Source organism: Rhinolophus hipposideros (assembly GCF_964194185.1).
Source record: "Rhinolophus hipposideros genome assembly, chromosome: 4".
NCBI classification, from domain to species: domain Eukaryota; kingdom Metazoa; phylum Chordata; class Mammalia; order Chiroptera; family Rhinolophidae; genus Rhinolophus; species Rhinolophus hipposideros.
The window spans coordinates 2476893-2598788 of record NC_138050.1 but is presented as its reverse complement, the minus strand read 5'-3'; the positions used below and the strand labels follow the sequence as shown (position 1 = coordinate 2598788).

At 36.8% G+C, this 121896-nt stretch overlaps 1 protein-coding gene and 1 pseudogene across 7 annotated transcripts; one reads left to right on the top strand and one right to left on the bottom strand.

Moving 5' to 3' along the window:
- The first annotated feature begins 813 nt into the window (after positions 1-813).
- Positions 814-100613, top strand: ZMYM2 (zinc finger MYM-type containing 2). 6 transcript variants are annotated; one of them, XM_081046741.1, is made up of 26 exons: positions 814-878; positions 1929-1998; positions 23960-24464; positions 24705-24798; positions 28948-29233; positions 30544-30709; positions 32471-32683; positions 45841-45912; positions 52374-52524; positions 53001-53116; positions 55457-55573; positions 57816-57966; positions 62202-62374; positions 69020-69197; positions 69835-69869; positions 76097-76226; positions 76936-77051; positions 77605-77773; positions 79104-79229; positions 80012-80106; positions 81800-81968; positions 82169-82320; positions 96537-96651; positions 97570-97821; positions 98144-98264; positions 99741-100613. In XM_081046741.1, the coding sequence occupies exons 3-26, from the start codon at positions 23970-23972 to the stop codon at positions 99931-99933; spliced, it is 3885 nt and encodes a 1294-aa protein (XP_080902867.1). In that variant the 5' UTR covers positions 814-878; positions 1929-1998; positions 23960-23969; the 3' UTR covers positions 99934-100613. The 6 variants fall into 6 exon arrangements, with proteins under 6 accessions (XP_080902867.1, XP_080902863.1, XP_080902868.1 ...); XM_081046742.1 differs by lacking the exon at positions 814-878 and adding an exon at positions 976-1167 and having other exon boundaries at positions 69020-69185; XM_081046737.1 differs by having other exon boundaries at positions 23960-24798.
- On the bottom strand, positions 59601-60708 carry LOC308496935 (heterogeneous nuclear ribonucleoprotein A1-like 2; annotated as a pseudogene). Its single transcript has one exon. The product of its transcript is annotated as a heterogeneous nuclear ribonucleoprotein A1-like 2 (transcript).
- Positions 100614-121896: the final 21283 nt, after the last annotated feature.

The window sequence follows — 121896 nt, the reverse complement described above, 5'->3', positions numbered from 1 at the left end:
AACCCAGCGGGAACTTCCCGGGACACGTCGCCCAGCCCCACGGGCCTGGTTCCGAGTGGGTCCCAAGTTCCCCCCCGCCACCGCGGCCCCGACAAGATGGAGGACGTCGTCTCCTCCCGCAGCCATGACGGGCGGTGGGGCCACTGCTCCCCACCCGGCGAGGCGCGGGTGGACGTGCGTCCGCCCCAGGAACACTCGGGGACGCCTTCGCCCGCCGCCGGCCTTTCACTTGGCCCCGCAGCACCCCCTGCTCTGCGGCCCGCACGGGGCTTCAAGGAGCTGGACAGGGAGGGCGCTCGGGACATCGAGGCCGCGTCCCTCCCCGGGCAGGGCCGTTGGGAGCCGCCGCGGCGGCCTGGGCGCCCGGGCCCCAGCGAGGGCAGGCGTCCGGGATCAGCGTCTCGGCCCGGGGGAGTCCCCCGTCCCCAAGGGACGGAGCCCGCGGCCGGTGCGGCGGCAACGAAAGTCGGGCCGCCTGACCTGACGGACCGGGTGGGGGCGGGGCGGGAGGCGGGGGCGGGGCGGGAGGGGACGCGGCCGAGGGCTCAGGCTGGCGGAGGGGCGAGGGTACTGGAAACGTCGGGGGTGTGCCCTGCGCCTGATGGACAGCCTCCCGGACCACCCCCTCGAGGGGGTCCTGAAGGAAGGCCGACGGAGCCAATGGACGTGCCCCGGGCGCCTCGCCCCGCCCTCCCCGCCAGCCAATGGGGCTGCGGCGGGCGGGGCCTTCCCGGGCTCGGCCGCGCCGCCGCCTTCTCCGCCTCCTCCTGCTCACCAGCGCTAAACCCGGGACTGGACCGAGCGGAGTTGTGCGCGTTGCCGAAGGGGGTGGGCCGGGGGAGGGGAGGTTCGTTCCGCGGAGCCGCAGCCAGAACCGGGTGAGGCTCGTCCCCGCTGTCTTCGCAGTCCGGGTCCGCCGATGGTGGGGGTGGCTGGCGCAGCGCAGCCTCGGGAGGCGGAGGCGGAGGCGGAGGCGGCCGGAGAGGCGGAGATGGGTGAGGGCGGCCTCCGGAGCCTCCCCCCGGCCCGGGACTAACCCCCGCGGCGCGGCCGCCGTCGCCGCTGCGCGTCGGGCCTCGGGGGCTGCTCCGGGCTCCGCTCATGTCACGGGCGCCGGCGCGTGCGGCCCGAGGGCTGCGGGCGTGCGGGCGAGGTCGGGAGGGCCGGGTGAGGACGCGGCGTGGGGCGCCCGGGGCGGGGGGCGCCGGGCGGGGGGGGGTCGCGGGTGTTTCCCTTTCTGTGCAGGGGGGCCGTGGGGGAGGGGCGCGCGGTCGTGGTCGGGCTCCCCCGGCTGCGCCGGAACCCGAGGCCCCGAGGTGTTGGGGGGCGAGGGTCTGCTCTGCCGCGGGCCCCTCCTGTGCGCTCTCTTCCCCGGCATCGCGCTGCGCGGCCCTGGCTCCTCACGTATTGTTTGGCTGGGTCTCTAATGGCGGACGGGGAGGCAGCGCTGCCGGTCTCCGACTGCAGGGGGGGACAAGCCTTGGGCCCAGGGCAAATGCTTGGGGCAAATATGGGAGATTTCAGCCCAGCGGTGACGTGAGCCGCCCCTACCTTCGAACTGGTGACCGGAGTGACGGGGGTGACGCCCGGTGGGCCAGTTTGGGAGGGAATAGCATTCGCTTGCTGGCGTCGAGGCAACGTTCGCCCTTCCCCCGCCTCCTTCCCGGGAGCAGGCTTGGTGTCCTCCGCCTCCTCCCTACAGATTTCGCATTTCACGTGGGTTTTAGTCCCAAATACATATCTTACGCCTTTTTTGCCCCGCTTTACGTACGTGGGGTTGTTGGTCTTGGGCTGGGCAGTGATAATAGAAGGGTCGAACCTTCTTGACCTCTTATTCCCTTCTCTGCCTCCTCCTGGTGGGAAGGGCTTGGTTCTCCCACCTGGATAGGTTGTTCTTGATCCATTTCTCATTTTTCTTCTTACCCCAGGGTCAGGAATCGCCTTCAACCCTGTCTGGTACATCTTTGACAGAAAGTGAGGAGGAAAAACATCCCCATTGTGAGTCCTTTGCCCCTAATTTGTTGCTGGTAGAGACGTTGTCAGGTTGTTTGTAGGGTTCAGCCATTGGACTAGCCTGTCCCCGTTGTTTTGAGGGGGAGGAGCTTTCCCTTGGGTGGCAGCTGCCCCCGGGGCGAAGCCTGGGTAATGGCTGGGAGACAGCTGGGAGTGGGCGCTGCTGTTTGCACCGCTGCAGACATCGCTCCTGCTGCTGCAATACCAACCTCAGCAACCAGACGACGGGCTCCTGCAGCTGCTCACGTTACCCGGGAGGAGGGGTGCTGGAGAGGAGGGCATATTTCTGGTGCCCTCTAGAGTTCCACAGTGGGAATTAAAGTTACTTCGTTTTAAATGCTATGCAAGCAACCATCTTTAACATTTTTTTCTCCCTTTACAGTTGAGTTTAGTGCTTGTAATTTGTTGGTTTTGGTGATGTGCTAGGCAATAAGAAAACATATCCAGTCAAAATTGCCATCAATTGAAACTAGTTACAAAATATCAGTGAAGTTAACACTCTGAATACATTCTATCTCTGGAGTCCACTCTGGACACATTGTATCTCAAGTCTATTGACAGTCGACATTGTAACTTTTAGATCTCTGCAGAGGTGAATCATAAGGATAGTGGCTTATACTTAAATATTAATTACCAAATGGGTCAAAAGACAGTTAATTGATTGTGAATTATTTGCTGAATATTGATTGTGAAGGATGATGTGAAGATGGCAGCTTATTAAATAAGCTTTATTAAATAGATAGCATTCTAGGCCCATTGCAGGACACTTTTATGTATTATTTCCTTTAATCCTAGCAAGTAGACCGCAGGGTAATAAAAATGGCACGTATTGAGCCCCTATTGTATGCCAGCACAATTCCAAGCTAAGTATTTTTTAAAGTTTATTTAGAAACTTTCAAATTTATGAGTGAGAAGAGGTTCATTATCCTATGTGTACCTATCATTTGCGTTCTGTAATTATCAACACATGTCCAAACTAATTTTTAACGTGTTAAGTAATCCTCATGAAAACCCAGTGATATGGGTACTGTTTTTAGTCCTAATTTGTAGAGGAAGAAACAGGCATAGGCTGATTTGGTGAAGCAAGGATTTAAGCTTAAGTAGTTTGATTACAGTGCTTAAGTTCAGCAACTATGCTATCTTGCTTTAAGAATATGCTTGTGTAGGGGCTGTCGGATAGCTCAGTTGGTTAGAGCTGGATGCTCGTAACATCAAGTGCTGGTTCGATCCCCGCATGGACCAGTGTGAGCTGTTCCCTTCACATCTAGATTGAAACAACTACTTGACTTGGAGCTGATGGGTCCTGGAAAAACACACTTAAAATAAATAAAAGTTAATAAAAAAAGAATATGCTTGTTTTACAAATTTAGAAATTGAAACAGTGGGAAAAAATCCAAGGTTAGAATCTTTTCAGTCTGTTCTTTTCCTAGAGAACAGTGTGTAAGGAAATATATAAGGTTTGAATCTTACAGAGTACCTTTTTAAAATATAATAGAACCAGAGGTATCAATTAGATCATTTTACTACCTTATTTCAAAACTAACAGGCTCTATTTGAATTAGAAATACTATATTCTCTTTTTCAGTGTGTCTTTCTACAATTTAGAGTCGAATTGTTTCCTACATACTGCAACTTGAATGACTATGACTTCTCTAATAGGTTTAAAGCTCCTTTGAAGCATTAGATCATTCAGATATAATGGATCAAGGATCAAATCTTTCAAATAGATGGGCAATACTTATTTTATCACCACATATTTTCAGAAAAATTGACCTTTATCAGATTTCTTTTCTTGGTTCTTAGTTGTGATATTGATAGGACAGTTTATGATTGGTTGTCGTTGGTAGACATTTGAAGATGACATACAAAATGTGTAATCAGTAGTTTTCTGTAATGTCAACACATGTATACTAAAGAAAGCCATGGTTCTTTCAAATAATACCAAAAAGTGCTTCTTTTTTTATTTACAAAAAGTTTTTAAAATTGGGGAGTATTGGGGAGCAGTGTGTTTCTCCAGGGCCCATCAGCTCCAAGTCAAGTTGTTGTCCTTCAATCTAGTTGTGGAGGGCGCAGCTCAGCTCCAAGTCCAGTTACTGTTTTCAGTCTTTAGTTGCAGGGGCACAGCTCACCATCCCATGGGGGAATTGAACCGGCAACCTTGATGAGAACTCGTGCTCTAACAAGCTGAGCTATCCGGCTGCCCCTTTGGGTGCTTGGAGGCAGCTCGTCTTCAATCTAGTTGTGGAGGGTGCAGCTCACTGGCCCATATGGGAATTGAACCAGCAACCCTGCTGTTCAGAGCTCTTGCTCTAACCAACTGAGCCATCTGGCTGCCCCCTAAAAAGTACTTGATTTGCTTAATGCTTTAGCTCAGAATTACAGATTTTTGTTACTTAAAAACACCAGTTAGTGGTGTTTTAATGTGACCGACAGTAAGATGAAAATAACCTGACAATTTTTTAATTGACCTTGACTAAATAAGTTCTTTATTATACTTACATTTATTGGGTACTTAATATGAGATAGGGGCTACTACATGTACTTAGGAACTGTTTTAGCAGTTAAAAGTACTTTGCATATTCATGGTGACTTTCTTTAATGCATTGTTAATAGTATGTGTCATCCTCCCCTCCCACCTATCCTTTTAGGCTTTTGGAGGGGGGAAGCAGGATAGTCTCTACTTTTCCATTTTTTACTTTTATATAATCTCATGGGCTGGACTTTTGTACCTTGTTTGGTGAGACAACCCTGAATCACTCAGATATCACACGGATGCTAACATATGAGTGTTTCATTTTTTGCATGGATATGGAGCTTGACATGCCATCTTTGTACAACAGTGTTCATATTCTTAAAGTTTTATTATATTTTGCCCTTGTTTGAGACAAAGAATCTTTAATCAGATGCTATAGTATTACTGTAATGGAAAGAATATGTATGAGATCTGGAGCTCTATCTTTGTTATCAAAAGGTGTGGAATAATTAGAAATTTTATGTTTTTTATCTTTCTAGGCATTAACATCTGTCTCTGCCCCATTTAACAATATTATTAACATGTATGTGATTATACTAAATAACATTTATTATAAGAAGATTTTGACATGTTCAACTTGCATGTGTGTTTGGGAATGCCAGTGAGCCCAAACACAAGTGTTTTCTCATATTGGATTCTCTAACAGTATTTTATGTAGGGCATTTTAAGTTAGGAAACAAGTACACAGAGATTGCTTTGACTCCATGCATTTTCCACTTTTTATTTCAATTGTTTAATTTTCTTTCTTTGTTTTTTTGTTTTTAATTTTTTTCTATTTCTGTCAGAGCATAGAATTGGGATTTTAGAATTGAACAGGACTTTTTAACTATGCAAATGTAAAAAGTTCTTATGTACAATTGCAATATGTAAAGATCTATACAGTTGTCAGTGAGAAAAATTGCTGTTGGATAAATCCATAACTGAACTGTGGGGCTCTGGGTAACAGTTGTTATTTTTGTTCTATTTTAGTTGTATAACAGTAAGAAAAAAAGTTTTACATAGTTGGAATTGCAAGTTTTTGTATTTGCAACCTGTTTTTAAAAAAGTCACTTTGTAATCTTATTAAAGTAGAGCTGGGACGAGAGTTATGAAGGCCAGCACCAAACACTTGGTAACAAGATAAGGTGGTCATCTTAAAGTGTGGTAAAATTTGCGTTACAACACATTTGAGCACATTTGTTGTTTTATTGTGTATTTTAAAATGTATTAATTTTTTGGATTAAGTTTTACACAACACCTGAAGCACTTTGGAATGTGAGTGCTTATTTCTTTTTCAGTGAGATAAATTACTCAGTTTTTTTACTTTATAGCAATGCCATGTGTATATTATTTTTGCTGTAGTTACCTGCATACTTTATCTGGATTTATTTTTGCGAGAATTTGGAATTGAATTTGTAAACCATTGAAAAATCAATTTTAGAGATTAAAAAATGTTGTGTAGAGGGGTTTGCAAAATCTCTTGATCACATGACTAATTGGGATTTGTTCTAGTTCTGCTTTAATTTCAAAGCAGTCCACTGAAAATCAGAAGTAATAAAATTTAAGAATAATTTATGGTCTTTAATTTGAAAGAGGTTATGACTTGTGGGTTTTATTTTTACTGATTTGATCAATGTCTTGTAAGTACTGATGTTTACTATTTGAAGAGATGATTTAAGAGTAAACTGATTTTAGGATAAAAAGGTAATGAATAGTTAGTAGATCTGGTTCATAAAAGCTTGTATATTTATTTCATTGTTACATGTTATACTGTGGTTTCGTTGAAGAGTTACCATATTATTGTTAGAGAATTTCAACCATTTCCTTAATATTGATAGGCTGCCAGGGATTAAGTTTCTCTTCTCCAGAGGTTCTAGATTTTTTCCCCTAGAGTTCCTAGTGAATTTGACGTCAAATTTGTTTTTGTGAATTTATAGTTTAAAGGTTTAAAAAATACACCTAAAATTAATACAGTGTTATATATCAATTATTGTATATCAATGTAAATTTTAAAAAATATTTTAGTATTCTGATAATTCTGATATTTAGTATTCTGATATTAGAAGTTAATGTTAAATTGTAATTTAAGATGAATTTACTAGGAATAGTATTAATTGTTGCAACTTCTGTGCAAGATCTGTTGTAATTCTTGCAGTAAACTTTCTAACCACTTAGATTGGATGGGAAAAATACTTAAATGGCTATTTTAAGTAAAAACGTGATGGACAGTTAGAGGTTTCAGACAGAAGAGAGTTTATAAAATGTGACTAATTCAATGAGAAATTATTCAGTGTTTTTATTTTATAGCAATGCCATGTGTATGTTACTTTTGCTATAACTTTTGATGTACCTCTGTTTTCAAACATAATCCCTTCTGGAAGACCATTGAGTTCTGAAATGTTCGAAAACCAACGTGCAGTTTCCCCATAGAAAGAAATGCAAAATGGATTAATCCATTCCAGACTTTTAAAATCAACCCCTAAAACTGCAAATTGAGCATGAATTTTGCTATCTAACCATACCATAGATCCATACAATTTATGGCGTTCATAAACCGAAATGTTCGTCAATGGAGACATTCGAAAACCGAGGCACGACTGTAATTACCGACATACTTTGTCTGGATTTATTTTTGTAAGAATTTGGAACTGAAATTATGGTTTTCTAACTTAAAAACACTAAAGAAACTTTCTTGTAATGCTGGAACAGTTTTATAATCATTCATTTCCGAGGCATGTTTTTTGCCTGGAAAGAAGCGTGTCTCTTGAACCAGCCTGAGAATTGTTCAGGCTAATCAGTCAGGGCACCGTGAAAGTCACTTATTCACCAACTGTATATTATAACATCTGTAGATCATGGAGTCATAAAAGATGTGTTCTCTTAATAGTTGGCTAGCAGTACTATGTTCACATGAGCATTTCGTGTAGACTTATAATGCTGCACTCTAGGACCCTAATTTGGAATTGGTAAATTTTTTGTTAGGCCCAGTGATTATTAGATTAGTGAATTTGCCTTTGGTCCTATCCTATACAACTAGGAAAATGTTATACTGGAACTGAAAATTTAGGTTAAATGAAAATTTTATATTATCCTTTTGTTTTAGATTTGTATTTTTTTCTTTGAAGCTTGTCATATTTTATTTTAATTATTTCTGGTCCTAACGTGGTATCAGAGTTCTTATATGTTCATGGTTCTGTGTTTTGAAGTAACAGATTTGGCCCTTTTTAAATTAGTTACATTAAATTATTACTATAAAATTGAACTGATTGTAGCTTTACACCTATCATTACTATGAATATTGTCTCACTTTCTATTTTTATTTTTGTTTGTCTGTTTTAATATTGTACAGTCCTGTTTCTTAATCAAGTAAGTTTTAACTCCTGCCTAGGAAGTCATTCCATTCTATATCGCCAAACAGTTTTATGTTGCTTATCAAAGAGAAGCTTTTGTTCAAGTTAGTCTTTGTCTTTCATGACACAAATTCTTGACTTCTGAGTCCTGTTCTCTTCACTCGTATATCACATTTCCATCCTTGATGTCCTTGCCCAGCTGTGTTCCTCCTGGTCTCTTCCTCCTGGACTTACGCGTTCATTTGTCTTTCCCTTTCCTAACTCCTTTTGCATTTAAAAAGTATCACACAATATTTGTAATAGCATCCTGTGTTCTAACTGCTGTATTTACATGAGGCATATCCAAATTTTAGTAAACTTGAATTTGGTGAGATGGCATGTGAGTTTGATTCTAGTGGTATGTTGATACCTCACGTGGAAAGGGAACTAGTGGGGCTTAATTTTGCAGCTTTTATGCAAAAAAAAAAAAAAAAAAAGAAAAGAGAAAGGCATTTTTGTCACTTGAGTGTTGCTAGGGGATTTGCAGTCAGGTGGTTCAGATCTGCCCTGCCCATGAAGGAACTTTGGGGGTGATGAAAGTGCTCTAAAACTAGGTTGTGGTGATGACTGCTCAAGTGTATAAATTTACTAAAATTTATTAAATTTCTCACTTAAAATCAGTAAATTTTATTGTATGCAAATTATGCCTCAATAAAATTGTTAAAACCCAATTTTGCTCTACTGTTTACCAGTTTGTGATCTCTGGTAAGTCATTTAACCTCTGAGCCTTAGTTTACTCATTTGATAAATGAGTGTAGTAACGCCTGCCTACCTGAGATTGCTATGAGATAAAGGTGGAAAATAATACAAGGTATGTGACAGGCCAGTAGTAGGTGCTCAGGTCCAATGATTATCATACTAATAATATTTTGCATATAGACTATTATAAACAATTGGCATTTTTGGCAAAAATTTGATACTTTTCTAATCCCTTCCCTATCTTTGTATGTTGTAAAAGTCTTTTGCTGATTAATGTTTGAATTCTAGTGGTCAGTGTATCAGACCATTTCACAACTCTCAGTTCTATATGAGTCAGAGATAATGTGGTATTATGAAAGGTATGTGGAGTTTAGGTATAAATTTGGTTTTGCCAGCTGTATGCCATAGAAAGCTACTTGATAACAGAATAGTTTATTTGTCTGCAAAATGAGGTAATAGTATATATAAGCTAACTATTTTAAGATACATTTTAAGGTAGTTTTCATTGAAGAGTGTGGTACCAAGTTTGTCTTTTATAAATGGTAGTTATTGTATTAGATGTGTGGTGAAACTGAGAGACAAAAAAATAGAACTCAAGTCATGAAGGGGATGAATAAAGGGGAGAAATAAGACACTGAGTGCCTTTGCTTCAGAGGTTTAAATATTTACTAGAAAATTAAAAAAACTTCATTGAATTGTAAGTGATAGGTAGGATTATCTATGTACTTTCTGAAATTTGTCTATTAAGGGACAAAAAAACCGCAGATTTTCTTTTGTATATTCCATATTCTTTTTGTGTTCCTTTGATTTTTAAGACCAATCATTGAACATCTGAAGAACATATATCTGTGAAAGAATTCTGGTGAAAATTGTCATGAGTTTCGAGTCTTATGAAACAGAGGCAATAGATTTTTATTTAGTAATAATCTATATTGGAGAAATATATTCTTAGTACCTGAAGTTTAGCGTTTTTGAATCTGTGGTCTCATTGGTTTATTGATGCAAGTATTGTTTCATTAGGTTAGGTGAGGTATTAGTCGTGTAATTTTTGAACTCATATAAGGAAGATATTGTTTTTTTTAAAGCCCTCTACTCTATTTTTAAACACCAGGGAGAATTTGGTATCAAAAACAGTCATTAAACTAGGTTATAGATTTGAATACCACGTATCATAAGAATAAATGAATGTTTCCAAATTAACGTATATCATTGAAGTCTACTTGTGCTCATAAGTTTTTAAACTATGTTCGGAGAAGGAAGTGTGGATTCATTTAACTTCCTTGGTTAAGGGTTAAAAAGGATGGGATATGGTAACCTTTCATTAGGGTCTGAGGTCAGGCCATGTTACTAATTATATAGATTGAATATAGAAGTGATAAAAAATCATGATCAAAGACATAGGGCAGAGATATTTTTATTGTTTTATATTTTGAGGAAATTATCCTAATTTCCTGTTTTATAATGGGGAAACTGAGGCTCAGGTGTGATTGCTCTTCGCACACAGGAAGGGAGGGAGAGAGAGAGCTTGAATTCAGTTGTGGTGGTAGTGGAGTTAGCTGTGAAAAACTCCCAAAACCCAGAAAAGTTATTTATTATCTCCCTTTATTAGGGGAAAATATTATTCAGTAAATATTTATTGCCCAGGAACTATGTTATGTTCAGGGCATACAGTGATAGGCAATAAGAACATAGGTCTTTGCCCTCATGGAACATACAGACTAATGGAGGATGCAGATTACAGGTAAACATAATTACAAATTGGGTAAGTGCTGCTGAGGAAATGTGTGTGATAATGTGAGGGTATAACAAAGGAGATCTAATTTAGAGCGTGGATGGATTGGTTAGTAAAGTGTTTGGGAGGATCTTGAGGGAGTGACACTTAGGCGAAAATAGAAAGACTTTCAGAAAAGAACCTTTCAGGCAGAGGAAGAGATGTACAAAGGGCCCCTGAGATAAGGAGGCTCTTGGACCCTTCCATGATCTAAAAGAAGGCTGCTGCTAAGTGCAGAAGCCTAATGAGTAGGGTGGGGAACAGTCGTGCTGAAATTGAGCAGGAATCAAATCGGGCCAGAATCTTACTGGTCCGGGGAGAGTAGTCTTAGGTTTTCTAAGTCAGGAGAAAGGTTTTCTCCTTAGGTTTTCTGGAAAGTCAAGTGATTGGTGATCTTAAAAAAGATCTTTAGATGTTCTGGGGAGTCTAGTAGGGAATGTTAGTAATTCACCAGGAAAATGATGGTTAATTTCAGGGTTAGAGGGGTGTCAGAAGAGATGGATAAAAATGGGCAGTTTTAAGATTTATTTTGGAAGTAGAATAGGACTTGGGGATAGCATAACTGTACGTAAAGAAAGGAGAAGGAATTAAGGATCAGCTCTAGATTTCTAGTATCAGTAACTAGACACATAACACCCCAGGTGACAAAGACTGGAGAAGGTACAGAAACAGAGTGAAAGAGTAGTTAAAATCACTTGGAATAGGCGGTTTGGGGCCTTAGAAACATCTTGATTGAGAAATATTATGGAGTCTAGTATATCGAGATGTTATTTAAAATCATGGGGGTGGATGAGATCCCCAAAGGAAGTTAAAATCACTTGAGTGCCTTACATTAAATTTTGTTCCTATGGGAAAGAAGGAATTATTCCTTACCCCTAGAAATGTGCCCTAAAGATAACCTGAATGAATTGATTTATTCATTTATTTGTTAGATCAAAAGGGATATTTGTTTAGACTATCATAACCCTTAAATGAAGTTTTAGTGTATTAATTAAATGATTCCTATCAGCTTCTAAAACTAGAGTAGCATTGTTTTAGATATCTGATAAAAATATGTTAAGAAAATTTTGTGGCTAGATTGTAAGCAACATGAGGCATAATCTGTTACGTCATCTGTCATTGATCCCTGGTCCTTTTCCTCACCTTGGCAGAGATTAATAGTATCAATTTAGTGTGTATTAGTGCAGATCCTTTTCTGTGCAAATACTATCATGTACCCATAAAAATTATATAGTAGACTGACTCTGGGTGGTGAACATACAATGGGATCTATAGATGATGTAATACAGAATTGTACACCTGAAATCTATGTAAATTTATTAACAATTGTCACCCCAATAAAATTAATTAAAAAAAATTATATAGTAAGTTTGTGTGTGCATTTTAAAAACATGTCTACTACGAGGTCTGACAGTTACATTCGCAGACTTGTTGCAATGACGTTGCTAACCTTTTTTGATATCAAAGGGATTATTCATTATGAATTTGTACCAACTGAACAAACAGTTAACCAAGTTTACTCTTTGGAAGTGATGCGTGAAAAAGTTAGACGACCTGAACTTTTTGCCAGCAATTCATGGCTCTTGCATCATGACAATGCACCAGCTCACACAGCACTGTCTGTGAGGGAGTTTTTAGCCAGTAAACACATAACTGTATTGGAACACCCTCCCTACTCACCTGATCTGGCCCCCAGTGACTTCTTTCTTTACCTGAAGATAAAGGAAACATTGAAAGGAAGACATTTTGATGACATTCAGGCCATCAAGGGCAATATGACGACAGCTCTGATGGCCATTCCAGAAAAAGAGTTCCAAAATTACTTTGAAGGGTGGATTAGGCGCTAGCGTCGGTGCATAGCTTCCCAAGGGGAGGACTTCGAAGGTGACCAGAGTGATATTCAGTAATGAGCTAGGTTGCACTTTTTGTAGGATGAGTTCGCGAACTTAATTGTCCAATATCGTATGTGTATCTTTCTGCAACTTGCTTTTTTACACTTAGCTGTATGTCTTAGATATTTTTCTGAGTATGTAAAGCTCTAATCTTTTTAAACTGTTGGGTGATGGTTCATGGCATGGACTTAACACAGTTTAGACCTTCTATTGATGGACATTTAGTTTTTTCATTTTTTTTTTATTTTAGATCATGCTGCACAGCATGTATTGTGTAGTAATTTCTTTGGGTTCATAATGTTTTCTCTAGGAGAGATTCTGAGAATAGAATTTTTGAGTCAGTGTATGTATATTGTATGGTATAATCGGTACTGCCAAACTGCCTTCCACTGGACCCACTAGACTGACTGCATTTCTACTATTTCTTCACATTCTTGCCAATGCTGGGTACAACCGTGTTTCCTCGAAAATAAGATCTAGCCGGACAATCAGCTCTAATGCGTCTTTTGGAGCAAAAATTAATATAAGACCTGGTCTTATTTTACTATAAGACTGGGTCTTTGTAATATAATGTATAGTATATAATGTATTAAATATAATATATAATATATAATAAACAATATACAATATATATTATATAATATATACTGGGTCTTATTAATTTTTGCTTCAAAAGATGCATTAGAGCTGATTGTTTAGGTCTTATTTTCGGGGAAACACGGTATCAAATAGTTTAATTTGTATTATTTCTAAAGTATGGGTATCAGTTTTTCTGTCTGTTAACAACTATGTATGTATAATATATTTTTCATTTTGCATATTTTTACACCTTATTTACGGTTTTTTCTTTGCTATGTAAACATTTTATAATGTCATGGGAAAAACCATTTAACTCTTGCAAGAAATAGGAATAGCTGTAACAAATATCCGAGACTTTTATGATGGCTATTGTAAAATAATAACCAAAGGACATACAAGAAAACCAGAATGGAAAGATACACATATGTCTGGATGGGAAGACTTTAATAATGTAAAAGTGGTCATTTTTTTGTCTCCAAATCTCTAAATTCAGTAAAATTCCAATCAAATTCCAGTGTGTATGCATGCATATGGGACCAAATTTTAAAGGTAAAACAGGGTAAACAGTGAGAAGGAGGACTCTTTCCACTTCCCATCCACACAGTTCTCTTCCCAAAAGCAAACCACTGTTGTCATTTTCTAGAGTCTGTGTATGCCTGTGTGTGTGTATGTATGTGTTGTGTGTATGTTTCTCTTTGTATGTGTCAGTTGTTCTGTATCTTGTTTGCACTTTTTGCACTTGTGTGGAGGTGGTTTCATATTAGTTAGTATGTTAGTACTTTTAGCGATGCTTCATTGTTTCAAAGACTGCGTAGCTTTTCACTGTATGTCTATCCTCATTCATTTTATCAGTTGTCTATTGAGAGACATTTAGGGTGTTTCAGTCTTTTAGCTTTACAATAAATATCCTTTTACATTTTGTTCTTAAAATCATGAGATAATATATCTGTAGGAAGGATGCCTACAAGTAGAATTACTTGGTCAAAAAATATCTTTTTTTAAAACATTTTATTGGGGAAGGGGAACAGGACTTTATTGGGGGAATAGTGTGTACTTCCAGGCCTTTTTTCCAAGTCAAGTTGTTATCCTTTCAATCTTAGTTGTGGAGGGTGCCGTTCAACTTCAAGTTCTTGTCCTTTCAGTCTTAGTTGTGGAGGGCGCAGCTCAGCTCCAGGTAAAGTTGCCATCTTCTAGTTGCAGGGGGGCGCAGTTCACCATCCCTTGCGGGAGTCGAACCGACAACCTTGTGGTTGAGAGGACCCGCTCCAACCAACTGAGCCATCCGGGAGCTCAGCGGAAGCTCAGCTCAAGGTGCCATGTTCAATCTTAGTTGCAGGGGGTGCAGCCCACCATCCCTTGTGGGACTCGAGGAATCGAACTGGCAACCTTGTGGTTGAGAGCCCACTGGCCCATGTGGGAATCGAACCGGCAGCCTTCGGAGTTAGGAGCACGGCCGGCCAGCCCAAGAAATTTTTTGAGTTGCCTTTTAGAGATGTACTAACTCACATTGATTATCAGTATGAGACTTTTACTATACAGTTAAACTTTTTGATCTTTGTCAGTGTGGTAAGAGAAAATTGGTAGTTCTTTAGAGTTTAAATATGGGTTTCTCTTAATTATTTCACATATTTTAGAGCCAATTGTGTTTTCTTGTGAACTGTGTTCTTTTTTTTTTTTTTTTTTGCCCTTATTCTCTGGTTGTTGGTTTATCTCATTGGTTGTAGGACCTTTGTCTTCAGTTTTTTAGGATATGAGTTGCAAATATTTTCTTTGTAGTTATTCATCGTGTTTGTGATATTTTCCCTCATGTAAATATCTTCTATTTCTCCCACCCTTTCTTCCGCCTTCCTCCACCCCCTCCAGTACAAGCCGTTGTTTCTCAGTCTAGTTGTGTAGGACCCAGCTCCTTGGCCCATGCTGGTATTATGAGCCTTGCGCTCCCCTGGCTGAGGCAGCCGGTCGCCAGTAGTTGGCCGCTCACGGCAGCTCATGGCAGCTCTTGCCTGCTGCCGGCCATTCATGCTGGCCACCTGCCACTCATGGTGGCACATGGCAGCCCACCACAGCACACAGCAGCCCAGGGAGAGCTGCTGTTCACAATCTTAGCTGTAGAGGGCGCAGCTCACTGGCCCATGTGGGATTCAGACCGGCGGCCTTCAGGGTTAGGAGCACGGTGCTCCAACCCCCTGAGCCACTGGGCCGCCCTTATATCTTCTATTTTTTAAAATTCTGATAAAATATACTATTGTAAAATTTACCATGTTTTACTGTTTTAAGTATACAGTTCAGTGGCATGATGTACATTCACAAATGTTTTGCAAAAATCACCACCGTCCATCTCCAGAACATTTTCATCATCCCGAACTGAAACTCTGTTCCCATGAAACACTAATGCCCAAGAGCCCTTACCTCCAGTTCCCAGTGACCTCTATTCTATCTTTTATCTCGATGAATTTATGTATTCTAAGTATCTTAAATAATTAGAACCATAAAATATTTACCCTTTTGTGTCTGGCTTATTTCACATAGCATAGTGTTTTCAAGTCTTATCTATGTTGTAGCATGTTTCAGAATTTCCTTTTTAGGCCTGAATAATATTCCATTGTATGTATATATCTACGTTTTGTTTATCCGTTTATGTGTTGATGGACACTTGGGCTGTTTCCACCCCTTGACCATTGTGAATAATGCTGCTATGCACATTGGCACACAAGTATTCATTTGAGTCCCTGCTTTCAGTTCTTTTGGGTATATACCTAGAAGTAGAATTGACCGATCATGCTAATTCTATATATAACTTTTTGAGGAACCCCCATACTGTTCTCCACAGGGCCTGTACCATTTTACATTCTGACCAGCAGCGCAGAAGTATTCTGATTTTTGTACATCCTCACCAGTAGTTGGCATTTTCCTTTAAAAAAATAAAATAACATTCATCCTAATTGTTGTGAAGTGGTATCTCATTTTTTATCTTTAATTGTAAAAAAAAAAAATCCCACATACCATGAAGTTTGCCATCTTAATCATTTTTAAATATTATCATGCAACAGGTCTCTAGAACTTTTTCATCTTGAGAAACAAACTCTATCCATTAAATAAGAATTCCCCATTTACTCCTCTCGTCAGCCCCAGATAACCACCATTTCTACTTTTTGTTTGAATGAATTTGATTTCTTTAGATACCTCATAAGTGTGATCATACAACATTGTGGTTTTTCAATTAGCACAATGTCCTCAAGGTTCATCCATGGTGTAGCATGTAATAGGATCTCCTTCCTTTTTATGGCTCAGGAACATTCTATCATATGTGTATGCCACATTTTGTTTATCCATTCATTTGCCCTTGGACATTTTGGTTGCATCTGCCTTTTGGCCATTGTGAATAATACTGCTGTGAACATAAATGTACAGATATCTCTTTGAGACTCTGCTTTCAATTCTTTTGGATAAATACTCAGAAGTGGGATTGCTGGATCATATAGTAATTCAATTTTTAATTTTTTGAGAAGCCTCCATACTGTTTCCTATAGCTGCTGCACCTTTTTATGTATCCCCACTAACAGTGTACAAGGGGTCAAGTTTTTCCAGCCAGCCAACCAACCAACCAACCAACCAATCTCTCTTCACCACCACTTATTACTTTTGTCTGTTCGTTTTGACGGTTGCTGCCCTACTGGATGTGAGATGATATTTTTTGGTTTTGATTTTCATTTCCCTAATGACTAATGATGTTAAGCGTTTCATGTGCCTATTGGTCATTTGTATATCTTCTTTGGGGTTGGGGAATTATCTCTTTAAGACCTTTGCCTATATTTTGTTTTGTTTTTGTTGTTGAACTGTAAGAATTCTTTATATATTCTGGATAATAGTCTCTTACCAGATATATGATTTGCAAATATTTTGTCCCATTCTGTGGGTGGTGTTTTCATTCTCTTGATACAGTGTTCTTTGCACAAAAGTTAAATTTTTTTCAGCTTTACTGGTGTGTTTTATACTTTAATATGTTTTCCTGTTACTACTAATTAGTGTCCTTTGTTTCAGCTTCAACAGCTCCCTTTAACATGTCTTGTAAGGCTGGACTAGTGTTGATGAACCCCTTCAACTTTTGTTTTTCTGGAAAACTCTTACCTCCTTCAATTCTGAAGGAAAACTTTGCTGGGTAGAGTATTCTTAGTTGGCAATATTTTTCTTTCAGCACAAAAGTTTTTTATTTGGTGAAATCCAGTTTATTTCTGTTTTCTTTTGTGCTTGTGCTTTTGAGGTGATATCCAAGAAATCATTGCCAAATCCAATATCATGACACTTTTCCTCTGTTTTCTTCTAAGATATTTATAGTTTAAGTTCTTAAATGCAGGTCTTTGATCTATTTTGAGTTAATTTTTGTGTGTAGTGTAAGGTAAAGGACCAACTGAATTCTTTTGTTGAAATAACTGTCCTTGACTCATTTAACTGTCTTGGAACCCATGTCAAATCACTTGAGCAAATATCAGAGGATTTCTTTCTGAGCTCTGTATTCTGTGCCATTGGTCTGTATATCTATCTTTATGCCAGTACCATGCTGTTTCTATTAACTGTAGCTTTGTAGTAAGTTTTGAAATGAGGAAGCATAAAACCCCTCCAGCTTTGTTTTTCTTTATCAAGACTATCATCCCTTGAGAGTCCAAATGGATTTTAGGATAAGTTTTTCTCTCTGCCAAAAATCACCCTTTGGGTCTTAAGAAGGATTTACATTGAATCTACAGATTGCATTAGGGGTACTGTTGTCATCTTAATATTCATCCTCCCATCCATAAAACATGGGATATCTTTCCATTTTTTTGTGTCCTTAATTTCTTTCAGCAATGTTTTGTTGTTTTAATTGTACAAGTCTTTCAGCCTCTGGTTAAATTTATTTCTATGTATTTTATTCTTTTTAATGTTATAGTAAATCGGTTTTCTTAATTTTTTTGGAGGGTTCATTAGTATATAGAAATGTAACTGATTTTTGCATGTTGTTTATTTGGTAAATTTGCTTATGTGTTTTCTGTATAATGTCATGTCATCTGTAGAGATAATTTTGCTTTTTCTGTTTGATGTTTGGTTGCCTTTTAGTCTTTTTCTTGCCTAATTGCTCTGGCCAGACTTCCAGTACTATGTTGAATTAAAGAGTAATATAATTTGCAAAGAATTATAATTTTCCTGTTTTCAAATTTTTATATCATTTTTCATATAATTTCATTTGCTAGTACTTCCAGAACAATGTTATATGGTAATAATAAAGTATATCTTTGTCTTATTTTTTATTTTAATGATAATGCTTTTAATATTAAGTTCAGTGATATCTTTTGGTTTGGTGTTATATATTATTTATATGTATAAGTTCATCTATTCTTATTGTACAGAGAATTTTTATTCTTAAAATTTTTAATTTGTCATTTTGACTCAGAACTATTAAAAGTGCCATGAACATATATTGTAGAGAAGAATTCACTTTGGCTTTCTTTGTAACTCTTATGATACCTAGAAAGGTGTTAGGCTTATCAGTGAGAAAATGATGAATGTTTTTCTTGACTCATTTTGAAATACTTTCTTTGTGATTTTCTTTGAGTGTGCATAAACTTTTCTTACCAAGTACTGGTACTTTCTTGTTATAAGTGTCAATATTTATATTTTAACTAACACCTTTTCTTTGTTTTTTTTTTTTCATGAGAACAAGTATTGTGTTAATTGATTCTCATTGAATCAAAATAAAGACCAAATAAAAGAAAGCATTTGTAATTTATAATGATTGTCTTAGTCCTTTTGGGCTGCTATGACAAAAATAGCATAGATAACAAACATTCATTTCTCACAGTTCTGGACACAGGGAAGTCCAAGATCAAAGCTTAGGTGTCTGATGAGGGTCTGCTTGTCAACTTCTTGCTGTGTCCTTGTGGTGGGAGGGGGAAAGGAGCTCTCTGGGCTGTCTCTTATAAAAAGGGCACTAATCCCATTCACGAGGGCGTCACTTTCATGACCTAATCACCTTCCACAGGCCTGCCTCCTAATATGATCTCATTGGAGGTCAGAATTTCAACAGATGAATTTTAGGAGTCCACAGACATTTGGTCCATAACAAATGTCTTAAAAGTTCATTAGAAATTTGTTGAACTCTTGGTGTATAGGTAAAAATTGCCTGGTAATAGTTTATGAGTTAATAGTGTATTAATTGATTTTACATCCAGTTGTCTGGAATTCTAAAAAAAAACCCTTGGGGAACTTTTTATACCATTTACTCTAGGGAAAATGAAGCTCAGAGCAGTGAAGCTATTTGCTTAGTGTTAAATAGCTAATTAGAATTGGCTTGATGTAGAAAAGTGGCTAACTAGAATAGATTTTATTTGGATAATGTAGAATTGGTCATCCTTTAACTGGATTGTCTTTTCTTTACAGGACTAAAGTGTTTGGTGGTAGAAATATATTCTCAATGATATGTAGAAGTGACCAAATTTATTTCCAGTCTAGGGTTTGAAACTAGCTGTTATGATTGAGGAGTTACTCTGTTTTGAGAAGTAGATTACTGCGGACAACTGTGTGATAAGGAAAGTCCTATTCACTGCTCCACTGTTTTCTTCTGAGAATGATGATTTGATACCTAGCAGCCACCAGAGAGTACTGTGAAGTTTCTAACTTTTTTTGTCCTGAAAATTGTTGTGTTCTGCTTTAGGTAAGCTAAAACATAGAAAGGAGTTAGAGAACTAATGCATTAAAAGCCTATGCGTTTCATAACATCGGTAGATTTATATCTCATTCCTCTGAAAATTAAATTGATGAGGATACTTCTTAACTTGTGTGGCACGTAAATATTAACTGCAAGTTCAACTTCATTTTGTTTTTTAAATCCCCCTTTAATTTGGCACTTTGGGCTTGATATTTCTTCCTTTTGGTACATGTGTATTTTGAATATTGATTTGGTTATTGTTTTATTGAATGACTATGGTCTGTTTTTAATTAAGAGCTTTGCTATATTTTATTGTTCAATACTTAATTACATATTACATAGTAGTTATGAATGTGCAAATCCTGACCTCTACAACATCATTCATTTGAAATCACTTGATTCCTTTGAACTATGGTATTAGGGGAGAACTCTACGGATACCCTGGACACCAGAAAGAGGATCCAGTGGGTCCTAGAGCACATATAGCCTGAAATGAACCTGGAGGCAAAAATGACAAAACTGAAGCTGTTCTACTTTGCGCACATCATGAGAAAGCAGAGATCTTTGGAAAAGACAAGAATGCTGGGAAAATAGAAAGCACCAGGAAAAGAGGAAGACCAAATCAGAGATGGATTGACTCCATAAAAGAAGCCATGAGCACAAGTCTACAGGAGCTGAGCAGGGCTGAGGAAAGGACACTGGACATCACCCATCCCTATAGCATAGCCCGGAGTTGGAGCTGACTGGCATGTTACCAACACGGCACTTCCTGGCTGTGGTCTTGGGCTGCTTGCTTTTGAGGATTGGTTTTAAGGGAGATAATGCTTTTATGTCATACATGGAGTTGCTTTAATGTTTAGCTGACATGAATATTTGGTTCATAATAAGCATTAAACAAATGCTAACTATGACTGGAAGAATGTACTTGTATTTTTAAAAAAAATTGAGTTAGTTGTAAAAATTTTGAATCAAATGTTATTCAGCCTATTTCCACTTTTAAAACTTTCTGTAGCTGTGCTGTTAAAATGTTTTTCATATTTTCTTAAAATTAAGTGAAGACCTTATATGAAGATTTCTCCTAGCATATGCTATTGTTTTACCATAAAGAAGTCTTCCTTATTGAGGAGCTATTTTAGGGTAATGTGTACATATTTTAATTTTTGTAAATATAGTTAAAGTGTCTTAACATGTGGAATAGTAATTGGTAGGTAGATCTTTGGCTAAAGCAAATAGTCCCGTCACCCTTTAAGTTTTTAAATAGAATTATCCATTTTCTTTAAAGCAGATATAAATGTTATCTTTTCCCATTTTCCAATATTAGCATGTCTTCCATCCCAACACCAGCACAGCTTCTGCTCTAAGAGGAATGAAGATTCGTTTTGGAATCAAGCTTTGTACATAGTGTTTGGATCCTTGGGTAGTTTTAATTAATGTGTCTGAGCTACTGTTTTATTATAGAAAAAATTTAATATCCGTTGTATTTAACTCAAAGGGGTCATTGTCACAGTTAAGTGAAAATAAAAGTTTCCTATAAAATACTGTATAAGTTATTTGAATACATTTCATTTTGAAATGAATAGTATATGGTACCCTCTGGCCACTAGAAGTTGGTTTAACCAGGATGCTTAATGTTCAGAGAACGACATAGTGTACATAAAATAAGGAACTAGATTACAAACCTTGATAATTAAATAATGATGTTACTTTAAAATGATTCTGGTAGTTAAAGTGAACATACTGATTTTTGCTTTTTGGCTTTTCCGTCAATATTTGGGACAATTGAGTGTCTTCTCTGCCCAGGCACTGTTTTCGGCTCTAAACAGTCGATGAGAAGGCAAGTTACTTATGGTCTACCCACAGTGTTTCATATAAAGTTGGTATCCCCCCATTTAATACCTGTGAAAAGTGCTTATCCTGTATCCCTCTTGCATCCGGGGAGTGCTTTGTCAACTTCCTATGATCTTCTGTTTTGCCCATTATTTATTCAGCTGCTTAGCTGCCTAAAATTCTTTGTAAATCAATGTGGAATCTAAAGTGCAACTTGTTGAAACCTCCCTGATTCTTCCAGCAAATTACTCTGTCAGTACGGTGTGATCCTTCCAGAAGTTTTCTTTTCATGAGTTTACGTAAAAATGTACTTTGGGAAAAATACTTGTGTGTGTGTGTGGGGGGGGGGGTGGGTGTTTCGGGAACACATAATATAGTGGTAATACTCTGTGTTCTGTAACTATTTTTCAGTTAACTGTGTATCTGTAGATCCTTTCATGTTTAACAAAACCTAACCCTGATCTGTTTCCTTTTTTTCATCTGTCACCACCCTTATTTCGGCTATCATCATGTCTCACCCTCTAGTTTGTTTCTTTGCTTCCAGTCTTCCTCTTATAATCCATTTCCCACACAACCAGAGTGGTCTATTCCAAACATAGGTGAGATTATGTTGTTTGTTAACTTTTTGGTGAAAATGCTGCAATCTTTCTTGTTACAATAAAATCCAAACTCTCGCCTATTTTGTAATTCATGATTTTTGATAGCAAGGCTGTTTACTTGTTTTGTTTGTTGATTTTACCCAAGTGTCTTGTGCATGCTAGGTGCTCTGTAAATCTTTGTGAATGCAATTAATGAGTGAACTTGTTGGCTTTGGTGAGTTGTTCTGTGCCTGTTTTTATATGTCGTACTATTCTTCCTTGCCTATCTGTTCCAGCCACATTGGCTTTATTCTGTTGCTTGAATACACCAACCTCAGTCCCTTTAGGCTTCTTTTTGCAGGAACTGGAATGTCCTTCATCCAGTTTTCCCACAGTTGAATCTTTCTCGGCATTTCAGATTTCACTGTAATTGTCACCTGCCCTCAAAGAGGTCTTCTTTAGTCACCAAAGTAGTTATCTCTTTATCACTGTTATCACTCTGTTTTTTAAAAAATTTAATTTAGCTTTAAAATTTAAAAATAAGTGAGAGATCCTTCCCTGTCACCCACCAAAGTGATACATTAGTATATTCACACAATCTAGACTCACCCTTCATTTTTCTTTCTCTTCTAGTTTTTCTCATGTTTAGACTCCGAGACTAAAGTGATTCATGTTTAGGACTAGTTCTACTACTGTCCATGCGGTGACCTTGTCCTCTCCATCTGCTCAGGAACTTGATTTATTTCTTTTTGGCTCTTCACTGCTAGCTCTCTGCTGCTTTCGGCATCAGCACAGCCCTGCATGCGTAGTAGGTACTCAGAAAATACTAGTTGAATATAGCAGTGCGATGAAGCGTTTGGACTATTGAGTTTTAAAGACCGGGGTGTGCATGCTAGCTGTGTGGCTTGGGCATGTTAGTTGGTATCTTTAAGCCACAATTTCTTAATCATTAAATTGGAGCAAATATTGTGGCTATATTAAGAGCTGTTTTGAAGATGTAACTGAAAAGTTGATTGTATTTATTTTCTGTGGTATTGCAGCAAATTACCACAAACTTGGTGGTAAACAAATTTTCTTAAAGCAACAAATTTATTTTCTCAGTTCTGGAGGTCAGAAGTTGGAAGTCAGTGACACTGAGCTCAAATCAAGGTGTCAGCAGGGCCATGCTCACTCTTAAGGCTCTGGGGAGAATCTGTTCTCGCCTCTTCCCTTCCGGTGGCTGCGGCATTCCTTGGCTGCCTCTCGCTCTCCTCCACTCCGTCACACGTTTTAGGTTTATAATCTCCTTCCCCCTTCCTTTGATAAAGACTCTTACGATTGCATTTAGGGCCCACCCAGGTCATCTCCTGTTTAAATCCTCAACCTTAATCATATCTGCAAAGACCCCTTTTCCACGTAAGGTAATTGTTACAGGCTCCAGGATTTGATGTCTTTGGTGTCATTATTAGACTGATACATTGATAGAAGGTGCACTGTGTAGTGCCTGGCAAATAAGGATTTAAGGGTTCTGGGTGGGTCAGGAAACATTCAGATTTTCAGACGGATTTAAGCTACAGTTACATGGGAGCTAAGGAGGGTGAGAAGAAGGGATTTAAAAGGTGAGGTAAGGGAAATTAAGGATTTGACCATATTTTATTATATGGGATAAAGATGCAGACAAGGGATTTTTGTTGTCAGATTTTGGTTATTTTTCCTGTTGAAATGTGTGTAGGAAGATTTATCTGTTTTCAGTGTTTATAGTGTAAGTAGGGTGGTGGAGGTAGAAATATACTGCATGTTACTACTGAAAATTGGATAATTAGCTTTTTATACTGCAAGAAGTTCCCATGTAAACTATAAGAAACGGTTAGTGAATGAGAGAAGATCACAGAATGGATACCAAAATTTTCCTGGATATCGGATAAGAATCATTCACGTTTAGAATAAAAAAGAAAGTATTTAAAGATTCTTTGAATTAGAGTAACGTAAAAAGTCATGTGCTGACACTGGTGTTCTTTCCTTCTTTCTGTCTCCTTCGTAGGTTGCTGGGCATGGACACAGGTGCAGTGGGAGGATTGGAACTGACTGATCAGACTCCTGTTGTGTTAGGGAGCACGGCGATGGCAGCTAGTCTCACAAATGTTGGGAATTCATTTAGTGGTCCACCTACGCCTTTAGTTTCTAGATCTAATAAATTTCAGAACTCATCGGTGGAAGACGATGACGATGTTGTTTTTATTGAACCTGTACAGCCTCCCCCACCTTCTGCTCCGGTGGTAGCTGATCACAGAACCGTAACACTCACATCTTCAAAACATGAGGAACTCCAAGGAAATGATTCCACAGTTCTTTCTTCCTCAAAAGAGTTGGCTTCTCAGAAGGGGAGTGTAAGTGAGACAATTGTTATTGATGATGAAGAGGACATAGAAACAAATCAAGGGCAAGAGAAAAATTCCTCCAATTTTATTGAACCTCGGAGACCCCCTGAAACTAAAAACAGAACCAATGATGTGGATTTCTCCACTTCCAGTCTTTCAAGAAGTAAGGTAAATGCAGGAATGGGTAATAGCGGTATCACCACAGAACCAGACTCTGAAATTCAGATTGCTAATGTTACAACCTTAGAGACAGGTGTGAGCTCTGTGAATGATGGGCGAGATATGAACTTAATGATTACTCATGTAACATCACTGCAGAATACCAGCTTGGGAGATGTCTCTAACGGACTGCAGTCAAGTAATTTTGGTGTTAATATACAAACATACACCCCATCTTTAACTTCACAGACCAAGACTGGAGTAGGACCTTTTAATCCTGGTAGAATGAATGTGGCAGGAGATGTATTTCAGAATGGAGAATCTGCAACTCATCATAATCCTGGTAAGCTGTGAGTGGTCTTCTACCCCAAGTAAATGAATTAAACTTTGGCTGGTTGTTTTTTCATTGTAGTAATTGGTGCCACTTTCATTAGTTTATTTATGTAAGATGTGTTAATTCTGTTGACTTCTGAGTTTGAAATCTTAGCTAATAAGAGATGTAAAACCATGTATAGTATTTTTCCACAATTACTAGAAAATTAGTCACAGAAATTTATGTCTAAAGGATTAAAAAAAATACTCCTTGTAATTACCACCACTAAAATCTAACAGTTTAGCACCTTATGTGTCATGTGCTCACTTTTTGCTAATACATTTTTAGTTGTATTGTTTTAATGTGTAAATAGAGAAGAAAAAGATAAAGAACACACTTAAGGAGCAATATAATGTATAATAATTGCATTTGATTTGTTTTTACTGTCTGTTTAATTTTGACTTCTATCTGATTTTAATTTTTACTTATTAGCATTTTATTGTATTTTTTACATTTGAAGATTGGTAAATTTTTTGACTGGTTGAAAATTTTTTCTGTAGGCAGCTTTGCTCTGTGGGCACATAAGAACTCTGGCTTTCTCATCACCATGTCTGTATATGTCCCTTTCTCTTTCACCTGCTCCCAAGTATTTGTGTCTGCCTGTGCCTCATATACCGCTCTCTCTGTCTGTCTCATTCTTTCATCATTTCAGTCTCATTAGCAACTTTGTCAGCTTGGGAATTGTGGAGAATAATAAGAAATGACTAAACCCTAGGCAGTGTAGATTGCCCTGTGAAATGATAGTCATTTTTCTTTTTTGCTTATTCTCTTTTTGGTTATGAGTTATGTCTAATATTAAAGAATGTTTGGAAAATTCGTAATTAAAAAATGAGGGGAAAAGTCCCCTATTATTAACTAAAGATGAATGCTTTGAATGGTTGTCTTTCAGTCTTTTTCCTTTTTGTTTTTTAACTTGGTTGAAATGCAACACTTTATAATTTTGCTTCCGATTTCCCCCCATTTATTATTACATTGTATTAATACCATTAACATTATTTATACACAAAAGTCTTAATGGCTGTACAATGGGTGTGAATATACCACTCCCATAATTGGCTTTTCCTATATTTTGCTATTGTAGGTCTATGATAAACATCTTTGTTCAAATTTTTGATATTATTTATTTATTTAAATTTTATTGGGGAATATTGGGGAACAGTGTGTTTCTCCAAGGCCCATCAACTCCAAGTTATTGTCCTTCAGTCTAGTTATGGAGGGCGCAACTCAGCTCCAAGTCCAGTCGCTGTTTTCAATATTTAGTTGCAGGGGGCACAGCCCACCGTCCCATGTGGGAATTGAACCGGCAACTTTGTTGTTGAGAGTTCGTGCTCTAACCAACTGAGCATTTGGCTGCCCTGATTATTTCTTTAGATATAGTCCTAGAAGTGAAGTAACTGGGCTAAAGGATATCATTACCCCATCCCCCTAAAGATTTTTGTTATAAAAACTATATTTAGTTTATAGTGATTTTGAAAGAAAAGTGTTTCTTATTTTACTCAGTTTTGAAAATTTTTCATGCCTCCCGTGACCCTTTCCGTGTGTGTGTGTGTGTGTGTGTGTGTGTGTGTGTGTGTGTGAGAGAGAGAGAGAGAGAGAGAGAGAGAGAGAGAGAGAGAGAGAGAGAGAGAGAGATTGTATGTATGCGTGTTTTTAGGTTGTGGAAATAATATTGTCATATGTTTTCCAGACAGCTTTTGCCAATTTATATTACTACCAGCTGTGTATTACTCTTTCATTGTAACCTTCCAGCTCACATTAATGTTTGAGATATGATAATCTTCAAATCAGTTTTAAAATGGCTATTTTGTCTTTCTTGTAATTATAAATGTATTATAAAAATATAAGAGTATGGGGGCGGCTGGTTACCTTAGTTGGTTAGAGTGCAGTGCTCTTAACAACAAGGTTGCCAGTTCGATCCCCGCATGGGCTACTGTGAGCTGCACCCTCCACAACTAGACTGAAACAACTACTTGACTTGGAGCTGATGGGGCCTGGAAAAACACAGTTAAAATAAATTTTAAAAAAAGTTAAAAAAAAAAAATAAGAGTATGAAACAGAAAATAACATTCAGTCTTACCATTGAGAACGGTGCATTTAATTCTTACCTGAGATCATAGGATAGTTGTAGTTTTGCAAACTCTTCCCTCCAACTACCCCTTTAAATACCTAGTGATAGATATTAAATTTTTGACTGTATCAAGGATATATGTTTGATTTTGTTAAGTCTCTATTTAGCTCGGTTCCAGGTTTTACTATTCAAATAACTCTTAAGAATATGCTTACAAATGTGTCTTGGGATGCTTATTTCTATAAGAATGTCGTTGGGTCAAAGGGACATCTGATCAAAGGAATTGTGTTCCTGTTTACTCAAACTCTTATACGAGGGAATGTGAAGTACTCATTAGAAAAATTAAACAGACACACCTGCTGCTCTTGTGTTTTATGAATTAGCTCCTATGTTTATGTGCTGTCTTTATTTGTAATAGAGTAATAAAATCTTGGCTATTTGTACTGGCTCTTGGATTGATTAAGCTGCTATACTTTGATGTCCCTTGTATAAAATAGAGGGTTTAGATAAAATTCTATTTCTAAAAGTATTTTGGTGTTGAAGGAGGTGAAAATTTGAAAGCAGGAGAAATGTAAGGCCTGAGATATAGATAAAGGGAGTGATTACATTATTTCTACAGAGCCTAACACTAAATTGAAAAATGTCATTTTTTTCTAAATCGGTTAATTGATGCTCTTAAGTTTAAATAGGTTCCTTTAAGTATGTATGCAAATGATAAGCCTACAAAATTGAAAATCCTAAAGAGCCAGCATTTGTGTTGCAAAAAGCTATTACTTCTAGCATATGTTCAAATATAATTTTTGATGGCAGGCCCTTCAGAAAATGGATTGCTTGTTCTTTCAGTGGTTTACTTTTTTCCTCTTCATTGCTATCGTCACCGATTTATGTTCAGTTACCCTGATGATAACAGGAAAGAGGATTCCAGAATGTACTCCGTTTACTCTATGTAGATTTGGTGGTTGGCTGTGGAGTAAGGTAAAATCTGAATAGCAGTGGATACAGCCTGTTGAGACCTTTAGGTTGTGATCCGGGTCAGCACTAGGAAGGTGCCCTCTTTAGGTTTTTGTAGTAAAGAAGTTTCCCTGAGCTCTGAATCTCTTTTCACTTACTGTGGAAGGAATAAAAGGCATTCAGAATGTGGAAGGGCAGTTCTTACATACGCAAGTTCAAAATTGAGAAAAAACTCAAATGGAAAAAAATTACGAGAGATCAAAATGGTAGAAATTAGAAGCAGTGGCCTGAAAAGTTGCAAAATGAGAAAAACTTATGGTATTGGTGGTGTAGTGACGTCTGTGGGACAGTGACAACGCGATCAGCTGGGGACTGCAGCTGAGAACCAAAGAAGCTCACTGTTAGAGAAAAGCTGAGGACTGCGTCAGCTTTTGCCTCCATGCTGTGCGACGCTGGGCCCTGGCGGTGCGGCTACAGCAGTACACGGCATCGGTGACTACGTGCCGGCTTAACGTCGTTTCTGTGGGACATTCCAAATTCCTGGGGTTACGTGGCATATTTAGAAGCTACGAAACTATACGAATACATGGAAAAGCTGTTCTTAAAAAGGTGTTTGAATATAATTGTATATAAACTTGAATAGACCTGTATTATATCTGTCAAAGGTTCTGGTTGGTTAAGGTTTTATTATATGTTTATGTTGATGTATGTGTTCCTCACTTAAAGTGATATTCTGCAAATTAATTCCTTTAATAACTAATGGCTAATATTTTTTAATGCTTCCTGTGTGCTAGTCACTATGGTTTATTACATGTATTATTTCATTTAATGTTATCATTCATGTGATGTTGGTACCGTTTCCAGTTTAGAGAAGAGTTAGGCACAGAGTTTAAGTAACTTCCAGGTCTAGTAAGTGATGGAGCCTGAATGCCAACTAGCCATTCTTACTACAAAACTTGTGTCCTTTATCTCTCTGCTGTGCTGCTGCTTATTAATATTTTCACCGTGTACAGAATGGGAAGTTAAAACTGTTTCTCTGATGTAATTTTAGTGTGTGTAAAGATCTGTTCCCTGACTTTTTCTTGTGTTTTGTTCTTAAGATTCTTGGATCTCCCAGTCGGCATCATTTCCCCGTAATCAGAAACAGCCAGGGGTGGATTCTTTATCACCAGTGGCCTCGCTTCCTAAACAGATTTGCCAGCCTTCAGCCCAACAGCAACCCACCAAACCAGTTAAAGTCACTTGTGCAAACTGCAAAAAGCCTTTACAGAAGGGACAGACAGCTTATCAACGAAAAGGATCGGCTCACCTCTTTTGTTCTACCAGCTGCCTTTCCTCATTCTCTCACAAACCTGCTCCAAAGAAACTCTGTGTTATGTGTAAAAAGTAAGGTTTACTTTTTAACATAATTCCATATAGTTGAATATTGGTGGCATAAAATTTTAGGAAAATTATTAGGGTCTTAGAAGTGAATCACTGTGTTTTAAAAATTGGTAAGCTAGTTGGTTGAACCTTAAAGACAAACTCAAACTTGTAATGACTTTCTAGGTTTCTCTATCAAGCCCAGGTGGCTTAGGACTAAAAGGTTTCCTATTTGGATAGGCTTTTTGTTGACTGAAATACTAGGCCCTTGTAATTAAGTTTATCTGTAATCTCCATTAGACACCTTGAATTTGTAAAAACACATATACCTATTAATTATAAGAATTTAGTTCTAACCAGATAAAATTGTTAAGCAATTTATATGACTAGTTCTGTATTAAAATAGATTGACTTTTACACTGTCTTCATATTAAGATTATTTAAAATTGACAAGTCTTTGCATTTTACATGATTTTATGTGTGTTTTGACTATTAAGTCGTTAGAATACTCACTGGTTCAAGACAGATCCCAGTGTTTTGAAAGCCTTGGAGAGATGGGATGTTCTCTTTTGCAAATTTTTAGGTCTGGCTTCACTAGTTAAAAATAAGTGGAATCTGGTATATTATGTGCAAGATCAAACCAGGTGGATTTGTGTGTATATCTCTTGGAACAGCCCAAGTTTGTGAAGATGTTTTTGATCTTAGAACTTTGGAAATGGCTTAGTGCTCTGTACGAGTTTAATAAATTCAAATATTGGAACAATTGTACGTTTTTTAGATTGCTTTATAGTAGTAGACTTGCATGCTGCAATATAGGATCTCAAAATTCAGAATTAAAGGAAATACTTCAAAGGTCATCAGTATTGTCATTTCCTAACATTTCTAATTACAATTAGAGAGCTGTATAGAATGGTAGTGGGGTTATTTTGGTTTGTGGGGGTGTCTTCACGTTCAGTTTTCCTCTTTAGAATGTACATCATGTTCCTGTGACCTAGATATCTCATGCTTTCTACTTACCCAAGGGAAGTAGAATTGAATAGGTATTGTAAATTTATACCTCAGTAAATTGGGCCTTGGCATTAAACTCTATATAAGTAATATAAATATTAGCAGCTTTTTTGTTTTTAATGTTTCCAGTATTTGAAAGCCTTGTTAAGGAGTTTGAGGGTATATTATTAGATAGTGGATTTAATAGTATAAAATAGCTTTGCTTCTATGGAAATTAAAAATATCAGTTATTACTTTTATGTTTGCTTTTTTTTTTTTTTTTTTTTTTTTTTATGTTTGCTTTTTTAAAATAGTATTTTACTTTAAGTTGTTCTTCTTATTTTCAGAGATATAACTACAATGAAAGGAACTATTGTTGCCCAAGTGGACTCAAGCGAGTCGTTCCAGGAATTCTGTAGCACGTCTTGTTTGTCTCTCTATGAAGACAAACAGAATCCTACTAAAGGAGCACTCAATAAGTCAAGATGTACAATTTGTGGTAAACTAACAGAGGTTTGTACTTTTGTGCTTTTTATCACTTTGTTCCAACTAATGGAAATATTTTCAACTTTGTTAACATACTGTTATCAGTGTATATTTCCTTATAAGTGAGGATATATAGACTCGATCTGATAAGTATCCCATTATGTAATCTCATTCTCCTTTAGGGAGAATGATTTAGGAAAAATTAAAATATATTATGAATTGACTATTTTTTCCTGAGGTTAGGTGTTCTCACAGACAAAACCAGTGTTTAAACAAATAGGCTGACTACATAAGGAAGACAGTCTTGCTTAAGAAGTAGAACAGTGTATATGAAAGAAGGTTAGCATTCCTCTTGACAAGGATGGAAGAGGCCCGCTGGCCTAACAACGTGCATGTGGTTAAGGTATTATCACCTGTTTCGTGGCATCTAACCATTGTTTTTATTGGTAGTCACAAAATAGTCACGGGAATGTGAAATACAGTATGAGGAATATAAGCAGTAATGTATAGGTTCTGTAGGGCGCCAGATGGGCACTGGACTTCCCAGGTGGATCACTTCGTAGACTGTAGATGCATGACCACTGCTCTGTACACCTGGAGCTGATGTCAACTATAATTAAATATATATATAGTCATGGGATGTAAAGTACAGCAGCATCGGGAATATAGTTTATGGTATTGTAATGATGTCAGGGGTAGTAAACTTGGGGGGCTTATCACTTTGTGAGGGGTGTAAATCATTATGTTGTTTTCTACATCTGAAACTAATATAAAAAGTGAAAAATAGGGGCTGGTCCGGTGGCGCAGGCAGTTGGTGCTCCATGCTCCTAACTCCGAAGGCTGCCGGTTCGATTCCCACATGGGCCAGTGGGCTCTTAACCACAAGGTTGCCGGTTCAACTCCTGCAAGGGATGGTGGGCTTGGCCCCCTGCACCTAAGAGTGAACACGGCACCTTGAGCTGAGCTGCCACTGAACTCCCAGATGGCTCAGTTGGTTGGAGCGCGTCCTCTCAATCACAAGATTGCCAGTTTGACTCCCACAAGGGTTGGTGGGCTGTGCCCCCTGCAACTAGCAACAGCAACTGGACCAGGAGCTGAGCAGCGCCCCCCACAGCTAAGACTGAAAGGACAACTTGAAGCTGAACGGCACCCTCCACAACTAATATTAAAAGGACAACAACTTGACTTGGATAAAAGTCCTGGAAGTACATACTGTTCCCCAATAAAAGTCCTGTTCCCCTTAAAAAAACAAAACAAAACAAAGGTAAAAAATAAAGCACACACACACACACACACACACACACACACTCACACACACAAGAAGTAGAACAAGTGGAGGGAATATATTTTGGTAACTTCACGTTAATATGGTATTAAAAGTGTTTGCATGTTATGAAAAAAAAAACCTGTGTATACATACCTCATTTGAATTATTTATAAGATTGGTTCTCTCTCTTCTCCATTTTCTAAAGTAGTGCACCTATTTATAGTTCCTTTTGAATTTGTCTACAGATTTCCAGAAGTTTTATACTAACACTATCCAAACTGGGTTGTTTCATTTTTAGATGCCTCCAGAGAAATTTGTAGTGATATCAATGGGTCCCCACCACACATGTATTCCTTGTGGGTATACATGTGGTTCAAAGAATAATGAATTGTGCTTTGTCTTTCCTCTTTCCTTAAATAAGCCTTCTATAGAAAGATTGGGGCATTTTCTTTTACTTGGAATACCTCATTATTTGTCTACTTGACATACTTGTTTGTTTTTAAAAACATTTTGTTTTTTAGATTCGCCATGAAGTTAGCTTTAAAAATATGACTCATAAGCTGTGCAGTGACCATTGCTTTAATAGATACAGAATGGCCAATGGTCTGATAATGAATTGCTGTGAACAGTGTGGAGAGTACCTGCCCAGCAAAGGTGCCGGGAACAGTGTCCTGGTGGTTGATGGTCAGCAGAAGCGATTCTGTTGCCAGAGTTGTGTCAGCGAATACAAACAGGTAATTCATGATCTAATCAAAACCTCACTTTCGTTTGAATATTTTGAATTGCTTTAATAGTTTTACTCTAACAGCATTTATTAACCAGATTTATCTTGGAATCTCATTTAATTTCATTGTTGTCTTTACATCTTGGAAATGACCTATTTCAAGTGAATACTGAAATATATGTAGATTATTAGAAATAAACTTTTGCTTTTACACACAAGGGTAAATGCTACCAAAATGATTCCTCTTTTGAATTTTCCTTTTTGGATGATGGAGGGATTGCAAATACGATTTTTTAAATTTTTAAAGCTTAGGTTAGGACTGATTATTTCATTTATTTTTTGATTTTAAGACTAATTTCATTTTCAAAGTCTTTTTGATTTAATTTATTTTTGAATTTATATATATGGCTTCAAAGTAAAATGTACATAAAAAGATGTACTCAGAGAAGTCCAGCTCCCATTTCTGTCTTCTCTTGGATCCTATTCATCCTTTATGGTGTCCCTATTCAGTTCTTACTATTTTATGTTTTCTGTTCTTTCTCAAAAATTAAGGAAATACATAATTTTAGTTCCTTGTTTTTCTATGCAAAAGATAGCATATTGTATATACCATACTGCACCTTCCAATTTTCACCTCACAGTGTGTCTTGGAAATTATTCTCTATCACTATCTATAGACCTTCCTCCTTTTTATGGTCAGGCTGCGAAAGATACATTTTCATGAATTTTGTGAGCTGGTTGTTAAAAACACCCATTATTAAAAATTAAATGATAGAAACTTATAGGTAAATTATATTTGTATTTATCTGCTAGGTCTGCCATAATAAAATACCAAAGACCAAAGGCTCAAACAATAAAGGCTCAAACAATAAAGACCAAAGGCTCAAACAATAGAAAGCTATTTTCTCACAGTTCTGGAAGCTAGAAGTCCTAGATCAAGGTGTTTTTCGGATTGGTGTCTGGTGAGGCTGCTCTTTCAGGCTTGCAGATAGCTTCCTTCTTGCTGTGTCCTCACAGGGTCTGTCTGCTGTGCAAAAGGAGACAGAGGGAGAAAGTTAGATATATTGTTCTCTGGTATCTTCCTTTTCTATAAGAAGACATTAGTGCTGTCTGATTAGGGTCCTACCCTTAGGACTTCATTTAACCTTAACTGTGTCCCAAAAGGCTCTATTCTAAATATAGTCTCATTGGGGGTTGGGCTTCAAGATACGAGTTTTGGAGGAACACAATTCAGATCATAACAATATTGAAAACAAAGAAAATGTTCAAAACTTATCACTTCCTAAATATTTTATTACATTTATTGTATTATGTCTGCTCTTAAGATTATTTCCACCTACTGTATTTGTATGATGGAGATATTATCCATAATGGTGTACTTCTGTGCATCTTTTCCCAATTTCATATTCAGTTTTCTGTTGTTAGCCTGAAATTATCTATAATGGGAATATTTTCATGGCAGATGCTACAAATTGTGGTGGATTCCCTTACCTCCCAAGAGCTAGTGGTTAACCACATACAAGATAACACTGGGCTGTATGGTAGTTTATTTGATCACTGCTGGTGATGGTATTTGATTTATTTCCAGTCTTTGGCTATTACAAATACCCTGGCACATAGATGTTTAACTGTATTTGCAGAGGTATGGTTTCAGGGTAGATTCTTAGAAACAGGATTGTTTGGCCAAAGGTAAACACATGTGTTAGTTTGTTAGATATAATTCATTTTTCCCTGTGTGTTAGAGTTGTACCAGTTTGCATTCCTTTTAGTAATATTTTGGAAGTGCCTATTTCACAATAGCCTCTCCAACAGAGAATATTAACACATCATTTAAGTTGGTAAAAATGGCATGTTATATGTATAAGTATAGTTTTACGTAATTTGTATGCCTTTTATTAGGAATGATGATGAACAGTTTTTCCTATTTCAGAGCTAATTGTCTTTTCTGTGAACTATTTGTTTACATCTTTTACTCAGTTTTTTTGTTTGGGCTATGATCATCTCAAAATTTTTTCACATTAAATCAAATATTTAATGAGCAAAATGTGTCGGTAATTTGTTCATGAAACTATTATTTACCACCTACTATGTGCAGGTACTGTGCTAGTTGCTGGGAATAGTACTATGGAAAGTACAGTAGACTGAGTTCCTGCTTTCATAGGATTTGCATTGGGGTGGCATACTTCAAATCCGTTAATATAAGGAAGGCTACCTGGTGATGGAAAGGTCCAGACTAATTATAATCTCCAGGACTCAGTATAGTGTTTGATGTTGATGATGTTGCTATCTTTGTTGTCTTCTGATAGGTGAGAGAAGGTATGGTAAGAGTGGTAACCTAGAAGGTCTGGAAAGAGTGCTGGCTTTAGTTGGCCTGGGTTAGGATCCTGGCCCCACCACTTAGCACCTCTTTCCCACGCAAACTAACGTCCCTTGTCCCTTGTTTCATCATGTGTGAAGTTGTGGGATAGTATTCCCTGTCTCATAGTATTCTTAAAAAAAAATCAAATCTAAGTCTTTTACCTTGATTTTTAAGATCTTAGTGCAAGAAACTGAACACTACCACTTCTCCACCAGCCCCTTTGTGCTCTCTCCTAATTGCTATCCTCTTCCACTTCCTCAAAGGTAACTACTAATTTTGACTTCTGACATCAGGGTTTGACTTGCTTATAAACTTTATGTAAATGGCATTAGTATGTATTGAGGTTCATCCATGTTACATAAAACTGATTGGATGCTTATTTAAATTTTTGTCATGTAAAGTTTTTAATTTTAATATTGTCAAATTTACAGTTTTATTGCTTCTGGATTTTGTTTCATATACTTTCCTCCTAGGCTACAAAGGAATACTTTTTAATGTTTTCTTCTAATGTTTGTAAGGCTTCATATAAATTTTAGATCTTTAACTCATTTGGAATTTATTCTGGTACACAGTTGAGTTATGGGCCAAATATTATCTGCTTCCAAATGACTGACCTTCAGAATCGTCATCTTTATGATGTCATAGTGTCCTATCATAGACCAAAGGATTTCACTCTGCTTGTTACATCAGTGTTCGTGTTAACTTTATTCATAAATATTTTCTTTTTGTTACTTTAAATGAGGTTTTTCTCTTCCATTATTTGGTGTGTGTATGTATACATACGTGTATCTGCATTGTTTTTGAAATACCTTTTTTTTTCTTCCCCCTTTCTTCTGCCCCCCCCCACCCCCCTCCGGTTCAAGCCATTGTTTCTCAGTCTGGTTGTGTAGGTCACAGCTCCCTGGCCCAGTCTAGTATTATGACCTTTGCGCTCCCCTGGGCTAAAGCAGTTGGTCTCCGGTCATCAGTCGGCTGTTCACAGCAGCTCATGGCAGCAATCCCCGGCTGCCAGCCACTCACGCTGGCTGCCGGCCACTCATGCTGGCTGCCGGCCATTCACACTGGCCATTGGCCACTAATGGAAGCACACAGCAGCCCACGGCTGCTCACACCGACCTCCGGCTGCTCACCGCAGCCCAGCGCCAGGGAGAGCCGTTGTTCACAATCTTAGCTGTAGAGGGCGCAGCTCACTGGCCCGTGTGGGAATCCAACCGGCGACCTCGCTGTTAGGAGCACGGCATTCCAACCACCTGAGCCACTGATCTGGGCCGGTATATGGAGCCAGGCCCGTATATGCGTTTTTAATTAATTTTTAAATACCTGTTACCTGACTAAGTCATCATTATTAACTGATTCTGGGATTTATTTTTGGTAACTCAACCATCGTCTTATCTGCAAATAGGGAAGGTTTAAGATCTGCCTTTCCAATTCTCATTCCCAGTATTTTGTCCTGCTTGACAGTGTTTCCTAATAACTCCAATACAGTTTTAAAGAGTGGAATTAGTAAATATCTTTTTCTTTTTCCCCTGAGAATGCCTTTGGTATTTCCTCATTAAATTAGATGCCGGCTTTAGGGTTGAGGTAAATATATTTTATCATATTAAAGAAGTATCCAGAAGTGTTTTTTTACCAGAAATGAGTGTCAAGTTTTGAAGATATTTTCAGTGTCTGTGGAGGTGATTATATGATTTCTCCCTTTAAATCTATTAATAGATTCTAATGGATTTTCTAATCTACTTGACCATTCTGTATTGCTAGAATAAACTATACTAGGTCATTATTGTGTTTTAAATGTTTACTTCTATTAATATTTTATTAGTACTTTTCCATTGGTACTCATAAGTGATATTGGTCTTTAGTTTCCTTTTTGGTACAATCTTTAAGATATCAGTGATGTCGTTGTATTATAAAAATGCTCAGGAAAATTAACATTCTTATATGCTTAATTAAAACAGTAAAAGTGAAAATAAATGAATTAAATATTCAACTCAAAAATATAGAAAACAAAATAAACTAAAGCAAAAGAGAAGAAAAAAATAGATAAAGGTAGAAATTAATGTGTTAGGAAATAAAAACAGTACTAAAACAATTCAAAATTCTGCTTCTATGAAAAATCAGGTCTTTTAAAAACTAGAAGGGGAAATAATACCAATAGTTAATCTAATCAAGAGAAGAGGCTTTAAAATGCACAAATTCACAAAATAAGAAATGACAAGGTAGACTTAACACATCAAAACAGAAAGCTGAAAATCAATCATAAGGGTCTATATTGTACAAACCTATGTAAATTGTGAAAACCTAGGTAGATTAAATGAGTAAGTTTCTATGAAAATATAATTTTCTTAAATTGACTCCAGAGCAGATACAATAAAGCAGAGAAATTTCCATAGAAGAAATAGAGATTATTATTAAAGAACTACCTCACAAAAAGAAATTGGGCTCAAATTCCACCCAATCTAAACCAGGTAGGTAATCTCAATGCTATTTTAACCATTCCAGAGCATAAAAAGGTAGGAAAATAATGTGTGTGTGTATACACATATACATATATATACACACACACACATATGAAATTTTATGTTATGTATACTTACTTAGCACAGTGAAAATTATATGTATACATATATATGAGTGTGTATATATATGTGTATAATATAATTTTCACTGTGCTGAATGGGTATGTATAACATAAAATTTCCAATTTTAAACATTTTTAAGTATACAGTTGAGTGGCATTATATTCATAATGTTGTGCAACTGCAGCCATCATTTCTATTTTCAGAACTATTTCATGACCCCAAAAGTGACAATTAAGCCAATAACTCTTCATTTTCTTCTACCCTTAGTTCTTGGTAATCCCTAGCCTACTTTCTGTCTCTGTGAATTTGCCTATTCTGGATATTTCATATAGGTGGAGCCATACAGTATCCTTTTGTGTTTGCTTTATTTCACTTAACATAATGTTTTCGTTTTCATCCATGTCATAGCATTACTTTTTATGGTTGAATAATACTCACTGTATGTATATACCACATTTTGTTTATCCTTTCATCTGTTGATGGATATTTGGGTTCCTTCCTCCTTTTGGCCTTTGTGAATCATGGTGCAACAAGCATTGGCATATGAGTATGAGTTTGAGTCCCTGTTTTCAGTTCTTACGGGTATTTACTTAGGAGTGGAATTCCTGAGTGATAGGGTAATTCTACATTTAGATTTTTGAGAAACTGTCTCAAACTGTTTTCCACAACTATATCATTTTACATTTCTACCAGCAACATATGAGGATTCCATTTACTGTGTGTACATCTTTGCCTTTTACTGTACTTATTTTCCATTTTAAAAATTTGTTTTTTTATTACAGTTCTTCTTAGTAGGTGTGAAGTGGTATCGCTTTGTGGTTGTGTTTTGCATTTCCCTAATGACTACCGATATTGAGCTTGTCACGTGCTTGTTGACCATTTGTGTATCTTCTTTGGAGAAGTATCTATGGAAGTCCTTTGCCCATGTTTGAATTGTGTTGTTTTTCCTTTTCTTGAGTTGTAGGAATTCTTTATATATTGTGAGTGATAATCCCTTTCCTGATACATGGTTACAGATAATTACTGTCTACCATATGTAGACTGTCTTTTTATTTTCTTGATAAAGTCATTTCATGCAGAAAAGTTTTTAATTTGAATGAAGGCCAGTTTACCTCTATTTTTCTTTTGTTGATCATGTTTTTGGTGCCATATCTAAGAGTATGTTGCCAAATCAAAGGTCTAGATGGTTTATCCTTATATTTTCTTTTAACACTTTTATGGTTTTTCTTTTCTTCTCACTTTTATGGTTTTAACTTTTATATTAGGTCTTTAGTCCATTTTGAATTAATCTTTGTTTATGACTTCAGTCTTTTGTCTGGAGATCCAGTTGTCCCAGCACCATATGTTAAAGAGACTGATTTCCCAATGGAATGGACTTGCCATACTTGACAAATACTAATTGGCCATAGATGAGGGGGTTTATTTCGGGACTCTCAATTCTGCTATCAGGAAATGAGTCCTCCACATTTGTTTTTCTTTTTCAAGATTGTTTGGATATTTTAGACTCATTCCAATTTTATATGAATTTGAGGATTGGCTTTGCCATCTCTGCAGAAAAGGCTATTAGAATTTTGATAATGATTGCATTGATTGTTTTGGGTAGTGTTGACTTTGCAGCAGTGTTAAATCTTCCTATCTATGAACATGGGAATGCCTTCTCATTTTTTAGGTCTTCCTTAATTTCTTTCAGTGATCTTTTGTAGTTTTCAGTGTATAAGTCTTCAGTCATAAGTTACATTTATTTCTAGGTATTTAATTTTTTTAAGTACTGTTGTTAATAGATTTGCTTCATTAATTTAATTTTTCAGATTGTATATTGTTATTGTTTAGAAATGTAACTGATACTTGATAGTTGATCTTGTACCCTGCAACTTTGTTAATCATTTGTTAGCTTTAGTAGCTTTATTGTGGATCCCTTGGGATTTTTTTTCTATGGAGAGTCATGTCATCTGCAAATAACCATAATTATAGTTCCTTTCCTATTTGGATGCCTTTTATTATTTTTTTCCAAATTATTCTGACTAAAATTTTGACTTATGTTGAATAGAAGTGGCAAAAGTAGGCATCCTTGTCTTAGAGGAAAAGCTTTGTATCTTTCACTATTGAATATGATGCTAGCTGTGGGTTGTTCATATATGGCATTTAATATGTTGAGGTAGTTTATTCTAGTCTTTGCCTGTTGAGTGGTTTATTTTTAACATAATGAAAGGATGTTGGATTATGTCAAACTTTTTCTTCCCATCATTTGAGATTATCATGTGGTTTTTACCTTCATTCTATTCATGTGCCATATTACATTGATTATTCTTACACTAAACCACTTTTGCATTACTGAGATAAATCCCACTTGGTTATGGTGTTTAATACTTTTAATATGTTGCTGAATTTGGTTTACTAATATTTTATTCTGGATTGTTATATGTATATTCACAAGGGATACTGGTCTGTGATATTCTTTGTTGTGATGTCTTTATCAGTCTTTAGAATCAGGGTAATGCTGGTCTAATAGAATAGGGATGGGAAACGTTCCATTCTACTTTGATTTTTGGAAGAGTTTGAGAAGATTTTGTGTTCTTTAAAAGTTTGATAGAATTCACCAGTAAACTCATTTGGTCCTGGGCTTTTCATTATTGGAAGGTTTGTGATGACTGATTTAATCTCTACTTCTTACAGGTCTGTTGATATTTTCTATTTCTTCTTGAGTTGGTTTTGGTGGTTTGTGTGTTTGAAGGAATTTGTCTATGTTGTTTATGTTATCCAAGTTGTTGGTGTATAATTGTTCGTGGCATTTAATCAGTTGTTTTTGAGGGGGATGGGAATGTCCACAGTATTGTCCCTTCTTTTGTTTCTCTGTTTTGTTCTTTGCAGCTTTTGTTTTTCTTAGTCTAAGATTTGTCAACTTTTTTTCAAATGATTAACTTTTGGTTTTGTTGACTCTTTTTCTATTCTCTATTTCCACTTTAATCTTTATTATTTCCTTCTGCTGGCTTTGGTTTTAGTTTTCTCTTTTTTTCTACTTCTTTAAGGTTTAAATTACGTTATCGATTTGAGAACTTTTAAAAAATACATATTTACAATTATAAATTTTGCTCTGATCACTGATTATTCTGCATCCCGTTACTTTTGGTATTTTGAGGTTTGGCTTTCAGTCTGTTAAGTATTTTTAAATTTCCCTTGTGAGTTCTTTGACCCACTGGTTAAGAGTGTGTAGTTTAATCTCTCTATTTGTGAATGTTCCAGTTTTCCTTCTTCTTGTTCATTTCTAGTTTCATTCTGTTATGACTGAAAAAGATACTCTGTGTGATTTCATTCTTTATAAATTTATTGAGACTTTTCCATGGCCTAATGTATGGTCTGTCCTGGAGAGTGTTCCATGTGCACTTGAGAAGAATATTTATTCTACTGTTGTTGGGTGGAGTCCTCTATATGTCTGTTAGTTCCAGTTTTACAAATCCTGTAATTATTGAAATTCTGTCTGGATGGTCTATGCATTATTAAAAGTGGTGTATTTGTTGAATTCTCCAACTGTTATTATAGAATTGTCTATTTGTCCCTTCAGGTTTGTTTGCTTAATGTTTGCTTGTTTGCTTAATGTTTGCTTAATATATTTTGGGACTCTGATATTTGGTGCATATGTGTTTATAATTGTTATATCTTCTTGATGAATTGACCTTCTTACCCCAGTACATATTGTTTTTCTTTGTCTCATATCAGTTTTTGATAAAGTTTTTAAAAGTTTATTTTGTTTGGTATCAGTATAGCAGCACCTGCTTCCACTTTCTTTTAGTTATTTGCCTGGAATATCTTTTTCCATTATTTCACTTTTGACCTATTTGTGAACTTGTAGGTAAAGCGAATCACTTGTAGACCACATATAGTTGGGTTACTTCTCATTTCCAGTCTATCAATGTGTGCCTTTTGGTTGGAAAATTTAATCTACTTATAGTTTGTTATTCTTGATAGGGATTTTTTTTCTGCCTTTTTGTTTTGTTTTTCTGCATGTCTAATACCTGTTCTGTAACTCATTCCCTCCATTACTGCCTTCTTTGTTATTTAGTAGATTTTTTGTAGTGACTTGTTTGATTCTTCTCTCATTTCCTCTTGTGTATAATTTTTAGATGTTGTCTTTGTGGGGATTACATTTAACATTTAACATCCTAAGTTTATATCTGTCTAAAGTGACTTGATAACTTATTATAATTGGCATTTAAAAACTCTGCTCCTATATAGCCCCATTCCCCTTATATTGTAATAAATTACATCTAAACATTGTGTGCCTAATAACAGAGATTTACAGTTATTTTTTGTGAATTTGTTTTAAAATCATGTAGGAAATAAAAAATGGACTTACAAACTAAAAATATAATAATACTGCGTTTTATGTTTGTCCCTGTAGTTAAGTTACTTACAGTAAATATCTTTATTCCTTCATTCTGCTGAAGTTACTGTCTAGTTCCCATTCATTTCAGCATAGATTTTTGACTCTTCGGCATTTTTAATAAGGTAGGTTTAGTGGTAATGAATTCCCTCAGCTTTTATTTGGGTATGTCTTTATTTCTTTTTCATCTTTGGATAATAGTTTTGCTGTCTTGTTTGACAGGTTTTTTTTCTTCAGCATTTTTACATAATGTCATCTCACTGCCTTTTGGTCTCCATGCTTTCTGATGAGACATTGGTGGAAAATCTTACTGAGGATTCCTTGTACTTGCTGCTGAAGAGTCTTTAAATAGTTTGACTATAATGTGTCCGGTTGTGTGTCTCTTTGAGTTTATCCTACTTGTAACTTGTTATGCTTCTTATTTTTTCACATTTGTGTCCATCATCAAATCTGTGACGTTTTCAGCCACTATTTCCTCAAATAATCTTTCTGCCTGTTCTCTCAGTGTTTCTTCTGGGACTCTCAGTACACGTGTTGGCCCCCTTGATCGGTCCCACAGGTCTCTTAGGCTTTGTTCACTTTTCTTCATTCTTTTTTCTTTTTGCTCCTCAGACTCTGTAATTGTAATTTTGTTATTGCTGGTTGTTGGCGAAAGTCCTGATTCTTTCAACTAGTTCTCATCTTGAGGGGGTAGGTGATAGGGTACCTTGATACTTCCTGATGGGGTAGCTCTAGTTCAGGCTTTCTATTTGGTGTTTTCTAACAACACCCTAACTGGGTGGCTGGGGCCTGGCATTGCCTGGAAACCAGGCCAAGGTGCAAGTCTAAGCTCTCCACTTGGCCTTTGCTGGTGTGGGTAGGATTAGTGCCGCATTTTTTTCTGTGGTGTTTGGATGGAGTGGAGGGGCTATTGTCTGAAAGTTTTTTGTCTTCCTAGGCTGTTACTCCAATTGTATTTCTCCATTAACTTTGCTGGTTTCAAGATTTTTTTGTCTTTATTTTTATTCAAATTATTAAAATTTTTTCAGAAATTTGACTGTGATGCTTTATGGTGATTCTTTCAGTTTATCCTTTCTAGGGTTTGCTCAGCTTCTTCTATCTGTAGGTTTCTGTCTTTTGCCTAATTTGTAATGTTTTCACACGTTTCTTAGAGTGATTTTTCATCCCTGTCCTCTTTCCTCTGCCTCTGGGACTCTAGTGACATCTTTTGTTACAGTCCTACAGATCCCTGAGGCTCTATTTTTAAAAAGTTTTTCTCTCCAACTTTGTTTTCTTTCTGTTGTTCAGATTGGATAATTTCTGTTTTTTCCTTCACTGATTCTTCCCTCTGCCTTCTCCATTGTGCTATTAGTACCACCCATTGGGGTTTTTGTTGTTGTTAGTTTTTACTAATGCTTGATTTGTTTTTTTTTTAGAATAGTTTCAGTATTACAAAAAAACTGAGCAGGTAGCATAGAGTTTTCATGTTATAACCCTCTCCCCTCAGTTCGCCCTTTGGTTGACACCTTAAATTAGTATGATACATTTGTTACTGTTAATGAAGTGATATTGATATATACTTACTATGTATATAATAATAATAGTTCATTCAGATTTCCTTAATTTTTACATAATGTCCCTTTTCTGTTTTAGGATTCCATCCAGATTGTCATGTTATATTCAGTATTGATGTTACCTTAGGCTCTTGGTGACTTTTTTTTTCCTACCCATTCCTCACTCCTCCCCTTTTTTTTTCTTTGACCTTGACAGTTAGGAATCAGGTATTTTGTAAGATGCCCTGCTATTAGAATGTCTGATGTTTTTCTCATCATTAGACACACTGAGGCTGTGGGTTCTTAGAAGGAAGATCACCCGAGGTGTTTTACCTTTTACACTTTTGCCATTTTCATCACATAACAAAGGTACATCTATCAGCATGATTCATGACTGTTAATGTTGATCACCTTGCTGAAGTAGTATTTGTCAGGATTTTCCATTATGAAGTCTCCCTTTCCTCTCCCCATTCCCACATTATACTCTTGGGAATGCTGTCACTCCTGTTTAGTGAGGAGATTATATGTAGATACCTGGGATTTTCTGCATAGGCAATTTGTCTCTTCTACATTAATTAATTTATTCAGTCATTTATTAATATCAGTAGGGACTCATGGATATTTATTTTATACTTTGGGTTATAATTCAATTGTGCTTTATTTAATTTTTTGCTTGCAATTTTCTACCTTTGGCCATTGGGAGCACTTTGACTTGGCTCCTGTGTTCTTTTGACATACCTCTTCCATTGACTTTTCTTTTTTTTCTGTTACAGATTTTTTTTAGTTCTAGGATTTCCAGTTGGTTCTGCTTATATCTTCTGTTTCTTTGATGAGAAACTAAATTTTTTCCTTGTTAAGTGGCTTTTGTTTTTTGTTGAAGTGTTTTTATTATAGCTGCTTTAAAAATCTTTGTCAGTTAATTCTAACATCTCTGTACTTTCAGTGTTAGCATCTGTTGATTGTCTCTTTCTATTTAAATTGTTGTTTTCCTGGTTTTTCATAGGATAAGTGATTTCTTTTTTTATTGCAGCCTGGACATTTTGGGTATTTTGTTATAATACTCTGAATGTTATTTAAACCTTCTGCTATAGCTGGTTTTATTTGACATTGCTCTGGCAGGGAAAGGCAGGTGCCACCTCTCTTTTGCCCATTAGAGGTAGAAGTTCAGGCTCTCTACATGGCCTCTGTTGACACCCGTGGAAGGAGGAGTTGCTCCTTGTTACTGCTGGGTGGGTGGGTATAGGAGTTCTGGTTCCTCTCTGAGCTGTGGCTGATTCCGCTCTGAGCAGGAGGAGTAAGGTGCCTTCTTACTGTTCCCCACATAGTCTCTGCTGACACCAAATGATTCCACTCTAGTGGATATCAAAATTTTTCTTTGTTCTTTTATTAATAAAAATTATTTTAAAATAGTCTCATCTTTCATTTAAAAATATTTTCATGTTTCATAATTCATATACTATATTTTAATAATTTATAAGTAAATAAATGGGAATCCATGTGCGTATATTGTTACTGATAAAGTGACATGTTTGGAGACCACTACAGAAGACGCTCTACTGAATGCCTTTTTTTCCTGTAGCCTGGGAACTAAATCATATGGTGATCTTTTCTTCCCTGCCTTTCCCTCCCCCTTTGACCTTTGTCTCTAACATTGAACTTGACTGCCATTGTTGTTTATGTTGCCACTGCTCAATTAGTTTCTGGAGTATACTGATACAGGTCATTAATAGTCTAGATCCTGGCAGTGGAGACTAATCCTTTCAATTATTTTTTTATTTTCTTGCATAGTGTTGACTTTCGTGGAAAGCAAGATGCTTTCTACAAAGAGTAAGGATGTAAATTCATATGTACTGGAAGCTGTCATGAGTGCTTTAAAATGAGTTTCCAAAACAACCCATTTGCAGATGAAAATTTTAACTGCATAATGTCCAAATCACTTAACTTAGAATGCTTTGAGTTATCATTATAAATATTAATAGACTTTAATGAGATCTTAGAGTACATTGTCATCTAAAAGAAATAAATGATGTTTTGCAAGGCCTACTTATAAATGAGTCATATCTAAGGGTGTATTTTTAATTCCTTGCACCATTATTATGTTGTTTTATCATTAAATGATGTTTTCTATAGGATATTTAATAATTCTTCTCTAAGTTGGGCCCTGGGGATAGGACAGATAGGCATTTTTAAAAGTTGGAATTAGTTTGTAGTTCACAAACAGGTAATTAAGAATCAACTTTTACAGATTGCTTATTTGCCTTTCAGTCTAGCAGCCTTTCTTAATATGTGTTTATAAAGTGTTTGAAAATCTTTTTTTAGGTAGGTAGCCATCCAAGCTTCCTGAAGGAGGTTCGAGATCACATGCAGGACTCTTTCTTAATGCAGCCTGAGGTAAGCAGGAATGTAGCTGGGGTTAAGTAATTTCATGCACTGCTAGTGTTTTTATTATGTATCTGAAAAATCATGTACATTTTGAAGTACAGGCACGCCTCAGAGACACTGCAGGTTAGGTTCCAGACCACTGCAGTAAAGCGAATATCGCAATAAACTATGTCACAGAATTTTTTGGCTTCCCAGGGCATGTAAAGGTTATGTTTACAATGTACTGTAGTCTATTAAGTGTGCAAAAGCGTTATGTCTAAAAAAAGTACATACCTTAATTAACTATTTTATTGCTAAAAAAATGCTAACCATCATCTGAGCTTTCAGTGATCTTTTCACTGGTGGAGTCTTCAATTGGTAAAGAACTCAGTATCTGCACATCGCAATAAAATGAGATATGCCTGTATAGTAAAATTTGTGAACTTAAAAAATATCAGATAATTATTTTCTTACTTCTAAGACATATACAATCTTTGTTATTTCACTAAACTTTACATGTATTTTCTTGTGATAAGCTCATTTGCTTTTAGGTTTTTATGTTGTTAAACAATTATTTTCAGATACAATTTTTTAACGCACAGTACTTTGTCCACAGTAGGCACTTAATTATAGGATATAAAAGTGCCTCTCTTCTGTGCCTACTTGAAAGGTAAAAAAATCCTTTGTTTCAAAATCATTTCCAAATCTATATTCCCATTAATATAGATGAATACTACATGAATAAAGATGAATACAGTTAGGAATAATTGTAAATACAGTACGATGATCAATATAAGGATTTTTATTTTGATATAATAATGTTATCTGATTAATCTACAGACCTTATACATATTTTGTCCATTAATGTCCCTCACAGCAAATGGAAAAAAATTTACAACTTATCTGGGACCCATGTAATCCAGGATCATAGGTCCTTATATCATTAAAATTTTTTTTGTCTCCTCCTTACCCTCTTTTGAGATCTCAATTGCAGATATGTTAGACTTCCTGCTCTTATCCTATAATCACTGTGCCTCTATTATTTATTGGTGTTTTTTTTTTTTTTTGGTGTTTTTTTTTTTTTTTGTCTCGTTTTCCTTTTTGCTTCCTGTTGGAGAATTTCTATTGTTGAATCTTTAATTTTACTAATCTTTTTTTATCAAATAAACCTCATCAAATAAAATGGGGTATATTTTTCTTTTATTGCAGGTTCTTGTATTTGTCATCTCTTGAAGTTCCATCTGGGTCTTTTTTATATCTTCTATTCCTTGCCTCATTATATTCATGTTTTCCTCTATGGATTTCTTGAATATATCAGCATATTTATCATAGGTCTTTAACATCTTTGTCTACTGCTTTCATATCCGTCTTTTCTAGATCTTTTTCTGCAGGTTGGGTTTTTATTTCTATATAACAAGTTGTATTGTGTTTTGTGCAATGTTTAAAAGCCATTGTTTCATATCTTTTGTTTAGTGTTTTGGTTGTGAAAGGTGGGAGATTAAATCTATCTAGTCTCTGTTACTCCAATATGGCTGGGGGTGGAAGTCCTGTCTGCTTTAATGTGAAACAGTTCTCCATTTCTTTATCTTTCATGACCTTGACCTTTTGAATACTACAGGACATTTGGTAGAGTGTCCTCAGCTTGGGCTTGTCTGATGTTTTCTCAGGATGAGACTGAGGTAGTGCATTTGTTGGCATGAGTACCTCATGAGTGATACTGTGTCTGTTCTGTGCACCCACCAGGAAGCACATGATGTCTTTTGGCTCATAACTGTATGATAACCTGGCTCACATGGTTAAGGAGGTATCTGTCAGATTGTCTTTTTCCCTCTGCATTTATTAAGATATTTTTTTGGGGGATATATTATGCTATGTAAATATCCTGTTGCTTTGCAGACTTTTTAACCACTATTTTAGCATCCATTGTCAGAAAATTTTTAAAAATTAGAGGTAGTAGATGTATGTTAAAAGAAAAATTGTAGACTATACAATAACGAAGAAAAGTAAAACTGTGTGAATTTTTCAGACTTTTTCTCTGCATAAACATCTTGTAACATAAAGAGATACTATTAAGGTTTTATTGAATAAATTAATTTTTATTTGAATTTATCTTTTAATCTTCACTTAGTGTAAAATTAGTACAATATCATGTCATTGTTGAAGTTTTATGACCACTTCCCCTAATCAGGATTCTTTACTATTTTTGTGCTTTTGACTCCCTTGGTAATATGGGTAGATCAGTTCTCAGAATGTTGTTTAATGCAGAAAATAAAATACCTATGATTACAACTAGAATCGATCAAAATGGTAAAACTTTAAAAAATTTTTTCAAACGTAATATATCTATTTTATGAATGCACTAATAAGATAGTGTGGTTAATAACTACAGTCTTTTCTGAAGTAATGTTTTTTTTTTTTTATTAGTTTCAGGTGTACAAGACAAGGTAATACTTAGACGTTCATCATTTATATCCCTCACACTGTGAACCCCCCTCCCCCCTGAAGTAATGTTGAACATAATGATATATTGAGCTATCTGCCAGTACGATATAAAAAGCCGGGGATTTTTATTTTTGACCAAGTCACAGGTTCTGCTAAAACTAATGTGGTTTGTTGCCTTCAATCTGAATGAAAGAAAATGCCACATTTCAGTTAGATGTTGATGAATATAAAGGTAATATTTTTTCCACGGAATGCCATGGACCCAATTTAGTTCATGTTGTATTTGCAGCTGGGAAGTAGGATCCATGCTGGCTAGATCTTGGTGTCCATTTCCTAGATTAGATTTGTAGCAGCAAGGACATGAAACTTTTTTTTTTTTTTTTTTTTGACATGAAACTTTTATCTCTGGATCCCCTACTCATGTTGTCCACTCACTAGGTCAAAATGTGCTAAATGACATGTATTACTCACATGTAAAAGGAAAAATTAGAGAAAGTTTTTAAATCACATGATTGTCAGTTTTGATATCCATGTGGAATTGACTAAAATGTAAGACACCTCTTTTCAATGAGTAGACTGAATTTGCCCTAAACTCACATTATATTTACCTTTTACCTTACCAGTATCTTGTTTCGATCAGTTCTACCTCATTTTTTTGCACTGAATTTGAAAGTAGGTTTATTTTTCCCCATGCCTGAATGGGGACTATATTAGTCGTGAATTTACACAATTAATTACATTCCTTTAAATCACATAGTGCATATTTATAGGATGCATGAAATTTAAATATTATTCTGATTGTTTACTTATGAAGCAGAGAAAACATGGCACTAACATTTATTTCTCTTTTTGCTAATGTTCTTCCATTAAATGGGTCCTTTTGTTTTTGAAGTGGTGGTAGCTATGAAAGTAGCTGTGTTCAAATATTTTCAATATTAATAATTCTATCTTTCTGGTAGTACTTTCTCCTTCTTTTCAGATAAAAGTATTTATCAGTATGCACCAAGTTGCTTATTTAGCTCCTTATTTACTTGACTCAGTTCAACTGGTCTACTTTTTATTAGTACATCTTAAAATTTACTTACTACTTAACCATTCTGCCCATAAAATCATTGTCAACTTGAAGGATGTTTGTAATAAATTTTAAAAATCTAGTCCAACATTAGATTAGATGGTTGGACTTCATTTATTGAATTATTGGTAAAATAATTCTTTATAGGGGGCCGCCGCGGTGGCTCAGGCGGTTGGAGCTCCGTGCTCCTAACTCCAAAGGCTACCAGTTTGATTCCCACATGGGCCAGTGGGCTCTCAACCACAAGGTTGCCGGTTCGACTCCTGCAAGGGATGGTGGGCTTGGCCCCCTGCACCTAAGAGTGAACACGGCATCTTGAGCTGAGCTGCCACTGAGCTCCCGGATGGCTCAGTTAGTTGAGCGCGTCCTCTCAACCACAAGGTTGCCGTTTCCACTCCTTTAAGGGATGGTGGGCTGCGCCCCCTGCAACTAACAATGGCAACTGGACCTGGAGCTGAACGGCACCCTCCACAACTAAGATTGAAAGGACAACAGCTTGACTTGGAAAAAAATTTTGGAAGTACTGTTCCCCAATAAAGTCCTGTTCCCCTTCCCCAATAAAATCTTTAAAAAAAAAAAAAGCTTTATAGTGGAAATTTTATGCATACATCTACTGGGAGTGGCTTTGTGTTTCTCTCTGTAATCCTGCTATATATACAATGGCAGGTGTCCTGATATTTTTAGTATTCCTAATTTGTATGGTGGTGTCAGATTTTAAACATTCTTTTATCTTCCATTGTTTTTTTGATGTGTTTTCTTTGATTTTTTCCCAATATAAAAATTTAAATTATAATATAGGCCTTAGGAAAAAGTATTGTCATTCTAAACTAAAACCAGAGCCTTCTCCTCTGCAGTCCTGGTAACACTAGGAGACTCAAATTCAACTTAACAGGCCTATTCTTCTTCCTTGTTACCATTCTTTGGCTATTGATAGGTATTTCTTTTTGGAAGCTACTAGAAATTGAATAATCAGTTGATTTCCACTTTCAAAATAAAACACTAGGGTTTCCATTAAGTGTTGTTTGAGTAAATGAGAAATAGGCAGCATGGGTTATTTTCCTTGCTACCAGATGAATATAACACTCCTTTCTGGCACATAAATAGCTGGGTTTTCTCATACCTGTTCTATTTGTTGTATGCTTAGAAAGTTGATGTTTTTATTTTATGATGTTACTTACTCATTTTTGGTTATTGTTTTTACCTTCAATTTATTACCTTTATTGTCTAAAATCCCTTGGTATTCATGAAATTTATCCACACAGTTTACCCTATTGTTATTTTTGGCCTGATTGTCATCTTCCTGACATCTGTTATTCATCCATGGAACATTTTTTTTTAATTTATTGGGGTGACATTTGTTAGTAAAATTACATAGATTTCAGGTGTACAATTCTGTATTACATCATCTATAAATCCCATTGTGTGTTCACCACCCAGAATCAGTTCTCCTTCCGTCACCATATATTTGATCCCCCTTACCCTCATCTTCCACCCCCCACTCCCTCCTTACCCTCTGGTAACCACTAAACTATTGTCTGTGTCTAGGAGTTTTTGTTTCTCATTTGTTTGTCTTGTTCTTTTGTTGTTTTTGGTTTATAAACCACATATCAGTGAAATCATAGGGTTCTCTGCTTTTTCTGTCTGACTTATTTCGCTTAGAATTATACTCTCAAGATCCATCCATGTTGTCACAAATGTTCCTATATCATGTTTTCTTACCGCCGAATGGTATTCCATTGTGTATATATACCTCAACTTCTTTATCCATTCATCTATCGAAGGACATTTTGGTTGTTTCCATGTCTTGACCACCGTAAACAAAGCTGCAATGAACATTGGAGCACACGTGTCTTTATGGATAAATGTTTTCAGATTTTTTTGGTAGATATCCAGGAGAGGGATTGCTGGGTCATATGGTAATTTTATTCGTAATTTTTTGAGGAACCTCCACACTGCTTCCATGGAACATTTTGAGGCCTTCTTATATCATCATATTATATTAGATGCAGGTGACTAAATAAAATGATCTCAGCATCAGGTGGAAAAATGGATACAGTTATTTTGCAACAATGTACGTGATATTTGATTTAACTAATTTCGACAGTTTTGTAACTGCTCAGAAGAGCGATCAAATAAAAGTTGCTCTATAAAGCTTGCCTTTTCTTGTTTGGTTTCTACTTGTGACTATCAAGTAAATTTTTTAATACAAACATACCAGTTCATTTGAACTGTATTTTTGTAAGACTATGTATTCAGTGATATTGCTTTTGTCTAGTAATTTTCAAAGTGTACCTCCTTGTCTTCATATATTTTATCTCATTTCTTTGAATTACGTCAGTGTTTGCAAATTTTACCCTTGGTAGAAGAATTGACTTCATTATTATCTATTAACTAATTATTAACTTTAGTTAATAGCCAAAAAATCATTTTGAATGATGTTTTTTGAAATTAAAAATACTAATTATTTTTTGTATTTTGTTGTTGAATAAGGTTCTATATGTAGTAAATAGGTGATAAATTAGTTTTAAGAGATGTTCCAGAAGTGCTTGCAGCAACAGTAGCTCAATGTGATAAGTATTTAACAGCTTCAAATTATTTCTCTGAAGGACTGTATTCACTTGATTATTAAAAGTTACATTTTTAGGTACATTTAATTTCTTCTGTCAAAAGTCAAATAAGTATCATTATTGTAAACAGAAAACACTGCCGTTCTTTAATTTTCAGTTTTCACTTACCTATATGTAAGGGATTCCATTAAACTAAATAGAGAACATACACTTTTTGAGAGTTAGATAAGATTACATTTTGTTTGAACCTGATTCAGCTGCATTGCACTTAACAGTTCTCTGACTCACTGAATCTGATTCAAGATTAACAGAATTGTTTTGCAGAGAGAAGAGGTGTAATGAAAAATGTGATAATTTTTTTCTAGTTAAATTGTGGTTTTCTTAATATCATTTTATGTTTCAAATTTTAGAAATACGGAAAACTGACCACTTGTACTGGTTGCCGAACACAGTGCAGGTTTTTTGATATGACCCAGTGTATAGGTCCTAATGGATATATGGAGCCATACTGTTCAACTGCTTGCATGAACAGTCACAAGACAAAATATGCAAAATCACAAAGTAAGTTTCAGGGATTTGGGAAGTTAAAAAACTTTAATAACATGACTCATTTCCTAAGTATTCTCTCTCTTTTAACTTCATTTTTATGCTTGTTTTAACTGCATGATCTATTTTTATTATCTCAGTAAACTTGCTTACTGAAAACTTTTTAATGGTTTTGGTCATTCCATATTTCTTTTAATTTTTAAATTATTGGTGAAGTTCTTCCATATCTGTGTTATTAGCTAAAACTGTCTTTTCATTCCAAACATCATCTGACTCTGAGATTGTTTAGTGTATCTTTGTGTATTTTAGAGACCATAATATCAGACTCTTTTATGACAGTATTTGTTAAGGTGTGAATAATCTTGGAAATTAATAAAAGGATAGTTTACAGAAAGTTCCATTAATAAACTATTCTGAGGTCAATTCAGATGTTTAAAAAAACACTTTTTTTACTTTATAAACAAATCAAATATATACCTTTTCTCTCCTAGGTTTGGGAATTATTTGCCATTTTTGTAAGCGAAACTCTTTACCTCAATATCAAGCCACAATGCCTGATGGAAAACTGTATAACTTCTGTAATTCCAATTGTGTGGCTAAATTTCAGGTTTGTTACTTATTTTGCATATCCGTCCCTTTAGTAAAATATACATGCATAAAATATGCATACATAGAAAATAAACTTGTATGTTTTGTTTTTACTTAAGGTGCTAATTTTTACAGCTCGTTGAGGGTCAGATTGGTAGGTGGAGATTCTAGAGTCACAGTAGACAGAGCTGAGTCAGCTATCTACTTACCCCAGGTAGTCTAATTGACTTTTTAAATGCACTTATGATATGGGAAGAAAATTAAATTGAGCTCAGTGCCTGATGTGTATTTTCTTAGGTGGTTTGAATAACATCATGTGATTCTTAAGGAGAATTCTATTTTATGAAGGGCGTAGGTATATTTAGCCTGGAAGTGATAAGTATAAATGTTTTCTTCAGATGTTAGAAATGTACCGGGTAAAAAGGGGATTGGACCTGCTACAGTAAGTAGCACCCAATTTAATACAAGATCAGTTTCAAGGAGACATTTTTCGTTCCTCAGAGGTGGCATGTGGATAGTTTGAGAAGATAGCATTACAGGAGGTGTTCAAACGTTAAGCTCTTTGACCACCAGGAAGAACATTTTAGAGGGGATTTGGCATTAGTTAAGTGGTAAAAGTAAGTTTAGCTGCTGTGTGTGAACGAACATTTCAGGCTATTAGGCAAAGGTTCAAACTAGTGCACAGAGCCATGCTTCGTGAGTTAATTCGACCAACAGTTCTACTGTGTTGCAGGCACTGCGCTCTATGTGAATTTATTTAAACGAAAATACAGTCTCTTAATTATGCTGCAGTAGTTCCAACAGTTACTAGCATTTCACCTGAGGTGGTTTTGAATTCAGCCAGCTCAGTGTTCATAGTTTTATCCTCAACTGAGCTTAGGTAATACATTCAAGACTAAACTTTTATTTTGGAAGTTAGGATCATGGCCACTGATACATCGTTAGAATGATAAATGCAGCTTCTGACTTGTTGGCTTCTTACAAACCAGAAATCAAGGAATAAGGATTAAGTAGATGAGTGAGGGACCAGTGTCTTTGGCGTGCTGCTTGTCACCTGTAACTATTCCTTTTTGATGGTGGGTAAACTGAAATATTAATTGAAAATATTTTAACTGCCTTTTTCTTTTAATCGAAACTCGTATTGCCCATGATTTGACGAGACAATTGTATATGTATATTGTATATTTTAAAGAAACACTTAATTTAGACTCTTGCTTTTGAGGACTGTGTCCAGATAAACCTAAAGGCAGCCTCATCACTTTGTGATTCTGTATAAAAGTAATACAAGGTTGACAAATAGAAAAGCAGCATTTTTCCTTTCTCTTTATCTTAAAGCAAACCATAAATTTTAAACTTTGTGTTCATTAAATGTTTTCCATTTCAAAGTAAGATAATAGGATAGATTTTCATTTGTTTTGAAAAAATTAACTTTAATGGACTTCAATTATTTGGAAACACTAAAGGTAATTAGTGTTGGTGGTTTTATTTTCAAAATTTATTAACCTGATAGGATAGTTACTGTTTTAAATCTGCATGTTTTATGTTTTCAAAAATTTTAATTGTGTTGAACAATATGTAGAAGTTTTAAAAATGATAAAGGTTTTTTTCCTCCCTCCACTGCTACATTGGAAAAAGTTTTATTAACAATTTCATACATTCAGAAGATTATATGTTATATGTAATATAGATTAAAGAATGAAAATTAAATATCACTGGACTTGCTCAGATTAGAACAAAACATTTTAAAGCCCATGTATGCTTATAGCCTTTTCTATTCTGTAAATTGTTTTAACTTTTGAAAATGTAATAAAATTGCAATAAATTCCTGGGATCAGTACCAGCCTATAAATTTTTTTTTTTCCAACCTGGTTTAAGAAATGATCAATTTAAAAAGTCATATAGGCTGTTTTCACTGATGGACTTGGAATGGAAATGATGCAACAATGCAAGGGGGACATTTCCCCACCGTGAGTTAGCTATTAAAGGAGCTGGGAGCTAGATTTTTAAAATGTTTATTTACTGCTTCAGAACTTGGTTAAACAACCTCACTATTATTGGCTTACATTTTCTTAAAGAGAAAAAAATCGTGATTGGTATGATTCCCCCTTTTTCATGTATTTTTAAAATTAGTAGTGGTAATCCTGTGGTAAAAATGAATTTCAATTTCATAAAACTTACTGAATGTACTAGTATACTTTTTAAAAACAAAATTCAGAATGGACTTTTATGTGTTGAATAAATATTTAAGCAAAATACGTCCTGTTTTCTGGATATAGTCGATATTTGACAGTTGTCACAAATAAACATTCTAAAATCCATGTCAAAGTCAGTATGTTTTTTGTTTGTTTGTTTGTTTTAGGCTCTAAGTATGCAGTCATCTCCAAATGGCCAGTTTGTAGCCCCAAGTGATATTCAATTGAAATGCAACTATTGCAAAAATTCCTTTTGTTCAAAGCCAGAAATCCTGGAATGGGAGGCAAGTCACATTTTGTTATGTATATTGTCTAGCATTCAAATGAAAGTCTAGTAAGATTACTATGGCATTTCCATCTGAGAATCTATTTCTGAGTGAAGAAGGATTAGTTTTTCAGATTTTGTGATGACTGGATTATTTACTTATGTGGGAGTGGCATCAACAAAGGATCTGTTTCTTTTTAGGTAAAAAAAAATTATTGAAGTTATATTTACTATATATTATGCTCATAATAGTGTATGGAGAGTCACTTTGTTTAGCTACATACGTGAAGCATCTGTTTGTACAGCATTTTCCTCATTTCCTCCTGTCCTTATAAATATTTTCTGTGAACTCTTAGTATCTTGTATGCCCTGCTACCTGTAAAATACAATTTGGTAGTCATTTACTGTGTTGTCATTTAACCTTTTATAATTGTGTTTTAATAAAAGAATCCTAATACAATTTTTTTCAATTACAGTTGACATCTAATATTTTTTATTAGTTTCAGGTGAACGGCATAGTGGGTAGACATTTATATAATTTATGAAGTTATCCTCCAATTAGTCTATCATCCACCTGGCACTATACATAGTTATTACCATATTATTGAATATATTCCCTATGTTGTACTTAATAAACCTAATATAAATTGATTTTATTCTTCCTCATCACTTTGCCTTCACCAGTTAATTAATTTACTTTGCCATATCTCTTTTCCATTAACAAAAACTCTGATCATTAATTTTTATGTCAATAAGGGGAGAAGTAATAGGTAGATAGATGCATGGATAAGGTGGCCCTGTCTGAACATTGCTTCCTTGAGCAGTGTTCAGCTTTGGCCATTCTTCCTTCCACCTTTTTTGAGGGGCTGGAGGATATAAAAACAGTGTACAAGGTGTAGAACCAACAACAGATTGCTCATGAGCCACACTTATTAGTGACTGTTGGCAGTCTTAGGCAAAAATGATCCCCGGAACCAGACTGCGTGATACCTAAAGGGCTTTGGAAATCTGAAACTTCATTATTTTTAACACTTTAGTCCCTAGAAAATTGTTTAGTTTGTTATTTTGTTTGGTAGAGTCTCAAGAACATTTAAACCAATCATTCTTTGAGACTGATGTTGGCCCCCAGGGATGATTTTTAGTGATTAAAACCTTCCTTAAGTCATAGCAGGAATAATGTTGAAGGCCCAGTAGGAAAGAAACCGACAAACAAGCACATAGAGTGGTATCTTCTAGGAAATGAAGACCCTGCACAAACTGAATTCTGGAAATAGCAGATGAAAATGAGGTCCTTTCCACCATCTCCATGTTAGCACTGCCCTGCTTTTGCAGCCTTGTTGGTATGCGGCTTTTGTTTACATGGTACAAAAGTGTTGGAAGGAGTTAAGAAACACCATCAACTGAGTGAGAGCTGAACCCGTCCCTCAAGTGATAGAATTCAGGGGCCCGTTGCGTCTTGTTGTATATTGTGTGCTCATGGTAGGACACCTTCCCGCTGTGGATCACCTTACTACTTAAGTTGCTTCCTGCGCTCTCTTACCTTCCTTATCTTGGTCTTCAGGTAGCTTTGCTACTGTTAGGTAGGTGGTTTAAGACCTAGTCTGTGTCCTCCACAATAACAGGAAATGCTGCTGCCCTGAAGGTTTTAACTTGCTCCTATTTGGCTGCATATTTGAAAAGTATTTCTGACTCTTGTTTGGGGCCAGGAATAACTAAATAATTACTAACCTTGCTCTGTTCAAGGGAACCAACTCAGTCTCGAGCTCAACAGTGCACTGTGTGATGGCTGCAGACTGAATTCCTTCCCCACAATAGGTCTGTCACTCTTCTGTGTGATAGGAATGGGATTGAGCCTACCTGACTACACACTCAATAAAGAATACTTCTTTTTAAGTGAAAATATTATTAATGTCATAATTCTCATATTCTGTAGTTTACCCATATTGTAGCTTTTATTGTTTTCTTCCCATTTCACCAGTTCTGTTAGCAACATCAGACTGCCATCTTATTTTAGTGATACTTGTGCTCTTTCACTGTAATTTTCAGCTAGTTAATGGTACTGAATTTTGTGGATCTATGTTGAAATAAAGCAGCAGATTAGTTAAACTAGGTGCCTTGTATCGGAGATGTAGCCCTAAGGATTATAACATTAAGTAGGGGAATGAGTTAACTTAGTTTCTGCAAACGTGGCTTGTTTATTTCTTACACTTGTTTTCGAGGTCTTTGTCCTATACTCACCGAGATTCCTACTGTACATCTAGAACAAAGTGCACCAGTTCTGCAGCAGGACCTGTTCAGACGACTATAAGAAGCTGCATTGCATAGTTACGTACTGTGAGTACTGCCAAGAGGAGAAGACTCTTCATGAAACAGTGAATTTCTCTGGTGTTAAGAGACCCTTCTGTAGTGAAGGCAAGTGTATATACAATGGTGTTCATAACTTACGAATACTTAATACTAATTATTTTGCCAATATATTTTCCAACTATATAATTCCATATGTCCAGAGGAGCTGTACAATGTTACTGTAGCTGAACAAGAAAATGGAGTTTGCTTTTCTACTGACTTGTTTTGTTGTATATATTTGTAGACTTCTGAGCCTCAAGATGTTTTATCTCTAAAAGTTTGGTAACCTGTTTTTCATTACAAGGAAGTTTTGAGAATAAAATAAAAGCATTATTACACTATACCATTTCTAAACATGATTTTCCAAGTGGACTAGAATTCTTTTCCATTGGATCCACTTCGCTGCCCAGTGTACTGCCTAACCTAGAGGTTTCCAGTGTACCAGAAAGAAAATTACACGTGCCATTACTATAATGGGAAAATACTTTTAAGTTTTCATTTTAGGATGCCAGAAAAACACTGCCTTTTGTTGTAGTACATTCAAGAATTATCTTACCTCTCGTTTACACTTTTGCTGCTTTGGTGCCAGGCAGCAGATTATAGAAATGAACTCCAGTCCTCATTCTAATTCTCCAGAGGTAGGAACTAGGATTGTAGCTGTGTTTTTTGTGCTCTTGTTATTACTTTTCCCCAAATGTCACATTATTGCTCTAAGCTGGCTTTCACTTTCTATTCTTTCTTTGGCCCCAGGCACTAAACTCCCAGCTTTCCTGTCTGCTATCTTTATTTATTACTTTTCAGTTAGTTTTTTCCCTCCTGTATCCACTTTTTCTATGGATTTCTACTGTTGGGTACAGGCAAGAAAAAGATTGAAAAATCCTAAATGCCAGCAGTAGGAATGATAGCAATACCAAAAGATTACCAGTCCTTTCAGCTAGTGCTTCTGTTTATGCATTATACATTTTACGTAAAGATTATATATTTAAGAGGGTGCTGCTTATAAAACAGGGCATTCCAGTTTTATAGTTTAATTGGTATGTTTTACCTGGAATAAAAGGTAACCATGTTTACTCTTGTGATAACAGCTCTAATGAAAAGTGACATAGTGTTTCATTGAAAAGATTGATTCTGAGTTAATTTAACTCTTTTGACACCTGAATTTTTGTGCAATGACATTCTTACTGATTAATAAGTCTGAATGTATTGGTTGACGGCTAACATATATATCAGTGACCTTGTTACCATTTGGATTATGTGGATTTTACTAAAATGAATAGACAAGTAGCAGCAAGTAGATAACTGATGTTTAAGAATATAGTTTTCAGTCAGAGGGACTTTTAACCTTATTCATTCATTCATTCATAAGACATTTATTGAGTGCCATGATCAGACTATTATAACATTTAGCAATCAACAGCATGGGTGCAAAAAAAAAACAACCAAGTTAAAACCCTTTGTTGGAATGTTTAACACTTTCTACAGAACAGAAACTAAAATAACCAGTTATGTTATACAATTAGTCACAAATATAGTCCTCGAGCTTTTTGCCCATACAAATGAGTATTGTCTAAAACATGTCTTCTTTGTAGCAGCTAGGCCCTGCCACCAGTGTGCTTGGCCAAGTTCACAAATCTGCTGTAACCTATAGCTTCCCTGTCACTTCTGTGACTCTTCTGCTAAGCTTTGTTTCCTGGCAGTAATTAAAACCTTCTGCCACTGCCATAGCTACTGCTGCTGCTGGAAACACCATAGTCACTTTGGTTTTGTGAAAGAACTGACCTCCACCTCAGTAGAGGCCAGAGCTTCTGTTTCCAAAGTTTCCTCCTTTCATGAGTCCAAAATTTGAAGATTGATTGTTGTAATTGCCACAATCAGTATAGCTTCCGCCACCTCCAAAATTGCTTCCACTACCACAGCCAAAGCTACCTCCGCCTCCTCCGTTGTTCCTGCTGTCATAGCTGCCACGCCCGCCATAGCCACTGCCCTGGTTTCTATCACTCTGTCCACCACTTCCATAGCCTCTGCTTCCTCCAGGGTGCCCAGGCCACCTCCTCCGTAATCACCATCATTCCCAAATCCATTCGAGCCATCCCCACACTCACCATATCCTCACCACCACAACTGCCACCAAAGCCACCTCGACCACTGAAGCTTCCTCCATGACCAAAGTTGTCATTCCCACCAAAACCACCTCCTCGACCACCACTGAAGTTTCCAGAACCACTCGACCCTTTGGCTGGACGAAGCGCTAGCCATCTCTTGCTTAGATAGGCTTTCCTTACATCACAGTTGTGGCCATTCACAGTAGGTATTTCTGAATGGCAGTCTTGTCTACAGAGTCATGGTCATCAAAGGTCACAAAAGCAAAGCCTCTCTTCTCGCCACTGCCTCGGTCAGTCAGGATTTCAGTTACTTCAATGTCCCCACACTGTTCAAAATCGTCTCTTAGGTGATGTTCTTCAGTGTCTTCTTTAATACCACCCACAAAAAATCATTTTCACAGTGAAGTGGCACCAAATCTTTGAGAATCTTCTCTTGAGACAGCCCTCTTTGGTCCCACAGCTCTTCATCCACCTTGTGTGGTTTTGCCTGCATGGCTGCACCCACCCCCCCTCCACAGTGACATAGGTGACAAACCCAAAGCTTCTGGAGCGCGTGGGTTTGGGTCGCTCGTCAACACACAGTCTGGGAGGCTTCCCCATTGCTCAGAAGGGCTCCTCAGACTCTCAGTGGTTGTTTCAAAGCACAGTCCTTTGATGAAGAGTGTCCGCAGCTGTTGGGCTCTTTGAGAGACTCTGACTTAGACATGACAACCGCGGAAGGGGAGACTGTAACGATGCTTGCTCAGCTGTGCCCACGACAGAAGAGGGGCACTGATAACTTTAGATGGGCAATCAAAGGTTCAAAAGGATGTGTGTCTTTTTTGTTGTTTAATAATATATTTTGTGCTTTCACTAACTGCACCTAGTTCTCTGCTGTAACCTGTTAGAAATAAAACATAATACCTAAATATATGGTGATGGAAGGAGAACTGACTCTGGGTGGTGAACACACAATGGGATTTATAGATGATGTAATACAGAATTGTACACCTGAAATCTATGTAATTTCACTAACAATTGTCACCCCAATAAATTAAAAAACAAACAAAAAAAACCATAATACCTGGTACTACCAACAAAATCTAGTTAGAAAAATAAAACTAATAAAGGTAAAAATACTAGAAGTATTTTTAAATATGGTTCCAGGTATCAAGTCATAGATTAAATGCCAAATAAATTATATAAATAATTATTTGCGAGAGAAATTATATATAAAACAGTTGTAGTTCGAGTTCACAGATGGGAAAGACCATTGCAGACTAGGTTGATGAGGGCAGTCCGTGGGGGACGTGTAACGTGAGCTCCTTGTGAAAGGGTAGGTAGGGTTTCAGTAGATAGGAGTGAGTGAAAGTATGCACGATTATTTAATCCTCGTAGAGGTATTATAGGGAATAAATAAGATTGATGTGTAAAAACATTTAAAATAATGCAATTACATAGTAGGTAAAAAATATTTTACTAAAGGAATAGAGTAACAAAACATTTTCTCTGTACAAGTCAGTAGACCAGTTTTACTTCCCTGAAGGTCCATGTCGGGTGACAGAGACCAAAAGGCTAGAAAATTTAGCAGAAATTCCCACTTAGCTGAATAAGTCTCTAAATTTACTTAGTGCCTCTCAATGGTCTACACCAGGGGTGTCCAAACTTTTTTCAACGTTTTTTACCAAGGGCCATATGCGGTAAAATACACAAACAGCCGGGCCACTCATTCGAGGCGAAGTACATATTGCCTCACCTGATTTATTTAAGTAAACTAAATATATTTTTGGAATTTGCTGCAGGCCAATTAACAATGGATTGTGGACCACAGTTGGCCTGCGGGCCACAGTTTTGACACCCTGGTCTACACTATTCCATTTACTAAAATGCCTATTTGTGGTGTGTTTATGATACCTAAGCAAGATTGTATTTAAATAAAGCAAATAAAATAGTTCTGAGACATTATTAGATTTGAATATCTTAGAACATTAATTATTTGAACTGACATGATATCTAACATAATATTCTATGTCCTGTTTGAATTTTTATAGGTTAGTGTTAATCACAGTTTTTATCAGGAGAGGTAGCGAACTTTATATGTGAATTTATAGACACTTTCTAAAGTTAATGATCTGTTTATTAGCCCTAAGTTCTCTCTCATCTCAAAAATGAGCTTTTGACATTTTTTTTGTTTTAATATTAAAACTTTAAATTTTTCAGGCTGCAAACTATTGTACAAACAGGATTTTGCAAGACGTTTAGGCTTGCGGTGTGTTACTTGCAACTATTGCTCTCAACTATGTAAGAAGGGAGCAACTAAAGAACTGGATGGCGTTGTGAGGGACTTCTGCAGTGAAGACTGCTGTAAAAAGTTCCAGGACTGGTACTATAAGGCAAGTAACTCAGTTTTATCACAGTAACTATTTTAACCAGTCTTTAAAAAGCCATTAACAAATATGGTAAGTTATTTATGTAAAAAATGTACACGCATGAGGCCTAGCCCAGATTATACAATTCATTAAAATTTTTGTCATTTCAGTTTGTTCTTTATAATTTATAGTAGCATTTTTACTTGTTTTATAGCTTAAGTATTACCCCAAACTAGGATATACCTGTATTTTCAGCAATATAGCTTAACAGAGTGGATTATTTCTATAAAATTTGTGTGTCTTTATTTCACTAAATAGAAATATTTTTGATGATTACTTAATCAGTGTTGGATATTCACAGGTAATTGTTTTGGATACTTTGGGTGTGCTTTAAAGCCACTTTGTTCTTTTTTGCCTTTTTAATTGTGGGTCTCTGGAGAGTTTCAAATTGAAAAGACACTGGAGATCAATAGAGACCAAAAACATTTAATTTGAAACTGTGTGTGTGTGTGTGTGTGTGTGTGTGTGTGTGTGTGTGTGATTAAAATCTATATGTAAAGGGGTGGCCAGATGGCTCAGTTGGTTGGAGTTCGAACTCTGAACAACAGGGTTGCTGGTTCAATTCCCACATGGGCCAGAGAGCTGCACCCTCCACAACTAGACTGAAAGACAACAACTTGGAGCTGATGGGCCCTAGAGAAACACACTGTTTCCCAATATTCCCCAATAAAAAACTTAAAAAAAAAAATCTATATGTAAAAAAGTGAAGATAAGTCCTTTTTGTCCCTTGCATTCGTTTCTTTCTAGATAAGAAAATGAGTGTAAATTTGGGCTTTGGTTAGATATCACTGAAGAAAAAGTTATTAATTCTTTGTCTGTATGCAGTGCCTTTAAAGCATGAGAAGACAGACATCATCCTAACTTCAGAATTGTGAAATACTGCTAAAGAAACAAGCAGTAGAATGGTTGAAATACATAGATAATTATTTAGTTCACTTAATGAAAGTGACTAGTGTTAAATGACATTACTTAGGAGACTTGCAGAAATTTTTTGTGAACTTCTTAAATATCTACACCTCAAAATATGAACTAATATTTTTTAAATAAAAAGGAAGATACTTTCCAAGTAACTTCAGATTTACAGGTTGTCAGAGGTTTTCGAGGCTAAGAGTTTTGGTGCACTTTTTAAGTTACTTCATTATTTTACTGTTGCTAATTTAATTTACTTGTGACTAATTTAAGCCTTAGAATTAAGGTTCAAATTTCAGCAACATAGGACAATCATACTAACACCCTCTTTCGTGTATTCCTTTTAGTTGTCTTGTTCTATTATAGACAGTAGCAATTTTGAAAAAACACTCAAAAAATGTTATTTTAATGGTGTTAAATGCTCAATTTTAGTTTAGCACACACAAATATACTTTTTCTCCACCGTTTAGGAGGTTTTATTTTTGAAAATTTGTTTTGGATAATCTCAAACAGTAAAAGTGTTTAGTAGGTTACAATGTGGAAATCCCCTTTTATTCTTACTGTCTGTTAATCTTTTCATCATTTGTGTTATTGTTTGAGACAGTTATTACCATGTGATAATGATGATTTCTCTGTCATTATTTTAATATACAAATTTCTGCTTAATTATATAATTCTGAATCCAAAACTTTAATTTTTTAAAATAATCTTTCTTGGAGAATTTTGTTTTTTGTTCACAGCACACTGAATGTGTTTCTCTGTTTGGCTTCTTTGAATGAATTCTTCCTGTTTTCTTTATTACTTGCAATTCAAATAGAGAAATCTTTTTTTTTTCCTTGTCTTTTGGGAAGAAAAGTATTCTTTGGCAAAAGACCACACTATTTGTTGGCATTTGTTCCTTTTTGCCATTTATTTTAAAGGATAATTGTATCTAATGTTTTTATTTTTATGTAATGTTCAATGATGAAATTTCAGTGAGGCAGCGCATTTCAGAATATATGAGAATGTTACTTAAATAACCAGTTATAATTATCTGTTTGTGTTTAATGTCAGTATTCTATACATTAAACACACTTTTATGATTATTCCTTATCTTATTATAAACCCAACACATTTTTGTATAATACACACAGTAGCACAGTAGCATTACTGCATGCTGTACTAAACTGAGGAATAAAAGAGCATTTTATCCCATGGCAGCAATTTGTAAAGCAAGTAAAAATGATGATTTTTGTATACAATCAGTAGGATCACCATGTTGGAAATGAGGAAGTGAATTGCCCCTCCTGCCTCCTTGTTGGCCTTCCTGGTGGCCAGTGCAGTAACCACGTGCTTCTAGAATCACACTGTTTCCTTACACCTCTCCTGAGCCCCTACTGCACCGCTACTATCCTATCATTTTGAAAATGGGACTGAGTCCCAAACAAATTGTGATTTTTTTTTTTTGATCTTCTTTTCCCTTCTACTTTTTAAATTTAGGAACTCAAAAATTTAGATCTTAGTCCATTAAAAATGTGATCCTTACTAGTCAGTCCAACTTTTATTAGAAAAATAATCCCCCAAAAAAGTGCCTCATCAAGGAATCTTTGAAATTAGCAGGGAGCCACTCCAGTGGTGAGCTCACCTTTAGTCCTGAGCATTTGCTGCCTAAACAGAGGAACGCACACACTGTATTTTCACCTCTTATGTTTGTGCTTCTGTTTGACAGACTACCTAGAGTATAGATAACTTTACATTTTCATGTATTTTAATTTAAATATTTAATATTATGCTTTTAAAACTTCTGCTTGTGTGTCTTTTACTAACAAGACATTTTGAATGTCTTTGTTTTCTCGTCTTTATAATCGTTTTCTTTGGGATGAAAATAGTGGTTTATTAAATCCTGTCTTTTCTAAATTGGAATACAAAATCTGTTGAATCATGTAATCAAAAAATGCTGAGAATAAAATTAATGTTTCTTCTCCCAGATTACTCTTTAGAAGGAAGTAGATTTTACTTTTCCTCAAAGTAATTGTTTCCAGGCATATATGAAACCAGGTGGGAGGATAGTTGTTTTGATCTCTTAAGTTTTGGAGAAAAAGGATTTAATATTGTAATTGAATAATAGCCAGGTGTCAGAAGGCCCACTGTTTTCCAAGAATACTACACAGTACTTCTTAAGAGAACTAATAAGCTTTTCTTAAACTTTATTACTTCAAATTACAATTTTTTAACACAGGTTTTACTTTGTTTTACAAACTAGTGGTGAATAGTGGCAATATTAAATTCTTTAATGCAAAGGTCCTGTAATAGTCTTTAACAGTATGACTTTACGGGCTTTAATAAAGTTAATACTTAATGTTTTAGTTATCCAAGTGAATGAAAAATATTGGGCTTTTAAATTTTTCCTTTTTTTGTCTAAACTGCTAAAAATATTGTTTTTTTCCCCCACAAAAATTATTCTTTGTTTTTGAAATTAATTTCAGAAAAGGAATAATCTAATATTCTTGCTTTAATGTTGTGCTTTTTGGGTAACTGAATAATCCCTATCACTTAATGTTTTGCATAGTATCCAATCACCTACTCTTTTATCACTACAGTTTTAAAAAGTGAATCACTCTGTTGTACTCAGAAAGATATATTGGGGAGTCATAAAGAATTCCTTTTTAAAATGACTGTAGAAGTTCCCTACTTCATTTATGTTCATGGTCTGCCCTCCCTCGCCCCCCTGCAAAATTAGGTTCAATTGGTGTAATGGGGAGCAAGTGGATGGGAAAGTTACAAGAATATCTATATATCACCCAATATATACATTGAAGCTGTGCAATAAATGTAAGGTATTGTATCAGTATAGGCTGGGTGATGGTCTGTCAGTTATTGAAGAAGAGGTTCCTGTATTAGTTGAGAGATTGGATTAAGGACTTTGAATTAAGAATTTAATACCTGTCTGTTATTTAGATTGTTTAAATCCGTGCCTATTCTCTCCCCACCCCCCATAATAAATAATCCTTGATTTTCCACAGTGACAGGAAAACCACTAAGTAGATGATGGTGTAGTGTTTTTAAACCAGAGACTTGAGCCACACTTCAGTTTTTGAGCTATAGAAGTGTCAGGTTTTCTTAAGAGCTCTCTTGTGGTTGGCAGGGAATGGTGGTGTCCGTGTCAGTAAGGAATGATGGCCATTAATGATGTTTGCAGATTAGCCATCCTGTCTGTAGTTTAATTCCAAGCACTTCACCAGGAATTGGTGTGAGTGGCTGTAAAACAGATAAACAAAAAGAGGTTCACAATCTTAAAATTTTTGATTATGGCATTAAACTTTGAAGTACTGAGTTCTGTTATTATTCTCACCCTGAAAAATATATACATATTTTGTTTGCATTTGCAAATTGGCATTAATCTTGCTCCCTTTTCTTCAGATAGAGAGATAGCACCTACATTTGTTTTGAACCTCCTGGAAGAAAGGAGCTTCAAGTATTGTTTCTACAAAATACAATATAATCAACAAAATAATGAAGTGATTTTATTGTTCAGATTCTTTGGGTGGCGTGTGGTTTTATGCCCCTGGCTTTCTAAATGGCAATATTACTGTATACTAGGTCAGCATAGTACATGGAGTGATTTGAATAAGTTTTATACAAAGTGATTTGGGTTTTGGATGTTACATTGAGAACCTTCTTGGAGCATTTTAACATCTATTAGGATCTTGATTCTCTGATTATTCATATTAACTCGTTTTGTCTTTCCTTTGTCTTTATTACTTGGTGTGCTAAATAATGCCCTGGATTATTGACTTGGATTGTCTACTCTAAGTCCTGCATTTTTGATATTTGGCCTTAGACTAGTCACTTCACCTAGCCAGACCTTAGTTTCCAGCACTATTGTAAAGATTATAGAGAGTAGCTGTAACGTGCTGGACTTTTACTTCTCAGGTTCTCAATGAATGAGGTAGTTTTCTCCAACTTCACCCTGGCCACGTTCTTGCACTATTTAGACTCAGTGAATAGAATGTTAGGCTTTCAATTCCTTCCTTTGTCTTTTCTTTGAGTATAAAATATAAAAAGGGGTGGGGAATGAAACCTGGAACACTGTAATGGTGATTTTAAAGAACAGTCTTTGGCTGGTGAGAATTTTACATAGGGACTTTTTTTCACTATTGAGTAAAATCTGACCTGGTCGATAAAAAGTATTGTGGATCTTGAGATTACCACATATTACCAGCAACATGAAATTGGAGCTGACAAATTTTTGGACAAGCAATATGATAGTCATCACTTAATAGTCATAATTTATACTACAAGTCTTCATTCATTTAACATTTATTCAGCAGGAGAAATACCAGACCTGGAGACAAAAAAGAGCCTGTGTTCTAACCTTGGGGTATGTTTGTTATATAAAACCTGTTTACCAACACAATCATTTGTTATATTCCTGACTAGGAATTTTGACATAGTATTTATTCATAGAACGCCTGTTGAGACATAAAGTGAGAAATTGAAAATGCACAGTGTAAAACTTTAGATAATTTATAGTGAGGAAAAGCTACAGCTATTATTATTAAGTATTACAAAATACTTAATTTTTATTGCTTATCAACTTCTAAGTAAATTAAATCAAAGGGTAATTTAAAAAATTATAGTAATTTATTTCTACTCTAACTAGATCAGAAATTGAGGAAGTTCTTAATTATGAAAAGAACTATTTGAAATTAATCATTTTTATCTTTTGGTCTACTCATTGATCAAGATGGTAAGAAAAAGTGAAAATGGGAACAATCTAGGGAAAATGGGATCTCTGAAAAATAAAAATCTGTCCCATGCTTTATTGATTCACCATCATAAAAGTATAACTTTTTATATATGAATTTTAATTGGTTTTATTTTGCGTATAAAATTATAGACCAGTTATGGCTGTATTCTTATTTGTAGGTCAAATTTGTTGTCTTAAAATATAGTTGTTTCTAAATTAATTAAATATTGAGTGCTTTAAAACATGACATTCTTGTTAAAATTAAATCAGTGTATTAATTAAAGCTCTTCAAATTTATTGTATTAGGGGTGGCCGGTTAGCTCAGTTGGTTAGAGCGTGGTGCTGCTAACACCAAGGTTGCCAGTTCAATCCCCGCATAGGCCAGTGTGAGCTGTGCTCTCCTTAGGGGGGAAAAATTATTATATTAAACTGTTGAGAAAGAAAAATACTTCAGCACTACATGATTTTCTCATAAGAGCTTGCTTCAAAATGATTCTGGTCTGCTACAACTTCTATGAATTGATTTATTATGAGCTGTCACTTGAACCTGGGAAATCTGTTCATTAATCAGAGATTTCAATGTAATATGATTGTAGAAGACTTCTACCAGTATATGATTAAAGCCTTCAAAATTATTTTAAAATACTCAAAATATATTGTACCAATTTGGTTTATCAATGTTCACTCTTTTTGCTTATCACATCTTTGTAATACTGGTCTTTAACTTCTGGTAAGTATAGAAAGGGATTTTGACAACTAGGAAATGGCTACATTTCCCCCTCCCACTTTTACAGTGGGTTTTACTGTGTGTTTATGATTTATATTGTAATTTTATTTTTTCTTGATCAGACATTGTTTTATCACATTTAGCAATAATCACTGACAAAATTTTAGAAATCTTTATAAATACATATCTGACTTTTTAAACCTTGTCATTTGAAATGTCTGGTACCTTCCTTTTTTTTATTAAGGCTGCAAGGTGTGACTGTTGTAAATCTCAAGGAACTCTTAAAGAGCGTGTGCAGTGGCGCGGGGAAATGAAACATTTCTGTGACCAGCACTGCTTATTGCGCTTCTATTGCCAGCAGAATGAGCCCAACATGACGACTCAGAAAGGACCTGAAAACCTGCATTATGGTATGTCACAAAGTAGGTAGCAACTTGCAAAACCTGTACAGCAGTCTTTAGTTTCTTAGATCACAATTCAAAGTAATGATAATGAACAATTTATTTTGGAGATAGTTTAACAGCAACTTTCATAGTTTCTCTGGGTGGACGTGCCCTGTATGAAGTTACCATAAGTCTGTTGCTCTTTATTTTGTTTAAAAAAGTTAATGCTAGTTGAAGAAATAGAGTCTAGTTGGGGGTGGAGAGGAGTCAAACGGAATTACAACAAAAATTCTAAAAAATTCACTTACCTATCATGTCATCGACAATTTTAAATATAAAACATTTTTAGCAAATGATACGTGCCTGGGATAGGTTGGGAGGAAAACAAAAACCTTTTAGAAATTGTGACTTATTGAAGAGTAAAATCTAAGAACGTAGAATTACCCCGAAAGCAATGTGTGCTTTCTGAGGGAACAAAATGGGAAGAGTTAATTCCATTTCTTTAGCTCTGTATTTCAGCTTTTAAATTTGATATCCTTGACTTAAAACAGCTTAAAATATTTTCTTTAGTCATTATTTTAAAATATCACTAAAATTTAATGAGAAATACAGATTTAGAAAATTCTGATGAGTGTGATATTTGTCTCATTTTATTTAAATTTGTTTATGTTTTTAGATCAGGGTTGTCAGACGTCCCGAACCAAAATGACAGTAAGTATTGCTTAAGTGGAGAGCTAAATATTGCTTTTTATAATGTGGGGTTAAAAAAATAATCAGTCTAATTTAATCTGATCATAATGATAAAAGATTTTTTACTTTCCTGTGTTGAGACAGTTGAAGTAGTCAGCTGAATTACCTGATATTAAAGCAGGTCCTTTTATGCATGCTAACTAAGGAATATAAAGGTGAATTAATTATGACCTCTACCCACACTGGGAGAGATAGACATATAAACGGTATTTGAGTTGAAACATCTGTAATAGATAGTTTTTAAGAGAGTAGCCATAGAATGTTTGAAATGATTGACTGTATGTGTTCCTGGCAGTTGTGCAAAAGCTTCTATACAATTGAGTAGAAGGTTGTCAGGGAGAGAGAGATGAAAAGTCGGAGGAATAATAATGTGCACAGGGCATGCATATTTGGCAAAACTATTCGAGCCAAGCTTAAAGGGCACCTGTGGTGGAATCATGGGAAATGAGGGTGAACGAGTGGTCTGGGCCAGACTGTTGAAGGCTTTGTGCATATATTTCTGAAATAGGGGTCTGAGGATCAGGGTTGAGGGCTCCGACCTGTGAGTTTTTAAATTTGAGAAATACTTCCATAATGTGTCCTTTGGGGTTTCTTTTTTTCTGCTTCTTTTTTTTTTTCTTTCAGTCTTTTGGTGTAAATCAATTCTGCTTTTTTGTGTTCTAAAATTCTAAGACTTTTGTAGGTTGACAGTGGCTATTTATGTGTAATGAGTGAAGGGAAGGAAGAAGCAGTGCTTTGCCATACTGAAGAGCAGCGGGTCTGCCCTCTGTGTGCTGAGTCAAACAACGGTCACCAGTGCTGAAATAAGGGTATTTCTGGCATCCTTTTCAAGGGCAGCTCTAGAGGAGTCATTTTTTGGTATCATGATAAGTGTCTGGGCTAGTTCTTGTCCTGGTAAGAAAGACTAAATCACTGGCTAGAAAACCTTCCAATGCCTGCACCCCAACTCAGAGATTCTGTGGCTTTGAAAACATTTTCAGGTGATTTTAATATGTAACCACAGTTAAAGATTATTGGTACTGATCACTGATATAATATAAAAACATTGGTGTTTTTATATTATTCCATTCAATTTTTGTTTTTTATTTTTATACTTTACAGAATTCTAGCAAAGTAAGAGTGCCTTTTCCTTTGCTTTCCTCCCTGTGGAAATATACTTTTAAGCCAGATAATTCAGAAGTACATAAAATTGTTCAGCTGAATCATCTGATTTTAATACTGGGCACTTTGACCTACACCAAGGAACATAAAGATGATCACTCCCTTTTGTGTTCTTTGTGCAGCCAGCAGGCCTCTCTCCAACCTTATTTTCGTATATAAGCTTTTGACCAAGGCTGTAGGAACCCCTTCTACTAGCACAGTATTACATGCTTTTCTTTCCCAGCACTTGAGCCCCAGTATGTGACAGACAAAGAGCATTACTAGCAGGGGAGGTCAAGTCAGTGTGCCACCTTTTGTCTTGTAAAGTCCTCTGCCGTCTTTGCCTTGTAAGCTTTTGGAATATTTTAATTTCCTACCCATAAACTTCAAAGTATGAAAGCTTAGTTGTGTGGTTTTGGGCAGGTCACTTCACTGTTCTTTGTGTAAATTTCCTTATTTGAAAAATGGGCATGAAGAGAATACCAGCCTCGGGGTTATCACATAGTAAGCACTAAAGCGCATGCTGGCTATAACCGCTCCAGATGTTGCAGAGACAGCCTGTCCAGTATAGTTAAGAACATGGGCTTTGGCCTCAGATGAATCTACTTGAATCCTGACTTCAGAACTTTTGGCTCTGTCACCTTACCAGGATGTGTAACTTTGGAGCCCCAGTTTTCTCATCTGTAAAATGGGAGTGCTGAAAAAGAGACCAAGCTCTTGAGGTGTTAGGAGGATTACTCATTTCAGGAATTATGTAACTTTGGTGATTTACATGGTGTTTTGTCCATTTGAGCTGCTGTAGCAGAATGCCATAGACAAGGTCGCTCACAAACAGCAGAAATTAATTCTCACAGTTCTGGATGCTGGGAAGTTTGAAATCCTGGCGCCATCTGTAGAGGGCCTGCTTCCTGGTTCATGGATGGCCATCTTTCCGCTTTCCCCTCACAGTGGGAGGGCTGAGGGATTTCTTTGGGGTCTTTTTCATAAGGGCATTAATCCCATTCATGAGGCCTCTGCTCTCATGACCTAATCAATACCTAAAGGCCATACTTTCAAATACTATCATATTAGGGATTAGATTTTAACATGTATTTTAGGGGATACAAGTCAAGTTGTTGTCCTTTCAATCTTAGTTGTGGAGGGTGCCATTCAGCTTCAAGTTCTTGTCCTTTCAGTCTTAGTTGTGGAGGGCGCAGCTCAGCTCAGGTCCAGTTGCCGTTGCTAGTTGCAGGGGGCGCAGCCCACCATCCCTTGTGGGAGTTGAACCAGCAACCTTGTGGTTGAGAGGACGCTTCAACCAACTGAGCCATCTGGGAGCTCAGCAGCAGCTCAGCTCAAGCTGCCGTGTTCAATCTAAGTTGCAGGGGGCGCTGCCCACCATCCCTTGTGGGACTCGAGGAATTGAACCGGCAACCTTGTGGTTGAGAGCCCACTGGCCCATGTGGGAATCGAACTGGCAGCCTTCGGAGTTAGGAGCACGGAGCTCCAACCGCCTGAGCCACCGGGCCGGCCCTAGACCCCTTGTTCTTAAGTGGGGATTCTAGACCCAACTTACCCAGTGCTTGGTATGTAGTAGATACTCAATAACTGCTTGCTAGATTATTATTCCCATTTTATAGTTGAGGAAGTTGAGGCACAGCAGGTTGAGTGACATGTCTTGGTTACACAGCAGTAGTGTTAGATTGTGTTCCCTAGACCCTTGTTCAGTACTCTGTCTCATAGCTGGTTAAGTGGTTTGAAATCCTGATGAATCGAGAATGAGCCATATGTGTTATTTGTAACTTGTGAGATAGCCTCCATAAAATTTTTTTAATTTATACCTTTCCAGACCTTTACATATGGACAAAAAAACGTGTTAAACAGTAAGTGCTTTATTTAAGTACAGTTGATCCTCATTATTTAGTCTGCGAATTTGACTGCTGTGTAAAGTATATTTGTAACCCAACACCGTGCCCGTGGCACTTTCAAGGTCACTTGTAGACCTCTGCAGACTGGTGAACCTGGGAGCCGCCGGAGGCACACCTGCCCGTGGTGAGGCTTTACCTCTTGTCACACTCATGCTACTGTAAGCCAGTGTCCCTTTTCACAGTCTAATTAGTTTCATGCTTTTCATGGTTTTGCACATTTTGTTTGTGATTTTGCTGTTTACAATGACCCCCAAGTGTAGCACTTAAGTGCTGTCTATTTGTCCTAAGCACAAGAAGGCTGTGATGTGCCTTATGGAGGAAATTCCTGTTAGTGAGCACCATTCATTTGTCTGTTAGTTCAGTGTTCATGAATCAACAACATGGCACAAAAGGAATAAGAAATTCACCAATCTATAAAGGAAACACCTCCAAGTGTTAAAGTCAAATCTATAGTGTGTGGTGAAGCTCTGGAAGAGATGGAACAGTGACTAAGTTTGTGGATTCATGAGCTTATGTCTGATTTAAAAAGCATAGTGAATAGCATCGCTGTGAGACTTTAGCTCAGAACGTATTACCCTAGGGCAGGAAGATGTTACATCTGGCCTGCTCGGTGCTGTCTGGCTCACACATTTTAGGGCTCTGTGGTGTGAAAATGTTAAACTTACGGGCAAGGTGGATTCTATGGGGCAATACCTACTCTGTGTTATGGAGGAAAAGGGGTGTTATATGGACAAGCAGGTTTTCTACGCTGATGAGACTGGCTTATTCTTACAAGGTCATTGACAAATGAACCTATAATTCAAGTGGTCTACAAACCTCTGACTTTGAACCGTTTAGAGACCGTGCAACCATGCAATAGCCAGTGTGCCAGTGCCAAGGGTAATTTTAAGTCCAAACCCCTCAGAGTGTACAGAGTCCGCAATCCATGAGCATTTAAAGGGGGAAAACTGAACCATATGCCATTTATTGAACGTGGGAGCAAAAAAGCATGAATGGTGTTTGAAATTTTGTCTGGGTGTCTGGGATTGGTTCCACAACTGCTTTGTCCTAGAAGTTGAGCTCCATCTCCAGAATGAAAACCTGAATATCTGTTGCCGTGAAGAACTCAAATGTGCCCATCTGAATGTAGTTCTTTTTATGCCCCCAAACACTGTGTCTCATCCAACCGTTTGATCAGGGCAGAATGAAAGCTTTCAAGGCCCACTTCATGAGAGCTTGCGAGACTCTCCACACGAAGGAAACATCATGATGGATTCCTGGAAGTCAGTCACTCTATGTGACACAGTTGGTTATGTTGGCACAATCCAGGGCAGCATCCAGCAGGCTCCTGTGAAAAACTGTTGGCAAATATTTGACCAGACTGCATGAAAAATTTCAAAGACTTTGAAGGTGTTACAGAAAAAAAAAAAAGAATGGTGATAAAAACATAACACCTACCATACACAAACAAGTGGAGAAGGCTCTGGGGACGTGAAGGAAGAAGATGTGGAAGAAGCCGTGGCAGAGAAGGCAGTCGAGACCCCTGATGGAGGCCTGGACAGATGACCAAACAAGGCATCAGATTCAGTGATGAAAGTCAGCTGAAGACTCCCAAGTGTTGTCCCTCTAACAGCAGCCCAAATAACGTGATGGAATTCTGCCTTAGGAAGAGTTGTCAGTGACGTGGAAGAATGTGGCCGAGTCTGAGCAGAGCCTCACACTGAAGCACCACTGTGTTTGCACCTTACATCAAGATTTGATGTGAAAAAGATTTGAGGTGAAAAGCCAAGCCGACAAGGCTGATTAATTTTTGAAGCCAGTTTGGGAGGGAAAGTTGCTGCTAGTGTCAGCAAGTTGCAAGAGCCAAACTCCTGAGGTAGAACTGCCAGATGTCACCATGCCACCCTCATCGATGTCTTCCTCTTCTGCAGAATAAGCTCCATCAGCCTCTCCCTTGGTTTTCGTGGGGCGTGCCAAGGTTGAGAGGTGTAACCACACGTGCACTGCCCCGTCGTACCTCCTGCAGCTCCACCAACAGTAAGACGTTAGTGTTCTTATAAAACTTTAACTGCTTGATCTGTGTGTTTTCAGGACTTGATTTGCATTACTATACAGTATACAGTATGTGTTCTCAGTACCAAGTATGTGTGTGCGTGTGTGTACACGTTTGAATGGAAGAGTACATAACACATAAATGCTGTGATTGTACTGTTGTATTAAAAGGAAATACTGCGTATAATTGTTTGTAGGAAATACACGTATTAAATAAAGTGTGTTTCAAGAGCAACAAGGTTATGTATTGATCTGTTGATGAAAATCTGAGCAGAGGCTTACAGGAACCTATCCCTGTATTATAGAGCAATGGTTCCGTGTTCATGGCGTCTGTCTAGAACTTAACTACCCAACTAATAAGAATCGAATGTGTTAGTATTCTGTACCTTTTGTCTGTATCAGTAGGTGGTGTGGAGAGCACCTTGTCTCTAGTCCTTTAGGGACAGATCTTCAGCTGTGTGTGTGTGTGTGTGTGTGTGTGTGTGTGTGTGTGTGTGTGTGTGTTTCCAATCGCAAATAATGCTACAGTGAACATGGTGGAAACATCTGAGAGACTGTATCTCTAAGATAAGTTTCTAAAATTTCAATTGCTGGGGCACAGGAAATACCCAACTTAAAGTTTGGTAATATTGTTGGTAATTTTTTTCATTTGTCTTTTCAAATTTAGTAACATATATAAGCTGTTTATCCAATAGAGGGAGCTAGAGTATCGGATAGCCATAATAACTGCAAGAACTTTTTTCTTTCTCAAATAAATTTAAAAGAGCCTAATTATTTTAAAAATTCAGGTTTACAATCTTGCTTTTGTACTTAACAGTGGGAATTGACACGTATATTTTAAAATATATGCTGATGGTATCCTTTGAAGGTAACAGAGATCTGTAGAATGACCGATTACTATTGCTTTGCCAATAGGATAGATTCGTTCTATCTTGATTTCTGATCCTTCCAGATTAAGACTGTGGTAAACATAATAACAGCATAGTTTGGTTATACTCTTTTACTTTTGTGTGTTCCCTCCACAGGACCTAGAAACCAGATATTCATTACCACCAAGAAGTAATAAAAATTAGAGGTAAAAATAAAATATTTCTCTTTGCCTCTCTATAGGGTTCAGCGCCACCCCCTTCTCCAACACCTAACAAAGAGATGAAGAACAAAGCAGTTCTTTGCAAACCTTTAACAATGACAAAAGCTACTTACTGTAAACCTCACATGCAGACCAAATCTTGTCAGACAGGTAACTTTGGGGAATTTGACTTGTATATTTCTCTATACTTATACTTCACTTAATGAAATGGCATGTTTTTTCAATTATTAGGCTACAGGTCACTTTACCATTTTTTGTTGACTTTGCTTATCTAATTTTAGACATTACCTTGAGAATACAGCATTTAAAATCACTAAAGAAAATCAATCTCTGACGAAGACCTAGAATACAAATTAATGTCCCAAATGAAATAACGCCATAGCAGTTTCTTGGGTCTAAGACCCGCTGAAGTTCCAGTGTTCCCTCTGGCAAATCGTACCTGTAACTGTGCTCTGTAATATTAGCAATTTTGTTTCCTTATCAGAATGAGATGAAATAATTCAAATAAGTATTTTCATCAAATTTCAATTTTAGCTGTTCTAATTATTTGATTACATAAACCTTTTTTGTGGGGGGGGGTGAAGGGAATCTGGTAGGGTGTCAGGAGCTATATAACATTGTTAAAGGATGTTTTCTTTCTATTATAAAGAGGCCTAAATTCTACGTGTGCTCTGTAAGTTGGAACAGCTCCTTCACTGAGTTTTGTTGTTCTGAAGTTACCTAATTTGTGAAAACCAGAAATTTATAAATGGGTACCGAGGCACTAAGCTTTTTCTTTGTTAACACATGATTTCAACACTGAGCGCTTGTTGTACATGAGTGCTAGTTGCCGAGCTCCTTACCCATGTTCTGTCTGCAGATGACAGTTGGAAGACAGAGTATGTCCCAGTGCCTATCCCTGTGCCTGTGTACGTGCCGGTGCCTATGCACATGTACAGCCAGAATGTTCCTGTCCCTGCCACAGTTCCTGTTCCTGTGAGTCAGACTCCAAGTTGTCCTCCAGTGTGAGGTTTGCTGGGCATGGGTGGGACAGCCCCGGGGAACCAGAGAGCAGGGTTGTGTGCCTTTCCTCAGGTTGCCTCTGTCAGTGATGGCTTTGTGTTTAATCAAGGACGTGTTCATTCTTGACACTGAAGTTCAGCAGATGTCTGTGTCTGCTTGACACACATTGTCTTATATTTGAATTCATTTTGGAAAGAAAGATTTGTGAAGCTGTAAGGTTTAGAACTGAAACATGGAATAAAGTTTTGTATAAAATATTATTTATAGTACTTTGGACTCTGTCAGGGTTTGTCTATTGTTGTCCCAGAAATACCTCCAATTATTTTTGTTTTATTTCAAAAGTAGCTGCTTGTATCCTGGACTTTTCTTTGTCACAGTTGACATCTTAGTTTTTATGTGTGTTCTTTCCAAAGTTTTTATCCAATATGGAATTATAAAGGAGATTATGTATCAGAGTAATTGTTACTTTGGAAACATAACCTTTTAACGTTGAACACACCTAACAGTAAATGCTTTGATTAATTAGGTACCAGTCCCTGTTTTTCTGCCGGCCCCATTGGACAGCAGCGAGAAGAGCCCAGCAGCCGAGGAGCTAAAAAGCAAAGTTGCTTCAGAAACTCTGGATACCGAGTTGCTTACCATGACAGACATGATGACTGAGGATGAGGGGAAAGCAGAAGCTGCCACCATCAACAGTAAGCTGCCCTGCAGTGCACTTTGTGAATAAGTGTGTCGTTGTCATAGCATGTTCCAGGGCATGTCATTGTGTTTGAGCTTGATGTAGCAGTGGAGGAAGCATTGAATCAAAACAACAAGTTATTTCACATTAAGAGGTCTGCGCTGTATCTAGCCAGGTGCTCCCTTAAACCACAGGAATTTGTACAGTCCCTGTTTTCATTGTAACAGGATTTGACTTGTGAAATCAACTCAAAATTGTTCTTGTTTTAATGGACTAGCTCAGATACAAAACTAACTTGTAGTAGGCTTGAATAATAATCCAATCTCTTATTTTGTAATGGTTCTCCCCAATTTTGTTTTGTTAATTATACTAATAATTCATTTGCGTGATCTAAACCAGGGTTTATCCTAACTTCTGTTAGGGCAGTGTTTGCCAAATGGTGTAACATTTTGAGTGTGGTGTGGATGATTCTGTCTCAGGATGTTTATTCCAACCCTTAGTCCTCTGGTGACACTCAGAGTTTTGTTTCAACCATGAGCTCCCTAATTCCGTTTACCCTGGAGTACAATAGAAACGCAACAAATTCTATGTATTTCATAATGTGATAGTGTTGCTGAAGCCTTTTGTTGGGGAGTGGTAGGATTAATTCAGTGGGTTGAAACTGGTGTTTTGTGTTTTTTTTTAAATGAAGTGGAACGGGAAAAAAAATGTCACCATGTATCCCTTATAGAAAGAGTACTGTTTTGTGAAACGTTTGTTCCCTCTGTGTGTGTGTGTGTGTGTGTGTGTGTGTGTGTGTGTGTGTGTGTGTTGTACATACGCTCGCATCTATGCTTGTGTGTCTCCCACCATCCTGAACTGGAGAAAATGCATTTCTTAGGGTTGCAATAGCTGTGCTTTGGAAGCAACTGATCAAAACATTAGAAGGCAGTTGTAAATAAGCTTTTATTGAATGATGTGGAAAACTGGGGTCACAAGTCAAAAAGAATGTTGAAAATTGAGGTTATCCACCCGTATCACTTTATTTTTGACCAGACATGGCTTTTAGAAATACTCTAATATCAGAATCATTTTTTTTCAATCAAAGCACAGCTATTAACTTTTGAAGAGAGGTGGTCAAAAACCTACAGGATTAAAGTTTTCGTGTATTCATGATTATCTAATAATTATGAAGTTTATAGTAGTTTACATTTCAGGATATCTATATAGCTTTTCCATTTGTGACATATTAATATAAGTATTTATTCTTATTTTGCATTTACAATTAAGTGACTTCCTTTTGCCAGATAGAGGTACTGCTGAGGTTTTCTATTTTGATTTCTAGTGATAGTATGGATTGATTACAGGTGTAATTATTGAAACAGACATAATTGGTTCAGATCTCTTGAAGAACTCTGACCCAGAGACCCAGTCCAGCATGCCTGATGTACCATATGAACCAGATTTGGATATCGAAATAGATTTTCCCAGAGGTACAATGCTATTTTATTCTTTCAATGTGAACTATGCTTATGGAATTTAGTGATGAAGTCATAACTGGTTATGAACATTATCCATTTACTGTTCACATTTGTCTTTTCTTTTTTACCCAAGTAGAACTCAACATTTAACTTCTGAAATGAGGCATAGGATTGAATTGTAAGGACTTAAAAAGAATTTCTTAGAGCCTTAAAAAGAAACTTTCTCAAAGCAATTCATTATAGAAAATTTTGAAGATAGGGAACAGAATAATGAAGTGTTCGTCTTTTTTAAAAATTTTAAACATAGGTAGTATTTTTCTTAAGACCTTTTTGAAAATTAAGTTGACCTTCAAAGAGAAACAATTAAATTCTGGTATTTTGTTGTAAAAGGAATTATTTTTCATTATTTTCTTAATCTGTCAATGGCAAATAAGCACACTGAGTAGAAGGTAAAGCATTTTGTTTTGGAAAAGATTTAATAGATTGAAACAGATTTGTACTAAGACCATTTAGATCTTATAATTGAATTTCAGGTTGTAATAATTTTTCTGATATCATTTCCGTGAAAAATCGGTGTTGATATTCATTATGCATGTCTTTAATAGTCTGAACAGGGTTTATCAGAACTCATAGGCCATGTTAGGTACAGGAGATAATTCATTCTCCACCCAGCATAAGTTGTCCCCATGGGTGCCCGTTTATATGCTGTGGTTATTTCTTTGTTGGCTGTGTTTATGTAACATAAGCCTGTAGTATTAAATTTGAAATAAAAATTCTTCTAATTTAATTGTCAGCTGCTGAGGAGCTTGACATGGAAAATGAATTTTTATTACCACCTGTTTTTGGAGAAGAATACGAGGAACAGCCTAGACCTCGATCTAAAAAAAAGGTATAAAATTAATAGTATTCTTGAAATGTCTCAGATTTAATTGCAACTTCATAATGAAGGAGAAGAGTGACTATTACTGCCACTTAGTATTTCTTTTCAATTTTATCTTGATAAAAGGTTGACATAGTTGCTTAAAAAGTAAATTCAATTATTTGACAAGAATAATTGAGACTATTTTCTAGAGAGCAGTTTTTTCCACCATTATTTTTGATGAGAGTAATCAGTGAGGTTGAGGTACATAGTAGTATATCTGGTCGCTTTTAAGCACGCCGACACATAGGAAGACATGCTGGGCACTTTAATAGTTGGTAAGGTAAACCAAATTTAAATGTATTAACAGATTTAATCGTTTTAAATATTTCATCAACTTTCTATATTTCTGATTTTCAACATAAAGATCAAAAGGAAAAAAAAACGTGACTCACAAATTTTCCCCAAAAGAAAGAAACTGAATGAAAAAGGAGTGAGCATCCTGCAGTAGGATAAAGTTGGGCTCTTACCCATCGTTACAAAAACTAACTCAAAAGGGGTTGTAGACTAAATGGAAGAACTAAAACTATAGAACACTTAGAAGAAAACATAGGCTTCAACCTTCATTACCTCAGATTACCCATAGTTTCTTAGATATGACACCAAAAGCACAAGGAATGAAAGGAAAAAATAGATGAATTGGACTACATCAAAATTTAAAACTTTTGTACAGCAAACAGTGCTATGAGGAAAGTGAAGAGTAGTTGAGTGGTCATTCCCTGTAAGGTAGAATTGTTGAAAAATTCTCCAGTTTCTCTCTTACGTTAATATTTAGAATCTTTTTATTTCAGATTACTAGTTTATTATTCATATACCATATTTTGCCATGTATGAATGCATACTTTTCGTCCAAATTTGTGAGGGAAAAATAAGGATGTGCATTATACATGGGTAGTACTAATTCTGTATCTGTATAAATGTTTTTAATTTTTTTATTTATACCTATGAGTTAAAAGTGTCACTCTAGAAATAATGATGATATCCGTATGCAAAATAATGCCCTGGAATATGATAATTGGTTTTATTAAATTTACAATGAACTTGCAACGACAAGAGTTCTTGGCCTTCTGTGATGTGTAAGTATCATAAATTTGTTTCCGGTACATAAAATTTCTTGTACCTTGTGCTCACTTCGGCAGCACATATACTAAAATTTCTTGTACCTTGTATCTGTTCTTGTGTTTTGTAATTATTTGTTACATAAAATTTCTTGTACCACAATATTAAAAATAAATGCTAAAATTCCTTTATAATAAAAAAAACAAGTAACTAAATGTAAACAAATACAAATTTGAAATAAAAAATTAAAACAAAAGATTTTTTTCCCCCTGAAAGTTTGGTCCAAAAATGTGGTTGCGCATTATACATGGGAGCACGTTATACATGGCAAAATAATGGGATTTATTTTCTCATCAGTGACTCACAGCAGAAGTTAACATGATTTTATTGTGCAAAGTGTTTTGTGTACAAATATGGCATTCTTGGAGATGTGTTTCAAGTAATGTTATAGGTAACTATTCTCAAATTCAGGAATACCAGTCAGTTGTAAGCGTATAAATGTATTTCTTTTTAATTTGCATTATTTGAGTTATGGCTTACATACAGTCATGAAATAACATAGGCTTTAAAAAAAGATTTTACAATGGTGTTTTACTAATAATAGGGAGCCAAGAGAAAAGCTGTATCAGGATACCAGTCTCATGATGATAGTTCTGACAACTCAGAATGCAGCTTTCCTTTCAAATACACGTATGGTGTAAACGCATGGAAACACTGGGTCAAAACTAGGCAACTTGATGAAGATCTTCTGGTGTTAGATGAGCTAAAGTCTTGTAAGTGTTCTGATTTTGTTTCCCTTACATGCCATTTAAAATCAAGATTTTTGTTAAATACCTTTAATTTTAAAAAACATAAATGTAGCTTTTATTTTACATTTAACTTCTTATATAGAATAAATTAATTTCAGGGAGTTTCTTAATCTTAAAACAGTAAATAATAACAATGACTAATTTTTTGTTTTATTTCTTTTTAGCTAAATCAGTCAAGTTAAAAGAGGATCTACTCTCTCATACACCGGCTGAGCTTAACTATGGGTTAGCCCATTTTGTCAATGAAATTCGCAGGCCGAATGGAGAGAATTATGCACCTGACAGCATCTACTATCTTTGCCTTGGAATACAGGAGGTTAGTAATTTGATCGCTACTTTTAAATATAATGTTAATAAGAAAGGTTGTTGTGTTAGTTTTTGGAGCACAAAATTTTATGCTTCAAGAATATTAAGGATAGCCTTATGGAACATGATTATTTATTGCCTTACCAAGAAAGACAAAGAATTTAATCCATTCAAAAATACTAGGATATTATAAAGGATTTTCTTAGCTACTTTGTATATAGATGTTTCTGCTATAATAAGATGTGTTCCTGAAAGTTCTTAAGTTCTCCAAAATTGTATACCCAAACCAGAAATAATTTATGTGAGAAATAGTTAGGGACAGGCCACTCAGAACTCATATATCTTACAGGCCTAACAAGGTTATGTTTGTTCCCCTATGTGTGACAGTCAGGATGACATTATTCCCTCCTTACAAATGCAAGTAAATGAGTCAACATCCTGAGGTTTGACGTGTATGTGCGTGTGTTGATCCGTGCTGATGCCCGTGTGAACAGGAAGTGTCTGCCTTCTCACATGGCAGGTCTGTTCCATTATACACTACTTACCTGTGAAACAGAGGCACTCGCATTAGTTATTTGGAGTTATCTGATAAAAGGAGATCATTCATTCTTTAGGGTTTTATACGGAAACTTCAACCACATGTCTGTGAATCTATAATGAGTCTGTTTTCCATAATAAACACGAAGATTAACTTTAGGTAATGAATTCTGGCTTTGAAAAAAATTTTGTAGGTTTGAGCCCAGAGATCAGAAAGGATTCTAGCTTCACATCCTATGTGTTTTTAAATTTTTGTTTATGGGCCTAAAATTTCATATTATGTTGCTTACAGGTGGTAGATACTGAAATAAATTACTGAAGGAAACTAGAATTTTCTTAATTTATATTTTATTTCCATTCTCTTCAGGATAGAAATTTGCCTAAGATTATGAAAGTGGTAATGGGGAAGTAGCACATGGATGTAATTTACTGTGTTCAAGGGCCGCCACATACTTTGCAGTAGTGATCTGAAAGAAATAGAGTAGGTTTTGTTTCTTCTTATTCTTCTATGATAGATTTATATGTACTTTGAGCCTCATTCCAAAATCCCCAAACCTGTGAGAACCAGAGATTTTCATGGGAAGTCCTTTGACAGTAAAACCTAGTTGGAGAGTTGTGAAGCTGTTGTCTTTGCTTATTATGCTTTTTGTTTATATTCCTCCTTAGAATATTAACTATAGAGTTCACTGTAGAATTGTTAATGTCTTTAAATAATAGGGTGCTTTCCCAGATCAGTCTAGGAATATCATATAATACATGCCCTGTGTGTCCTCTGTAAAATCCAAAAAATTATGAATTCCAAAGCATACCTGGCCTCACTATTCCTGGCACAGAGTTTGTAGATCATACATGTGTTTTCCCCTTCCTCTTTCATTATACCTAGTAGTATAAATACTGTACTGTGTGTTGGTGAAAGCATATCAACCTTCTGGTTTCAGAACAAGTTGTTTATTACGTGTAAATCCCCTTAAGAGCAAAGATGAGTGGGATCTTACTGTTTTGTATCTGGTACCATGCTGTACACATGTAGGCACTCACTGACTTGGATGTTTGCTATGACTATTACCTGATAGACCTGTGTGTTCAGTTTCTACTGCTTTTTGTTGTGTGTGTGGGTACTGATTTAAGGTGATTTTTAAAAAAGAGAACATTTATGTTATCTTAAAAATAGTTATCCATTTTTAAAAGTATTGAAGAGAACATGAGGGTGCTGCCAAGTTAACAAAGCAGGAAGGAGAGATTCAGTTCCATGTTCTTATTTTTGTTGTTTTAATCCAACTCTACTTTTGATATGTTTTGGGGTTCTGTATAAAATTTTATTTAAAAATGTCTTCTACTAGTAATTCAGCTTAAAAACTAGTATCTAGATAATATAACTTTAAATTAAAGAGTAATAAAAGACAACAAAATGGGAGTTCTCTATCTCATCCATCTCTAGTCTACCTAGTTTACTGGTGAAATATTTTTTGTTCTCTTAGCTATTTTCTCTGGCATTATTTGCATATAGAAATACAGTTAATTTTGTATGTTCATCTCATAGTCTATATGTACTAATTCACTATTAGTTCTAGTAGGTAGGGGTTTTTTCCTAAAATTTTTTATATATATTCAATCATGTTATCAGTGCATAAAGACTTTACTTTTTTCTTTCCAATCTGCATGTCTTTTGTTTCTTTTTATTGCCTTATTACATTGGTTAGGGGAACCACTCCCCACCCCACCCCACCCCTGTCCGTTATACAAAATGATGAGTGGAAATGGTGAGAGCAGAAACCTTTGCCTTGTTTCTTGTCCTTGGGGGAAGGTCTTTCACTGTTGAATATGAAATCACCTGTAGATTTTTATAGATTTCTGGTACCCGGTCAAGGAAGTTCTCTTCTGTTAGTTGGCTGAGGATTTTTCTTAACTCTTTATTTTGTTGTTGAGGGTTTTTAACATAAATGGTTATTGAATTTTGTTAACTGCTTTTTCTGCATCTATTGGAGACAATCATGTGATTTTTTTTTCCTCCCTTATTCTGTTAATAATGGCATATCAATTAATTTTCAGATCGTAAATCAACCTTGAGTTTCCTGGATGGACTCCATTTCATGATACCTTATCCTTTCTATATACCATGTTTCCCTGAAAATAAGACTGGGTCTTATATTAATTTTTGCTCCAAAAGACGCATTAGGGCTTGTGTTCAGGGAACATCATCCTGAAAAATCATGCGAGGGCTTATTTTCCGGTTAGTTCTTATTTTCGGGAAAACACAGTATCGCCCACTAGATATGTTAATTTACTGTTACTGATTTGTGCAGGTGTTAACGAAGGATATTAATTAGTGAAGGTGTTAATGAAGGATATGAAGGTTTTTTTGTGATGTCTCCATGGCTTTTTAGTATTGGGATAATACTGGCTTCATAAAATGAATTGGAAAGTGTTCCTTTCTTCTGTTTTCTGAAAGTATTTATGAGAATTGGTATTATTTTTTCCTGAGATGTTTGGTAGCATTCACCAGTGAAGCCATAAGGGCCTTTTTTGTTTTTGGCAGGGTTGGGAGTGGTTGTAAATTACTAAATCAACTCCTTTAGTTGGTATGGGGTTCTTTAGATTTTCTGTTTTTCTTGATTCCATTTTGACAGTTTTGTCTTTCAAGAAATGTATGCATTTCATCAAAGTTGTCAAATTTTTTAGCATGAGTTGATAATATTCCCTTACTATCCTTTAAATGTCTATAGGATATTCTCATCCTTCTTTCATTTTTAGCATTGGTGATCTGTGCCTTTGTTTCTTGAACAGTCTAGTTCAGAAATCAGCAAACTTTTTCTTAAATAGTGAGATAGTAAATAATTTAGGCTTTGTAGGCCAAGAGGAAAAAATCTAGGATATGTAACTACTTACCTACTTAGATAGCAACTTAAAATGTAACCATTTTTAAGTGTAAAAAAAAAAACGACAGTTCTTAGTTTGCAGGCTGTGAAAAACAGATAGCTGGTGGGATTGGGCCCAATGGGGCTAGGGTTGTGGTTTGCCTGTAGTGTGTTGTTGATCTAAGTAAAGGTTTATCCATTTTATTTTATGGATCTTTTTAGAGAACCAGTTTGTTGTTTGTTTGTTTGTGTTTTAAACACCGAAGTTACTTCAAGCAGGAGAATTTAAACTAACCCTGGTTTGCTTGGGACTGAAACAGCTTTAGCACTGACAGTCTTAGATTCTTGGAAGATCCTTAGTCCTCGGAAAACTAGGATGGTTGGACACCCTAGCTTTAAATTTTTATTTATGTTCCTAGCATTTGTTTAAGGCTTCAGATAAGTTGGAACATTAGCCTCCCAGAATCTTTTTACTGGTCTATGCTTCTTCTGTATGGTCACGTCACTCGTTTAATGCTGCATCCCAGGAATTACACTCATTTCTTTTCTTTTCTTTCTCTTTCTTTCTTTCTTTCTTTCTTTCTTTCTTTCTTTCTTTCTTTCTTTCTTTCTTTCTTTCTTTCTTTCTTTCTTTCTTTCTTTCTTTCTTTCTTTCTTTCTTTCTCTCTCTCTCTCTCTCTCTCTCTCTCTCTCTCTCTCTCCCTCCCTCCCTCCCTCCCTCCCTCCCTCCCTCCCTTCTTTTTTTTTTCTCCCTCCCTCCCTCCCTCCCTCCCTTCTTTTTTTTTAAAGATTTTATTGGGGAAGGTGAACAGGACTTTATTCGGGAACAGTGTGTACTTCCAGGACATTTTTCCAAGTCAAGTTGTTGTCATTTCAATCTTAGTTGTGGAGGGTGCAGCTCAGCTCCAGGTCCAGTTGCCATTGCTAGTTGCCGGGGATGTCATTTCTTTATTTATGTATTTATGTGCTCCATTTATCATTATTGGGAGCCAGTTTTTAAAGAAATTTTCTTTGCAGGAATTCATTACAAAAAATTCTAGCACTTGATTATGTATCATCATGTTGTATTCAGAACTCAAGCAACATAACTGTATTAGTTTCCTTAGGGCTGCCGTAGCAAAGTACCATAAACTGGGTGGATAAAAGAACAGAAATTTATTCACTGAGTTCTGGAAGCTAGAAGTTTTAAATAAAGATGTCAGCATAGCTACACTCCCTCCGAAGTCTCTAGGGACGAATACTCCATGCCTCTTCCAGCTTCTGGTGGTTGCTGACAGTCCTTGGTATTCCCTGGCTCATGGGTTCACATCTTTTCTTCTGTCACCACATGGCCATCTCCCCTCAGGGATGTCCACATTTCTGTCTTCGTGTGGAGGCGCTACTCATTGGATCAGGGGTACCGTACTCCTGGGTGACCACATGTTAACTTACCACATCTGCAGAGACCCCACTTCCAAATAAGGTCATGTTCACAACCACTCCCACAAGTGAACATGAATTTTGGAGAGGACACTATTCAACCCAATACAGTAACCTATAGTAATTCATTCAAGCAGTAACTAACATTTCCAACAGGAGGTCAAATCCCTTGTCCATGTCTTCCATTTAATCATAGTCATGATTACATTTCTCAGCCATCTCTCCATTTGCATAGCAGATCCAGCCTTTGGTTTTAGAAATTCTGTGATCATCAGTCAAGTGGTGTACTCACTTTGCCAATTAAATGTTTCTAAAAATTTTCTGTAGTATCAACTACTGCAGTTTAGTACCTGGTATTCTTCTTGAGTTAGTTCGATGCGTAGGCTTTTGACCAATTCCACTGAACTCTGAAGTATAAACATCATACCGTACAAGAAATGAAAAATATACCCTTCATGGTTCTTCAGCTCTATCCTCTGCCAGTACACTTTCAAATTAACATCCTATTGCTGTATGCATCACAGTGTCATGGAAACATTAGGTTGCTTTCTTTCTTAAGGCCAACGTCAAGGAACGATTCTGTGGTCTTCCTAGTCATGTTCTCATATTGAGAATATAAGACAATCTGATTTATCTGACTTTTCAATTCCTGTATTTTTATCTTGAAGTCTATTTTATCAGATATAAGTGTGACTATACCCGCTTTTCTCTGGGTGCCATTTGCTTGGAGTATTGTTTTCCACCCTTTCACTTGGAGTCTATATTTGTCCTTACAGCTGAGATGTTTCTCCTGAAGGCAGTATATGATTGAGTTTTGTTTTTTGATTCAATTTTCTACTCTGCCTTTTTATTGGTGAGTTAAGACCATTTATATTTAAGGTGATTATTGAAGTATGAGGACGTCCGATAGCCATTTTATCTTTTGTTTTGTTTCTTTGCTTTTGTGTTTCCTGTTTCCTCTTTTTATATGTGTCTCAGTTCTGGACTTTTGTGTGTGTGTGGTTACCTTTAAGTTTATGTAAAAGACAGTTTTATATAGACAGTAGTCCTTTTTTTTCTGCGTGCATCTTATCCCCATTCCCTTTTGCAAATTCAGACCTTTTATGTTTTTGTTGTCACAAATTATCCCTATTTATGCTGTGAGTTTATTTCGGAGTTGCAGTAGCAGTGTTCTTTTTTCCTTTTGTGTGTTTACCTCTTTAACCTTTATGTTATATTTAAGTGTATAGTCCCCTATTCTGAATAAGGGTTGCAATTTCTTGCTTCTGTCTGTTAGTCATCTTACTCATAGTTCTGTATTTTTGTCTTTCTGTTTCAGGTAGAATAACCCTTCAATATTTCCTGTAATGCAGGCTTGTAGTGGAAAATTACCCTCAGCTTCTGTATGTCTGGGAAGGTCTTGGGATGTCTGGTTATCTCAGTTGGTTAGAGCGAGGTGCTCTTAACAACAAGGTTGTCAGTTCGATCCCCGCATGGGCCACTGTGAGCTGCGCCCTCCTTTAAAAACAAACAAATAAACTGAGAAGGTCTTTATTTCTCCTTCATATCTAAAGGATAACTTTACTGGATATATTATTCTTGGCTGATAATTTCTCTCTTTCAATAGTTTGAGTATTTGATTCCACTCCCTCCTGGCTTGTAAATTTTCTGCTGACAATCTACTGGGTTTTTTTTTTTTTTTTACGGGTTACCATCTTCTTTTCCCTGGCTGCCTTGAGAATTCTTTCTTTTCCATTAATTTTTGACAGTTTTAATATAATGTGCCTTGGAGAAGGCCTTTTTGGATTGAAATAAGTGAATGTTCTTTTTACTTCTTGGATTGGAGGGTCCACTTCTTTCTATAGGTTTCGGAAGTTCTTGTCAACTGTTTATTTGAATAGGCTCTCTGTTCCTGTCTCCCTCTCTTCTCCTTCTGGTATGCCTATTATTATTATTATTATTATTATTATTATTATTATTATTATTTTGCTATTGTAGAGTTCTTCCATTTCTTTTAACTCTCAAGTCTCTCTCTTCCGTCTGGGTCATTTCCAGATTTTTATCTTTGATATCACTACTTCTTTCCTCCATGTGGTCAGCTCTGTTTTTTAAGCTGGCTATTTCATTCTTCATCTCTTTTATTGAGTTCTTCATCTCCAGAATTTCTATTTGGTTCTTTTTAAAAATTTCAGTCTTTTGGTAAAATATTCATTTTGTTTGTTGATTTTATTTCTGAGTTCATTAAACTGCCTATCTTAGTTTTCTTGCATCTTGTTGAGTTTTTTTTCAGAACTGCTATCTTGAATTCTATGTCATTTAAGTCTTATATTTCCATGTCTTTAAGTTTATTTTTTGGAAATTTTTCATTTTCTTTCTGAGCTGCCTTGTTACCTTGGTTGTTGATGGTATTTGATGGATTCTTTCCCTGCCTTGGCATTTATGGGAATGAATTCTGCAGCAGGTCTATAAGAAGAGGTCTTTCTTTTGTTTTCCTGCGGGTGGCGCTGGAGCATTTTATTTTTCTTCCCCACTGCTCAGGCTGGCTTCTCGGATCTCTTTGCTAGGCAGTGGAAGATACCTTGTATTTGTTGGGGAGGTGGGCTCAGGTTGCCTCAGTCTCAGGGCACCACCTGCATGGGAAAGTGTGGTGGGTGATGGGGTTCTGGAGCCCTTGATCCCAGTCCTGCCCCTGAAGCAAGATTCAGGGCTGCACTGCTTGAGATGTCTCAGGCGCCCCCAGTGTGGGGGCTGGGTGAGCTGGGGGAGGCCACCCGGTGTGTGTCTGGCTTTGTTCTCCTCCCAGTAATGGCTACTGCCAGACCTCAGCTGCCTCACCGCTGTATGTTCACCTTGTCACTGGGATTAGCTACAGTGTGCATCTACTTCTCAGTAACCGTCTCTCTGGTTCTCAGGGCTGCAGATACTGTGCTTTGTAACCAGATATCACTGCTGCACTTTCTTCTGGGGACTCCTGCTAGCTCTGGGAGGGTGTGGGGAGACAGTCAGGGCTGCTAGACCACAACTGTCTTTGTCCCCATCACCGAGCTATTATATGCTGATCACTCAGGCAGGAATGCTGGGGCCACAGAGAGTGCACCTGTAGTCTCAGTCCTCCCCCCTCCCCCACCCCCGACTGCAGGCTGCTTCCGGGCTGCATGTCACTGGCCCCCGCATCTCTGCCCTTCTCCTTTCCCTACTCCCAGGTCATCCTGATTCTCCCATCTTCAAATGTTTTGGTGTGCGGATCTCCCTGACGTGTTTGTGTGTTACACAGGGAATCTTTTGTTGAATTATATCTGTTCAACTTATTGTAACTTCAAGGGGAGGTACCAAGGGGACTCCTCGTTTCAGCATGCTTCTGACGTCACCTTCACTTCATGTATTTTTATAATATGTGTCTTTCCACTAGTACCACTCAGTCAAATAATACTCCAAGGTAAATCATATTGACTTGAAGCATGCATTTTTCACATCAAGAAGTTACTTATACTGGTTAAATTCAGTGTTGTCTCCTTTGGAAGTGTGGAGTCCGGAAGTCCAGCAAAGAAGTACCAGAATCCTATGGTTGAATGAGAGAACAGGAGGAGGCTAGGACTTGAGAACCAGCTTTTGGTTTCATTGATTTTTCTGTTTTCCTGTTTCCTTTTTTCTTATTGAGTCTCTGATCTCTTATTTCCTTTCTTAATTTGTTCTTTTGTCTATCTACTTAACATCATTGATGTTTGTTTTAGACCTTTTTTTTTCCTAGTAAAGCATTTAAAGTGATAAATTTTCTTCTATGAACTGGTTTACCTGCATTCCACAGATTTTTATGTTGTATTTTCATTGTCCTTAAGAAAAGGGAATTGGCTGGTCTCATAGTCCTATTATGGAAAGTTGAGTCTCTTTCTGGATTGCTTTTTATTTCGTGGATTATTTATTTATTTTCTATTTAAATTTATTTATTGGGGTGACAATTGTTAATGAAATTACATAATTTCAGGTGTACAATTCTGTATTACATCAACTATAAATCCCATTGTGTGTTCACCACCCAGAGTCAGTTCTCCGTCCATCACCATATATTTGATCCCCTTTACTCTCATCTAGCACCCCACCTTACTCTCTGGTAACCACTAAACTATTGTCTGTGTCTATGAGTTTTTGTTTCTAGTGGATTATTTAAATATTAGATCTCCAAATATTATTAGAGGTTTGAGAGCTAACGGAATTGAATAATGAATGATTATAAAGTATGTCTTTAAGTAGGGTTTTTCCCATTTTTTTATTGTAAAATACACATAATATAAAATTTACCATTTTAACTATTTTAAGCATACAGTTCAGTGGTATTAAGTACATTCATAATCTTGTCCAAATATCACCACCATCTGTTTCCATCCCTGTAACTCTTCATCATATAAAACTGAAACTATATCCATTAGACAGTAACTCTTCATTCTCCCCCTACTGCCTGGTAACCACCATTCTACTTTCTGTCTCTGTAAGTTTCACTGCTCTGGGTGCCTCATGTAAGTGAGATCATACAGTATTTCTCTTTGTGACTGGCTTATTGCACTTATCATAGTGTCCTCAAACCACCATGTTTAGCTACATGTGTACATTGCTCTGTTTTCTATGAACATGGAGAAAGATACAGAAGTTTTGTCACCTAAGTACTTGGAACCATGGTATATACACTTTTGCATCTTACTTTCCTCCCTCCATTTCCCATTACATTGTGGCAGTCTCTCTAAGTCAGCTGGAACAGACTTTTAACTGTATGCATAATAATTCATAACACAGTTTCGTCATTTCAACAATGATGAGCATTCCCTTTGTTTCATAAAATTTTGTTATTATAGATAAACAGTGTACACCTTACACTTCTCTCTCAAATCTCACATACTGTGTTTCCTCAAAAATAAGACTGGGTCTTATATTAATTTTTGTTCCATTAGGGCTTATTTCCAGGGGATGGCTTATTTTTTCATGTACAACAATCTACATTTATTCAAATACAGTCATGTCATCTTCTGGAACATCATAACGTACTAAGTGCGTCCGTCTGGCTGATGATCTTAACTGGGGCTTATTTTCAGGGAAACATGGTAATTATCCTGAAGAATTGGTGCTTTTATTTCTATAAGATTCCTGAAAGGATATTATTGGATCATAAGAAAAGTATACTTTTTATTTTAAAAGATATCACCAGATCACGTTACTAAAGGATTGAGGATCTTTTTATGTTTATCGGCTGTTTGGATTTACTTTTCTGTGAATTGTTTCTTTGTTGGGTTGTTTATCCCTTTCAGTTTGTGAGAGTTCCTTATTTATTCTAGATAGTAGAATTTTCATTTGTCATTTTCCCCAAATTTTTTCAATATATTTTACATGTTAAGTCTTTTATCTGGAGGAATTTTTTTGTTTTTTTTAAGAAGAGCGAACTCCATTTACACATGTCCTGTTAATTTGAATTCTATGTAAATAGATGGCTTTCTAATAGTTAAATTCTATTAAAATGCATATAACATCTTTTAACTTATTTAATCTTTCTTTGACCCAGAGGGCCTAAGAATTTGCCTTATTTTTCACTGCAATGATATGGTGGATTCAGTTTTGTTAATCCTACATTTGTTGGTTCATTTAGGAAACATTAGTTATATACTTATTTTCTGCTAAACACTGCACATTGGGGCAGACTTTGGAGGTTACATTTTTGGATTATTTACTGCTCCCATGTATTTGCTAAGTGCTTGGCATGTCATTTAATTCTCTCAACAACCTTACTATTATTACCACCATTTTTAGAAGAGGAAGTCGAGTTAAACAGATTTCTGAGGATACACAGCTCATAAGTTTTGAATCTGTTAAACATTTTGACTTAAAAGTCACTGTTAATGTGCTCCCCAAGGATTTGAAATATACAGACAAACTGATGGGTTGGTATGTTGGTGGCATAGAACTGGGACTACTCGGTTCTACCAAAGGATATAATTGGAGAAGATAAAACAGTGAGAAGACCTTTTAAATTGTGTTTTGATGGATGCGTAGAAATTCAGGAGGTAGGCAGGATGAGGTAAGGACAATGGTATTCCAAGAAGAGAGAAATAGATACAAGGGCACAGTTTTCCAGGAACGGCTTGGCATGGCTAGAATGTAGGGTAGGTGATGTATGAAGTGGGTAATTCATGTCACAAAGGACTTGTATTCCTTGATAAAATGTGTAGACTTCATCTTTTATCCAGGGTGAAACATAAAAAGGTTTTAAGCAGTTTTAAAGATATCCCCCTTGGTATCTGTTTTCTTGGAAGTAGGCAGCTGAAGCTGGAACATTATCATTGAAACAGATTATTGTGAAGAACTACTGATGTGTAGCTAAATTAATGGTGGGTTAGTTTACATTCTTCTTAGTGAAGCTTTATGCAGATAGCATTTAATAAGACAACCAATTATAGACTTTATAGAATCTCTTAAATATATCTGGTGGCCCTCAAATTATGAGTGTCTTATAATCTCAACATCTATTTCATAAATTATTATACATATTCTTACACATAATAGATTTCTTGCTTAGCTTTCTAAAACATCCTTTGACAATACACAGTTCCCATTTTACTGACAATACATGTCTAAACAAACATGTTAATTATCTGAACATATTCTCTAAAATGCATGATTTTCAACTGCGTATAAACTTTGTTGTATGGGACTTTCATTCTATTTCTCGAATACCAGTACCAGAATTTGTACTTTGCATTTTTAATCCATAAGAAAACAGGGGTCTTAAAACTTATCTAGTCTGAAATAAGTGCTCTGAGTAAAAAATACAAGATGTCTAAAAATTTATACTTTTAAAATGTGAACTATCTAAATTTTTATATTATTATATGTTGAAATTACATGAGTTAGATATATTGGGTTAAATAAAATATTTAACTATACCTTTTTTTTAAAGTGACTACTAGAAAATTTAAAATTACACATGTGGATTATACTATATTTTTATTTTTTAATGCTGCTTTGCACAGTGATTCTAAAATTACCTATGGATTTCTAATTCTGTCAAATATTTTTCCAAAGAAATCTAAGTAAAATGAGAGTCCAGAACCTTTATAAAGGAATTGTATTTTGAAAGAGAATACTGATTAATTCAGATAATTCTGTGATTGAAGACTTCCTGGGAAGATAACTGGAATCCAGGTCACTCTTGTTCAGACAGGCCTGTGCTGTCAGGGCGTTTCCTCTGGGCTCCTGCCTGAAAGATCCTGTCTTGGCAGCTGCTTCCTTGCTTTGCTTCTGGAACCACAGCTTCACTTTTCTTCACCAGGTTTCCGTTGGTTGCTGGGCTTCGGTGATGGGGCAGATGAGGTGCTTGTAAGTGGGACTGCTTTTAATGGAGAATGACAACCACAATAATGAGACAGTATTGCTTCCCCTACCACAATGATGACTGATAAAGCATGTTGTCATCACTGACAGTAAGGGCAGCAGACCTTTGAACTTACCACAGACTGCCAGAAGAAGCCTTTGCAGGGCGGAGTTGGGAGCTTAGTAGTTTTGGCTATTGGCTTGTTACTGTTAAGGTTCCGACTGACTGTACATAGAAATTTTCTCCTTGTTGCTAGATTCATAGCTGAAAATTATTTCAGGGTCATTTCCCTCATTTTTTATTATGTATGTTGCTTTATGGTACGAACAAAAGTATAAATTGCTGTTCTAAGTATGAGGGCTTCACTTTTGTAATTATTTTATATAATGTACAATAAGTTTACATTTTTAAAAATCTAGGAACCCTACTTTAAAAAAATTATTTGTAGTCCCATTAAGTAGATTGGATTATGATGTTGTATTTTAACCAGTTAATGCTATAGTCATTAAATTGAGGCTTTCCACATAGTTTAGGAAATGGCATTTTTAGAACTGCCCTCTGACTAACGCAAAGAAGGAGAGTGACCTGATATTGTCACTTCATTGGTTGCCAGGCAATTAATTGGTCTAACCGACATCCTTTTTGAGAGGTATTAGTTAGGAATTTTTGTTCTACCTTTTTAAAATTACACTGGTTAATCTTCCTTCTGACTAGTAGGAATAATAGTCGGTCAACTCAGATGATGATACTGTAATCTAATTTTTGATTAGTGTATACATGGTATATATTTTTTCATCCTTTTACTTTTTGCTTATCTGAGTCTCCATATTTAAAGTAGGTGTCTCGTAGGCAGCATATTGTTGGGTCTTGCTTTTATTTTTCTAAAATCCAATCTGGCAGTATTTGTCTTGGTGTGTTTAGACCAACAAACTTTTTGTAAATAAAGGACCAGATAGTGATTGTTTCAGGCTTTGCAAGCGAGTGGTGTTGTGCAGCCATTCAGCTCTGCCACTGAAGCATGAAAGCAGCCTGGGACAGTTGGTCTGTGTTTCAAGGAAACTTTGTTTACAAAGATAGACAATGGGCGGGATTTGGTGCAAGAACTCTAGTTTGCTGACCCTGGTTTAGACCTTTTACATTTAATGTAATTACCTCTGTCATTAGATTAAAACTATTGTCCTGCAGGTTGTTTTGTATTTGTTATATCTGTTTTTTTTCTTTTTCTTATTTCTTTTGAATTATTTATTTTTTTGTAATTCTACTTTATCTTCACTGTTGCTTTATTATTTATGCCACCTAAATTTGTTTTTAGTGGTTGTTCTACGATTTACAATATGCATCTCCAATTAATTATTAATCTACCTTCAAATATTGTCCCATTTCATGTGTAATGTAAGAACCTGACAACAATGTATTCCTAATTCCTGCCTCCCATTCTTTGTGCCTCCCATTTTACTTTTACATTATTTATTTTTAAATCCCATTGGAGATAGACTTGGCAAACTTCAGTGTTTAACTCATCCTTTAACAACCCTCACTGTTCAGGTTTGTCATAGTAAGTTATAAGATTCATAAATTTGTACTGACTCACAGAAGAGTTAAGTATAAGGAGGCAGTAAAACAAGCATCAGCCTAACACAGCTGCAGAATAACATTTCATCCCACCCTTACCATTGACATTTACAAATAAAAAACAAATAACATTTCTTTATTTGTTAATAATTTAGTTACTCTTACTTAAGATTTAATTTTGTTTTCTCCATGTAATGTATAATGAACACTGGAGCCAGATATTCTGTTTTTTATCTGACAGACTGAAGATTGTCATCCAGTTCTTACATTCTGGATTCTTGGGTGTGTATTTCAGCTTTGAGTTTAAGCAACAGAGTAATTGGTAACTTATGATTCTTTATGATTTCTAGATATATAGATAATGCCAGTAATCTCTCATATTTTATTAGTATGCCTGTTTTTCTTAGACATAAGCTTTGTTTATTTTTTCTTAAGTAATACAGAATATAAGTAATATGTTAACTATTTATAATTAGCTGGTTTTCCTTCAAGAGATTTTTCTTTTTTTTGTAGTACTTGTGTGGTAGTAATCGGAAAGACAACATATTTATTGATCCAGGATACCAGACATTTGAGCAAGAATTGAATAAAATACTCCGAACTTGGCAACCAAGCATACTTCCAGATGGTAATGCTCTTTTAAGTAAAACTGTTTCTGACTTGCTACTGGGATTTTTATTTTTACAGAAAGTATATTTAAAATAATTAGGAAATAATTTAAATTAGCATGTTTTTTAGAGTACTTATTTATGAACTCATCTGCTCATCTTTTGTTGAATTAGAAGTGATTGTAGTTGATAATTAGTGCTTCTGAAGAACTTGGTAATAAATGTGACCTTCTTTCTCTGGAGTAAGGAACTGGATGTTTATTTCTGAAGCCTCCAGCAGAGATTCTGATGTAAATATATCTAAGAAACCTCTGTTTTTGATGTGTGATGTAAACATGTTTGTGAATGGAAATCACCGATTTTTTTCAGGAATTCTGATCGTCTGCTTATCCTATGGAACAGAAGTAAACATCTAGTCCCTTACTCCAGAAATGCTAGTTCCATAGTCTGGAGTGTCCCCTAGCCTCCAAATTGTTAACGAGCTACATAGATAATTCTGACTGACAGTCATTCCAGTTGACCTGGTGTGAATGGAAGATGGCAATAGGCTTATTCTTGAATTCACTTTATTTCCAGATGGTAAATGAGAACTGTTTTCTTTTTTTTTATTTTATTAGTTTCAGGTGTACAAAACAATGTAATAGTTAGACTTTTATCATTTATATCCCTCACACTGTGTCAATCCCTCTCCCCGTGTCAATCCCTCTCCCCCATCCGCTATCCCTCTGACATCGCACACAGCCATTACATTTCCACTGTCTCTATTCCTAATGCTGTACTCCGCTTCTTGTAACTACACACACACACACACACACACACACACACACACACACACACACACACACACAAAGAGAGAGAGGGAGAGAGGGAGAGAGGGAGAGAGAGGGAGAACTGTTTTCTTTATTATCATTCTTTTAAAATCTTTCTGTCTATTTCAGGGTCAATCTTTTCTCGAGTTGAAGAAGATTATCTGTGGAGGATAAAACAGCTCGGCTCACACTCCCCAGTAGCCCTTCTGAATACCCTCTTCTACTTCAACACTAAATATTTTGGCCTGAAGACAGTGGAACAACACTTAAGGCTTTCCTTTGGCACTGTGTTTAGGCATTGGAAGAAAAATCCTTTAACAATGGAGAACAGAGCATGCCTCAGATACCAAGTGTCTTCCTTATGTGGGACAGACAATGAAGGTAGCATGACAGATTTTTATTTGGGGATTATCTGTGGCAGGACTAGCTAAACCTCGCCTTACTAAAGACCACCTAGGTCACTTGTTAAGAACCTGGGGACTGTCATTTTCATAAAATGAGATATCCTATGTCTTCTCAAAACATCTCAGTCCATTTTGTTTGAAAAACTATGATCCAGAAGCTACAACTTAGCACTCAGAAAGATACTTAGTCCCATTGTTTGGTATAACAGATAGATAGATCCTAGGATTGAATAGAGTGGATAGTACTCTCTTTCTTCAGGATTGGGCTTAGGAAATTTTTGTAATTTTTATTTTTTAAGATAAAATTACTACTGGAAAAAGAAAACATGAAGATGATGAGCCAGTATTTGAACAAATTGAAAATACAGCCAATCCTTCTAGATGTCCTGTAAAAATGTTTGAATGCTACTTGTCTAAAAGGTAAGTATGAATGATACTTAATTTTTACAAAAGTAATACAAGTTAGTTGCCTTGAATTTAGCATTACCTAGAGGTGGCAGTTTTTCACTGATCCTTTTTTAGATTTCTCTCTCTTCTCACTTTTATCTAAGTCTATTCAATTATAACATTACTCCCATTAATATAAAATACCCAGCTTGTACTTCATACTTTAGGATTCAAGCACATGTTAAGAAATCGCTCTCTACTAGTGAAATTACTACTGTTGTCATCTTTTAAATTATAACAACTCTAGTAACTGTAAAGCAGGGGCCACAAATCTTTTTTGTGAAGAGTCAGATAGTAAATATGTTAGGCTTTTTGGGCTATAGAGTCTCTATTGCAGCGTCTCAATTCTACTTTTTAGCCAGAAAGCTGCCATATACTGTATATAAATAATAATCGTGACTGTGTTGTATTAAAACTTTACACAAACAAGTGATGAACTATAATTTGCCACCTCCTGGTGAAAAAGTATTTTCAAAGGTAGGATAGATAGGTGGAGATGAAAACAAAGTACTTACCTTTAAGAGTAAATAGCCCTTTAAGAAGGTCTGAAAGATATTAATAGTGTTCCGCTTATACCACTGCTTATTCCTCCAATCTGGTACCAACAGACATTTAAGAAATTTTAAACCAGTGAAAGTGTTTAGAAACCACAAATTATTGTATGCTTGTCCATTATTTTAAGTATGCACTCTCCAATTTTTAAAAGGTTAACATGAACTCAGAATATATTTTCTTAGATAAACAGTTTTATAAATTTTAGTTAGGTCCCCAAGTTAGTTCTCAAGAACTCATAAAAACAGTAATGTCACCTCTAGGATGATAGTGATGTTCTGATGCTGCTTTTGAGGAGGCCTTATTTGGCTTCAACAGAAGTGGGATCTTCCAGTGGTAGCAACTATTTGTTAGTTGGAAATCCCTATCTCAGTATTTTGTTGGTATTTTACAAATTAAGGCTCTATTGGGGGATGCTGTTGAGTATTTTTATTTTATGTGCTACCGTATTTCATCAGTTCTAAGATACATTTTTCATATTTTACAATCTCTGAAGCTGGGATGCATGTTATAATTAATGTGTCATATAATTGGCAGTGTTTTACTTGTTTAGTGGCATTGCTAAAATAATGATTAGAATAATGTTTCTATTAATGGATTCAGTAAAATACAGGATTAAAATTATGGGAAAATAATCTTTTATCACAGAAATAAGTTCAAATTAATTTCAAAATATCTGAATGACAGAATACTTAATGTAGGTAACGAAGCTTATGGTCTGACCATGGAATGTGAGTATTGGTAATGGAATTATTCTTGGAAGAAAAAAAAGAAAATTGTGGGTAATTTTGTGTGTGTGTGTGTATATGTGTGTGTGTGAATATATATAGATATAGATATAGATATAGATATAGATATAGATATATGGTAAAATTGACTTTCTCCTTTCTCCCAAAGTCCACAGAATCTTAATCAGAGAATGGATGTTTTTTATTTGCAACCAGAGTGCTCTAGCTCTACAGATAGCCCTGTGTGGTACACATCTACTTCACTGGACCGAAACACCTTGGAAAATATGCTCGTACGGGTTCTTTTAGTAAAAGATATTTATGATAAAGACTATTATGAACTGGATGAAGACACAGACTGAAAAGCAATGTTTCAGAAGCAGTCGGGATAAAACAGCGTTAGATAGTCGTGCTGCTAGATCTTTATTATGGAAAACATTTCAAGTTTACTCTTTCTGTTTTGAGTTTTGTAGCCGTGTACCCACACTGGGTACCATGTAAATAATCTGTGAGTGAAAGTGGCCATTATTCTATGTAGTGGTTTTAGGATACTTAACAAATACATTCAAATTCTTTTTTATTATTATTTATTTGATTAGGTATGTTTGTAACTTTTTACATTACAAAATATGAATGAGAATGTGCCATGTATAATTTTTTTCTTGTAGTAAGAAACATACATATTGCACAATTCTACTGTTGCAAAGCTTCCTTGAAAGGGGGCTCTGTTACTGGGTTCTTGACCAGACGGTTGTGGATGGGCAGCACTACGAAAAGTTTAGGACTTGCAGTGTCTTTCAGAATTTTTAAAATAAACTGTAAACTAATAGGCTGGGTTTTTTGTTTTGTTTTGGGGGGGTTTTGTTTGTTTGTTTTACGTTTTAGTTACTGAAGCCTTACAAGGTTATGTAGAGGGATACCATCTTCTGTACCAAAAATAGACAAGAGAATGCTGTCGATAATTGGTGTACTGTAATGTGAATCTATGCTGGTAAAAACAGCCTTTTGTTCCCCTTATTAAAACCTTAGTGTCTTTTTCTCACTTGTGGCTTTCTGCATCACCCCAATCAATACTTTTAAAAAATACATATATATGTATGTATATATATATGTGTGTGTGTATATGTATGTGTGTATATATATATATATATGAAGAATGACATTGAAAACATGATCGAGACATTTTCTTTGTAAAAATGTATGATAAAGTAATTGTTTTATATGCTACCCATAAGTATCCAAAATTCCCTTCATTTATAGAAGTTTGATTTTTCCTCCTTAAGGATACAGATCTTGTTGGAATACCTACGTAGTACTCTAAAACTTCACCAATTTTATTAGACTTCTTGTGCCTGACCTCAAATATGACCGATACATACATTGGATAAAATTATTTTTAGAAATGCCACTCCTAAAATAGTTGTTATAGAAAGTCAAGCTTAGTTGAAATAAGATGGTATCACGTTACTATGAAGATGACCAGTCTAGTAATTCTGATGTGTCAGACGATTGAAGAACAAAGGAAGAAACTGATGGATAGAGTACATCTCAAAGGAAGTCACATTTGCTGTTAGATTGTTTGGCTTTTAAATTTTAATTACTTCTTATAGAAGATTGCATTAAAAGATTTTGTGCTTCTGCATAGCAATTTATCTGTTCAGATCTTTTCTTTTAGAACAAGGATGTTTACTTATGATCCGACCTTCTAGAGACTGAGCAAAGTGCTCGCTGCAGATTATCATAAAGAAATCCTTTGGCTGACTTCATATGGCATGTGTGTAATCATGTTTGCTTGTTTCCACTTTCTCAATCACCACGGTGACATTAGTTTTCTAAAATTGTTAGGGTGGGGGGAATTGGTCTCTTTCCACAGTGCTTAGGCTATGTCTACCCATCCCTTACATACTGCTCTCTTCCTTAGGATAACTGTTGTTAGCATTCAGAAGAAATTTTCTCAATCATGATTTGGAAAATTTCACAAGTGTAATCACTGTATATTTAAGCAATAATTAGCAGAAATATTTTTGGCATAAAAATTATAATGTTCTAACTTGTTTTATAAGTTTGAATAATGTTTCTGTCCCTTAATTTTATATTGTTGATTTGGTAATCAGACTGACAATAGCAAATCTGATAATACTTTACTAAAAATAGATTGCTCATTGTCTATTTAATGAAGAGAAATGGGTAACATATTTAAAATATATAGTGCAAAAATGTCCTCATACTTATCTTTTTCCAGAACTACTTCTTTAAGCACTTTTACTATAGATGCATGTTGTTGATAAAAAGGTGGTTAATCCTAACTGTCTTTTATTCTTGAAAGTGGTGCTATTCCATCAAGAGCAATAAACTTTTCCCAAATGTTAATGGATATTTTACCAAATACCATACCTTTCTGCCATGGTACTACTTACTATTAAGCACCTTGTCTTGCTATTTACATTCCCTTTATTGTACGTTTTAGCTTTTCTAAACAGAAATGTCTTCAGAATTTTGATCTTGACATGAATTAAGGATTTAGAGCTCTTGTCTTTGTCTTGATTGCAATCCAAGGATTGATTTACTTGACTCTCAGGGGAAAAGAAAAAACATCCTATTTAATGAGAATGGTTTGTTTTGTGACCCTTGCTTCACCTAGAATGCATTTCTCTGGTTCTGATCTCCTTAGTTTGTGTGGTTATAGCTGACTGCTGAGAAAAAGGACAGTGAAATGATAGCAGTTTCCTTTTGCTTCTTAGTGATTTTTGATTAAAGCATCCTATAAATATAACTTTATTGTCTGTAGATGTCTATTGGAGATGCTATATTTTTTTGTTGTGAAGATTTTGCCATTTAAAATTAACCAGTGAATAAGTTTTTATCCATATTGAGAAAAGTGAATTTCCCATGCAAATTGAATCATCATTAATACATTTTTTAGGCTTTAACTGTGTTTGCTAATATATTAAAGGATTTTTCTAGGCAAGAAAGTTTTTTTTTTTTTTTTTTTTTTTTTGGCCATAACGAGTACTTTTTGTTTAAATGAGTTTGTAGTTTTTCTTTTATTACATGGAGATTATATTACACAGAGGTGTTACCAATGTGTTAAACATATTGAGATAGGAAGAGGGTGCATATTATACTATGCATTTAAACTTTTGTCACGATGTCTCATGGAATTTCCCTTTGTCCTGGCCAATTGTGATTTGGGAATGGGGTAACTCTATGCATAGTATTAAGTATTACAATAATGGAAAAGTCATAAAATTGCCAATTTTTGATTTGTACTACTCTAATGTGGGTCCATTTAATCTGAGATCCTAAATGTCTTGCAGTCTTAAAATCACTATAAAAATTTATACTTTTATTTCGCCAGTTATTTCCAAAAATGTGTTGTTATACATGTTGTCACTTGTGTTCTAAGTTAACATTGACTGTAGGATAATCTCCTTGTTCCCCTCAAACAAAATAGTCATGAAAGTGTACATGAAAATATTTTTAAAGAATAAATTTCTTCAACTAAATTATAATATTTTTGGGTTTTCCCCCTTAATAAGCCCCTTATTCATTTTTAGAGAAGTTCTTTGAATTTCAGTTATTCCATTCTACTGTATTCTTAAGAATCAACTATTTTTAATGTGTTTTCCAGTGCTAAGTACTTTTTTGTTGTTTCTGGGTGCGTCATACTTGAAAACAATACTCCTAACGAAACCTTACACGTTTAGGGGCTGGTGTCCCGAGCAGGTTCCCTGCATCAGTCTGGCTCTGAGAGGAAGTCGCTGTGATCGCCTGCCTTATAATGAACCGGGCAAGAGAAAGTTGTTGCTAAAATCTGGGCAGATTAAACAAGTTCACGAATTTAGGCCTTTTGAGAAAACCAAAGAGAAGCCAAGATTTCATCTAAATAAAGTATTAAGAATAGAACCAAACAGAAGGTCATAGACCAGGTGGGTCCCTCATGGGAGGTCATTGTGTCATTAGTGAAAGCAGGTGTAAATCATAACAGCGTATTTTCTGTTGTAGTGCAGTGGGAAGAATAATTGTAGTTCTCTCTGGAACATCTGACGAGGTACAGTATACTGTCTGGTCTTCAGTTTATCTGTGAGATGAAGACATTGCCTTGATTTCTGATTCTGGAATTTCAAATGAAGCACAGTTGGCCATCTACTTAAGAAACTTAGTTATAAATTTTACAGATTTATGTTTGAATCCTTATGATTTATTTAGAAACACACTTTCTGAAGAGGGGAAATATCTTTCCTAAAATAGCCTTAACACAGAGAGCATTAGACCTAATTTTATAAAGAGCTACTCAGACAACTCCTGAAAAATCAACTCAGCACATGAAAATTCATTATCACAGAACTTCGACAACAAATCTTTGTTACATATTTTCTCCGTGCCACTACTGCCAACCAGGTAGTTAGGGAGGAAGAGAACATAAAAGATTAAGAAGACATTAGTTTTCCTAAGCATACAGTTATGGGTGATGAACAAGAAACACAGTTGTGTGCACATTTAACTCCCAGGGAACATATAGAGAATATATTCGTGATAGTTTACAACAGGAAAGATTGTGGACACTCAGCAATACCCCAAAAGGCTGTTATGGTCTAGAGTAGGTTTCATAGAATTACCGCCACCTGTGATAAACATTAGATTCCTGTAATCTCTTGGCATTGATGCTCTCAGCTCTATTAGAAATGGTCAGTGGAGCAATTTCTGATTATTTTAAGGGTTCCATTTAGATGGCATCAGTCTTCATCTGGCTTTCAGACCAACTCACTACAAGAGTAGTTAAAAATAGCACCAAAGGGGTGTTAGAGATAAATCTAAAAGGTATTAAACTACATCAAATCAAGGTATTTCAACTTGTAGATTATGTAGTATTGTTCAGTATATTATAGTTTTTAAAACTTCACTAAATTTTTGTCATAGTAGTTGCTTTTGAAAATAGAATCTCATTTTTTAAGTCATGGGTGTGCCCTTTCCATTTTTATTACGTATTTGTAGTTCTAAGTTGATGTCAGCAGATGGCAGTAGAGCACAACACAAGGCTTACACTACTTATTTGCTTATGCTACTGTAAGTATACTATAATCCTTTATCAGAAACCCTTGGAAGTTTTAGAATTCAGGATTTTCCCCTTTTTAAAAATACAAATACTTGTAGATTACATAACACCCTCAATGGGGCCTGGGACAGCACCCCACAATCAAACCATATTTCTGCAGCAATAAATCAGATATGCATAGTAACTGGGATAAACTACAAACAGCTATAGAAAGCTCTACATAGGTCGGCTTTGTTACAAGCAGGAAAAATGAGAGTTTAAGACTTTTGAGTCTCAAAATTGCAGATAAGGAATTGCTACTTGTAATAAGAAAATGTCAGATATAGTTTTCCTTTCAATATTGGTATTTTTTCTCTTATTGCTTAATTCTGGTAGAGGTAACTGAAGGCTTTCTATAAAATTTGCATGTTCGATTTAAAATGCAAGGAATGTAAAACAGGCAAAAATATAAATGGCAATTCTAGAACCATTGAATTCTGAAACTTCAAAGTAACTGCTTTCTTTGACTTTCCATTTTGCCTCTATTTGTAGCATTATTCTACACAAATATGATACACCTTTATCAGTAGCGGCAGTCATGTCGTGGAGCCAGTCATTTTATTCATTCACCAAATACTCGAGTGATTTTTCAGGCACACTGAACCACGTGCTGGTTCCACAGTAGGACAGAAGACCCAGCTCTCCTCAAAGACAGTGTATTGGGGAGAAATGAAAATGCGATGGAACGGCAGAAGAAGGTAGGCATTCATGCCTCATTGTGCACAATCGCTTGCATTATAAAGAAACCAATTCTCAAGTAATTCCTCCAGAAGCACTCGTTGTGAGCCCACCTCTGACTATTACGCTGATTTGTTTTCCTATTCTGAACAGGGACAGGTGCCACCTACTTTGAGGGTGCGGAGGTAGGTGCAAACTGGAAAATGTCAGGGAACATCATCTACCACACTGAAGGCTCTCACAAGGCAGTTATGTTTTCAGTTTCGTTTTTAATCAGTCGTCATGCTGCAAGAACAACATATGTCACGAGAATGGGAGCTTACGGGGGTAGGGAGTATTTTTGTTCCCTGCTGTATCCCAGGCACCTAGAAAAGGTCCTGGCACATGCTAGGTGTTAATGATTGTTCGTTGAATGAATTAGTCACTGAGTATAAGTACTTTCAAGTTCAAGAATCTTGAAAATAAAGGAACAATTGAAAATATGACCTGTCATCCATGAAGTAGCATCTGATTTTTGGTGTGCTTTTGAACACTTGTCTGTGTGTGTGTGTGTGTGTGTGTGTGTGTGTGTGTGTGTCGGATTTGCCCTCATTGTGCTGGTACCGCTCAAATTCCTGTCACTTTGCATTTATGAAGGACATAGGGCTTGATGACTTGTAGTAGTGCTCAAAAACATAAGCCCTTAAAAATCACTTGTGATGTTGGTTAAAATGCAGGTTTCTAACCTACCCGTCGAGATCGATTTAGTAGATTTAGGGTCAGTCCCAGAGCCGCATTTTTAACACCTGGGTTAAAAACCTACAGCTGAAAAATCAGCCCACAAACATTTTTTAATGAAATAGAATTGAATGGAATAGAAACATAATAAAGGTATTCGCTTAATAAAACTGGTTTTATACCCGTGTATTGGGTGGCAAATATAAAATGTATTTCTTAACGCTTTTTAGTCAAAGTTTGAAAGCCTCTAGGGAACAGAAACTCCACATGTACAGAAGGCTGTTGACCTGTGCCCCACAATTTGTCTCCATACACCACTTAATCTTACCTACATTGAGCTCCAGGGAGTTGCAAGCCATGGACACACATGCTTTTCCTTTGGCCATCAGCAGCTATTCAGAACTAATGCCGCTTGTTTGACAGAACCTGTTTCTCTGCACGTTTCCCTTAAGTTTCAGGCTTCTTTTTTTTTCTTTTTCAAGCACGGTTGTGGGAATAACAACAATAGTTGGACTGTTTCCTGTGTGACAACCATGAGGTATTGTTGGTATTGTCCCCACCTTAAAGATTAGTAAATGCTATGGTTATACAACTAGTAAGTGGTGCGGTTGTAATCCAGATTCAGGTGTGTACACGGGAAAGCTCATGGGTGCTCCTGACGCCCTTTCTGTCCATTCTTATCACCGTCACCGACATGGAATGGATACTCCTTTCAGGCTGCCCCCTCATCCATGAACTGCTCTTTATAGATCGAACACATGTTTGATAAGCACATGCAAAGGAAAAAGCAGAATGCAGCAAACTTCTGGGAGACAGAAAGCAGATGGCGAAGTGGAGATGGGTTTGGCAGGGCCAGTAATAGTCACACCTGGAGCATGGGCTCTGCCTGTTCCTCACCTGCGGGCCTGCCACTGAATGTCCCCAGGACACGCCCATAACCAACAATGCTCCCGTCCATTTGCTGTCTCCTCGATTCCTGTTTCATACCATCTCCTCTCCTCAAAGCTAACACTTCCTTCATCATTAAGCTCAGCAAACGTTCTATACAGAGCCATAATCAACATCTTAGCCAACATGGGGATATTATGTCGGTCAGTACTTATAAGAAAAAGTTCCATAAATTTTACTGACAAAATTCAAAATATAGTAGTTGAGTACAACCTTTTCTAACACCAATCTAATGGGAAGGATGGAATGCTTTCGGGGGTAGTATGCAGCGCTTAACTGGAACTCACAGTCTACTGTCATCAAAATTGCAAATGTTCATTTTATGTATTTCGTCTTTCAAAATGTCTTTTCAAACATAAGTACTGCCAAATACTGATACCAATCCATAAGCAGGTGATTTGAATCAAATATTCATTACTTGGAAGGTGTTGATAACAATTCGATTAGATTCTTCTCTTGCTTGTTAGCACATCATGTTGCAGGTTAATCACTTCCAATGGAAGCTTAGATGAGATCTCAGCTGCATAGTTAAGTGAATTTTGAAATACAGGAATTTCCTTCATACTTGTATTGACCTTGAAAAACACTGCTGGACTGTAGTTTGAGCGTGGAGAATGTGTCTGCTGTAAAAGTGTGGGAGTGGAGGGAGACGGGCCCACTTTCAAGTTTCGATGGCAGAAGATGCATGTGGGCAGCCTGGTGCTCCGCGATTCGAGCCCCACCAGTTATGTATCGCAGTGCATTTGCCTGGAAGCAGGTTTGCCTTGTAATTTAGGTTGACTTTATTAAGAACATGAATCTGCAACCAAAGCTAATTTCCAGAGTTATTCAGTGTTCAATAGTGTTTGAACGTGTTCTCGTTCAGAAAATGTCCTGTCGTGGCCCTGAACTCAAAACATCACAATGCCACCTTGCTACCACTCAGCTGCCAGCCTGCCGTCTGTGGGTCAAGTCAGGGTGTCCACTGCTTGTCTGGCAGATGCTTACAGACCTGGTGGTGGTTAAGTCCACGAGAGTGAGTGAAACTCACCTTTGACGCTCCTGAGTCACACGTGATTGATACCAAAATACACTGCAAAGTACCCACTGATTGATACCGTGAACATTACATTGCAACTGAGACTTTTTTTTTTTTACCACCATTGGCTGCATCCAGATTCCACTTTCAGGTTTTACTGAGTTAGTGTTTTCTCAACTTTAACAATAGTCTTGCCTGTAGTTGTTACCCACAGACTGTTCACAGAGGTTAACATTCCAGTCACTTCAGACATGGCGCTGGCTCTTTGAAAAGACAACTAAGCAATGTTGGTGAAGCTTTCGACTCTTCAAGAGCTAAGAAACACCACTTGAAAACATTTGCCTTGTTTTAAAACTTTTTAATGATTCTACAACTCTACAATTCTATAACTTTTGCCAAAAAGTTAAGCTTCTTTTCTCTGGATGCATTTCGTTGGCTGCTGCATTCAAATACTATTTAGTGCAATTACCATAGGCGATGGCCTGCTCAGCTGACAAATGAGCCCCTTGGAAACTGAATTTTGTTGCAGACTCATTTGAATGTTTTCATTTTTATGAGGAAATTCTGCTGAAATAAGATACTCCATTTTAAGTTTTCTAATTCTGACCAGTCCCTGCTCCTAGCCCATCGGAGAGACCTGTGGACCTCTTTCTGGGGAAACGGCCCAGGACAGAGGTGCCTGCAGTCGCTGACGCCACCATCTGCACAGCGGACTTTTGCTGAACTCCATCTGCCAGCCAGGAAACACAGCTCATCCTCAGAGCTTCTCTTAGGTGTTTTCTCACTCAAGCAAGAGCAGACTAAACATTTCAGGAAAGCTTTCCACGTGGACGGTGTAGAGCAAAACAAAATGGGAGCAAAAGCTAACATAGGAAGCAAAAGAAAACTTAGAAAAACTAGACATGATGCCTTGAGAAAGGTAAACATACAAGCAGCAACCTACGGCTATGAAAAAGGAATATTAAACAAGAAAGACTGAAAAATAAATAAAATACCCAGCAGAAGCCTGGTATTAGAAGCCTGGACAGCAAGGTTCAGAAAATGTGCATTATGTAGAACTAAAAGATGGGAAAGGGCAAGGGATGAGAGAGAGATGAAAACTAGAGGTTCTACCAGGAGGTCGCATCCAACAACTGGAAGTTCCCGAAAGAGAGCCGAGGAAGTTCAGGGGAGGAAAAAGGCTGAAATATTGAAATATGATACGGGAGAAGTTCCCAGAACTGGAGAACAGGATTTCCCACACTCAAAGGTCACAGGTGCTCAGGGTAGTTCATTTAAAAAGGTTCAGACCCAGACGAATCAGGACACAAAGATTCTAAAGGGTTCGATGGAGGACGAAAAAAAAATCCCCAAACAGGTCACCTAGTGAAGATCAGGAACCAAAAGTTGTCGGGCTTACTAAAGAAGGGCGCCGGGAGGGGCAATGGTGTCCCGCAGAGAATCCCAAGTGGTGTCAGACTGTCAGGCGGAGGGGGGCTCTCAGACACGCACTCTCAGAAAGCTGACCTGTGAGACACCGTCATCAAGAAGCCACTCTGTCCTACCAAAAAGATACTGTAAACGGGGACAGGAAGGTGGGGATCTGGGAAATAGAGCTCCCACCGGAGGAGAGGCATCACGGGGCGGTGAGGGGGCCTCAGGACAGCTGTGTCCCCAACAACAGTGTGCTGTTTGTCACTGCACTGCCTCTTGGCTCTGCACCTACCCCTCTGCCCTGCTTTGTGACATCGGACCTGCACCCTAGATACATTTCCTTCACTCATGTCACATGGTAAGACTTGTTAGCAGAGGGTAAAGGAGGACATTGCAAGAGGAAGGGGCTTCTCTTGGGTTTAAGACTTTGATTTTCTTGTTTCCCCAGCAAGACGGCCAGCAGATCCTCAGTTGGCAGCTTCCCAGTGAGTCACTGGACCTCAGCTGTGGCTTCCTGGCCCGGCCCCAGCATCAGCTGGAACTTCTCTGCCACCCAGCAGACCACAGCCCACCCTCTCCACCTCCTCCCCAATCCTAGATGGAGTAACTGCTCCCTACACCTGATACTTCTCAGTTCTTTAGAGTTCTCTCTATTTCTCCTTATTAGTAGTCAGTTCCCTAATTACTAGTTAATTCTTTCTGTTAAACATTCTCCATTCACGTCACTCGTGTCATTTCTGTCTCCTGGCTGGGCCCTGACTGACAACATAATCAAAACGTGTGATGTAGTTCCTTTGGGACAATGGTGGGGAGAAGCATCTCTGTCTGGATATGTGAAGGTGTGTAGGGTAGGAGAACTAGCTCTTCCACGGTGTGTGGGAGGGTTGGGGGTGTCAGTGGATTACATAACAGTGTGAAAGTCCAAGAAAACACTACAAAAATAGGGTTTGGTAATATGACTGCAACCATCACAAGAAAGAGCTACGTGATATGAACGGAGAACAGGACACATTCAGGAGTGGGGCAGGAAGGAGACTGCTAGTTTAGTACAGAAATTTATATGTATTACTTAAAAGTATTTAATTTATTCACAAGAACCAAGAGGTGGGAACAGCCTACACCTGTGGAACAAAATGTGGTCTGTGTACACAGTGGAATGTTCGTTGTCTCGCAAGCCCGTCTGAGTACACATGAGCTTGCTCCTTCAGGTAAGAAAGCAGTATGTTTTGACGTAAGTTGGTAGGTAATTCAAGCAGCTCCACATTCTCCCATTTTAAATGCCTTGTGTGCATTTGTCAACATCATTTACAACTATTAGATTGGTGCAAAAGTAATTGCAGTTTTTGCAATTATTTTTAACCTTTTAAACTACAATTACTTTTGCACCAACCTAAACCTAATATTTTCCTCAAATGTGTACAAGAAGGAGCGTCTCTACAATGTGTGATGGATTGCTGTGTTTGAGTGACACTGCCAGCTAGTGGCACAGAGAAGCGTCAACAAAGAAGGAAGTGGGTGTATTTTATAGCTGAAATCGCACTTCTGGGGTGGCTCATAGAAGCCCTCAAAACAAAGATGAGTTTTGCTCAAAGACTTTTCTGTGAAAAACCAAACCTTTTTCTCATCCTTCTTTCTTCTCTCTCCCGAGTCTGATGATGTGGACCAGAAGCTTCTTCATCCTGTTGAATTCAACATCTGAGACAGTCATATGGTCCAGTTTCCGTTACTACACCAAGCAGGGCAGCTGCACGCTGTCACCACGATGAGGGCTGGTGGACACGTGCTGCAAGCTGCAGGAGATTAGGACATGGAACAGAATGGACGCTTAAGAGTTTTGTATCAGAGATAGTGGAAAGTGATGGGTTACTTTTGGAGTTAGGATTTTTAAATAACAGCTTTCTGGACAATACTCATTCTTCTTGGTGAAATATTCTGTTTTAAATTTTTTAATTTGGGGTGTCAGATTGTTTTGTAAAAATGGTAAAAATATTCAATTGTAACCATAAAGAGGAAACATTTTTAATATAACAAATGTATCTGAAATTCCATCCTCTTAGCATCTCAATATTTTCTCTTTTAGGTCCTTACCCATGTGTTCATATTATTTGTATGTAAATACAATTATGTTTATATTTTACCACTTCATTGATATATCACAAGTGTTTTTTATATGGTTTCTTAGAGGAGTTTTGATTTTATAAAATATTTCTGTAGTTTACTATCACACCCTTAATATGTTTTTAAGCTTAAAGTCTTTGGGAAGTGACTGCCATTCTGACTTACTTCTTGTTGTTAAGATTAATTTTATATTTATTAAGATCCACCAATGAACTAGGCTAGTCTGTGAAGTGGATTAAAAGATAAAAAAGGAAGAAAGGGAGGGGGCAGGGGGGAGGGGAGGAGGGAAGGGGGAGGGGAGATGGGAGAGGGAGGAGAGAGGGGGGAGGAAGGGGGAAGGGGGAGGGAAGGGGGAAGAAGGGGGAGGGGGGAAGGAGGAAGGAGGAAGGAAGGAAGGAAGGAAGGAAGGAAGGAAGGAAGGAAGGAAGGAAGGAAGGAAAAACAAAAATGCGTTGGTGGACCTTTTCTCCAGGAATGGGAGAAACAACATCCCTCTTTCATTCATGCTTGTTCAATTGATCGATGTTCATTGGGTGCTTGCAATGGCCCAGGCATTGCATGAGAAACATTATGGAGCTGTCAGTCCCTGCCTCAGTGAGCTCAGCTACCAGCCTCAGGTGTCATGTGATGGGAGGCACACAAACTAAGGACCAGGGTGTACAGAGGACAAAGGAACTGTGTTTGACCACAGTGATGTGGGGAGATGCCATGGAGGAATTGGATTTCAAGTTGGAGTTGAGGAGTGGATAGGGAAAGGCCGAAGACATGCTATTATCAGAGACTGACAAAAGTCTGAAGAAGAACCTGGCAGACATGATAGAAGAACAGTGGGTGGTCCACATCCGTTGAAGGTCAGAGTTCACGTGGGAATGCTGCTCTAGAATAGCCAGCAGCGTGCAGGTGTATTACAGAGGGTCTCAAAGCTTTGTTTAAATGGGAAGCCATAGATAGTTTTTAAACAGGTGAATGACTTCAAAATGGAGCTTTAAAAATATTAATCTGAGTGGTTTGATTCAGGATCGTCTGAATGGGGGTCAGTGTGCAGGCAGAGAACACAGTTCAGTGGCCAAGGAGTGGCAGAAATGGAATGTGAGGGTTGCCAGGCAGAGGAGCGGGGCCAGAAGGATGGTTCTGAGTTCTGAGCTGGGGATAATGAGCAATGCCACAAACTGAAAGAGACCTGGAGGCAGGAGTATGCGGTTTTAAGCAGGCCGTAAATCCAGCTTTGGACATCTGAGTTTGGCATCCTGGTGGAACACGTCACCTATGGCTGCTTTTGAGAGACAGTGGCTTGCAAAATCTAAACTATTTACTATCTAGCTCTCTGCAGAAACCTTGAGGAACCCTGGGTTATATGACCAGCCACCTAGCTAGCTGTGCTCTGATTGTGGACAGATGGACCTTTCTCTTTCAACCCGGGAAAATTGTGATGCTTTAAAAAAGCACCAGGAATACTTTTGAGAAGTCAAAGCTTTCCATCAAGTGGCTTTGGCTGGATTCCAGATAGTTCCTATTCATTTGGCAGTAGAGCTGGACCGGCCCGTAGCATAGAAACAATTCTCAGACCTGACTTTTGTTCTTGCTCAACCCGTGGTCCTTTGAACCAGTACAATGGAAGCGCTGCAGTAAGCAGGGATGGCTAGGGCACACAGGAGAGAAATGTGCAGATGAGATTAGGGGCTGTGATTAGTGGCTCGAGCACGTCCTGAGTGTCCTTTCATCACATGGTCTGAACTCAGACCACCATTTATTATAAAACACACTGCCCAGCTCGTGGAGGCAGAGAATGGATGACAGTGCATTTTAAAATGTGTTCAAGCAAATGAAACATAGTCATTTGGGAAAACAGGGAGACCACGTTTGTAAACCGCTGAAAGGGACTTTGTTTATGTTAGCCCTGACGTGGGGTATGAAGTCATATCCTTCGCTAGGTAGTGAGCATCAGAGTCTTGGTTTTAGGACGGATGCAAAAATAAAAATCCTCTAACATTTGTGGAGTAAGTCCCCCAAACTCTCCTGAATTTACTTTAGTTAAGTGAGGTGAGCAGATATCACCCCACATGGGGGACAAAATCTTTTTGGAAAGCAGCTTAGCTATATGCATCAGAAAGTCTTAACAGGGTTGGTTCATATCCTTTAACCCAGTGATCCCACTTCTAGGAATTTGTCCTAAAGAAATCATCGGGATGTGGAAAAGATTTATGTACAACAAGCATTATTTAAAATAACCAAACAGTAATTGTATTCTGCTTAAATAAATTGTACATTTATCTGGTGGAACATTATGAAGCCTTTAGAATTATGATTTTAAAGAAAATGTAATGGAGAAATGTTTGTAATATATTAAGTAAAAAAATATCAGAATAAAGATACAGCCTGAACCTAATTTTGTATAAGTATACACTTAGAAAATACTTCAAAGAAAATAAATCAAAATGTTAGCAAAAGTTATCTCGGGGTGGTGTGATTTTTAAATATCTTTATATTTTTCTTCATGCTTTGGTGTTTGTACTTTCAGTATAATGTGTCTTGGTGTAGTTTTTTTTTAATTGGGGTGACAATTGTTAGTAAATTTACATAGATTTCAGGTGTACAATTCTGTATTACATCATCTATAAATTCCATTGTGTGTTCACCACCCAGAGTCAGTTCTCCTTCCATCACCATATATTTGATCCCCCTTACCCTCATCTCCCTCCCCCCACCCCCCTTACCCTCTGGTAACCACTAAACTATTGTCCGTGTCTATGAGTTTTTGTTTCTCATTTGTTTGTCTTGTTCTTTTGTTGTTTTTGGTTTATATGCCACATATCAGTGAAATCATAGGGTTCTCTGCTTTTTCTGTCTCACTTATTTCGCTTAGCATTATACTCTCAAGATCCATCCATGTTATCACAAATGGTCCTATTTCATCTTTTCTTACCACCGAATAGTATTCCATTGTGTATATGTACCACAACTTCTTTATCCATTCATCTATCGAAGGACATTTTGGTTGTTTCCATGTCTGGTCCACTGTAAATAAAGCTGCAGTGAACATTGGAACACATATGTCTTTATGGATAAATGTTTTCAGATTTTTTTTGTAGATACCCAGGAGAGGGATTGCTGGGTCATATGGTAATTCTATTCGTAATATTTTGAGGAACCTCCACACTGCCTTCCATAACAGCTGCACCAGTCTGCATTCCCACCAACAGTGGATGAGGGTTCCTTTTTCTCCACAGGCTCTCCAACACTTGTTACTATTTGTCTTGTTGATGATAGCCATTCTGACTGGGGTGAGGTGATATCTCATTGTGGTTTTTATTTGCATTTCTCTGATGATTAATGATGTTGAGCATTTTTTCATATGTCTATTTGCCATTTGTATGTCCTCTTTGGAGAAATATCTCTTCAGGTCGTCTGCCCATTTTTCAATTGGGTTGTTTGTTTTTTTGTTGTTGAGTTTCATGAGTTCCTTGTATATTTTGGATATTAGCCCCTTATAGGAGGCACTGTTTGCAAAAATCTTCTCCCATTCAGTTGGTCGCCTCTTTATTTTGTCGATGGTTTCTTTTGCTGTGCAGAAGCTTTTAAGTCTCATATAGTTCCATGCGTTTATTTTAGCTTTTACTTCCCGTACCTTTGGAGTCAAATTCATAAAATGCTCTTTGAACCCAAGGTCCATATGTTTAGTACCTATGTTTTCTTCTATGCAGCTTATTGTGTCAGGTCTTATGCTTAAGTCTTTGATCCATTTTTAATTAATTTTGGTACATGGTGACAGATAGCAGTCCAGTTTCATTCTTTTGCACGTGGCTATCCAATTCTCCCAGCACCATTTATTGAAGAGGCTGTCTTTCCTCCATTGTATGTTTTTTGCTTTTTTGTCAAAAATTATCTGTCCATATTTATGTGTTTTTATTCTGGGTTCTCAATTCTATTCCATTGGTCTATGTGTCTGTTTTTCTGCCAATACCATGCTGTTTTGATTATTGTAGCCCTGTAGTACAAGCTAAAGTCAGGGAGTGCAATACCTCCAGTATTGTTCTTTTTCCTTAAGATTGCTTTGGCTATTTGGGGTCTTTTGTGGTTCCAAACAAATCTGATGATTTTTTGTTCTATTTCCTTTAAAAATGCCATTGGGATTTTGATGGGGATTGCATTAAATCTGTATATTGCTTTGGGTAATATGGCCATTTTAACTATGTTGATTCTTCCAATCCATGAACACGGAATGTCTTTCCATTTCTTTATGTCTTCTTCAATTTCTTTCAAAAATGTCTTATAGTTTTCAGCATATAGATCTTTCACATCCTGGGTTAAGTTAATTCCTAGGTATTTTATTCATTTTGCTGCAATTGCAAAAGGAATTCTTTTTTATATTTCTTTTTCTGAGATTTCATTGTTAGTATATAGAAATGCAATGAACTTTTGTACGTTGATTTTGTAGCCAGCAACTTTACTGTATTCGTTGATTGTTTCTAATAGCTTTTTGGTGGAGTCTTTAGGGTTTACTATATATTGCATCATGCCATCTGCAAAGAGTGATAATTTAACTTCTTCATTCCCAATTTGGATGCCTTTTATTTCTTTCTCTTGCCTGATTGCTCTGGCGAGGACTTCCAACACTATGTTGAAAAGCAGAAGTGATAGGGGACAGCCCTGTTGTGTTCCTGAACGTAGAGCAAAGGGCTTCAGTTTTTCACCATTAATTATGAGATTAGCTGAGGGCTTGTCATATATGGCCTTTATTATGTTAAGATATTTTCTTTCTATACCTATTTTATTAAATGTTTTAATCATAAGTGGATGTTGTATCTTGTCAAATGCTGTTTCTGCATCAATTGATATAATCATATGATTTTTGTCCTTTATTTTGTGTATATGATGTATCACATTGATGGATTTGCGGATGTTGAACCATCCTTGTGGTCCAGGATGAACCCCACTTGGTCATGATGAATAATCTTTTTAATGCATCGATTTGCTAGAACTTTGTTTATGGTTTTTGCATCTGTATTTATCAGAGATATTGGTCTGTAGTTCTCTTATTTTGTGTTGTCCTTACCAGGTTTTGGTATCAGGGTAATGTTGGCCTCATAAAATGAATTAGGGAGTACTGTCTCTTCTTCAATTTTTTGGAAGAGTTTGAGCAGGATTGGTATTAGATCCTCTTTGAAGGTTTGGTAGAATTCACTAGTGAAACTATCTGGTCCAGGACTTTTGCTTTTGGGAAGGTTTTGGATGACTGATTCCATTTCGTTACTGGTGATTGGTCTGTTTAGATTTTCCAGTTCTTCATGGTCCAGCCTAGGAAGGCTATATGTTTTTAAGAACTTGTCCATTTCTTCTACGTTATTGAATTTGGTGGCATATAGTCCTTCATAGTATTCTTGGATGATCCTTTGTATTTCTGAGGCATCTGTGACAACTTCCCCTTTTTCATTTCTGATTTTGTTAATTAGTGTCTTCTCTCTTTTTATCTTAGTGAGTCTAGCCAAGGGTTTGTCAATTTTCTTAATCTTTTCAAAGAATCAGCTCTTTGTATCATTAATTTTTTCTATTGTCTTTTTGTTCTCTATTTCATTTAGTTCTGCTCTGATTTTTGTTATTTCCTTTCTTCTGCTGACCTTGGGTTTCATTGGTTCTTCTTTTTCTAGTTCTTTAAGGTGTAACATGAGGTTATTTATTTGGGATTTTTATTGTTTCTTGAGCTAGGCCTGTAATGATATAAATTTCCCTCTTAAAACTGCTTTCGGATCACGCAGAACAGCTAAGTGACTCGTGGAAGGATTACTTGAAGGTGCGCAAATTGGAGGAACAGGGGAAGAAGGAAGGGAGCGGAGTGGAAATGCGCGGTCCCACGGTGGCAGCCAGTGGCGGCAGCGGCGGCGGAGGCGGTGGCAATACACCCGCAGCTCCAAAGACGCACAGGATTCCAGGGTGGAACAGAGAACACAAAAGCCAGGAGGTGGGCTCTTTCCCTGCGTCCCACAGCTGATCACTCCCGCAGGGGGAGGGGTGCAGCTTGGTGGACCCTAGGGCGGACAAAGAACATACTCCATACCTCAATCCCCTCCCCCCACTCTTCCAATCCTACCCCCACCCTTCCAGAGATTTAAACTGGCCCCTGAACTGAGGAGTAGTGTCAGATTACAGAGGGGCCTTAGTGCTCAGGCTCTGGGAAGACCGACAGGCAGCTCTGACCCAGGGAAGAGGCTGGGAAGAGTGTGATTTTGGCTGGGCTAGGAGAGAAGAGACTCCTCCACCCCCAGCCACCACCTTTTCTGGCCTGCCTAGGGTGGGGCAAGTGCAACTGCGAAGGCACTCCCAGGGATCAGCAGTAAGCGGCACGCAGCTTCCGGCTTTCAGCAGCTCCCAGCTTTCAGCAACTTAGAAATCTCCCGCCCTCCCCCGCCCCCCCCCCCCACGGAAGAAGTGCCCTAAGCCTCAGGAGAACTAGACACAGGGCTGATGTTGCTACTCTCAGTGCGCATATGTGCAGGCAAGGGCAGAAACTGCACTAACTTTGTAAAAACTACCATCCAGACCCCTCAGCCCCACGCATTTAAATCTATAGTCCCAAAGTCACTCTGGGCACCAGGTGACCAGTTCTGCCTGTGTAAGAGGCAGGGGACTCTTTGGTACAGCAGAGGACAACCTGGAGATTACTTACAGGGCTTAAGCCAAGACTGGCACTGCTTTTTGTTTTGCTTTGTTTTGTTTTGTTTTGTCTTTATATCTTTGATGTCTTTGCCTGTGTTGAGTGCGGGTTATCAGGTGTTTTTATATATGAATGAATTGGATTTTTTTTCTTTGTTGTTGTTATTGTTGTGCTTGGTGATTTGCTTTGTTCTGAAATTGCCTTACACCAGGGCCCAGCTTAAGAGGCACAAGATTCAACATATCCAGAGGCCAACTCCTGACCAAACCAGAGTACTACCATGTTTGACATACAAGTCACACACACACAGGGAATTCTCTGCAGGCACTAGAGCCCATAGAGGCCAAACCACATTTAAGTGGTCAATCCTCACATAGCACAACAACCTTCAGTGGGCAGAGACAAGTCTCACAACTAGTCCACCTGGGAGTTAATCCCACCTACTCACAAGCAAAAAGCAATTAAAGATCTTCTTTAACAGGACAATGTACACAACACAAGAGTCACCTTTGGAGCACACGCAGAGGAGAAGTACGAAGTCGTGCAAGTCAAATATAAAGGACACATACTATATAAGATAACCCAGCAAGAACTAAGAACTCTAGGAGAGCTACATAATACATCAAAGCAAACACAGAGAGTCAGCCAGAATAGGGAAACAAAGAAACATGTCCCAAATAAAAGAACAGAGGAAACCTCCACAACTGGAACCAAATGAAGAAGAGGTAACCAACCTATCAGAGACAGAGTTCAGAACACTGGTGATAAGAATGTTTAAGGAGCTTAGAGAAGACATAAAGAAGGATATAGAAATCATAACGAACAACCAGTTAGAACTAAAGAACACAATTACCGAAATTAAGAATGCTCTTGAAGGAATTACCAGCAGGTTAGATAAAGCAGAGGATCGAATCAGCGACTTAGAAGACAAGTTAGCAGAGATCACCCAAACAGAACAACAGAAAGGAAAAAGAATAGAAAACAATGAAGATGGTTTAAGAGACCTCTGGGATAACATCAAGCGCAACAACATGCGCATCATAGGAATACCAGAAGGTGAAGAGAGGAAGCAAGGGATTGAGAACCTATTTGAAGTAATAATGTTCGAAAATTTCCCTAACCTGATGAAGGAAACCAACATACAAGCCCAGGAAGTGCAGAGAGTTCCAACCAGGATAAACACAAACAGGTCCACGCCAAGACACATTATAGTTAAAATGGCAAAGCTTAAAGACAAAGAGAGAATCCTAAAAGCAGCAAGAGAAAGACAGGGTTACATACAAGGGAACTCCCATAAGACTATCAAATGACTTTTCTACAGAAACATTGAAGGCCAGGTGGGAGTGGCAGGAGATACTCAAAGTGATGGAAAACAAAGGCCTACAACCTAGATTGCTTTATTCAGCAAGGCTATCATTTAAAGTTGATGGAGAGATAAAGAGCTTCCCAGAAAAGAATAAGCTAAAGGAATTTATTACCACCAAGCCAACATTGCAAGAAATACTAAAAGGACTTCTGTAAATAGAGAAAGATGAAAACAATCTAACTAGAAATTTAAAGATGGCAATAACTATGTACCTATCAATAAGCACTTTAAATGTAAACGGATTAAATGCTCCAATCAAGAGACATAGGGTGGCTGAGTGGACAAGAAAGCAAGACCCTTGTATATGCTGTATACAAGAGACTCACCTCAGATCAGAGACTCACACACAGGCTGAAAGTGAAGGGTTGGAGTAAGATACTTCATGCAAATGGAAATGAGAAAAAAGCTGGAGTTGCAATACTTATATCTGACAAAATAGACTTTAAAATGAAGAACTTATTAAAAGATAAAGATGGGCAATATATAATAATAAAGGGATCGATCCAACAAGAGGACATACCCTAGGAAACATCTATGCACTCAACATAGGAGCACCTGAATATATAAAACAGGTACTGACTGACATAAAGACAGAGATCAGCAGTAACACTATCATAGTAGGGGACTTCAACACACCTCTGACAACAAGGGACAGGTCTGCCAGACAGAAAATCAATATGGAAAAAACAGCCTTAAATGATACATTGGACCACTTGGATTTAATCAATATTTTCAGAGCATTTCACACCAATGCTGCAAAATACACGTTTTTCTCAAGCGCACATGGAACATTTTCCAAGATAGACCATATGTTAGGCCACAAAACAAGTCTTGATAAATTTAGGAAAACTGAAATCGTACCAATTGTCTTCTCTGATCACAGGGCTATGAAATTAGAGATGAACTACAGGAAAAAAACTGGAAAACACACCAATTCATGGAGGCTGAATAACTTATTACTAAATAATGAATGGGTCAAGCAGGAGATCAAGGAAGAAATCAAAAGATATCTCGAGACAAATGCAAATGAAAGCACGACGACCCAGAATCTATGGGATGCCGCGAAAGCAGTCCTAAGAGGGAAATTCATAGCATTGCAGGCCTACCTAGAGAAACAAGAAAGATCACTAACCAACAGTTTGTCTTCACACTTAAGGGATCTGGAAAAAGAACAACAAAATAAGCCCAAAGGGAGCACAAGGAAGGAGATAATAAAGATCAGAGCAGAAATAAACGAAATAGAAACCAGAAAAACAATACAAAAGATCAATGAGTCCAAGAGATGGTTCTTAGAGAAGATAAACAAAATTGATAAACTTTTAGCCAGACTCATTTAAAAAGAGAGAGAGAGGACCCAAATTAATAAAATCAGAAATGAAAGAGGAGAAGTGACAACAGACATCGCAGAAATACAAAAAATTTTAAGAAATTCCTATGAGCAACTATATGCCAACAAATTTGACAATCTGGAAGAAATGGACAATTTTCTAGAGGTGTACAACCTTCCAAGGCTAACTCAAAAAGAAACAGAGAACCTGAATTGACTGATTACCACCAGGGAAATTGAATCAGTAATCAACAATCTCCCAACAAACAAAAGCCCTCGACCAGATGGTTTTACAGGTGAATTTTACAAAATGTTCAAAAAAGAATTATCACCTATTCTCCTCAAGCTCTTCCAAAAAATCCAAAAAATCCTCAAGCTCTTCCAAACACTTTTTATGAAGCCACTATCACCCTGCTTCCAAAATCAGACAAAGACACCACAAAAAAAGAAAACTACAGGCCGATATCTCTAATGAACATAGATGCAAAAATCCTCAACAAAATATTAGCGAACAGAATTCAGCAATACATTAAAAAGATCATACTCCATGATCAAGTGGGATTCATCCCTGGTATGCAAGTGTGGTTCAATATCCGCAAATCAATTAATGTGATACACCACATTAACAAAATGAAAAATAAAAATCACATGATCATATCAATAGATGCAGAAAAGGCATTTGGTAAAATCCAGCAGCCATTTATGATAAAAACCCTTAAGAAAGTGGGAATAGAGAGATCACATCTCAACATAATAAAGGCCATATATGACAAACCCACAGCTAACATCATACTCAATGAGGAAAAGTTAAAACCATTCCCCCTAAGATCAGGAACAAGACAAGGTTGCCCACTATCTCCACTTCTATTCAACATAGTGCTGGAAGTTCTAGGCACAGCAATCAGACAAGAAAAAGAAATAAAAGGCATCCAAATTGGTAAGGAGGAAGTAAAATTATAATTATATGCAGATGATATGATACTATATATAGAGAAC

Excerpts from the sequence above, each read along its gene's own strand:
- ZMYM2 (XM_081046737.1), top strand. The coding sequence starts at position 23,970 with ATGGACACAGGTGCAGTGGGAGGATTGGAACTGACTGATCAGACTCCT. Across the intron at positions 53,117-55,456 it reads ATTGTGTGGCTAAATTTCAG|GCTCTAAGTATGCAGTCATC; the intron begins GTTTGTTACTTA and ends TGTTTGTTTTAG. Across the intron at positions 55,574-57,815 it reads CAGAAATCCTGGAATGGGAG|AACAAAGTGCACCAGTTCTG; the intron begins GCAAGTCACATT and ends CTGTACATCTAG.